Source organism: Mobula hypostoma, chromosome 7 (assembly GCF_963921235.1).
Source record: "Mobula hypostoma chromosome 7, sMobHyp1.1, whole genome shotgun sequence".
Taxonomy (NCBI): Eukaryota; Metazoa; Chordata; class Chondrichthyes; order Myliobatiformes; family Myliobatidae; genus Mobula; species Mobula hypostoma.
This window is the reverse complement of record NC_086103.1, coordinates 47,896,875-48,015,079: the sequence shown is the minus strand read 5'-3', so window position 1 is coordinate 48,015,079 and position 118,205 is coordinate 47,896,875. Positions and strand designations below refer to the sequence as shown.

The 118,205-nt window shown below is 40.3% G+C and overlaps 2 protein-coding genes across 2 annotated transcripts; one reads left to right on the top strand and one right to left on the bottom strand.

Moving 5' to 3' along the window:
* Nucleotides 1-50,722: 50,722 nt before the first annotated feature.
* On the top strand, nt 50,723-92,214 carry rufy1 (RUN and FYVE domain containing 1). Its single transcript, XM_063053402.1, has 18 exons — nt 50,723-51,043; nt 53,346-53,519; nt 53,622-53,739; nt 53,820-53,921; nt 55,642-55,765; nt 58,608-58,672; nt 64,477-64,542; nt 64,750-64,819; nt 64,916-65,017; nt 67,990-68,106; nt 68,409-68,576; nt 74,036-74,133; nt 79,491-79,610; nt 82,925-83,054; nt 85,578-85,672; nt 87,829-87,877; nt 88,147-88,224; nt 90,283-92,214. Exons 1-18 carry the CDS (start codon nt 50,791-50,793, stop codon nt 90,424-90,426), a joined length of 2,073 nt encoding a protein of 690 aa, XP_062909472.1. The 5' UTR covers nt 50,723-50,790; the 3' UTR covers nt 90,427-92,214.
* Nucleotides 92,215-92,366: 152 nt separating this feature from the next.
* hnrnph1l (heterogeneous nuclear ribonucleoprotein H1, like) lies at nt 92,367-111,969 on the bottom strand. The gene is made up of 12 exons (XM_063053404.1): nt 111,823-111,969; nt 105,292-105,418; nt 102,456-102,611; nt 101,218-101,361; nt 98,978-99,116; nt 95,653-95,831; nt 94,862-94,942; nt 94,671-94,783; nt 94,110-94,245; nt 93,945-94,025; nt 93,368-93,472; nt 92,367-93,275 (listed from the first exon to the last, which is right to left on the bottom strand). The coding sequence occupies exons 2-12, from the start codon at nt 105,380-105,382 to the stop codon at nt 93,154-93,156; spliced, it is 1,347 nt and encodes a 448-aa protein (XP_062909474.1). The 5' UTR covers nt 105,383-105,418; nt 111,823-111,969; the 3' UTR covers nt 92,367-93,153.
* Nucleotides 111,970-118,205: the final 6,236 nt, after the last annotated feature.

Below are 118,205 nucleotides of genomic sequence, written 5' to 3'. Positions count from 1 at the left end.
AACAGTTCTGTAGGCAAGCACGTCTCTTTAATGAGAAAAATCAGAGAAGAATGGCCAGACTGGTTCAAGCTAACAGAAAAGTGACAGTAACTCAAATTACAACATTACAACAGTGGTGTACAGAAGAACAACACATCGAATCTGGAAGTGGCTGGGCTATAGCAGCAGAAGATACCTAAAAAAGTGGCTACCAAGTGCACGAATGACATTATAGTCTTTGGTCTAGTATTAGCATGCTGGATGTTACCATTGACCAGAAATACAACTTGTCATTAATTGTGGTAGACAATATGGGGCAGCATGGTAGTGTGGTGGTTAGCATATGCGTCCAACGACCCGTGTTCAATTCCACTGCTGTCAGTACGGAGTTTGCAAGTTCTCCCCATGAGCACATTGGTTTTCTCTGGACGTTCAGGTTTATTCCACATTCCAAAGGCATATGGGTTAGCAGGTTACTTGGTCTCATGGGTGTAATTGGGCAGTCGGGACCCATTGGGCTGGATAGGCCTGTTACTGTGCTGTATCTCTAAATTAAAAAAATAAAAACAATTAAACAGTTAATGAGAGAAGGAAATTTAAGTACATCACCATCTTCAGGACACACTCGTGAGTGATGTAGCTGCAAGAGCAGGTCAGAAGCTCAGCATCCTGCTTTGATGGATTTACTTCCTGAAATCCTCAGGACCTACAAGGGTCAAATGAGGAATATGAGGGAATGTTTCCTCCATACCTGGAGGCATGCACCTGTAACAGCACTTAAAAAAAATCACACCATCCAGGACAAAGCAGTCAACTTGATCCACCACCCTAAATATTCATTTTCTCCACCACCTCTGTGCACTACCTACAAGACATACTGCACTTATGCTGCTAGCCAACTCTGACCTTTGAATCCTGTGACCTCTACCGAGATGGTCAGGACAACAAACACGTAGGAACACTATCAACTGCATGCTCCCCTCTAAGTTCCACATCTTACATTCTTGACTCAGAAGTATATCACTGTGCTTTCGTCATAACAAGCTGTTCAAAATTGCAGCTCATTTCCGCTTTTGTAAGGGCAGTAAGGATGGGGATTAGCCTTACAGTGACAATCATATCCTGTGCAGTGAATTTTTAAAAAGGGCCAAGTATTCAGGACATCACATGAGTAAACTTACAGGAATCCCTCAAATAAGAGCTAGCAACCTTATTGGTATAAGAAGCAGAAAAAAAATTATGAGTAAAGAAGCAATGAAGGACAGAAAGAGACGAAGAGATACAAAGAACAAGAGACATCCACAACAGTTATAAGTCTACATTGTTTTTTTTAATGACATGGTGATTGACATTTTATAGTTAAAATATGTAATTAATAATTATATAATATTCAATCACCCATGGCATTGAAGACATCATGTACTTTTCCTGTAATATTCTAGACAAATACCTAAAACCAAAGCTGCCCATTTGCAATCTGATCTTGTTCTAGGGTTTGGTATGCTTTATAATGCATACTTAGATTCAGTAACATTTTGAATCATATAATATGACGCAGCTTTCCTTACAGTGCTGTCTCAAGGAAATTGCACTTCAAATGAGGTAATCAGGATGAGGCTTTTCATTCCAGGACGAAGGAGATGTCCTTTTTTAAAGAAAGGGGCTTCCCTTCCTCTGCTCTCAAACACATCTCTCCCATTTCACGCACATCTGCTCTCACCCCATCCTCCCACTAGGAATAGGGTTCCCCTTGTCCTCACCTACCACCCCACCAGCCTCCGGGTCCAACATATTATTCTCCATAACTTCCACCACCTCCAACGGGATCCTACCACTAAGCACATCTTTCCCTCCCCCCCCTCTGCTTTCCGCAGGGATCACTTCCTACGCGACTCCCTTGTCCATTCGTTCCCCCCTCCATCCCTTCCCACCAATCTCCCTCCTGGCACTTAACCTTGTAAGCGGAACAAGTGCTACACATGCCCTTACACTTCCTCCCTCCTCACCATTCAGGGCCCCAGACAGTCCTTCCAGGTGAAGTGTCACTTCACCTGTGAGTTGGCTGGGGTGATATACTGCATCCGGTGCTCCCCATGCGGCCTTCTATATATTGGTGAGACCCGACGCAGGCTGGGAGACCATTTCGCTGGACACCTACTCTCTGTCCACCAGAGAAAGCAGAATCTCCCAGTGGCCACACATTTTAATTCCCTGTCCCATTCCCATTCTGATATGTCTATCCACGGCCTCCTCTACTGTAAAGATGAAGCCACACTCAGGTTGGAGGAACAACACCTTATATTCTGTCTGGGTAGCCTCCAACCTGATGGCATGAACATTGACTTCTCTAACTTCCGTTAATGCCCCACCTCCCCTTCATACCCCATCTGTTATTTATTTATCCTTTATTATTATATATATTTTTTTCTCTCTCTCCTTTTTCTCCCTCTGTCCCGCTCACTATACTCCTTGCCCATCCTCTGGGCTTCCCCCCCCCCTTCCTTTCTCCCTAGGCCTCCTGTCCGTCCCATGAACCTCTCATATCCCTTTTGCCAATCAACTGTCCAGCTGTTGGCTCCATCCCTCCCCCTCCTGTCTTTTCCTACCATTTCGGATCTCCCCCTCCCCCTCTCACTTTCAAATCTCTTACTAGCTGTTCCTTCAGTTAGTCCTGACAAAGAGTCTCGGCCCGAAACGTCGACTGTACCTCTTCCTATAGATACTGCCTGGCCTGCTGCAGTCACCAGCAATTTTTATGTGTGTTGCTAGTCACTACTCTATTTGGAGTTACTCCGTGTCACCCAGGAAATTCAGCTGAGCAGTTCTCAGTTTGAATCATGTTCACTTATCTGAAGTGATGTCAACATCAAATGCAGGTCAAGTAAAGCCATTTCTCATACAATGTGGTTTTATGAGCATAGCCAGTGCAATTAGTCCACAGTAACCGTGCTTACTTATTCGCTGGGGAAATCAGACTGGGATTCCATTAAATTGAACTTATATTCAGTCCCAGCTCACCACCTTCCTCACTATGGTGATAAATCCCTGACCACTAATCTCAAGCCTAAATCCCAGACTGCCCCAGACCTTAACTCCTGAACATCCAGCCACCTTTAGTATGACTTCCAAACCTTCAATTGCCCCAAGTCAAGCTGCTTCCTGATAGCCTGATTTCCTAATGACTTCAGTCCGTGGAGATCCCAGTCACCTCAGTTACCCGACCCAATTGCTGCAGTTGCCTGAATCTTCACCCCAATGCCCCGATGCTTACATTACTCCAACCCTACCATCCCCAGTGGCCCCAGTATCCCTGATTGCCAGCCTTTCAGCAAGTGACGGTGGTCATGATAGTCTGCCACTGTGATATACATCTCAGAGGCTCTGAATTGCAAACATTATTGATCAGACCTGGGCCTCTGATTGCTGACCATCAGCTCCGGGTCCCAACCATCAGCCCAGATGGAACCTCCCCAACAAAGGACACCGATGCTCTGATACCCAAACCCTACTCTCTCCAATTGACTGATTCTAAGCTCTCTCTGCTTCTTACATCCAGATTTGACTTCTGATGCAGTTTTCCTGCATGAAGCGAAGCACATAAATGACAAAGTCAAATGCTGGCTCAGGAATGCAGGAGACTGGTACTTGAGGTCTGACTAAGTTTTGCAACAGTGTGTGCAGGAACAAAACAGCCCTGAGTGTACTGGACAAAGATGATTAAAATGTGCCATAATTTCTGGACCCACACCTTCAATCCATGTAGAGTGTCACAAGAAGTAGATGGGCAGTTGTGGGAAGTTCTAATTTTCCACAGTTCAAATAGCAACATAAATATGGTACAACATGTTAAAGGCATTTTTGCTAATCACTTTTCAGTTCCACTGGAACAAAATTACCTTTCTCCCTTTTGGATGGGAGATAGGTACAACAGAACAGAAAAAGAAACAGAGCTGAAGTTTTAGGTCAAAGACCTTTCTTCCGTACTGTTTTGGTGAAGAGTCTGAAATGTTAACTCTGTTTCTCTTTCCACAGGTGCTTACTGACCTGCTGACTATACCATCATTTTCTATTTTAATTTCAGGTTTTCGGTCTGTGTCTTTTAATTTAACGTCTTGAGTATCCTTGAGCAGAAAATCCACTTTGGCACTTCAGAGTAATACTGAGACCTGGTTGCGCATCTAAGGTGTCATTTTTGGATTGAAAGATTAAACCTGGGCTTTCAGGCAGATATAAGAAAACCCCTTGTCAATATTTCACAAGTTTTTCCTGGTGTCCTGGACTCCATTCATTGCTCAACCAGTATCGATGATAACAACAATCTGGCCATTGCCTCTCTCTGTTCTGTGGGAGCATGCTGTGTGCAAATTAACTGGCGTTTCCCTCGGAGGGGTCACTTATTCGAGTCGCTGCCCTTGGAGGAGATGCTGATTTAAGTTGCTGCCCTCAGAGGTGCCACTGGTTCAAGTTGCCGCCGTCGAAGGGGCAGCTGGTTCGAATCACTGTCGTCAGAGGAGCTGCTGGTTCGAGTCACTGTCGTCAGAGGGGTTGCTGGTTCACATCACTGCCATCGGAGGGGATGCTGGTTCGAGTCAGTGTCGTCAGAGGTGCTGCTGGTTCAAGTCACTGTCGTCAGAGGGGTTGCTAGTTCAAGTCACTGCCATTGGAGGGGCTGCTGGTTTGAGTCACTGTCATCAGAGGGGTTGCTGGTTCAAGTCACTACCATCAGAGGGGTTGCTGGATTCCAATGTTCTCAGAGATGTTATTGAAATTCTGGGATTTATGGATTGGACTGTAGTTCAAATTAACTGTAGTTCATATTGGCCTCTTTCAGCTCTTGCCCATTCTTTCTTGTTGCTGATTGGTGGGCCAGGTGTTTGGGGTTTGATGTTTTTATTGCTGTTTTTCCATGTGGGTGATCTGCCAGTTTTGTGCGAGGAAGGGGTTGGGGGGGGTGGTTTGGGGCTTGCGAGTTTTTGCTTCCACTTTTTTGTGGGTGGAGGGAGCTGATGTCTTTCTTTCAACTTCTATGGTTTTCTGTATTTTATGGCTATCTGGAGAAGGTAAATCTTGAGATCTATTCTGCATACATACCTTGATAATAAAACGAACCTTTGAACTTTATCTGGATTAAACAGTGGCAACACTACAGAAGTACTAAATCAGCTGATAAACACGATGGAAAATCCTGAGGTCATGGAAAACACTGCATTATTGAAAGTCTTTGTTTAACTGCAAAAGTAAGCCTTATTCCATACACTTTAATGGTAATAGAAGTGTGAACTTGTTTCCAATTCCTTGTGTAAAGTATGAGCACAGGTTCGGCACTGAGACCTGAAAAATTTAGCTTTGGTGGAAGGAGGCAGAGGGTGGAAGTTCAGAGTTATATCACAGATTGTAGGTTCTTGACCAGTGATGTGTCGCTTGGACTTGGTGTTGGGGCCTTTGTTGCTTCTCATATATGTATATTTATGATTTGGATGAGAACATAGGTGACATGAGGAATAAATTGGTGGTGTGGTGGAATGAAGAAGGTTGTCTAAAGATGAAGTGGATCAATTGGGAAAGTCGATCATGGAATGACAGGTGGAGTTTAACTCACACAACTTCAAAGTGATGCCTTTTGGGAAGTTAAACCAGGCAAGACATACGCAGTGAATGAAGGGACCACGAAGAATGTTGCTGTACAGAGAGGACTAGAGGTATGACATCTGTGAAAGTGGAAACACAGGAAAACAAGGTGCTGAAAAAGGCATGGGGTATGTTTGCCTTCATCAGATGAGGCATCGAGCACAAGATGAGAAGAAAAGTCTTTAAAGAGGACTTGAGAGGCAAATGTTTCACACTGAAGGTGGTGGGTATATGAATGAGCTGACAGAGGAAGTGGTATAAGCAGGCACAATTATGTTTAAAGGACACTTAGATACATCTTTCTTCCTCAGCATCTGTGTGGCCTTCTGAGCAAAATAAAACTACTGCTCAAAATAAAATGTTTAGAAGTAAGCTCACACCCATGACTCTGTATACAAGGATAGGGAAGTATGATAGACTAATACGGACCAAATGCAGGAAGGCCAAATGCTACTATCACAGGAAGACACCTTGGTCAGCACGGATGAGTGGGTCCAAGAAGCCTGTTTCCATGTTCTATCACTCTGACTCTGATTACCTGTGGATGTAGTCCTATGCGTTTGAAGTTAGAGAAAAATATTGTGGGATTTTCTTTGGTCGACTAATTGAGTTTTAAATTCTTATATTTATCATTCAAAGGACAAATGTAATTAATGCTTAACATACTTACACAAGACTTAGGACATCCAGAAATAGCAGTGCCTTCCTAACATTATCAACTGAGAATATGATGTCACTCCACATTCAATTGACAAGAGGTCAGCAACGTGTTTTAACATAGAATCAAAGGTAGACATCAAAGATTTTATTGTTTTATGTTTGCCTTTAATTAGGAAAATAAGGTTATGATTGTAAAAGACAACTTGTTGTAAACTAGCTGGACATTTCAGAGAGTGATTGAGTTGGAAGTTGGTAAATAAATAGTGTACCCGAATCACAAGATATCCAGGAACACATGTTTGCCGTTATTAGTTGAGTTAAGTTAATGATTTATATGGTTGTCTTTACCATGCCCTGTTTGTGGAGGCCAGCTGTGATAGTGCTTTGTGATACTAATTACTTAGTTTGATTGGTGCATCCAGTCAAGAATCCCAGATAAAATTAATGTTATTGGTTTATGTGGGAACCATTTTGATCATTCAGTTTTATAATTATATAAAATGGAGTGACTGCTGAACAATGACCTTATTGGCCATACAATTGGCAAAGGAAGAGGAAGGATTATGTATTGGTATGCACAACAGCTGTGTCCATGCTATCTTGATCTTTGGAGAATGAAAATGTTTGCTAGCAAACAGCATAAAAGGCAGCAGAAGTAATTAGAATACTAAGCTTAAAGTGTTGATTATTAAAAGGATATAAAATTACTAGAATCACAATTTGAAGACTTAAGTGAAATCCTATTTATTCTCAGCCTTGCTCGAGTCTGAAATATCTTTGTTTACAAGAAATTGAAGTGACTGTTTTGAATAAAGTTGCTATAGATATACACTAATAAGGTAATAGATATCCTTCAGGTAATGATGAAATGGGTAAAATTACAATAAATGTCAGTAATTTAGGAAGTTATTCCATGTGTAATCTGTTAAAAAGAAATTTCTCAACAATCAAATTCAAATATGTAGATTTAGATATGAAAATTTATGGCCTAAAATTCTATCATTCAGGAAATAGTTATGTGCACTACAAAACTGAATTTGATTAACTTCCTACTGTTAGTGCATTACCAAGGAACTAAGAATCAGTTTTATCTTTATGTTTCCTGTGAATACCAAGTTATTACATGGATTTAGGTAGATATTACATGGGTGGGAGACCAAACGGGTGGGAATTTAAAGGCTTGCAGTCTTGGAAAACCAATGATATAACCAGAAATTTGAATTCAATAAGAAAATATGTCATATTTTATTAAACTGGTTTTAAAATGCAGAATTCACAAGCTACACTGTTCTGCTTACAGATCCTCTGTGCATATGAGGGCAAATGAATAAAGAGACGAGGCATGTGCTATGCACCCAATTTCATGCAAATTACAAATGCAATTGACCTCCTGGGCTTAAACTTAGCTTTCATATTGCAGAATTTCTAAAGCACATTTTTCAAAAATACAGTGCTTTTTTATTTAGAATGGTCTCAATAATCAATCTTCAGTTGACACAGATCAAATCTTTCTCAATAACGCTTCAACCCAAATACTCCAAAGGTCAGAAAGGTTTTGCTGCATGGCCAGAGGTAAATGACATTACAGAAGTGGAATAGGAAGTCTTTCTGAAAGGTAAGATAGAAGATCAGAAGTTCATCTTGGGGTCATGAAAAAATTCAGTACAGCCCCAAGACTGTGACTATAAAGGAACTGCAATGTTGTTGACTGTACAGTATAATTGCTTGGCTATTGTCAAATTAGAGAAAGATTAAACCACTACTTATCAAAAATCAGAATTTGTCCATCAGTATTCCGGCAGCAACAGGGATGTGTGGTGGAGGGGGTGTTGTCAAGAGGAGACGCAAGAGCTAGATTTCCACAGTCAAAGTACAGAGACTGACCTCATTTACAGTTTGTTAAAAAGTGATATTGCTTAATGAGCTTTCTAAACAGTGATGCATACAACCATTTATAAAAAAAACATCAGTTTTACGCCTAATTTATGAAGAAAACCAATACGTTCAAGGTTCCATTAAACAAAATTATTGACAATCAAGGTGGGATATTTGTTTCTGTGCAATAATGCCCTTGTTCTTGATTTGGATTTAGTTACATTACATGAATCGATGTCTGGAGTTCAGGCATGTCTTCACAGGAAGGAGGAGAACAATTGTTTGAAAGAATTAATGCTGGGCTTCTTTCTTTCAACTTATAATTATCCAAGATCAAATTTCAAAGTATGTATTTGTCACCATATAGTACCCTGAAGTTCATCTTCTTGCAGGCATTCACAGTGGATCAAAGCAATACAACAGAATCAATGAAGAACAACAAGCAACCAATATGCAAAAGAAAACAAAATGTGCAAATACAAAAATAAATAAGTAAGTAATACTAAGGACATGAGTTGTAGGGTCCTTGAAATTGAGCCAATAGGTTGCGTTCAGTGGCCAGTTCAGTGTTGAGGTGAGTGAAGTTATCCAGTGAGTGAATTATAAACTCAAGGGTGACAAAGGCTTTGCAGGCACATTTGGTATGAACATTGGAAGAGCAGGAGGAATAGAACAATCAACTGCAGAACATAAATTTCATATGTATGCAAAAAAGTTGATAATTTTTACTTAAATAATTTTTATAAACATACACTACATTTTATAGTGAATATTTACTGTATTTTTTTATCTCTTCAGATGCTTTACATGGATTGAGTCCTAAAGATAGCACTTCTGTACAGCAAACAACCACACCCAGAAAGGGTGGTTTTACGTGCTGCTTGTCTTGTTGACTCATCTAGGTTTTACTCGTGGCTCCAAGTGCTGCAGTTTGCCACAACTTTGCCTCAGCCAATGTACTAATCTTAAGAGAAGCCAAGGATTAATAATTGACTAGCTAAATTTCAGACCTCCGAGGCCAAATAATGATGACGAATTATTCACACCAGGTTGGTCATCAGCCATATATGCATGAACCAATGCTGCAGCAGAAAAATGTTTAATTGGTGTAGTTCTAAATCTATTTATTAAATTTCTTATTCAGCGGGTATGTGGATAACACTGGCAAGGCTTGTATTTAATGCCCTTCACTAATCGCATCGTGAAGTTGGTGGTGGGCCATTTTCTTGAACTACTGCAATCCTTGTGGTGAAAGTACTCCTACTTTCGCCACAAGCTGTTATTATTGGAGTAATTTAGCAGACTCTATTGATTAAAGTTTTCACGTCTATATTTGTAACAGCATCAAGAACAGAAGTATTTCATATTCTAGGAATTTTAGTACGATGTAATTTTTTTAAACCATCATTTCCTGTTATGCACCACAAATACATAATTTGCAAGATTTATAGCAGAAAAAAATCAAATAAAACTTTTGAGCCAGGTTGAAGCTTTTCCCTAACAGTTTTATTTATCTCCATATAAAAATCTTAACAGAAGATACTGGACTTGTGACCCATGACAAAAGGGAGAATCAGTCTGGTGTTCTGGGACTGGCAGATAAGGCAGCATTTGTGTCCGACCATAAAATGGACTGTCAAATTATTTCAGAGAGCAGTTAATATCAACTATATTTTACTGGCTAATTACAGCAATTCTTGGAAATTGCATTTATTAACCAGTGGTAATACCAGTAATACTTAGATACAACATTATTTGTGACGGTAAGTAGAATTATTGAGCAGAAGTGTCAAAAACAAAAAGATGTAGAATGAAAATAATTGGCAAAGAACCAAAGAGGCAAGAAAAAATGTACTTCATGGGACCTATAATGTATTGCTAGGGGCAAATGGAGGCGATTCATCTGTGTTATTCAAAAGAGTTTGATAAGTATTTGGAAGGAAAGAATTTATAGGGCTATGTAAAGATGGTGGGGAGGGGAGTAGGAGAATTGTGCAAATACAGGGCAGATCAAATGGCCTCTTTCTTTGCTTTAACCATTCCATGTTTCTCTGATTTTGAATTTGAAGCTTCTGTTATCATTGTGCATGATTGTAATCTGTAATATGGGTGGTGTTGGATGCAGGCAGTGGTGGCTCGCCTGAGATAGAAAGTATTCAGCAATGCTGCAATCATGCTAAAGGTTGTTCTTCCAATACTTAAAAACATAAGAACAGAAACAGAAACTGGAGTAGATGAGTCGACCCCTTACACCTCCAACAGCAACCGAGTTTGTCGCTGATCATTTACCTCAGTGGTACTCTCCTGTACTAATCTGTTGATTTCCTGATTATCCAAAAGACAGTAAGTCTCCTTCTCGAACATGTTCAACAAAATGAGTTTCCAAGTTCTTCTTGTAAGGGGCGATGAGAATTACAAAGGTCAAGTAACTTTTCTGTTAAGACTTCTCATCTTAGTTGTGAATGGCTGGTATCTTGTTTTGAGATCGTGACTCATGGTTCTGGACACCTACAGAGGAAACATCAAATTGCCTTATCGTGTTCTGTAAGAATTTTCAATGCTTCAGTGAGATCACTTCTCATTCTTCTAAACGCTGAATGTTACTGGTTCTCATTTCTTTTCACATCAGATGAAATCATGATGAAATTCATGATTTTATTTGTAGGAAATCCTACCAATAACCTAAAACAAATTTGAGTAACAGATACAATGTTTAGCACCCTCTTGTGGCTGTTTTAGATGGACGCTCACTAGCATCCATCTTAATACTGTGCCACAAAAATGAAAACAATGTCACTGAAGGAGTCACTCTTATCATACGGGTTCCCAACTTTTTAATGGCATGGACCCCTACTATTAACCAAGGGGTCTGTTGTCCCCATGTTGGGAACCCCCGCAGAATCAAAATCAGATTTATTATCACTGCAATATATTGTGAAAATTGTTGTTTTGTGGCAGTACAAGATATTTTAAAAAGCTGTAAGTTACAATAGATAAAAAAGCAAGTAGATAGCTAGAAGATAGAAAATGGAAGGTAGATAGAAAATGGAAGATAGGTAGAAGATAGATAAATAGTGCAAAAGAGGAAGAATGAGGTAGTGTTCAAAGACCATTCATAAATCTGATGACAGAGGGAAAGGACCTGATCCTAAAATGTTGAGTGCAGGTTCTCTACCTCCTCCTTGATGGTAGTAAAGTGAAGAGGGCATGTCTTGGATGGTGAGAGTCTTTAATGATGCCACCTCCTTGAGGCACTGCCTTTTGAGGATGTGTTTCATGGTGGGGAGCATTTTGCCCATGGTGGTTGAGTCTACACCCCTCTGCAGCTTTTCTCGATCCTATGTATTGGAGCATCCACACCAGGAGGTGATGCAAACAGTCAGAATGCTCGATATTATGCATCTGCAGAAATTCACTGGAGCCCTTGGTGGCGTACCCACCTCTCCTCAAACGTCTAATTAAGTACTGCCGCTGGTGTGTCTTCTTCGTGTCTGCCCAGGATAGATCCTCTGCAATGTTCATGCCCAGGAACTTGAAACTGCTCACCCTTTCCACTACTGACTCCTCACAGAGGACTGGTGTGTGTTCTGCCAACTCAGAAGAGGCAGACCTATGGCTCAGCTAGGATATCAGGAGAGATATGGAGTAAACAAAAGTGTTGAATTTTGAAACCAAACTTTTCATCTGAGTATAACCTGTTTGTTATTGTTCAAAAAATATAATTAATTAATTTGTGATCATAGATGCATGGAGTTATACAGCATAGAAACAGTCTATTCAGCCCAACTTATCCATGATCAAGTTGTTAATAATTAATTCCATTTGCCTGCATTTGGCCTACATCCCACTAAACCTTTCCTAATCATGCACCTGTTGAAACCTGAAATTGTACCTGCCTCTACCACTTCCTCTAGCAGCTTAGTCCACATGTCCACCAACTCTGTGTGGAAAACTTGCACCTCAGATGCCCTTTACATCTTTTCTGTTTCACTGTAAACCTATAATCCTCTAGTTTTAAACTCTCCTATTCTGGGGGAAAGAAGTCTATATTATGTGTGATCTTATAAATCCCTATAATGTTGACACTCATAGAAAACAGTCCCATTCCATCCAATTCCTCCTCCAATCCAGGCCAACATTCCTGTGAAGCTTTCCTATCCTCTCTAGCTTAATCACATCCTCTGGTGTGTTGACCAGAACTACATACAATACTCTAAGTACAGTCTGACCAATGATTTGTATAACTGTAACATGATGTCTAAATTGCAGTACACAGTGCCTTGGCTGATAAAGGCAAGCATACCATTTGCTTTCTTCACCCTGGCCACTAGTGTCATTACTTTTGGGGAACTCGTACTTGTACCCCAAGGCCTCACTGTCCAATAAGACTCCCCAGAGCCCTGATATTCACTATGTATGTTCTGGCCTGGTTTAACTTCCTGCTATGCATCACTTTACACTTGTTCAAGTTAAATTTCATGAGCAATTCCTCTGCTCACACTCCCAGTTAACCTCAATTCTGTTGTAACCTTTGACAACTTTCTTCACTGTCCACTATATACATTTGTAACATGCTGTAAGGTTTCACTGCTAAGGCTAATGTAATGGCTTCTATGTAATGTTCCACTATTAAGGTAATGTAGCAGCAATGCTTGGGTTATGACTAGAGATAACGGGACTTTGGAATGCAGGGGCTATCCATGGGAGAAATGTTCTTTCTTGTGTGTCTGGGAGCCGGGGTTTTCACAGTCTTTCGTCAGGGAGCGATGGAGAGAGAGGACCTGTATAGAGAGAGTCAGAAGACCACCAGATAGAGTGGACTGAGGAGCGAGGGTCTGTGGGCCGGCTACAATTGGAGGTCGACGGGAACAAATGAACGAACAGTGAGCTCCAACGATGCGCAATGGACTTCTTCCTTAAAATGGGCCTGTTGACTTTTTATTTTCTTTACTAACCCTCTATCCAGATTAAGATTTCTAAAGTTCAATCATTTCATTGCATATGGTGTACTGTCTGATATTTTTCATTGCAGATTTGTAACTAGGCAACACATCACACAGCATCCACACAAACGAGATTTCTCAGTTTGGCGGGGACAGAAGTTGTTTTGGCCTAGACGAACACGTGCTGGCCGAGCCTGAGAGTTACACATGTAGACAATGTCCACCCTGCTTTTGAAGATTCTTGTGGTCACCTCCTCAAAAAACACAATCAAATTACTGTAGCATTACAAGTGCACAAATAATCAAATATTAGAAGAGAAGTAAGAAGACTAAAAAAATAAGTTCACTTAAAAATAAGATGTACAAGATCTCCAAGTCAAAGACTTAGTTTCTGTTCTCTCTTGTTTAGAGGCCCCTTGTGAACTGTTGTTTGTGGTATATTGTTAGAGTTATTGGTTACTGCTAAATTGTCTCTGCGGCTCTGTTTTTGGGTCAAGCATCACCTACATTTCCTGACAGGATGAGTGAACCATGAATTGACCCAGTGGAGTATGCTCACCTAAAGGAAGTCATCTACTGTCACAAGCACACGATCCAGAAGCAGCAGGAAACTGTGGACCATTTGCCCGCCATTCTTATCTAACTCTCTGCTCAGGTGCAGCAACTCCACACCAGACAACCTCCTCCCACGCCCAAACACTTTGATGGATCTCCAACCTAATGCCGCAACTTCCTGTCCCAGTGTGCTTCAAGCTCCAGCCATCTCTTTATTCTACAGACGGGGCCAAGATCACCTTCCTCATCTCTCTCTCTCTTGACTAGATGACCTCTGACCTGGGCCACTGCTAACTGGGACAATAAAGCCACCATTTCCAACAAATGCTGTATGAGGATTTCACTGCTGAGATGTGCTGGGTTTTCAACCATCTTGGAAGTGGAAGGGAGGTAGTGGATTTGAAACTTCACCTACTCCAAGGCTTATGCACTATGCAAGCATTGGTGGAGAAACGACTTGTGTGAGCACTGTGGAGCAGCCAACTACCAAAGCATCAATTGCCCACTGTATCTGGGAAAAGGCGTCTCCAGGTAGAGATGAGGGGCCTTCTATCTGACAAGCTCTCTCCCTTGTTTCAGCACCACAGTCCATCTCACTCTGTCCTCCTCCACACTCTGTCAGTTCTACACACACAGGAGGCTCTGGTGGATTCCAGTGTAGCAGACAGGTTTCTGGATCGGACTCTGTGTGTGCAGCTTGGTCTCCTGATGCAACCTATCTCTCACCAGGTGGTCTACACCCCAGTGTTCTAAAAGAGGTGGATCAAGATTGTGGAGGCATTAGTAATGATCTTTCAAGAATCAATTGATTCTGGTATGGTTCCGGAGGAATGGAAAATTACAAATGTCGCTCCATTCTTCAAGAAACAAGAGAGGCAAAAGAAAGGAACTTTTAGGCCAGTTAGTCTGACCTCAGTAGATGGGAAGCCATTGGAGTCAATTAAGGATGTGGTTTCAGGGTACTTGGAGGCACAAGATAAAATAGTCCCTAATCGGAATGCCCTCCTCAAGGGAAAATCGTGCCTGACAAATCTGATGGAATTCTTTGAAGAAATAACAAGCAGGAGAGACAAAGCGGAAATGGGTGATGTTGTGGGCACATCCCCAAGACATGTCCTGCAAGAATCAATTTGCAAGGTGCTGCAGTGCTGGGGTTACCAAGAGGAAGGTGCACACGGTTGCTAAGGAAATGGAGGAAGTTTTGTAGATTCTCTACAGACTGTTGGTGCTGGTAAAACAGAATGGATTGTTCCAGTGACTGTGAATGAGACAGTAATTCCATTAAAGCTCGACACCAGAGCCCAGGTGAAATTGTTATCTATGAATGATTACAAGAACCTCAAAGTAAAGAGCAAGATTTACCCAGTGAAGTTAAAAGTGACAGGCTATACTAGAGAAAACGTTCCAGTAAAAGGGGGCTGTATAGTGACCTTCAAGCACAAAGGGCAGCACCTAAAGACACTACTACTGATTGTTGAAAAGAGAGAGTACAACCAGTATTAGGTCCGACTGCATGCGAAAGGCTCAGCCTGGTGGAATGAGTTTTTGTGGCTTCACCGACCCAAGGTGACCAGGTAACACTCAATGAGTATGCAGGTGTCTTTGAAGGGTTTGGATGCTTACCTGATGTAACTTGTGAAACTCGTAACAACATCCATGAGAGTTGCATAGAGGTTAGGCAAGAGAAGCAGAAGAACTCCACCTTCCACAGACTTCTGTACCAGCTAAACCAGCATGACAGTCAGGATGCCAGTGATGAACATTGATCATAATGAAGAAGTCTCCAGTCTTGCTTCCACATCATGCAGCTTTGGCTCAAAATCAGTCTCTCATCAACTTCCAGATGAGATCGAACATATCTCCATAATCCTTTCTAAAGCTGAAGAGGAAAAATAGAAAGAAAGATGGGAGACCACACGGACTCCAAGGTCAGAAAAACAGTGGCAGTTTAACACAAACCAACAGGACAGGTTGTTATATATGATATGTAGCCAGCAGGAGGAGCTCTGTGAATTGAGGTAGAATCAGTTGGAACTTGTGCAAGTTCTCACCGATCACATAAATGTTGTCCAGGGTTCCATTACGAAGCACATGCTGTAAATTATGGTCACACAGCAAGAACAAGAACAGAGACAATAAGATCTTGGGGGAAGGATGTGAAATAAATACACGTGTTGATCAGAGTTCTCAAAAAGATATTAATATTAACACAGCAAATGAAAGCAATACATCTGTGGAAACAAACAGCCAACCAAAAGGGATCATAAAACCACCACAGAGACCGATTGAGAATTGATGAATGAATAGGGGACTATATTTGCTCATTACAGTTGAAGTTAATGTAAATAACTTTGTTGGAAAGCATTATCGTTCCTTGCAGATTTATTAGGACATAGTCTTGCATTTGTTTTTTCTTTAAAGGGTGAAGATGTGTTATTATGTGTATACATAATAAAGAAATTCTTTTCCCAATGTGCAGTGTGGGCTGTTCACCCTGGAACCAGAAGTGACATTGGTGAACTAGACGCACGCACTCAGGTTGACCTCAAGTCATGAGCTGGTCGCATGCCATCATGTGGAGCTAGAGCCATTCAGTACATAAATAGGAGATTTACAAGGATGTTGCCTGTATTGGTGAGCATGTCTTATGAGAATAGATTGAGTGAACTTGACCTTTTCTCCTTGGAGCGACAGAGGATGATAGAGGCATATAAGATGATGAGAGGCATTGATTGTGTGGACAGTCAGAGACTTTCCCAGGGCTGAAATGGCTAACACGAGAGGGCATAGTTTTAAAGTGTTTGGAAGTAGGTACAGAGGTGATGTCAGGGGTAGGTATTTTACGCAGAGAGTGGCAAGTGCGTGGAATGGGCTGCCGGCCACTGTGGTGGAGGTGGATACAATAGGGTCTTTTAAGAGGCTCCTGGATAGGTACATGGAGCTTAGAAAAATAGAGGGCTATGGTAAACCTAGGTAATTTCTAAAGTAAGTATACGTTCGGCACAGCATTGTGGGCTGAAGGGTTTGTATTGTGCTGTAGGTTTTTCTGTGTTCTAAATATGTGTTAGTATTACCCACACCAAGTTTGTCTTTTATCAAGAACAAACATAACAAGTGGAAGGGCAGGTAGTTTTGTGGAAGTAGCGAGACTTAGATTAGGAGAATGGGCAAAGAAGTGGCAGATAGAATACAGTGTTGGGAAGTGTATGGCCATGCACTTTGGCAGGAGAAACAAAAAGTCCGGTTTCAGCCCAAAACGTCGACCATACTTTTTTCCGCATATCCTACCTGACCTGCTGAGTTCCTCCAGCATTTTGTGTGTGTCGCTCAGATTTCCAGCATCTGCAAATTTTCTCTTATTTGTGAAATAAAAAGGTAGATTATTCTCAAAGTGAAGAGAAAATTCAAAATCTGAGCTGCAAAGAGACTTGGGAGTCCTCGTGCAGGATTCCTTAAAGGTTAATTTGCAGGTTGAGTTGGTGGTGAGGAAGACAAATGCAATGTCAGCATTCATTTCAAGAGGACTAGAATATAAAGAGCAAGGATGTAATGTTGAGGTTTTATAAAGCACTGGTGAGGCCTCACTTGGAGTATTGTGAGCAGTTTTGGGCCCATTATCTAGGAAAGGATGTGCTGACATTGGAGAGGGTTCAAAGGAAGTTCACAAAAATGATTTTGACATTGAAAGTCCTGTCATATGAAGAGCTATGGCCTCTATTCACTGAAATTGAGAAGAAATGAGAGGTGACCTCATTGAAGCCTATTGGGTGGTGAAAGGCCTCAATAGAGTTGATATGGAGAGGATGCTTCCTATGGTGGGTGAGTCTATAACCAGAGGACACAGCCTCAGAATAGAGGGGTGTCCTTTTACAACAGAGATGAGGAGGGACTTCATTAGCCATGCGTGGTGAATCTGCGGAATTTGCTGCCACAGGTGACTCCAAAGGTCAAATCATTGAGTATATTTAAGGCAGATGTTGATAGATTCTTGATTAGTCGGGGCATGAAAGGAAATGGAAAGAAGGCAGGAGATTGGGGCTGAGAGAGAAATGGATCAGCCATGATGAAATAGTGGAGCAGACCCTATGAGCCAAATGGTCTAATTCTATTCTTACATCTTATGGACATTGTGTCAGGCTGGGGCCTACAATTTGTCTGCCATTCAGGGGACGTTCAAGCTCCGTCCTCCTCACCTCAGTGAGTTTGTCCTCTGGCTATGATCTGCAGACTAATGGTCAGTCAGAAGGAGTCAATCGTCAAGTGGAGAAGATTCTGCGATGCTTCATCCCTCTAACCCTTCCACATGGAAGAATACCTGCACTGGGCCGAGCTGTCCCACAGTCTACAAACCTTCCCTGTCACAGGCATGTCACCTCTTGAAGTGCTTCATGCCTACCAACCCCTGTTGTTCCCTGCAGAAGAGCTGATGAAGAGAGCATGGAGGGCCATCCTAGCTGAAAAACATTCCTACTGCCACCAGGCCAACCTCCAGCAGTGCCCAGGTGAGCTACTCCATGTGCAGTTCCTTGTTGACTGGGAATGGTTTGCCCGAAGGAGAGGTCTTGGATTACGACTTGGATCCATCACTCATCAGGGAGTTCAACTGGACCCATCTGGATTGTCTGGGTTATTGGGGTCTGGCCGTGGAGTGTATGTGGTCCTGTCAAGCCTGCTCCCACTGAGTCCTCCCAGTCTCCACCCAATTAATAGGATTCACCTGCCGGTTGTTCCCGACTCATCACCTGCAGCCTGTTTAACCCCAGTTCGCATCCACAGTCCTTGTTCACTCAATGAACCAGCCAGCCTTAAAGCTTTGCTCCTCGCTTTCACTCTCCCTGCTGTTGTGTTTAGTTCCTCTTTTCTCTTGTTTTGTGGCACCTTGTGGCTTGTTATCGTGGGGTCCATTATTAAAGTTATCGTTAAAGCATCTCTGCTGCTCTGCTTTTGGGTCATGCCTCCTCTACATTTCCTGACAAAGCTGCCTTTCCAATACAAATAGAAACCCTTGCAGTAACTTTCTCACCACTATATAATGCTCATCATCCTGCCTTTTCCTGACTTGATCTTGCAGCCCTTCTTAAATAAAGGCACATTACCTCTCCTCCATATTCACCATAGCGAATGAATGTACAAGCATCTCTGCCAAGGCTCTGCCAGTCTCCCCTTGCTTCCCACAGTGTCCTGCCCTGGTGATTTATCTGCCTTTACATGCTTCAAGGCCCCAACACTCCCTCTTTCATAAAGTCAATATCTTTCAGTATATAATTAGAATTAGCATTTATTTAAATCTTACATCCATCCCCACAACATGAGAGAGTAAAAATCTTTGCGTTATAACTCCATTGCAATCTACAGACATGTGAATTTAAAAGTCTAATGGCTCGTAGAAAGAAGCTGTCCCGTCACCTATTGGTCCTGGCTTTAATGCTGCAGTACCGTTTGCCAGACAGAAGCTGTTGAAACAGTTTATGATTGGAGTGACTGGTGTTGCAGATGATCTGCCAGGCCTTCTTTCTGCACCTGCTGCTTTCAATGTCCTCAGTGGGGGGAAGTTCACGTCCACGGATGCGCTTGGCTGTTCGTACCACTCTCTGCACTGCCCAGCGATCAAGGTTGGTGCAGTTCCCGTACCAGGCGGTGATACAGTCAGTCGTTATTTTCTCAGTGGTGCCCCGTAGAAAGTCTCGAGGAATGGGTACTCATGCTGAACTTCTTCAATTGCCTGAAGTGGAAGAGACGCTGTTGTGATTTTTTTGCCACACAGCTGGTGTGTACAGTCCGGGTGAGATCATTGGTGATGTGTATACCGAGGAATTTGAAACTACTCACCTTCTCAACTACTGGCCCATTGATGCTGATCAGGCCAAGCCTGTCTCCATTCCTCCTGTAATCCACAATCAGCTCTTGTTCTTTGGACATTGAGGGAAGGGTTGTTATCCTGGCACCACACTGTCAAGGTGTCAACCTCTCCTCTGTAGACTGTCTCAATACTGCTAGAAATAAGGCCGATCAAAGTTGTGTCATCTGCGAATTTGATCAGCAGAGTGGAGCTGTGTGTGGCGGTACAGTCGTGGGTGTAAAGGGAGTAGGGGAGGGGAATCAGAGCACAACCCTGGGGGGCACCTGTGTTGAGGGTCAGAGGGGCAGAGGTGAGGGAGCCCATCCTTACCACCTGTTGGCCATCTGATAGGAAGTATAGGATCCAGATGCACGAGGTGGGGTGCAGGCAGAGGTCTCTGAACTTCCCAAGTCTGGAGGGAATTATGGTGATCAATGCTGAACTGTAGTCCAGGAACAGCATTCTAACGTATGCATCGCTCTTCGCCAGGTGAATGAGGACAGTGGTGTAGTGCTGTGGCTATGGTGTCATCGGTAGACTGGGTTCTGTCGGTAGGTGAATTGTAGGGGGTCCAGTGTGGGTGGTAGCATGCTGCAGATGTAGTCTTTAACCAGCCTCTCAAAGCATCTGCTTATAACTGAGGTAGTGTGGCAGGGCGCCAGTCATTCAGGCATGTTACCTTTGTTTTCTTAGGTACAGGGACAAATATGGACAATTTGAAACGGGAGGCCACTACACACTGGGAGAGGGAGAGCTTAAAAATGTCCATAAACACACCAGCCAGCTGTTCCACACACACTTTATGGATGCACCCTGGGGTGCTGTCCGGTCCCGCTGCCTTGTGGCTGTTGACACGTTGGAATTTTCTATGTACCTCAGCCTTGGAGACGACCAAGGTGCAGGTCTCGGCGGCAGCTCTCCTCGGAGGTTCAGTCCTATCAACCACAAATTGAGCGTAAAAAATATTTAGCTCGTCTGGGAGCGAGGCAGCAATGTTGACTGTACCGCTGCATTTTTTCTTGAAGTCTGCGATGGTGTGCAGTCCTTGCCATATGCTGCGTGTCTCATGGTCACAGAGTTGTGACTGGATTTTGTCCTTGTGTTGCCGTTTTGCCACCTTGACGGTTCTGTGTAAATCGTAGTGGCATCACTTGAGCTCCTGTTGGTCTCCAGAGACAAGGGCTTTATCACTTGCACTAAGAGCAACACACACTGAACCATTTATCCAAGGCTTCTGGTTTGGGTAGATTCAGACTGATTTTTGGGGGACAACGTCTAGACCATAAGACCGTAAGATATAAGAGCAGAATTAGGCCATTTAGCCTATCGAGTCTGCTCCACCATTTCATCACGACTGTTCCAATTTTCCTCTCAGCCCCAATCAAGAATCTATCGACCTCTGCCTTAAATATACATAAAGACTTGGCCTCCACAGCTGCCTGTGGCAAAAAATTCCACAAATTCACCACCCTCTGACTAAAGAAATTCCTCTTCATCTCCATTCCAAAAGGATGCCCCTCTATTCTGAGGCTCTGTCCTCTGTCCTCTAGAAACATTCTCTCCACATCCACTGTATCAAGGCTTTTCACCATTCGATAGGTTTCAATGAGGTCACCCCTCATTCTTCTGAATTCTAGTGAATGCAGGTCTAGAGCCATCAGATGCTCTTCATATGATAAGCCATTCAGTCCTGAAATTATTTTCATGAATCTCCTTTGAACCCTCTCCAGTTTCAGCACATCCTTTCTAAGATAAGGCACCCCAAACCTGCTCACAATACTCCAAGTGAGGGCTCACCAGTGCTTTATGAAGTTCCAACATTACATTCTTGCTTTTATATTCTAGTCCTCTTGAAATGAATGCTAACATTGCATTTGCTTTCCTTACCACAGATACAACCTGCAAATTAACCTTTAGGGAATCCTGCACAATGACTCCCAAGTCTCTTTACCTCTCAGTTTTTTGTATTTTCTCTCCATTTAAAAAATAGTTAACCCTTTCATTTCTTCTACCAAAGTGCATGATCATACACTACCCAAGACTGCATGCTATTTGCCATTACTTTGCCCATTCTCCTAATCTGTCTAAAATATTTTGTAGCCTCTCTACTTCCTCAAAACAAGCTGCCCCTCCACCTATTTTCATATTGTTTGCAAACTTTGTAACAAAGCTATCAATTCCATCATCCAAACCATTGACATAACAACGTAAAAAGAATCTGTCCCAGTACAGACCCCTGTGGAACACCACTAGTCACAAGTAGCCAGTCTGAAAAGGCTTCCTTTACTCCCACTCTTTGTCTCCAGCCAATCAGCCACTGCTTTATGACTGTTTTCTTTCCTGAACCCATTAGCTTCCATGTCTTTGCCCCTGTTAACCTTGCATATCTTCTGTAGCTTCACTACCTCCTGTACCTAATAAAGTGACCTCTGAGACAATTTTACCCACAGAACATTGATGAGGGAAGAGCAGTAGATGTAATGTATATGGATTTCAGCAAGGCATTTGATAAGGTATCCCATGCAAGGCTTATTGACAAAATAAGGAAGCATGGGATCCAAGGGGACCTTACTTTGTAATCCAGAATTGGCTTGCCACAGAAGGCAAAGAGTGGTTATAGACAGGTCATACTCTGCATGGAGGTTGGTGACCAGTGGTGTGCCTCAGGGATCTGTTCTGAACTAGTTCTCTTTGTGATTTTTATCACGCAGAGAGTGAGTGCTTGGAATGGGCTGCCAGCGACTGTGGTGGAGGTGGATACAATAGGGTCTTTTAAGAAGCTCCTGGATAGGTACATGGGGCTTAGAAAAATAGAATGCTATGGGTGACCCTAAGTAATTTCTAAAGTAAGTACATGTTCGGCACAGCATTGCAGGCCGAAGGGCCTGTATTGTGCTGTAGGTTTTCTATGTTTCTAACTGACGCTCACTGGATGTTTTGATTTTTGCACCATTCTCTGTAAATTCTAGAGACTGTTGTGCATAAAAATCCCAGGAGATCAGCAGTTTCAGAGATTCTCAAATCACCATGTCTAGCAGCAACAATCATTCCACAGTAAAGTCACCTAGTTCACATACCTTCCCCATTCTGATAGCTGGTCTGAACAACAACTTCTTCCTGTAAAATGTAATGGTGGTTGGCAGACCAACATACGGTGCATTACCGTTACCTACCGAGCTGGTGTGTGCAGCAAAGAGACAGGAAGTATATACACAAAATTCCACTCCCCAACAAAAGACTCAAATAACATCATAAAGTCTAATGTTTTTCAGAAAGTCAAATACATGTTTATATACATTACGATGGCAGTGACGTTCTAATAAATGTTCCTTGTTAAACTATGTCTCTTCCAAGAACTCAAATCAGCAATTAGATGTTTCCTTTGCACCTCATAGAAACTGCATTCAAACCATATATACTGCATTGTCTCTTGACAAGTGCACTCCTGCAAATGCCAGTAGCATGCATATTAATTCTGAACAAGGAATTGTTCAACCTAGTGTGCACAATATGTAAATACATAAATAAAACATCTTCCTTCCTTTTATACCTATCTCCCAATTGAGTTCCCACCATCCTCTGAGTTTTATTTTAGTAGCTTCTTTTCTTTTCTTTTTGCTACTTTGTTGCCAAAGTGATTGAATAGACTTTTTAATTATGGCTTTCACTTCCCCTTTAGGTAAAGGAACCACTATGTTTATATCCTTAATTTTAAATGATTGCTTGAACCATTATAAAGCATCAACACCGTTATGTAATTAAACACATTATATTCAATAAAAGTTAACTTTTGTTTCTCCAAATCCTACTTGATACAAATAGTCTGAAATTACCGTATATTTGTATGCAGCTTCAAGTTGTCTATCACAAACAAAAAAAAAATTCTGAGGAAGCAACACTTCCAAAAAAAATTTGCTGCCCCGTGTAATCAGTGACAGCTCTGATTAAAACAACATATATTTATTTAAGTGACCTCCTACATACATCCCAATCACACCCAGCTAAGCTCCTGAGTACATTAAGGCACATTCACACATCTTTAGAATTTTATTCACATACACCTTCTGTGTTAGACTTGTGTTCATCTACATACCTAGAAACTTTACTACTGATTCTTGTTTAAGAGATTTACCATATAACTTGAGATCAGTTGTGAGTGTAATGTTTCTTTTAGAAAAACAATGAACTTGATTGAAAAAGGATCTAGTGCTTTAATTAACGTAAGTCTTTGCGGCAGAAAATTTAAACCCCCACCAACTTCCTCGTTCCTCCACTTCATTGATAGCAGCCTATATTGTCCTATCATTTATTCCTGCCTCTCTTCCATGCTGAACCATCATCAGCATTTAATGATTCGGACACGTGTGAGCCAACAAAGAAAATATCATTAATCATTATATTAAAAAGGAGTCGGCTGCATACACTCCCCATTCCCCATTTCATACTTCTTAGATAATGTTGTTCCCACCCTAACTTGTGTCTTCCTAGCACATAAAACATTTTGAATCCAATTGAACATTCTATCACCTGTTCCCATCTTTTCCAGTTTAAGCAGCAATCTTTGTGTCCATAACATATCATGAGCTTTCTCTACGAATGGAACCTTTTGACTGTGTCTGCATGCTTTAATTCATTGAGTTTCTGCCACATGATTCATCGTTTAGATACTTGCTTTAACAAGCAGGGTACACAATAAAGTGGTCACTGAATGTAGATTACCACATCGTTCCATAAGGGGACATACTCTGTCTATAGTTACCCTTTCAAAAGCTCCTACTTGCCAGATGTCCCTTTACCTGTTAACAGGCTCTTCCAATCAACTTTGCAAGTTCCCTTCTATTGTCATTAAAATTAGTCTTGCCCCAATTTCAGACCAATCCTGTCCTTTAACATAATTTTGAAACTCATAAAGTTATGGTCCCGAAGAACTCCCCATTGATGAGCCAAGTACACAGCATCATTTCCCAAGAGAATGTCAGGCGTAGCCACTTCACTGGTAGAACCATCTACATATTGCTTCAGAATTCTGCCTCTCTTAACCTTTAGCACGATGATAGTCCCAGTCAATATTATGGAAGTTAAAATCACCAACTGCTACAACCATATTAATCTTATACCTCTCTGCCATTTCCCTGCATATTTAATCCTTTAATTCTCATTGACTGTTGGGAAGTTAGTATGATCCCATTAAAGTAATGCCACCATTTTTATTTCTAGATTCTGCGCATGTGGTTTTGCTGGACATCCCCACCCCCCACCCCAGCCACAGGTTATCCTCTGTAAGTACTGCTATGATGTTCTCCCTAACCGATAGAGAAACTCTCCCTCCTCTCTTACTTACATCACACCAGAAGCATCTGTACCCTGGAACATTAAGCTGCCAGTGCTACCCATCCCTTAACCATAATGCCTATAATATGACAATCCCATGTGCCATTGTGTGCCATGAGCTTATTTGCCTTACCCATTCACCATCATCATCATCAGGTTCCGTGCCCAGTTTGAGCTTTGACTGCCATGGCCCACACACTCCTGTTTCCAGTCAAGTGGATCAGTTCATTGGTATTCATTTTTCCAGTTCTCTGGCTGCTGTCTCCATCATCATTTGTCTTTGTCTTCCTCTTGCTTTCTTCCCTTCAATCTTTCCCATAATTACCGTGCATTCTAATTCCTCTTTCCTAGTCACATGTCCAATGAAGTTACGTTGCCTTTTCATGATCTCATACAGTATTTCTCTTTTTGTGTTTGCTCTGTTCATGACATCCTCGTTAGATATTCATTTCGTCCATGATATTCTTTGCATCCTCCTCAAAAAACACATTTCTGCTGCTTCAATTCATCTCCTCATGTTACTAGATATTGTCCAACATTCTGAGCCATATAACATAACTGAATAAATGTAACACATCCTTACCCATTAGGTTTCTCAAATTAAAATAAATTCAGTTTAACCTATAAGACATTCCTCGCTCCCTGTCCTGTTCCTGCCTAGCCTGCCAACGGGACTTGCTCATTTTAATCTTTATATTGCTTTATTTTTCTTATCCGATACACTGCTACTTTGGATCCCCTTCCCTGCTACACTAGTTTGAATCCTCCCACATAGTTCCAGCAAATCTCCCCTACAGGATATTGGCCCATCTCCAGTTCAGGTGCAGCTCATTCCTCTTGTACAGTTCACCTCTGCCCCAGTAGAGATCACAATGATCCAAGAAATGGAACCCCTCCCATTTGCACTAGCTCTTTGGTTGCACATTAATTTGCCTCATCCTCCTATTTCTACCCTTTTTAGTGCCGATCACAAAAAGTAATCCTGAGGGTCCAATACTTTCCAATCTGCAACCTCTAACCTAGATAGCATCATATCATAATTTGTGATTTCTCCTGCAAAATCACTCATTTTCCTGACTTGGAAGTATATTCCTAATCTTTCATTGTTGCTGTACGAAAAACCGGAACTTTGTTCCTGTAATACCTTGACCATATAGATTGCATAATCCAAAAAGATGGGTTGCAACCACCTGTTTTAAAATATTGGGCGATAAATGCTGGCCTGTACACTATGATAGACCCAAGTAGGTAAACTTTCTGTTTTCCAAACTATCTAACCTCCAAGCAGATATTAACTATAATGTATGTAAACATGATATATTTCTATGATTTATATACACACTAGCAGAGTAATTGCAGAGAGTGGAATAAACAAGATGCACATCACAACTCTCCACGTCTTTTCTTTTCTTTTTAAATCTTTTTATTGAATTAGTACACAAAAGGTAAACCATGTAGACACTAATACACTGTTGCAATATAAATTTACAAGGGATATTAATACACAAAAAAAAGTTAGTACAAACAGTGCAGTTTAGATATAAAATAACAAGGTAATATAATAGTATACTAATTTTCCATACATATCTATAAAGAGAAGAAAAAACCAAAAAAAAACCCACGGTGCAACTAATCTAAAAAGCAAAGCAAAGCAATGGGCTAACTAGGTATCAAGTAGACTTAAACAACTTAAAACAATCACATCCTCAAACCCGACCTCCATTAAAAACAGTTAAAAAGCAAGAAGGGAATGTAAATATGGGCAAAGAGAAAAAAAATTACATTAAATGAAAATGTTGAATAAAAGATCTCCAGGTCTGTTCAAATTTGACAGAAGTATCATAAAGATTACTTCTGATTTTCTCCAAATTTAAACATAGCATCGTCTGAGAAAACCAAAAGAACGTAGTTGGGGCATTAATCTCCTTCCAATGTTGTAAAATACATCTTTTCGCTATTAAAGTAAGAAATGCAATCATTCTACGGGCTGAAGGGGAAAGATTACTGGAAATTTTAGGTAATCCAAAGATAGCAGTAATAGGATGGGGAGAAATATCTATATTCAATACCTTTGAAATAATATTAAAAACGTCTTTCCAAAAAGTTTCCAAAGTAGGACAAGACCAAAACATATGAGTTAAGGAAGCTATCTCCCCATGACATCTGTCACAAAGAGGGTTAATATAACAATAAAAATGAGCTAATTTATCTTCAGACATATGTGCTCTATGAACAACTTTAAATTGAATTAGGGAATGTTTGGAACAGATAGAGGAAGTATTGACTAGTTGTAAAATATGCACCCAGTTATCCGCCGAGATAATAAAGTCCAATTCGTTTTCCCAATCTGACCTAATCTTATCGAGTGGAGCTTTCCTAAGTTTCATGATAGGATTATAAATAATAACCGTTACACCTTTCTGACATGGGTTAAGGTTAATTATAGTATCTAAAATATATGTAGGAGGTAACGTCGGAAAGGAAGAGAGTATAGTACTTAGGAAATTTCTAACTTGGAGATATCTAAAAAATGTATTCTTGGTAAGTTATATTTGTTAGATAATTGTTCAAAAGACGTAAGGGAGCCATCTAAAAATAAATCCAAAAACCGTGATATACCATTAATCTTCCAAATTTGAAAGGCACGGTCCGTGGAAGGGGGGGAGGGGGAAATATGTTGCCTAAAATAGGAATCGCAAGCCCAAATTGATTAAGATTGAAAAATTTTCGGAATTGAAACCAAATACGTAAGGTATATTTAACTATCGGGTTACAAACCTGTTTGTGGCGTTTCAAATCAAAAGGAAGAGAAGAACCTAAAATGGAGCCAAGTGCATAACCTTGAGCAGATTGTAATTCCAATGCTACCCATTTAGGAATGTTTAGTGTATCTTGGTCAAGTAGCCAAAATTTCATGTGTCGAATATTAATTGCCCAATAATAGAATCTAAAGTTAGGTAATGCCAAACCTTCATCTCTCTTAGCTTTCTGAAGATATATTCTACCCAATCTCGGGTTTTTATTTTGCCAGATAAATGAAGAAATTTTAGAGTCAACTTTGTCAAAAAAGGATTTTGGAACAAAAATCAGTAGTGCCTGAAATACATATAAAAATTTTGGCAGAATAAACATCTTAACAGCATTAATACGACCAATCAAAGTTAAATAAAGTGGAGACCATTTAAATGAAAGTTGAGTAATGTGATCAATTAAGGGCAGGAAATTAGTCTTAAATAAATCCTTATGTTTACAGGTAATTTTAATCCCAAGATATGAGAAATGGTTATTAGCCAATTTAAACGGGAGGTTCTGATATAAGGGAACTTGCATGTCTTAATAATGAGACATTAATTAATTAACAGGTCGCACATTAGCATAGTGGTTAGCATAACACTATTACAGCAACAGTGAACTGGGTACAATTCTGCAGCTGTTTGTAAGGAGTTTGTATGTTCTCCCTGTGACCACATGGGGCTTCCTCTGGGTGTTTCAGTTTCCTCCCATGTTCCAAATATGTATGGGTTAGTAGGATAATTGGTCACATGGGCATTATTGGATAGTGAGGGCCTGCTACCGTGCTCTAAATAAATAAAAAAATCAATTAAAATAATAATTTATATTTGGGCATTATATACAATTAGGATCAGAACTCACACAACTATTGTAAGTTGTTAATGGGGGTATAAAGAGTGGTCCTCTGACAAAGATAAAGAAACAGATTTCATGTCAAGCAAGAATTATTTGCAAGCTAAGAACATTGCTAAGCACAATGGCAGTTTGAGGCAATGATTGGTTGCTAAGCACAGTGGTAGATAACACTAAGTGAATACAGGCAAATGGAGGGGGGGGCATGGAACAGAATACTGCTCAGAACTCTCTATTAGAAGAAGGAAGAATGTTTGATATACCCCTGGGAATGTCCTTTGAAGAAGAACTGGTGTGAATCAAGTGGAGCATAATTAAACCACACTGATATGGTGGGGCCAGTGGAGAAATCTGAGGTGTATTTTCTAGAGCGCCAGATAAAAATGAACACTCACTTGGTCCAACAGTGCAGAAATTTCAATAAGAAAAGTGCAGTTATTTGTTTATGAGCTAGATAATGTGGCTAATAAAGTAAATCTGCAGGAGACTTAACACGTTATGTGATTTGGTGGAAATGGCATTGGAAGAAGAGAACAAAATGGGAGTTCATAGTCAAGATGTTACATTGAAGCTTTGGGGAGTACAAATGGGCATTCTATGTGACTGTTTCAACAGATACATAAAATATATGGAAATGATCATACATGTGTCCAAGAAAGCTTTTCTAAATGTAATGAGTTTTTCTTTTTGTGGCTCCTTGCAGTGAAAATGGCTCCTTTCTGAAGTAATCACACCATCACAATAGATGTTATCATAATAAATTTTATTCTAATAAATTTTGGAACTCAAATTGCTGAAATGAGTTTGAAACCACAATCTAACGACTTGCAGGCAACGGTGCTACCAATTAAGTCGCAGCTAAAACTATATATTAATCTGTTGCTTAAGACTGGAATGTCTCTTTAACTCATATGTTTTGGTCTTGCCCTACTTTGGAAACTTTTTGGAGAGATATTTTCAATATTATTTCTAAGGTATTAAATATAGATATCTCTCCTCACCCTATTACTGCTATCTTTGGACTACCTAAAATTTCTAGTAATCTTTCCCCTTCAGCCCGTAGAATGATTGCATTTCTTACTTTAATGGCGAAAAGATGTATTTTACAACATTGGAAAGAGCTTAATGCTCCAACTACCTTTTTTTGGTTTTCTCAGACGATTTTATGTTTGAATCTGGAGAAAATTAGAAGTAACCTTTATGATTCTTCATTTAAATTTGAACAGATTTGGGGACCTTTTATTCGATATTTTCATTTAATGTAATATTTACCCTTCTTGTTTTTTTTTCACTGTTTTAATGAAGGTCGGGATTGAGGACGTGATTTTAAGTTTAACTCTGTTTGGTTTCAAGTTAGCCCATTGCTTTGCTTTGTTTTTAGTTAGTTGCACGGTGGGTTTTTTTTGGGGGGTTTTTTTTTCTTTTTTTTCCATTGATATATATAAAATCTAGTATACTATTATGTTATCTTGGTTTCTTATGTTTAAATTACATTGTTTGTAGTATTTTCTTTTTGGTATTGTTATCTTTTGGAATTTTATTATACTTTAACATTGTATTAATGTTTATATGGCTTACCTTTTTTGTATACTTACTCAATAAAAAGATTTAAAAAGAAAGAAAGAAAGACTGGAATGATGTACTCGGCAAGTTCTCAGATTTTCCTTGACCATTCGGACCATGAACATGAGAAACACATAACATACCTGTGTGGTCCAATGAGGGCACAGTGGGTAGCCAATAGTCAGATACGTCAGAATGGGGGCTAATGATGAAAAGTAATTTATTTTTGTTTCCCTATACCCTAGGGCCTCAGAGATGAGTTCCCTTGCATTTTGAGCGTGAATACGAGACAAATATGAAACTCATAGAAGAAAAACTATATTTGTTATTTCCTAAGGGAATAGCTCTCTTCCTGAGATGTGAAGAGAAGACGGAAGAGGATACAGGATACAATGCATAGAGGAACTAAGAACAAGACGTCACAAGAGATGTTTGTTTCCAACATATTGGTGCCAGTGTAGCCAATTCAGCGACAATTTTCATGTAAATATAAGACCAGCCACATGGAGGCCATGGAATCTATTAGGAATATACATTAAGTGCATTCTGAATATGAGAAATTTGTTAATATGTATAGACCATGAAATATACAGTTGAAGTCAGAAGTTTACATACACCTTAGCCAAATACATTTAAACTCAGTTTTTCACAATTCCTGACATCTAATTCTAGAAAACATTCCCTGTCTTAGGTCAGTTAGGATCACTACTTTATTTTAAGAATGTGAAATGTCAGAATAATAGTAGAGAGAATGATTTATTTCAGCTTTTATTTCTTTCATCACTTTCCCAGTGGGTCAGAAGTTTACATACACTTTGTGGTATTTGGTAGCATTGCCTTTAAATTGTTTAACTTGGGTCGAACATTTTGGGTATCCTTCCACAAGCTTCTCAGAGTAAGTTGCTGGAATTTTGTTCCATTCCTCCAGATAGAACTGGTGTAACTGAGTCAGGTTTGTAGGCCTCCTTGCTCGCACACACTTTTTCAGTTCTGCCCACAAATGTTCTATCGGATTGAGGTCAGAAAATGATGTCAAGTCTGGTTGATCCTTGGAAGCGATTTCCAAATGCCTGAAGGTACCATGTTTATCCATACAAACAATAGTATGCAAGTATAAACACCACGGGACCACGCAGCCGTCATACCACTCAGGAAGGAGACACATTCTGTCTCCTAGAGATGAATGTACTTTGGTGCAAAAAGTGCAAATCAATCCCAGAACAACAGCAAAGGACCTTGTGAAGATGCTGGAGGAAACAGGCAGACAAGTATCTATATCCACAGTAAAACAAATCCTATATCGACATAACCTGAAAGGCTGCTCAGCAAGGAAGAAGCCACTGCTCCAAAACCACCATAAAAAAGCCAGACTACAGTTTGCAAGTGCACATGGGGACAAAGATCTTACTTTTCAGAGAAATGTCCTCTGGTCTGATGAAACAAAAATTGAACTGTTTGGCCATAATGACCATCATTATGTTTGGAGGAAAAAGGGTGAGGCTTGCAAGCCGAAGAACACCATCCCAACCGTGAAGCATGGGGGTGGCAGTATCATGTTGTGGGGGTGCTTTGCTGCAGGAGGGGCTGGTGCACTTCACAAAATAGATGGCATCATGAGGAAGGAAAATTATGTGGATATATTGAAGCAACATCTCAAGACATCAGCCAGGAAGTTAAAGCTCGGTCGCAAATGGGTCTTCCAAATGGTCGATGACCCCAAGTATACCTCCAAAGTTGTGGCAAAATTGCTTAAGGACAACAAAGTCAAGGTATTGGAGTGGCCATCACAAAGCCCTGACCTCAATCCGATAGAAAATTTGTGGGCAGAACTGAAAAAGTGTGTGCGAGCAAGGAGGTCTGCAAACCTGACTCAGTTACACCAGTTCTGTCTGGTGGAAGGCTACCCAAAACGTTTGATCCAAGTTAAACAATTTAAAGGCAATGCTACCAAATACGAACAAAGTGTGTGTAAACTTCTGACCCACTGGGAAAGTGATGAAAGAAATAAAAGCTGAAATAAATCATTCTCTCTACTATTATTCTGACATTTCACATTCTTAAAATAAAGTAGTGATCCTAACTGACCTAAGACAGGGAATGTTTTCTAATATTAAATGTCAGGAATTGTGAAAAACTGAGTTTAAATGTATTTGGCTAAGGTGTATGTAAACTTCTGACTTTAACTGTATGTCTCTCAGGAATTCAAGTTTGAAGTGCCAGATGTGTTTGCATTTGTAGAAGTTGTGGTGTGTAACGCATGGGAATATATGTACTTACAACGTGGATGATTTTGGAATGGCGTTAACCCATAAAATGCTAACAATTGTTGGATGTATGTGGAGTGTATCTCCCGAAGGATTTGGCAAACTTAACCCTTGAGAGCACAGCTATAGCCATTGCCGTGGCAGCCATCACTGGATCAGACTTCAGGCCAGATTAAAGGATTGAGGCCCGAGTGAGGAAATGGTCAGACCCACTTCTCCGTGCCAATTAAAGCAGAAGTCAAACTGGTGTTCACTTCTCTTTCCTGGGTCAGCCAAGTCTCCTGAGTCCATTCTGTCTCGCTCTCTTCTTGCTACTACCATAGGGTGGGAGCTGTAGAAGTCTTGAGTCCCACACCCCCAGGATCGGGAGTATTTGTTGCCCTGCAGCCCATTGGGCTCCTGGACCAGCTTCACTCGCCCCAGCGCTGAACTGACTCCGCAGCCTGTGGACTCACTTTCAGTTCACATCCTATGTATTATTTGTTTACTTACTTTCATTATTTGCAGGAGTTGCTCTTTTCTCACACATTGGATGTTCGTCGGTCTTTGTTGTGTGTGGTTCTTCGTGAATTCTATTGTGTTCCTTTGTTTTGCGGGTGTCCGCAAGAAGATAAATCTCAAAGTTGCATATAGTTTACATACTTTGATAGCAAATTTAATTTGTACTTTTGAACTTTGAGTAGACAGATTGCAAAGTCAACCAGCATATATCGTTGGTTTAGTTCCAGTGTTGAAAAATAAGAATGCATGTGTTAATCTTACACAGTGGAACACGAATTAGGCATCAACAAACATTGCTATTTAAAAGAATTATGAACCACTTGCAATTCCTGGCTTTTTTTCAACCGATTTTTTTCCTTAATTCAAATAGAATTTGATGTTTCCAGAGTGTTTCAAAATTGCTAAGCTTAGAGAAATTGCTGATCCAGGACCAAAGGAGTTCCTTGTTACTTCAAAACAATAATTAGTTGCTTCCAAAATCACTTAGTAGTCACACTGCATTTCATTCATCCTTGCCAGAGAACATTTGGCAGAATGTGCACATGACCACAAGCTATCCTGGTGCAGGGGAAGTGTGCAATAGATTAAAATTATATTACATGATAGATTGCATGTCAAAAAGGATAACGCAGATGTAGCGAAAGCAGTACTGCTACACAAAGGCTAATAGAGAAGATCTATTGACACATTCAAACAATAATTCAGAGATTATTTCATTTCACCATAGATGCTGCCTGAAGAAGAGAACCTTGATTGTGGAAATTAGGCCAGAATCTTTTGTGATGCTGGCAAATCTACTCATTCTCTATAGGATTCTATTTAACAAGATGGTAGAGAGGCTAAAAAAAAACTACCTTGATGCAGTGCCACCAAAGATCATGAAGAGGATTAATTTTGAGACCTACAATCAGAGGTTGGTGGAAGTGATAGCAATTACGTATTTGTTCTGAAAATCCTATTGCATTTTAACTTTGAGTAGGCCACTGTACTTATGTTTAAACATGCAAATCTAAAATTTAGATACACAGTACATGTAAGATAACAACAGCTATGGAAATGCAAAGGGGTTTTGGCCAAAGCTAGCACACTACTGTAAACCTGTACGCAGAGCCATAGTGGGGGGCACCAACAGTGAGTGTTGTGAACCCAAATGACAGGAGAAATCAGTGTGGAAATCTTGCCACCATTGCCATAGAAACCACCTAATGCAAGATTGGAGAATTTAGAGTGGAAGAATGTTGCAACCAAGGTAACTTTGACCTTGATTGCAAAGTAAAGGAGAAAACAACTAACCGGGATACTGAAGTCAAATAATGTCCCAATAGAAGGGAAATAATTACTGTGGCAAACAACAGGAGGGAACTTTACATAACACCTAGAGGGGTGTGCAATCTGAGAATGCAGTCTGAATGTTATTGACACCACCAATGATGATTAAGAAAAAGAGATTTAATATGTTAGGAATTAATAACTGAGGTAATGATACGAACATTTAGATAGTCACATTCTGTTCTATTTGATATGTTCAAAGATTTAAAAATGAGCATGAAGAAGGAGAATCACGAAGTGTGAAACCAAATTCTTTAAAAAATTTTAAGGCAGAGGTAGATTTTTGATTCATAATAAGGTTACTAGTAGGTAGACTGGAGTGCAGAGTGGAGGTTATATTCAGATTAGTCATGAATTTGTAAATGACAGTGCAGGCTTGAGGATCTAATTGGCCTACTCCTGCTCCTAATTCATAATTTTGAATGATACCAGGCTGACTTATTATAAATCTCGACCTATGTCCATGGGAGTAGCATGCGGTAGGATGGAAATGGTAGTGAGTGAATGAATCCTCTCATTGGGATTCTCCAGGGTACTCTGAGTCAACCCTTAATATCGGCCATATCACTGCCTAGATCTGAAGTTGAGTATGCTGACCTGGCATGAGCAAGTTTTTACAAAGTTATCCCTCTTTGATGGAGATTGTAGGTGCCGGAATCTTGAACAAGTTTTTACAAAGTTATCCCTCTTTGATGGAGATTGTAGGTGCTGGAATCTTGAACAAGTTTTTACCAAGTTATCCCTCTTTCATGGAGATTGTAGGTGCTGGAATCTTGAACTAAAAACAAAATACTGCTGGAACAGTGAGTCAGTCAGCATCTGTGGAAGGAAATGGATAAACAATGTTCAGGTGCAAACGTTTCGAATGGATGATTTCCCTTCACAGATACTGGCTAACCCATTGTATTCCTCTTTATGCTGATAACCAGTTTAATGTCGATGAAGAAAATCAGGCTCTTCTTAATGATTAATACTCACAGTCTGTATACCAAATTACTCATATGTGAGTAAAGGCAGCTCCAAAAATATTAGAAAATGTGCCAAAGGCAATACAGCAATGTTTGTGTAATCAGGATAATGTTCTAATTAAACAGTAATACAGGAGAGGAACTGTCAAGTACTTAAGAAAGTGTCCAGAAGACTGCATAGGCAGTATATAAAGCTTACACAAAGCAGATGTTCCTTCATGCAGACAAAGATGATTCCTTTAGATCTACAAGTAGATGAAGATGGACTGCAGCCAACAAAAGTGAATACTGAGGATGTCATCAAACCCAGGAAAACCAAAAGTCTGACTGTGCTCAGGAAATAGTTTTTTTTAACTTTTTGTGTCTCATGCATTTGTGTGCACACTCTACGGATGGATTTCATTTGATGTTAGCAATCCACTTGATGGAATTTAAGTTGAAGGAAGTTGTGACCAGACTGCGAAGGTAGATCACAACTTGTCTCAGTGATTGTGACACTGATGAACAGACTAAATGGCAGTTCCTTAGGCACTGTAATTCTATATAGTATTGCACTGGGTTTGTGCCAATGACTCACTGGGCTACACTCTGTAGGGCTAAAACCACCAGAACTTTGAATGATTTTATTTAGACATCCTCTGAGGGCATATGATTAAACTGCTACTTTAAAAAAATAATGTTAGTTTTGATTATGCCAGCAGAGATGAAAAAAGTGAGGAGACAACTTGAGTAATTGGTTTTGCTTTGAACATCTTGCAGCAGTGGCTAAAGAGTATCTGAATAATACTTTGTGCAATGTTATTTCTTATACATTTATACTTTCAAAACTACGAAGGCCAGCTCAAAGATTTCCAAACTCAAGTTATGCACAGCATTATTATGTTCATTCTGTAGCTTTCTATCACTCAGGTAGAAAGCATACGGTTAATTTCAGAACAGGTCTGCAGCAGTCTGAGGAATTTGGAGGAAGAGTCATTAGCCATTACAGCATGTGCATACCATGAATTGACTGACATTCCTGTTGCACTTATGATTGTAAGTTTGAAGACTCAAGTTCAGTGGCTAGGTAATTGCATTTGCACTTAATATGGAAAATTCCAAGGAAGTTGCCGTTTAAGACTTCATGAATTGAGATGATTTTCTTCTCCAAGGTTATCAACAAGGACGTGAATTCTAAAAAGTGCATATTGTTATGTTTTGTAACTCTAAAACATAAAAACTAATTGAAAGGAAACCATGAGAACTGAGAATGGAAGTCCAACTTTGTCTTTACTTTTAAGTGAGATGTGTATGAATGATGTGGTAGTGTCATGTTGTATGCAATACAGTACACATATTTTTACATATAATCCATAATGAATTATTTAAATGAACAAGAATGCTTAATCAAATAGTATATTTACAATATTACTGAAATATTAAATACACAACACTCCTCGCTGTTTAGCTATAAACTCCAACTCAATATAGAATGCATCTCAACGTACATACATAGTATATTATACATTACAACTACTATATAGACATCCAGAGTATTGTTGCAGTCGGGCCCAAAGATTTAATTGCTGTGGAGGTTTTGTAACTCCTGTGGGATAAGGTCTTTCTTGACAAGGGGGATCACTCTGCTTAGCAGATGAGACTTGTGGCTGTGAAACAATCTCAGGTTCTGGGGTTTTGCCAGTGGTAGTTATGGGAGTTGACTCTGGGACTGCAGCAAGTGGTTCTGACAGCTGTGGCCCTCGTTCTTTTCTAATAATTGACTCTGCTCTCCTCAGCTGATTGAAGTGTCATCTCCAGATGATATCAGACGCAATCTTTACTGTGTTATCCAATTCTGTTCTTAATCTTTCTGTGTACCCACCGTTGATCACCTCTGTAGTCTCTCGCCAGGACTGCTCGTCTCAGAGTGAAACACTGAACCTCTTTTTTGAAGACCCATCAATTTGTCTCAGCTGTTTGTCCTGTATTCTCCTTCTGAGACTGGGTTTGAAGATCCAAGCGTGAATGCAAGTGATGACCCAGGAACAGCATAGCTGGTGAGTTTTTGGCTGTGGGATAGGCTGTAATGTGATATGCAAGGAGGAAACTGGCAAGCTTCTTACTCAGCATCAGTATAGTGTGTTCTGCTGACATGTTTGCAGTGCATACTCTGGACTTTGGACAAACCTTTCCACCAAGCCATTTGTAGCTGGATGGTATGTTGCAGATGTAATATGTCCTATTCCATTCATTTTTAGGAATGACTGAAATTGTTCCACAACAAACTGTGGTTCATTGTCACTGACTAAGTGTTTTGGAACACCAGCCCTTAAAAAGAGGCTTCCCAACACATCAACAATGTGCAAGCCTGTAGGGAAGTTATAAGGAACATTTCTCACCACTAACAACAGGAATTCTGCAGATGCTGGAAATTCAAGCAACACACATCAAAGTTGTTGGTGAACGCAGCAGGCCAGGCAGCAGCTCTAGGAAGAGGTGCAGTCGACGTTTCAGGCCGAGGCCTGACGAGACCTGACGAAGGGTCTCGGCCTGAAACGTCGACTGTACCTCTTCCCAGAGATTTCTCACCACTTTGTAGCTGCATCCATTGCTATCAAGAAATTTGTGCCCATAAATGGTCCAGCAAAATCCACATGATTTCTCTGCAGACCATTCTCAGAGAAGGAGAGGCACTGCTCCTGGCATCTTCTGGATGTGTTGGCATCCTGAGCAGTGCATCAAGGGAAGTTCATCCTGGTGCTGTTGAAAATGGGAGAACTGGAGCTTCTGCTGCACGGGCCAGCCATTTTGGATGGCCATGTAGACCTGACAGAACGCTGGTGCATGACAGAGAACAACCTTGCCAAGCTGTCGTCATTCCACACCATAAGCCTCTGTATTCTCCGGCCAACAAAGATCTCCTACCGCGTCCTAATCCTTCAGTGTCACTAAGAGGACATGTCCACAATCATCATGAGAAAACGTTGGGGATGAATTGGGCATATGATGAGAAAAGAGGCCAACTCCATCATCAAGACAGCATTTCATTGGACCCTTGAAGGGTGGAGGAAACGTGGGAGACCAAAGACAACTTGGTGCCGTACCGTAGAGGCAGAAATGAAGACACTGACCAAACCTAGGGCACAACAGAGTGATGGCCAAGGACAGACAGAGATAGAGGACCTTCATTTCTGCCTTAAACAACAGTGTCATAACAGGTAAAAGTGATGTAGACCTGAGACAGTGTGAGGTATTTTCTGGTTTCCCTTTGGATCATCTCTGTTGTAATAGGGAGACTTTTGATTACGTTAAGGAGAATACGTCAAGAAGGAGTGTCCTTTCTTGTAAATTTTTCTGATATTTCCTTTTCCAAGTGTAAACAAGACAATCCATCAGTATTTCCACAATTAGTCATCCTCTTGAATTCAATCTTGTAATTATGTCCTCCGAGAAGCAGCCCGCCTCTGCATTTGTGATGTTGCTGTGAGTGGAACACCTTACTGTGGTTTGAAAATGGACACTAGTTGTTTTTAATCAGTAACAAAGATAAACTCTCTCCCATACACCCCAAACCAGAATAAACCTATAAGGGGCTTCCCTTCCTCCACTATCAACTCTGCTCTTAAACGCATCTCCCCCATTTCACGTACATCTGCTCTCACTCCATCCTCCCGCCACCCCACTAGGAATAGGGTTCCCCTGGTCCTCACCTACCACCCCACCAGCCTCTGGGTCCAACATATTATTCTCCGTAACTTCCACCACCTCCAACGGGATCCCACCACTGAGCACATCTTTCGCTCCCCCCACCTCTGCATTCCGCAGGGATCGCTCCCTACGCAACTCCCTTGTCCATTCGTCCCCCCCATCCCTCCCCACTGATCTCCCTCCTGGCACTTATCCGTGTAAGCGGAACAAGTGCTACACATGCCCTTACACTTCCTCCCTTACCACCATTCAGGGCCCCAAGCAGTCCTTCCAGGTGAGGCAACACTTCACCTGTGAGTCGGCTAGGGTGATATACTGCGTCCGGTGCTCCCGATGTGGCCTTTTATATATTGGCGAGACCCAACGCAGACTGGGAGACCACTTTGCTGAACACATACGCTCTGTCCGCCAGAGAAAGCAGGATCTCCCAGTGGCCACACATTTTAATTCCACATCCCAATCCCATTCTGACATGTCTATCCACGGCCTCCTCTACTGTAAAGATGAAGCCACACTCAGGTTGGAGGAACAACACCTTATATTCCGTCTGGGTAGCCTCCAACCTGATGGCATGAACTTCTCTAACTTCCGCTAATGCCCCACCTCCCCCTCGTACCCCATCTGTTACTTATTTTTATACACACATTCTTTCTCTCACTCTCCTTTTTCTCCCTCTGTCCCTCTGAATATACCCCTTGCCCATCCTCTGGGTTCCCCCCCGCTTGTCTTTCTTCCCGGACCTCCTGTCCCATGATCCTCTCGTATCCCTTTTGCCTATCACCTGTCCAGCTCTTGGCTCTATCCCTCCCCCTCCTGTCTTCTCCTATCATTTTGGATCTCCCCCTCCCCCTCCAACTTTCAAATCCCTTACTCACTCTTCCTTCAGTTAGTCCTGACGAAGGGTCTCGGCCTGAAACGTCGACTGCATCTCTTCCTACAGATGCTGCCTGGCCTGCTGCGTTCACCAGCAACTTTTATGTGTGTTGCTTGAATTTCCAGCATCTGCAGAATTCCTGTTATAAACCTATACCTGTGTGAATCCCTGCAGCATCTGGTAAACGTGTGATCTATCTCAGAACAAGAGAAAATCTGCAGATGCTGGAAATCCAAACAACACACACAAAATGCTGGAGGAACCCAGCTGGCCAGGCAACATCTATGGAAAAAGTCAACTTCAGAACAATCTTTCAAGATGGTGAAACCTTACAAAGCATCAGACCCTGATGGTGCACCTGGTAAAACTCTGAAGTCCTGTGCCAACCAACTGGCAGGTGTGTGCAGGACATCTTCAATATCTACTGCTGCAGTCAGAGGTTCCCACCTGCTTCAAAAGGGCAACAGTCATAGCAGTGCCCAAGAAGAGCAGGCTGAGTTGACTCAATGACTATCGACAAGCGTCACTCAGATCTACTGTGATGAAGTGCTTTGAGAAGTCGGTTATGACTATAATCAAGGACCTGGGCCTGCTGTAATTTGCCTATCGGCACCATAGGTCTACAGTGGATGCAATCCCTCTGCTCTCCACTTGACCTTGGATCTCTTGGACAATAATAATACATACGTCAGGCCACTGTTTATTCATCATTGTTCAGCACAATCATACCCTGAGTTCCAATCAGCAAGCTCCAAAGCCTGGGCCTCTGTACTTCCATCTGCAACTGGATCCTTGATTTATTCATCGGGATACCACAGTCTGTACAGATCGGGAAAAAACATCTCCTCTTTACTGACAATCAGCTCTGGCGTACCTCAAGATGTGTTCTTATCCCACTACTCTACTCTCCCTACACTTATGATTATGTGGCTACGCATAGCTCAAACGCCATCTATATATTTGCCAACACAACTACATTTCAAGTGGTGACAAGAAGGCATACAGAAGTGAGATAGATAAGCTGGCAGAGTGCTGTTACAGCAACAACCTTGCACTCAACGTCAGTAAAACCAAGAAATTGATGGTAGACATCAGTAAGGGGAAGTCGAGGGAACACACACCAGTCCTCGTTGAATCATTAGCAGTGGAAAGAGTGAGCAGTTTCAAGTTCCTACATGCCAACGTCTCTCAACATCTATCCAGAGCCCAACATATTGATGCAATTACAAAGAAGGCACAACAGTGGCTATATTTCATTGGGAGTTTGAGTAGACTTGGTATGTCACCTAAGACACTTGCAAATTTCTACAGAGGTACCATGGAGAGCATTCTAACTGGTTGCATCATCATCTGGTATGAAGGGGCCACTGCACAGGATTGGAAGAAGCTGCAGAAAGTTGTAAACTTAGTTAGCTTTATCGTGGGCACAAGCCTACTCAGCATTGAGGACACTTTCAAAAGGAGAATGCCTCAGAAAGGTGGCATCCATCATTAAGGACCCTCATCACCCAGTACATTTCCCTTCTCACTGCTGCCATCAAGGAGGTGGGACAGGAGCCTGAAGACACACACTCAACATTTCAGGAACAGCTTCTTCCCCTCAGGAAATGAGCCCATAAACACTACCTCACCATATTTTTCCTTCTCCTTTTGCACTATTTATTTATTGTAATTTATAGTTTTTTATTCCATATTGCAATGTACTGCTGCCACAAAACGAATAAATTCACTACACTTGCCCATGATTCTGGCATCATCCTCCAATGGCTCACACACCCATCAGCAGACAATGTTGTATAGGTAGAAAGTTGTTCTTAACTAGTGAGTTGTTTACCAATCTCTAAACTCAAAACCTTTTTTTCTTCTCTATCAGGTGATCTTGACAAGAATCTCTCATTTAACTTCCCTTTATGATCCCTGGGCAGTTAACTAGGAAGTAAATATGTTAACATTCGTTGATTTGTGGATTACGGAGCCAAAATGCATTTTGAGAAAAAATAGCAGTCAAGGTTGCGTCTGATGTTGTAGTTTTTCGCAAATAAAACAACTCATTTATTGTAGCCCAAAAACTGAACACGAAGTGTAGTAACAGAACTTCACATACTGATGTCATCATATCATCACATCAGACCAGCCTCTTAAAGTGAACCCCAACTCAATGTCAGCGTTGTGAATTATGTATGTTTCCACCAATTATACTACCAACACAGCTCCCCCCCCCGCCAAGAACTTCACTAAAACCAACATTGTGAGCGTGTCCGGAGTCTAGAGAAACACCAGGTGCCTCTGGCTCGTCCAGAGGTGTGTTGACACATTCATGGTCACATCAGGACGGCAGGAGCATGGTAGCGGAATCCTCCGAACCTTGGTGGGGCGGTTTAAGGCCTTGCTACACAAACTTTAGTGCAACCCGTTTCTGTGAGGCCTTTCAGCCTGGATGCAACAGGCCGTGTACGAAGTTAAAAACAGACTGCTTCCAGCCTGTGGGCACTGTGGGGCGAGGGAGACCGGCTGAGATATCGCACAGGTGAGAAAGCCTAGCTTTGTTGAACTTAATGTCTTCCAACCACAAGCCCGTGACTGCTGTTCGGAAAACCTGGACATCTGGGTCAGTAGCTTGGTCAGCTGCATTGCCAGCATAGTCAACCTCTATGTGTATGGCCTCAATGGCTGGCTATATTTCCTTTTGATATGTTGTATATCAATTGTGAACTCTGATATGTAGGCCAGGCCATGTTGTTGCCGTGTAGACCGAGGGTCTGATATTTTGGCCATCACATGCAAGAGGGATTTGTGGTCAACAAATACTGTGAAATGGCGACCCCCTAGAAGAAAATGAAACTGGCGGACAGCCAGATAGAGACCGAAATGCTCATGGTCAAACATGCTGTACTTCCTTTCAGGGGAATGCAGCTGCCGGCTGAAGAAGGTGAGCGGCTGCCACACGACTCCGACCAACTGTTCATGCACAGCACTCACAGCATAATCTGAAGTGTCAGTAGTAATGGCTACGGGTGCGTTGGGGAGTGGGTGTGCCAGTAGGGTCGCATTGGAAACAGCTTGTTGGGTATCATCGGATGCTCTGGTCATGTCTACTGATGAGTCAAGCACGTGATTGGACGTATTGCCTTTAAGTGCACTATACAGGGGGAGCATAAGTTCAACAGCTCGCAGACTGAAGTGGTGAGAGAAATTCACCATACCTAAAAACTCCTGTAGTTTTTTTTATGAGTGTAGGCCAGTGGGAAATCCATAATAGAGGCTAGTTTTGATGGGAGAAGCTTTGCACCTTCTGTAGGGATGCAATGGCTGAGAAAGACAATGGTTGACAACCCAAACTGGCATTTAACAGGGTTAACAATCAACCCGTGTTGGCTTAAGTGCTTGAAAAGTGTGTGAAGATGAGATACGTGATAGGATTTGGATGCACTGACGACAAGTATGTCATCCAGATAAACAAAAAGAAAGTCTAAGTCTTTTAATACAGAGTTCATCAGCCGTTGGAAAGTCCCTGCTGCATTTTTCAGCCCAAAAGGCACGTGCCTTAATGTAGTCCAAAAACTCAAAGAGGCCAAACGGGGTTATCACAGCCATCTTGGGAATGACGTCTGAGCAGACAAGCACCTGATAATAGTCCCTGACTAGATCATTAACTTTCCAACTAAATACGCCAGAATGTCTTGGATGCGTGGGACTAGGTAACAATCAGGTGTGGTGGCCTTGATAAGGCATCAGTAATCACCACATGGGCCACAACCACCATCGCACGTAGGGACCATATGGAGGGGCAAAACCAAGGGGTTATTCGACTGGCATACAATGCCAAGTCTTTCCATTTTGGCAAACTCAGCCTTTGCAGTTGCCAGCTTTTCTGAATCTAGTCTACGTGCGTGAGCATGGACTGACAGGCCAGCTGTGGAAGTATGGTGCTGAACCCTTTGTTTTGTGACTGTAGTGGAGAATGTGGGCTTGTGAGGTTTGGGAATTCACCCAGCAGTTGAGTAAATTCACATGCGGTGGTGCATGCACTTGACGATTGTTGTGGGGAACTTAATGGGGGAGGTGGGTAACGACCTAAGTCCTTGACATCCACAAACAGGCAGTTCTTAAGATTGACTATCAGTCCTTGGGCACACAGGAGATCTGCGCTGAGCATCGGTCTAGCCACTTTAGTCAGGACAAAGTCCCATATGTAACGTCATCCACTGAAGCAGAGTGTCACCTGTCGTGTCTCTTAAGTCTGGATCTTGCTGCCGTTGAGACAAACCCCTAGTGAGGAATCGTTGCTCTTTGCCTTCCTATCAATAGGTGATGCTGGCAGCACACTCACTTGAGCACCTGTGTCCCACAGGAAGTGTTGCCCTGAAAGGGTGTCCATAATGCACAGTAGATGTCCCTGGCAGCTGGAACCCTCGGTGTTCACAGACCTCTGATGTCCAGATGCATTTGGACTGTTGAAGCTGCAAGGTGGTTGGCACTTCCTAGCATTCATACCAAAGTGGGTGTGGTAAAAACACAGACCCGGCATAGTCTGTTTCACAGCAGTGGGCGTCCTTATATTGGGGGCCTTGCTGACCAGGCTTATTGAGATAGGGAAAGGAGGAGGAATGATGCATGGCTGCCTGGCTGAGGGTAGACTACAAGCCATTTTGGCAAGCTCCCTATAGTCTTTCTTGGGCGCTTTAATGAGGGATGTGCAAACTTGATCAGACATTTGCTGCATGAAGAGGCCTTTGAAAATAAAATAAGGATGGTGATTTCCCAGGAGAGACAGCTTGTGGTCCATTAGCTCTGAAGGCTTAGCATTGCCAAGGCCTGGCATGGAGAGCAAGTGTCTGGCACGCTCAGACTCTGATAGTCCAAAAGTCTGTAAAAGGTGAGCTTTCAGTGATCTCTATTTATCATGTTCAATGGGGGGAGGGGGAAGTGTTCTAGTAGACTCACTACTCTTGCAGCCGTGGAGTCACTAAGCGACGGTACCACGTAAAAAAAATTTGGTGTTGTCAACAGTGATTTCTGGCAGCACAAATTGGCTCTTGGCTTGTACAAATCAACCAACAGCATTTTGCTCCCAGAACTTCAGCAGTTTCAAAGAACTGTGCTGGCCGACATGTTCAATAACTCTGGAATCGTCCTAGAGCATCAAGGTCACCAATGTAGGTTTTCACAAATAAAATGAAGTGAGGCGTTTTATTCTTAAGAAAAACCATAACAGCTCATTTATTGTACCACAAAAATGGAACATGAAGCACAGTAACAGAACTTCATGTAATTACATCACCTTGTCAGACCAGTCTCTTAAAGTGAACCCTGTGGTGATATGATGTGTCAGAACGTGATTGGAGAGAGAGCATGCTTAGAAATGATAGAAAGATCTGGAAGCATCACACTGTAAGACACGTGTGGTTGTTGCTGTAAATAAAAGTTCTATATCTTCTAGAATATGTTTCTTTATTTGTAACCCACGGTACGTATAAATATAAAGAACACAACATGGTGTCAGAAGTCAGTCTGGAAGACAACATGGTGTCAGAAGAATAATACATTTCCTGACACGGGAGAATCGAAGATTTAAAAAAAGAGTTTGAACTGTTTTGGTGTTTGCTAACAGTTTTACAAATGGAAGGTTTGCAACCTCCACCAACACTTCAATTGTCTGGGAACGTAACTGAGAACTGGAGAAAATTTAAGCAATGTTTTGAACTTTATTTATTGGTGATCGGAGCGGATAGAAAACTGGAAAAAACGAAAGCTGCGCTTCTACTCCACATATTTGGTGATGATGCAATTGAGTTATATAATCGGCTTATTTTTGAAAATGGAGATAATTTAAAGTTGGAATCGATAATGGACAAATTTGAACCATTTTGTATACCAAAGCGTAATGTGAGGTATGAAAGGCACAGACTTTTTACATGTGCGCAGAGAGCTGGTGAAACAATTGATCAATATGTTATGGAGTTGAGACACCAGAGTATAACATGTGAGTTTGGAGAACTGACAGACTCCCTCATTAAAGACAGAATTGTTTGTGGCATTCTGGATAATGGTCTGAGAGAAAGACTGCTGAGAGAACAAGATTTAAGACTTGGGAAAAGCTTTGATGCTCTGCAAAGCTTCGGAAACCGTGACGTCACAGGCTAAAGACCTTTTCATTGAGAGCTGCACCATAGATGCTGTAAAAAAGCACGAACATATTAGGAAAAATAATAAAACAACAACAAAAGAACAATATGTCAACTGAGAGAAAAAATGCTATGTGATCGCTGTGGGCAGCAGCATTGGCCAAAACAGTGTCCAGCGTATGGGAAAATGTGCAACGGCTGTGGTAAGAGTAATCATTTTTCACGCTGTTGCAGAAGTAGAAAGAAAATAAAACAAGTAAATGCAGTGCTTGAAAATGAACTTGAGGAGTTTTATATAGATGTGCTTTGTAAAAACAAACAAACTAAGAATGACTGGATTATTCCATTGCAAGTGAACCAGAACAATATTCTGTTCAAACTTGATACTGGAGCACAAGTAAATGTTCTTGCAAAATCTGAGTTTAATGCAGTAAAGCCAAGACCAAAGTTACATAAGACAAATATAAAAGTGACTGGGTGTTCAGGTGCAGACATTCCAGTTAAAGGAATATGTGTGGCAAAAGTATCACACAAAAATATGGTGCACACGCTTTCATTTGTGGTGGTGCCAAGGAATGTACAGTGAATACTGGGTTTATCTGCCAGTGAGAGACTGAATTTGGTGAAAAGAGTGTTAGTCCTGGACAGTGACACAGAGTCAGAATACAGTGACTTGATGAAAGAGTATGAGGACTTGTTCAAAGGGCTTGGTTGTGTTCTAGGAGAGCACACGATTAAAATTGACAACACAGTGCAACCCGTAGTACATCCATGTAGAAAAGTACCTTTTGCATTCTGTCATCAACTGAAAACAGAGCTTGACAGACTGGAACGGCTAGGAGTCATAAAAAAAATTGATGAACCAACGGAATGGGTCAATTCGCTTGTCATTGTTGATAAGAAAAATGGGAAACTGAGGATTTGCTTAGATCCAAGAGACTTGAATCGAGCCATTAAAAGAGAGCATTTCAAATTGCCTACTCGTGAAGAAATTATGTCACAGTTTGCTAATGCAAAGTACTTAAGTAAATTAGATGCACCCTCTGGATTCTGGCAACTTAAACTAGATGAACCGAGCTCAAAGTTGTGTACCTTTAACACTCCTTTTGCCAGATACTGTTTTCTTAGGCTTCCGTTTGGAATTGCATCAGCTCCTGAAGTGTACCATAAAACCATTTGCATGTTATATGAGCACATTGAGGGCGTGGATACATCCATGGATGATATTATTGTTTGGGAATTGACTAAACAAGAGCATGACGCCAGGCTCAGACAAGTATTTGAGGCCACACGCAAGGCTAATCTGAAATGGAATAAAGACAAATGTCAGCTAGGAGTGACTGAACTTATCTTTGTGGGTGATATCATCAGCAATGAGGGTGTGCGCCCTGATCCATTGAAGGTTTCTGCTATTGAGAACATGCCAAGACCACAATGTGAAAAGGTTGTTCAAAGGTTTATGGGAATGGTCAACTACATGGGAAAATTCATACCCAATCTCTCGGAACAGCTTGCTCCATTGAGGCAGCTAACAAACAGAAAAGAGAAACGAATGGAACTGGAACCATGGACAGGAGAAGGCATGGCAAAATCTCAAGGAAGTGCTCACTAAAGAACCCGTGTTGAAATTCTATGATGCTGAAAGACCCATCAAGATCTTATGTGATGCATCTCAAGCAGGCTTAGGGGCAGTATTACTCCAGAAACATGATCAGGAGTGGCTACCACTGGCATATGCATCTCGTTCATTATCTGATCCAGAAACAAGGTATGTCCACATTGAAAAATAATTGGTCAGCATTACGTTTGCTTGTGAGGGATTTCATCAGTTTCTGTCAGGGCAATCTATTGATGTTGAAACTGATCATAAGCCTCTGATTGCATTGTTTCGCAAACCTTTAAGCGACTGTCCTTTGCGAATTCAGCGAATGATGATCAGATTGCAAAGATATGTATTGAATGTGTCATACGCACCTGGAAAATTCATGTACACGGCTGACACACTTTCCAGAGCTGTGGATCCAACAACAAAAGACAGTCACAGGAACGTTGTTGATGTTCAGGCATTTGTTGATATGATCATAGAGACTGTGCCTGTTGCTCCTGAAAAGTTGAAACTGCTGCGTCTTGAGACGGAGAAGGACAAAATTCTCAGTCAGGTAATACAAGTGGTGATGGATGGATGGCCAGATAATACCTCAGAAATACAAGAATATTGGAACCACAGATCAGAACTTTCTGTTGTGGATAGGATATTGTACAAAGATGTACAAATCATGATTCCTAAAAGTCTCCGAAAAGAAATGCTCGGGAAAATTCATGAAGGCCACCTAGTATTGAAAAATATAAGAGAAGGGCACGGGAAGTGATGTTTTGGCCCAGGATGAATCAAGAAATTGCAGAATTGGTGACTTCTTGTCAAATATGCCTTAAATACCAACCTAGCAACCCTAGGAGCCACTGCATCCACATCCTAGTCCTCAGAGACCTTATCAGAAGGTAGGCATTGATCTTTTTGTAACTGATAAGAAAGATTATCTATTAATAACAATTAATAACTTCATTGTATCCTGAAGTGTGTGGTCTGAGCAGAACAACTGCAGACAATGTAATTACATGCATGAAATCAGTTTTTTCCAGACATGGTGTACCTGATGAAGTTTTCACAGACAGTGGTCCACAATTCAATGGTGAATGCATGAGACATTTTGCTCATGAATGGGGTTTTGTTCATACAACATCTAGTCCATTTTTCCCTCAGTCCAATGGATTAGTTGAGAAATCGGTAGGAATTATCAAGAAACTGATGCACAAAGCAAAAGATAGTGGAGGTGATTTTTATAAAGCTTTGTTAGCCTATCGCAGTACTCCACTTGAATGTAGATTTTCACCTGCTCAGCTCTTGATGGGACGCCGTTTGAGATCCAATCAGCCAATAGATGAGAGCCTTCTGAGAACAGAGGGAGGTGAACAAGTGAAAAGATGGAAAGATGAACATAAATCAAAGCAGAAAATATACTTTGACAGATGTTCTGGTCCATTACCTGAACTGCACCAAGGAGATGAGGTAAGGATACAAGACAAAATGAACACATGGACACAGAACACTACAGTACTTGAAGAAGTACAACCCAGCTCATACATGGTCCAAACAGAAGGAGCAGTGTTAAGAAGAAATCGCAAAGACCTTATGTTACATGCTCAGGGAGATCTGTTTTTTTGTGTGAGAATGCTGTAATGGTCTTTTAGAGATCACATGATGTGATTTTCCCGCCGATGTGAGGTCACGTGATGACATGTTCCCCGTGACTATATAAGGGTCGACTCAGGTGACGCAGTAGGGTTTTTGAGTTTGTAGATTTCCAGGTAGAATGTGTTGTGCCTCTGTTTCTGTTGCATGTTTGTTTTTGTGACGCAGCTTCATTTTTAAAACGGAAGGTGCGTTCTCTTACAAGATTTGTATTATTGAACTGGGAATTTGTGGCTGGAAGTGCCAATTTACTCAATTCCAACAGTTTTGAAGGGAGAGTGAAGAATTCATCGAAGTGAAGGATCGAGAGAAGTCGGCATCCTTTGGCAGTTTAATAAAGGATCGACCTTATTGAGTCTTCGTTGAAGAGAAGCTGCATTGAGATAACTCTTGTAAAAGCACAATGAGTCCATGCAAAAAGGCTCTCTCTCTAAAAGGAATTTAAAGTCAGTCGATTTAAACTGTTTATTTTCGGCATCAGGAATCCTGTGGACAGAACTGGCAGTAAAGGTGCATCGGTGAAGAAATCGTTCTCCAGAGAAGTCTCTCCCAATTGAATGCATAAAACTGTTGGACTTTTGAAGTTATCGCTTTAAGAACTGTTTTCAGCATTTAACGCTTTAAGAACCAGAGCCGAGTGGCGAGCTGGTGAACAACTGCGTACCTGTTAACCTCCGGTTAAAGTTTTCCTTTGTTTTTTCTCCTTATCGTTTATACGTGTTTAATAAATGTTCAGCTGTTTTTATAAAACCTGTCTCGATTAATATTCATTGTTGCCGGTTACATAACACTTAAGAAAGAGCCAACTTCAGAGTTTCAGTTAACTGATGCAGACCAGACAAAACATGGAAATAACAATGAAACACAAGAACTGTGTGAACCACTTGGAAGGTCTACTCGTGTTTGTAAACCCCCAGAGAGACTGATAGAGACATGTTCAAGTATGCATTTGTCTTGGTCAATGTTGCTAATTGTTTTTCTTTTTAAGGAAAGGAAGATGTAGTGATATGACGTGTCAGAACGTGATTGGAGAGAGTTCTGAGCATGCGCAGAAATGATAAAAAAGATCTGGAAGCATGGCACTGTAAGACACATATGGTTGTTGCTGTAAATAAAAGTTCTATGCCTTCCAGAATATGATTCTTTATTAGTAACGCATGGTACATATAAAGAACACAACAAACCCCAACGCAATGTTTGTGGTAGTGAATTATGTACATTTCTACCAAAAACATTACTCTACAACGTATTTTGGAAAAAAAGTTTCTCAACTTAGAAATGTTAAATATCAAAACAACTTGTAATTTTGGGTAATTTACTGTAAACGTTTTTAGATTGAAAGATAAATTATGGAATCACGGACCTTCAGAGTGAAATTTTAACATGGAGTTGAAACAAACTGAAAACAATAAATTTTGTAATTACTTTAAACTGAAGTACAATAATACATATGGAAGAGGAATTAACTCTCTTCCTCTTTGCACAAATGCCGCCTACCCGGCGGGTGGTTCTCAGCAGTTTGGTGTCATTTAGGTTTTCCATTTCCCACTTAGGATAAAATGCTGTCTCCAAATCATAAAACACTTAGGAGGGCGTTTTCAGAGAAATGTATGAATTAAACCAGCAGAAATAGTGAGGCTAACTGAGGCAGTACGAGACACGACAGACCGTGGAACGAGCCCTCATTAGCGGCCGCCGGGCCTTGCGCTTGCGCACTTGGCCGTTCTTCCGGAGAGTCCCGACTCCACTTCTCGGAGACCGATTGCGTGGATTGATGTCACGAGTGAAGATGGCGCAGGAGCCCGAGGAGCTGAGTGAGGATGGAGGGGCGACGGATCCAGAGACGCGGGTACCGTCGGTGTCTGCGAGTGGCAGGGGCGCGGAGGATGGCGGCTGGTCCACGCCAATCCTGTCCCTGGCTAGGAAAGCATCGGAAACGCTGACGGCGAACTACGGAAGTGCTTTGAAGTCTGCGGCCGTGGGTCTCGCTGCCAAAGCCAGCGGGGACAGCAGCGCCAGCAGCAAAAGTAGGGCGGGTCGGGGGTCGGGGGTCCGGGGTCCAAGGTCTGAGCCTGAAAATGGGGAGGGTGGTGTTCCGAGATCCGATCTTTGAACAGGAGCTGGGTGGGGGGTGTGACCGTGATCGGGGTCGGAGGGGAGCGGTGGGAGAGCGAGTGTCCGTGGTCTCATGAACGACGGCAGGATTTGGGTTAGTAGGCAGTCCCTGGTTCTGGACAGTTCGGCTGGAGAGACCACAGGTACTTCAGACTGATAGCACCTTCTGCCTTGAGACAGCTGTCACTGAAAGTGAGCTTCATTTGTGGCTTTGGTAATTTAAACTTAGTTGTTTTCTGGAAACTGAACTGTTTAATTTTTATTTTACTTGACATTGCTAAAATTGTACAAGCAACTTGAATTTAAGTTACGGAGGGGTTAAGTTTATTTCAAGGATCAACTATTTGTTTTATACTTTTATATATATTAGAAATTTGCTGTGGTGTGTTGTCAAGGTGCGACATGCAATGAGAATTGTAAACAATTAAATAAAAATAAAGTTAAGAGGTGAAAATATGGATATAGAATGCTAGCACGTGTTTAAAATGTAAACAGCATTATACGAAGTGGTTTTAAGTGTGAGATAGTAGTGAAGGTTATAGATAGAGGGGGTGGGGGCTAATTAGAATGGTTTATCCGATTAACTACCTGGTGGAAGAAACCTTTCAGATAGTGTAAGGTTTTTTTTAAATAGCTCTTTAGGACTTTACAGAAGGGGAGCTTTTGGAAAAGGCACTTTACTGGGTGGGTAGTGTCCACAATGATTTTTCTTGTCTGCTTCCTTGTTGTGAACACAAGTCCTGCAGTGGTGGACTTGTTTGTATTAGAGTTGCATTCATATAGCTCTTTTTAATTACCGTCATGATCTGGTAGTCATTAAAGTACTTTTGAAGAACAGTAATTCTAAAGTAGGAGATGTGATTGTTAATTGCGCACAGCTGAGTAGGTGTAACTACAATGTGACACTATCACTATCAGAATCAGGTTTACTATCACTGGCATGTGTTACGAATTTGTCAACATTCATTTTAAGAATATGCTTTGGGAAATAAGTATTGACTAGATAGCACATTATCTCACTTGCTCAGAAAGTGCAATGCATTCACTCTGTACTCTACTAGAATGTCACTTTAGATTTTTTTTGCACTCCATTTTTTGGTGTACCTCTGTTCCTTAGAAAATTAAAAAGACATTTAAAATCTACAAATCCGTGTTATCTTAAAGCCCATAGATGATTGACACTAGCTGTGAAGTAAAGGGTGGAATTGCTGAATTTTATGTTGGTTAAAACTTTTATTTTAAATCAACTGAGTGGATTTGTAAACTGTTGACAATTTAATTGGTGCACCAGTGGTATTAAGTATACTATGTGTTATGATTTTTGAGACCAAATCTTTCTATTTACTACTGATGAAAAATGTTAAGAGTTGAGAATACTGTATCTAAATATTGGTCAGGTGCCAGAGAAAGTGACTAGTCTAGCAACCAGGGAAAGAGATGAGCTGTCTCAGCAAGAAATGAGAGTGCAAGCTAGAGGGGATTCATTCATACAAAGCAAATAAATGTGATGCTGTAAGTCTGAAATATAAAAGGAAAATGTTGTACTTAGCAGGCCGGGTTGATGTTTCAGATTAACGTGGTCATTGATCTGAAGCTAATTCTATTTGGAAGTTTGGTTGATCGCCGAGCTTGGCAAAATGTTTGCAGGCATTTTGGCTCCATTCGAGAATCCATCATCAGTGTGCAGTTGAGGGTGATGTCTCTTCAAAATGCCGGCTTATGTACCATTCAGACCATTCATTATGTATCCATTCAGACCCCGGAGGAGTGTATAAGCTGTCATTCTGAGGGGATAACTCCCTCAACTGCGCACTGATTATTACATCTTGATTGGAGCTGAATCGTCTACAAACATTTTGCCAAGCTTGGTGATCAACCAAACTTCCAAATAGCCAACCCGAGCTACCAATATTCCGCAATATTTCAAACTAATTCTGTTTATCTTTCCACAGGCGGGGACTGATCCAGTAACTGCTTAATGCATTTATTTTTCTTGTAAACACAATAATCCTTAAAGTATGTGAATTGTCACATTACAAAACTATAGAGAACTTGTCATGGATTAAGGTGTGTTTTAGGAGGGTGCCATCAATAGTGTGAAATACATGTAAAATATATTAATTTTGTCACAATATTAAGAAGGTTGTTCTTGTATTATAGCAAATCTTGCTAATGAAATGTCTTTCTAATCAGTTAACATATTCATTTATTTAGGTCTGAGTGAACATATGAAAAATGAACGAATCAACCTCATGAATATGATGAAGCTTAGCATTAAAGTGCTAATCCAGTCTGCACTAAGCCTGGGAAGAACTTTGGATGCTGATTACCCACCTCTTCAGCAGTTCTTTGTGGTAATGGAGCAGTGTCTCAAACATGGACTGAAAGGTATAATATTCCTTTTTCATCAACAATAAAAAAAAGTAATTTACTTTAATTGGCAAAAGTACATAAGACTGAAAAGCATTGTAATTTTTTAATCTCTTGCAGTAAAGAAGACTTTTCTTGGACCGAACAAATCATTTTGGGGTCCTCTAGAAATAGTGGAGAAGCTTTGTCCTGAGGCTGCTGAAATATCAGCAAGTGTCAAAGACCTACCGGGGCTTAAGTGAGTTAGTAAATATTTTTCTGTAATGAAGTACCTTTTTTTAAAAATTGAATCATTAGTATATTTTTTTTACTTTGCAGAACTCCAATTGGAAGAGGAAGGGCGTGGCTTAATCTTGCTCTAATGCAAAAGAAAATAGCTGATTATTTGAAGGCCTTGATTGATCGGAAAGATCTACTGAGGTGATTTTGCCTTTATTGTATGAAATCTGCTTTTACTCGGATGGAATTGGCAGCTTTTACTGCAATGGAGAATTTATAGCAGCTGGTCTGACTTCTGACAATTTGATTAGTTATATTACTGCATGGCCATCTCATAAATTTTGCGCTAGTGTTTTTCTTTATAATCCTGTGCTTTGAACAAAACCTTCATTCTTTTAAATAACTAATTGTTTTTGAAATATTTATGGAATTTGTTTGAACATATTGTTGGTTTATAGATTTGAACCAGTATTTCTGAGTAGTTTTCCAGTTCACTTGCAAGAAATGAAGTGAGCATAGGAATGTCATTCTGTCTGCGTGAATTATTAAAGATTCTTCAGCCTCTTTGCCTAACCCTCAACATAATGTCATTTAGCAAGTTCAAGAATCTTATTTTTTAACTGTACAGTATTATCCGATCAATGAAGGAAAATTTACTGACAGGGTTTAACTTCTTTCCTTTCCTACCTTTTACATTTTAGTTGTCTATTTCCCTTTCTGTGGTAGTTACTGTGCACCCCAGAAATCTCCAGTTACTATCTGTTATTAGTTTTTGATGTTGTAAAAGCCCCCAAAACATTAAGTACTTTGGTTCTAACACTGAGTATCAGCTTTTTCCTTCTGTGCTATCCAACCTGAACAGGATACACTCTACTCATGATTTGTGCTGACATTTACTCTTAGTTTTTTGTGCTGTAGTTTATTAGCCATTTTCTCCATTATTGAAGTTTTTAAAAAATTATTATTCTTTGGGGGGCTGTGAGATCTGAAGCTGTTAACTTAATCCATTGCATCCTCGATAGTCCCTGGATGCCCCATTAATCAATATTTCTCTCCATCATAGAAAACTAATAGCCCTTGATCTTTATTTATTGGTGTACTGTTAGCCAGATGGTCCAATTAGATGTTAGGAATAGAATGATAAGTGGGATGGTTCCTTTGAATTGGTTTATTAGTAAGATCTTTGTCATGTATTTGAATTTTGTCTTTTGAAATTATTTATAGTAGTAGAATGATTCATCTTTCAATAATCTCATCTTAATAAATTTTTAGTTTTAAAACTTAAGGTAATTACCGTCTGTCATCACTCCCACCATTAATCCTATGCTCCTGTTCTTCTGCGATCTCTATTTTGGAAGAGCAATAGCTGGAAGCTACACATAGGCTGTTTCATCGGGATCACTTTGATGGATGTACAGTATGTTACATTAGAATCCTTATTTGGATATATAGAGTCTGATTCTACCATTCTCCAATACACGGTGAAACTTATAGTGGACAGTTAATCTACCAACCCTAATCTTTTGGAAGTTAGAAGAAAACTGAGCACGGACATGGTCCACACAGCACTGGAGATCAGGATTGAACTCTGGAGATGTGATGCTGTAACTCTTACTTTTCATGTTATGGGACCACCCTTAAGAGTGTTTCAAGAATCCTTAAAATAGCCAGTTTCTTTATTTGGTATTGGAACATTTAGGCTCTTAAACTAATTTTTATCTTAAATTGGAATTCATGAATACAATTTTGCTTGTTTTTACTAGTATTACATTTCCTTACTGAAGCAGAAGCTTACAATATAGTCTTTTAAGGAATAAATGGTGCCTCTTTGGCTTATTAATGCTGTCTAGCAATAAATAGTTAAATTAAGTTTAAGTTTTGATATGCTACATGAATTAATACAAGTATTCTTCCAATATAGTGAATTCTACGATACAAATGCACTGATGATGCAGGATGAGGGAGCAGTTATTGTTGGTCTCCTGGTGGGCCTTACAGTTATCGATGCAAATCTTTGTTTAAAAGGAGAAGATTTAGATTCTCAGGTAATATTTGTATACAGTTTTCAAGAGAAATCATAAATGTTGCAGAAGTATTATGGAACATGCATGCTGTTTCTTTCATGAATAATTGCTTTCACAACTTTCATCTATGTGACTATTTTGAAAGATTCTGTGGCACAAAGTCTTGCTTATTAATCCAGAGCAGTAAGAAAAAGGACGTTATGGGGCAAGCATTCAGGCAGAAGATTCAAAAGCCTTAGATCCCACACCACCAGGTTCAGGAACAGTTATTAACCCTTCAACCATCTGACTCCTGAACCAATGTGATAACTTTATTCAGTACTGCTCTGAACTGATTCTGTGGCCTGCAGACTCATTTTCAAGGACTCCTTACAACTCATGTTCTCAGTATTATTTTTTTTATTAGCAGTTTCCCTTGCATTGCTCATTGCTTGTTTGTCAGTTATGTATAGTTTGATGAAGGGGCTAAATCCAAAGTGTCAACTCTTTATTCCTTTCCATGGACTGCCTGCTGAGTTCCTCCAGCATTTTGTGTGTGTTACTCTGGTTTCCCAGCATCTGCAGAATCTCTTGTGTTTACTATAACATTGCTGTTTTCTTATTCACTTAAGGAAAGAACTTAATGTTTGTTTGTCCCTTTTAATAATATTGGAGATGTAAAAAATATATAGGAGGTTGAGAAGAGAGTGGATTTCATAGTCAAGTTTGTCATATTCTTGAATGTCTTGAGATTCGCTCACTAATATAAATAAGGTTACTGATCAGATGTGATAACTAAATCCCAAATTTCAGAATTATTTAATTTAATGTTTTAATTTACAATTAAAATATTAACTTCAGGAGAATGGTGGCATCCGTTAGTCTCGCGAGACCATGGATCTGCACCTGGAAAGTCTTGCTTCAGTCTCTCTAGGGCGCAAGCCTGGGCAAGGTTGTATGGAAGACCGGCAGTTGCCCAAGCAGCAAGTCTCCCCTCTCCATGACACCAATGTTGTCCAAGGGAAGGGCAAGAGCCGATACAGCTTGGCACCAGTGTCGTCGTAGGAGTTGCCAGAACGAGGTTGAAGGCAACGTCGGACTGCCTTAGGGACTCCAGCTCCGGATTTGTCCTCAGGGTTTACTCTTGAAGTCTTTCCCACAAGTGGGTATGGCCGCAAGGCAGTGGAGTTTGAAATCAGAGTTTTCCCTCTCTTAGATGGACTGCCTTCCCAGGCTGACGAGATCCATCTACCCATCTTCAGGAGAGTACACTGGTATAAAAAAAAATAGCTCAATAGCCCATAGCCATGATGAACTTATTACTATCGCATGTATTAAGCAAAGTGTGTGTGTGGGTGTGGGTGTACATGTATTGCTTTACTATCTGTCAGTATTTAATTGATAAGGAATGAAGATATTGTCTTTCCTCTCATCTTACCTTTGAGCTAATTGACTTTTTTACATCTATTCACCATGAATACAGGTATTAACAAAAACTTGAAAATAAAAAATACTCAACTCAGCATCTCATGAGAAAAATGCAATTGATTCATCAAGTTTAAATAATTTCACCTATTCCTGTCAGATTATGCATATCTGTGCTCAATGTATTATATTCTCATAAATATAAGTCCTGAAATTTAAAATCAAATGATCAGAAATACGTACAACATTACTATCAGCGCTGCAAAGAGAAAATTTTGAGAAGTTAGAAGTGGGTGCATTTGCAACACTGAAAAGGTTCATGGGTAAGCAAGGTTTAGTATTTGTAGGCCAAAAGCAGTCAAGATGGGAGTAGCTTCAGGAAGCTAACTCTTCTGGTAAGATGGTGGCGCGTTGGACACAGTGACCAACCATGGGTGTTATTGTCTTTTGTAAACATCTTTATATATGATTGCAAGACAACGCTGGGCATTAAGAACCTCAAGTACTGCAGGTCTACCCCATGAGCAAGCTGCTCGTTAATAGACGAGTTGGACTTAGTACAAAAGGCATTGGAGTCAGTGCACAAAGGCAGCGTGCAGGCTAACAAAGAGTGATTGTCTTGAACATTTCTCTTGCGATGGCAGGACCCTGTTGTACATCGGTAATGTAAAATGTTGTAAGTCCGTTTTCCTTGGTTATTGGAGAGACAGATGGCGGAGGAGCTGCGTGGCCTCGCTTGTGGCGAGGACTAAGCCTCAAGGCACGAGCTTGCCTTTTGCAGCAGTTGAAGAGAGGAGACGCCGGAGGTGGTGTAGCGAAGCTGCGATAGTGGCTGGCCCCTCCCATCAATGCTGCTCTCCAGTGTTTACACGGTGGAATGATGAGCTGGATTGTCTGCGTGCGTACATTAATCTACCAACTGCTGAGGACTGTTTGTTCTTGCCAAAAACATCAATGCACATCTCACCCATTAGATTTACCACAGTACATAATTATCTATTTAAGTGTTTATTTTCCTTTTATATCATCTCAATGTGTACTTAAGAATGTATAAATAATTGTAGTTTTATACATATAAAAAAATGGAAAAGGTTATATGTGTGAAAAAAGTACATGATATTTGTGAATTCCTTATCCAAATAAAAATAAAATTTAAAAAAAAATGATCTGCAGGGATGAGTGTTTAAATAAGATGAGCCTGGTTACGTTATTTGAAATAAGAGAATTTTCAGAATTTCTGTGAATGCCAGTTCTCACAAGGTTTTGAACTTTGTTGTGGTAATTCTCAGTTTGCATGAAGACAGATTTCTCTTTGTGACTTTAAGTTGGAGTATTGCCTTGTACTGTAGAAATCCAGTACTAATGGCACTCTGTAGGTTTTCATAAAGGCATCAGACAATAAACCCTGTTTTTGTCATCAAGAAAATTGGTTTAAGTTTAAATTTTCTGGTTCTTCCAGCTTGGTGTGATTGACTTCTCATTGTACCTGAAAGATGGAGCTCAGGACCATGCTGATGGCAAACAGTGAGTATTCATATCAAATTAACTATATCAACTTTTAAACTCTTTTATCAGTGTTGTGACAAATCCTTTCCATTTGCACATAACTTTGTAAAAGAGCTAAAATTAAAAATCAGATAAAACAGCAGAAGCTGAAGAAATGAAAAATGAAAGCAGGCAATATTTTGGAGAGAGAGAGTTAAAGTTTCAGGTCAGTGTCTGTTGTGCAAAGTTGTTACACTTCAGCATTGTATGAGAGACCACATGGTAGAACTAAATGAAATACACTGGACTGGAAGGCATGCAAGTGATTCTACATCTTTGGCACTGCCATTTAGTTTGTAATGGTGATAATGGTATGTTTCTTTAATTTTCTATCCCAATATAGACTAATGTAAGCTTGAGGAATAAGGATTTATTTTCTTATTCTGTTTGCCAGAACTTACTAGTTTGGTTAAAGGTCATGTACTGTAACTTGTCTTTAGTTTCAGATTGCCACTAACACCTGTGTTCTGCATCTTGCAGCTCTTTTCTTAATTATTCTTTCCTTTACCTTCATTCCTGTACTAAATAGATGACACTGAAAGCCCTTATGTCCAGTTGGTCTCCAGCTTATAGACATTCTCTCCCACTTGTCTCTCTGCAATGAAAAACATCTTTATATTCCCAGTTTTCCAGTTCAAATGAAGGATCGTTGCTCTGAAATATTAATTCTGTTTCTCTCCCTACAAGCCACCGTCTAACCTGTTACTTATTTCCAGCACTCTGTTTTTAGATATACTGCAGGAACTAGTTTACTCAGATCATATTCAAATTGTTTTTCAAGTGATCGATAGGATGTTGTATTTGAATTCTTTCCAGAAGTACTATTTTCATTGTGGTTGTTGAATGCTGCTTACTAGTCCAGAATATGCTCCAGGCAACCTGCCACCCTAAATGGGCCTCCAACTCCACACTGCACAACTAATGTATAAATTCCAATAACTACAGTAACCTTTTCAAGTTCAAGTTTTAATTGTCATTCAACCATACACATGAATGCAGCCAAACAAAACAGTGTTCCTCCGGGGCCAAGGTGTAAACACAGTACCAGTAGCCACACACTGCAAATTTAGAACATGTAGTTACAATAGCAGAAAAAAACATACCATCATAAAAACATAACAGATGAATGCAATCCAGTTTATCTTCCAGCAAGTGAACACTGGAGGGCAGGACTGACGGGAGGGGCTAGTCCCCAACCCAGCATGGACTCAGGCATGCCCCCATACCTCTGCTATCTCCCACACTGCCTCTAGCGTTTCCTCCCCGGGCGGCTACAACAGACAATGCCGCAGCACAACAACCAAGGCCACACATCTCCCCTGTCATCTGTCTTTCCAATGAACCGGTGAACTGGACCTGTAGTATTCTGCATCACCAATGTCCAACAGGATCTTGCCATGACAAGAAAAGCGTATAATCTTGGGGTAGTGTAGTGGTGAGCATGATACTATTCCAGCTTGGGGCATTCTCTCAAAGCAGGTTAGATGTTTCCTTTATGTGCACGCATGCGTTTCCACCCACAGTCCAAAGATGTACAGGTTTCTCCCACCATCCGAAGGTAGAGCGTTCCTATGAAAACGGTTCATAAGCCAGAATGTCGTAAAGCGAAGAAGCAATTACCATTTATTTATATGGGGAAAATTTTGTGAGTGTTTGCAGACCCAAAAATAACCTACCAAATCATGCCAAATAACACATAAAACCTAAAATAACAGTAACATACAGTAAAAGCAGGAATGATATGATAAATACACAGCCTATATAAAGTTGAAATACTTTTCCACAATCATTTCCTGCACTGTTGTCCGTAGCGAAAATGTCACGCAAGCGCCGTCAGCAGAAACACGGCACAAGCCCTCTCAGCAGAAAATTTCACGCAAGCGCTGTTGGTAAAAACACTCTCTCCAGTAACCTTTAAGCTATGAAGCTGCCAAATCATAACCAAATAACACGTAAAAATACACAGCCTATATAAAGTAGAAATAATGTATGTTCAGTGTAGTATCACTTATGGGAATTGGGAGGACAGCTTGCCGAACACACTAATGATGGTGTGTTAGACTGAGTCGTCGGAGTTTGGGTGGTGCAGTGGCCCCACCCTCCGGGCAGCGACCCGATACCGATCCGCGAAGCATGCAGCGGTCCAGTGGTAGCCGGGACGCACACAGCACATCTTTAAGAAAAAAGCCGAAATAAACATGCTAATTAATAAAGTGCTGCCCGGCACGTAAATGTCGGCCCAGATCAGAGGCAGTTGCCGATTGCATCGCCTCTGATCTGGACTGACAATTACATGTCAGGCGGCACCTAATTAATTAGCATGTTTATTTTGGCTTTTTTTCTTAAAGATGTGCTGTGTGCCTCCCGGCTACTGCTGCATTCTCCGCGAATCGGTATCTGTCGGCAGCCTGGGGGTTGGGGTGGTGGGACACTGGGGTGTTATCTCGTCATCGTCTGTTTCCATTAGGGCAGGCAGCTCATCTTCTCCTATGACTGCCCGCCTTGATGTCGAAGGTCGAGGTTCGTCGTCTGCTGTGGCTGATGTGGAAGGCTTGTTTGACTGCTGAGCCTCGCCCATTTTTCTATCGTACAGTTCTTTGTAAGCTCTCAAACCATCCTGCAAATATCCCCTAAACCTACGTTACCCTTTCAAAATTAAAGTCGTACTTTATCATTGCAGTGAAAATCTCGCGCAGTTGCTTCACGTTCAGTTCGTTATTGCATTCGGTTTCGATTGTTACCCTTTCCTCTTCCAATTGCATCAGCTCTTCATCTATCAGTTCTCGGTCATGTGATGCCAAAACCTCTTCAACATCATCTTCGTCATCTTTTACAAGCCAAGCTCACGTTGTCCTTACTTCATTCACCATGATCAAAAGGCTTAATTAAGTCTAGTTTTATGCTAAGTGTAACTCCCTTACGAGCTCTTTCAGGCTTTTCCGACACCTTAGAACTCATCTTGCTAACGGCTGCTCACAGGCACGTGTTTAAGCAATGCCAGCAAGAATGCCGTTCCGAGTCCGGGGGAGGGCGGCTGCTCAGGTGCACGCTGCTTTTTTATCGCGCACTTTTTTTTTGTAACAGTGAAAACACCTTCTGTTAGTGAAAACAGGGAACTAATGTAGGCCTTTCATAACAGTGAGGTTTCGTAAAGCGAACGTTCGAAAAGCGGGGGACACCTGTACGATTAGTAGGTTAGCTGGCCATTGTAAATTGTCCCGTAGTCAGGCTCGGGTTAACTTGTTGGGTTGCTGGGCTGCACGGCTTGAAGGGCTGAAAGATCCTGTTCTGCGCAGTACCTCAAAATAAAATAAAGTAAAGCCCTATTCTACAAATAGCACAACCCATTACAGGTGACTAGCCTTCTGGATGTATCGAGGCTTGGCCCTATGATTGTTCTGATAAAGGGGCTTTGAACTGATGCATTAACTTTTGGCGTGTGCGTGCGTGTGAGTCTGTGTGCGTACGTGTGTCCATGATGTCTTTTTCATGGCTTTTACAAGGCACGGAGCGAGAGAGAGACTGTGTGGGGCACCACTCCTCACACAGACATTTCGCAGTATTTTTCCCTTTTATTTTACGAGGTCGAGTCGCGATCTCGACACTCAACCTGGCACAGATGGAAAGCGTACTCGGGAGCGGACCTGACTGGTTTCGAACCCAGGAACCTCCGCTCCGGGGTCCGGCGCCGATTTCATTGCGCCACCAGCCAGCCCGCATTAACTTTTTTTCTTTCCACAGATGCTGACGACCTGATGATTCTTTCCAGTATTGTTATTTTTCATATTTTTAGCAGCAGTTTTCATTTTCAATTTCTTGCACCACTGGCCTTTTGTTTATTTATCTGTGAATTCACATTTTTGATCTAGAAAATAAATAATACCTAAGCCTACCTTTTAAAATTAAGTTTGGCAACCCCATCAAGTGATATATTTGCAAATTGTTGCTTATGTATTGTGGAGGTGCTGAATAAAATGTGTATCTTGCCCATTGAGTTCAACTTTAAACAGAGGGGAGGTTGGTTATGTTTTGGCACCTAACCTGCAACAGATTCTGTACTACTTCATTTGTTTACAGCAGCACTGAAGTCTGGAATGCACTCACGTACACCTGAAGCAAATTAACAGTTCTTTGCAGACACATTTGCAACCTGTCAGTGTGATCTGTCCTATTTTAGATTGACTAACTCAGATTAGCTTTGTTTATGTTCCAGAATTGGTTTAATACAAAGTATCTTTGTGTTGCTGAGAATGGCTAGGGTATTTTAATTCACTACACTTAGTTCCCTTTCCCAGTAGAGTCCCAATCAAGTTGTGTACTTAGAGTGGCTGATTTCACTATTCATAGTCTCAGAATAAATTGATCAAGTTCCAACAGACTTATAAAGAGCCACTTCCAGACTTGCGTACATAGATTTCCTCTTCAATTTCTTGATTGCAGAACTGGTTATACTTGGAAAAGGAGCCTACTGGGAGAAAATAGTGTAGACCAGGATGAAAATAAATTAGAGAAAACAGTCTGAATGCATTTCTTTCTTTGGAAACTGGATCTGAGATTGTATTTCTGATCTCAAAATGGAACTTGTTTCCAGTCTTGTCTTTCATGGTAAAGATGAAAGGAGAGTATTCAGACGTAGACATAGACAGAAGACATAGGAGCAGAATTAGCCCATTCAGCCCATCAAATCTGCTCCACCATCCAATATTGGATGATTTATTATCCCTCTCAACCCTGTTCTGTCTTCTGCTCATAACCTTACAAATCAGGAACCTCTCAACCTCTGCTTTAAATATGACTTGACCTCCACAGCTGCCTCTGGCAGTGAATTCCACAGATTAACCACCCTGTCACCTAAGAAATTGTTTCTCATATCTGTTTTAAAGGGCTGTTCTTGTTTTCCGAGGCTGTGCTCCAATCCCAGACTCCTCCACTACAGGAAACAATCTCTCCACGTCAACTCTATCTAAACCTTTTCTATCTGTGTACCTGTTCTAAGTATTTTCAACGTTGTAATTCTACCCTCTTCTACCACTTCCTGCAGCAGTTCATTCCACACAGCTACCACCAAGTGTATGGAAAAGCTTGTCTCTCGTGTCCCCTTTATATCTTTCCCCTCATTGTAAATCTATGTCCTCCAGTTTTAGAATCCCTTAACCTGGGAAAAAGACATATTGAATAGGTTTCAGTGAGAACCCCCTTCATTCTTCTAAACTCCAGCGAGTGCAGTCTTAGAATCATCAAATGGTACTTGCACGTTAACCCTTTCATTCCAGGAATCTTTCCCATGAACCACCTCTGGAGCTGTCCAATGCCAGCACATCATTTGTTAGATATGGGGTCCAAAACCACCCACAGTACTCCAAATACAATCTGATCAATGCCCTTTACATGCTTGCTTTTATATTGTCCTCTGGAAATATATGCTAACATTGCATTTGCCTTCCTTACCACTGACTCAACCTGCAAGTTAAGATTTAGGAAATCCTGCATGAGGACTCCGAAGTATCATTGCTCCTTGGACTTTTGAATTTGTTCCCCATTTAGAAAATGAATCCTCTGGATTAATATGCCTGTCTTAGATGAAAGGAAAGCTTGAGTTGATGAATTTATTTTTCACTGTTGGTTTAATTGGGGGAAAAATGTAAATGCTGTCAGAAATGCATCAGTGAAAATCTTGAACCTGAAAACCAGACTGTTCGTGTGAGCCATTGAGGTTGAGTATGAAATCTGAAATTGCCTTGGATATGTTCCAAAATCCATAATTTCATCTCCTTGGCTTTCAGGAGTACTGAAATCACCAAAATTCTTGACCAGAAACATTACGTGGAAGAGCTCAACAGACATTTGAGGTAAAGCACCAAATGGCTTTGTCACTATCTTCATTATCTTGTGTATGTGTTTAAAATTAGATCTCAAATATTTGTTGTAAGTGCAGCATTTAAAAGCCATTCAGAAAAATGTAATGTCTCATCTGATAAAACATTAATTTTGTTAGTAACCAATGTAAGCATTTTACTTTGATGTGATGTGTAATAATTAAATGTGTTTGTTTAAAGTGGCACAGTTTCTGACCTACAGGCAAAACTGGATTTGTTGGAAAAGATTAATGCAAAACTCATGGAAGAGGTGAGTAATACTGACAATCTTTCCTCATGTCTTCTTGAAATTTCATTTGAAAATAGGTTAGTATTGAATATGATCTGGCTGTGATGTATTTTGCAGCTTACAGCAGCAAATGACCGAATTCAGTCACTTCAGGAAGAACAGGATCAATTAAAGCAAGAAAATTCATCAATCCTTGAAAGCAGCGAACGGCGAGTAGAGGTTGAATCATCAATTTTAATTTAATATTCTAAACTGGTTTCTTCCACCTCTGTCAACTATAGAAAGGTTATATGAGTTTTAATTTAAAAAGTTATTTATATTTACCACAGATTAAGCTCCTTTTAGAAAGGCCTAGATTTTTCAAAAGAAAATGAATACAGGTGACGCCTGCATTACAGCTGTTTAGGTAGCAGAGTTTCACTCTTAGAGAATGCACAAACCTCTACCCAAAATTTTGAGATGTGTGATTGCACTTGGCCTCAGCAGCACCAGTAAGGTCATGTTGCCATCCTGTGATTGTACTAAATGGGTGGAAGTTTTGGTGGTGTATGAGGGCAGAGTTGGCTGAGTAATGAAATTGGTTAAGGCAGGTTCTATGCATGAATAAGGGGAATGGTTAGCCTTTTTCCCAGGTTAAGGGATTTTAAAACTGGAGAGCATAGACTTACAGTGAGGAGAAAAATATAAAGGGGACATAAGGGACAAGTTTTTCCACACACCTGGTGGTAGCTGTGTGGAATGAGCTGCTGCAGGAAGTGGTAGAAGAGGGTAGAATTACAATGTTTAAAATACTTAGAATAGGTACACAGATAGAAAAGGTTTAAAATGTAGGTAAATAGGATTAGCTCAGATAAGCAAACACATGAATGTGTTGGACTGAAAATTTCCCCCAAACTCTTACGTATGCCAACCATTGAATAGCTACGCGGAATCAGTTGAACCATGTTCACCATTGTTTGAGGAGGAAAAGTAGCATTAATGCATTGCAAGATAACATACTGAAGTGATAGCACAATGAAGAAAGACATATCAGTTTGTTTTCATTGAGGTTATTTGAAGTCAGTGCTGAGTTTATGTCTTATGGACAAGTCATGTCAAAGGCACATTTCATCATATAAGCAGCATTCAAAAGAAAAACATAAATTCTATGTAAATTTTACAAGAATAAACACAATTAGAACAAAAGAAACAGTCCGTGTTGGTGCTTAGTGATTGAAGTGGTCATTGTATTGACATACTGGAGCAGCGACTAGAGTTGTTCAAGAACAGAGTGGTTGTAGCTGCTTTTGAACCTGGTTGTGTGGGACTTGACGATTCTGTACTTCCTGCCCAATGGTATCTGTGAGAAGGTGGCATGGTCTGAATGATGGGGATCTTTGAGGTGTGTTAACTTTTTGAGGCTGAGCCAACAGCGGATATTACCAGTGGTGAGGAGGGATGTGCCCGTGATGTATTGGACAGAGTCCACTACTCTGTTCGACTTCTTGTCTTCCTTTGCATCTGAATTGCGATACCAGAGCACGATAAAACTTGATGTAGCTAGAGTACTTTCAACAATACGTATATAGAAGTTTATTGGTGTGTTTGGTGACAAACAGAACTTCCTTAATCTTCTAAGGAAGTAAAGATGTAATATAATGTATATATAATGAGAAGTATATTTTTGAAATAAAAATTATTTTGTGAGGTTGGGAGTAACTACTTTTGTGAGCAGGTCTTCACCATCAATTTTAGCACTTAATATCAGGTGGGTGGTTTCTCAAAGAAATGTGGATGGTAGGGAGCGATTGCTATATTTTAGAAAACACAGCATAAGTTAAGATCCTGAGGGGAAGCCTTTTCACTCAGATGATGGTGGAAGTATGGAACAAGCTGCTAGCAGAAGTAGTAGATCGTACCTATTCACCCAATATCGCTGTGATCAATTAAGTATTTCACCCAGTATTATCCTGTCTTAGTAGGACTATCAAACTAGTTCTTTATCCCATTAGCACCCTGACAATGTAGGTATTTGACGTGGTACAGCTCTGACCCAGTAGTGCCCTAAAGTAATAGATGTTTTAAACACATTAGCACCCTGACATTGTAGTTACTTGGTCAGATGTCCCCTGACCCAATAGAGCACTGAACTGATAGTAACCTGACTAAATACTTAGTTAACCCAGTATCGCACTGACAACGTACTTATTGGACTCAGTAGAACCCTAACGCTTTGGTACCCTGCCCATGGACCCTATAAACCCCTTCTCAGAATAATGTATTTAAATATATAAAGTAAAATAGATAAGATTACAAAATAAACCAATTATAAAATCTAGTTATCAGAATATAAAGAAGCTAATTTGTGATATAGTGATATATGTTCCTTTATTAATGCATTAAATAACAAGACTATGTATTTAAAATAAAGATCACAAATGTGAGAACATGCAAACTTCACCATTTGCTGGCTGAAAGACTACTAGGCACAGGGCTGCCTGATAGTTGGCCACTATGTTGCATGAGTGTCTGCAGATGCGAAGACTCTGATCAGATTCGATCTAGGGGCAGGTCTAATAACTACCATAATTTTGAAGTAGTGATGAGTGTGCCCTAAATGATATTTAAATTATTTGTAATGGCTGTAATATGATACGAAAATATTTGTGATTTCTATTGGTGACAAAGTATAGGTACTGCTAATACTGCTGTGGTTTTTTCCCCTCTGTATTACTATTTGAAAGAAATGCTAAATTTCGGTTAGAAGTTAGTGAAAATAAAGATGTAGATTTTCCTATCGCAAGTGCACGGACCCCCTGAAACCTATCCACGGACGCTCTGGAGGGAATTGAGGGCTGTGGGGAAAAGGCAGGAAGAGTGGAGCAGATTCCACGGCCAGAACAGTTATGATCTTATTGCATGGCAGAGCAGGCTTGATGGGCCAGGTGGCCTACTCCTACTCTTGTTTCTTATGTGGGTTCACTTACAATATTTAAGAGAACTTTGGATGAGAGAGGTACAGTGGGCTATGGTCTAGGTACAGAGAAGTGGGACTAGGAGGAGAAACCAGGTTTGCATGGACTAGATGAGCTGAAGGGCCTTTTTCTATGCTGTGGTACTCTGAATCTAAAGTAAATGCAAAGTAAGCTCCTGTTATTTGATACTTGCATTCTTATAAATTTCACTTATAAATTCGTTCTGACATTTACCAGGTGAGTAGACAAGATTCTGAAGTAGAGCTGGAAACGTACAGACAGACTCGGCAAGGTCTAGATGAAATGTACAATGAAGTCTGGAAGCAGCTGAAGGAAGAGAAACGACTCAGAACGGTAAAGAACCTTAATATTTCTCTTGAACTGGCAAATAACTTGTGTAAAACTTGATATTAAGCTTGTTTTATTTTAAAATTCAAATATATTATTTTTACTTCAGAACTGGTATAAAGTACTTCGAAAATGAATTGGATTTAGTGCTTGAAAATATTTTGATGCTTGTATAAGCATTCTTTGGTCTGATTATTTTGGCCAGATACTCCTATCAATGCGAGGAAGGTAATAATGTAAAAATGCAGCTTTAAAATCTGTTTGCATCTTTTAATTTGTGGTGATTTTGTAGAGGTTTGTTATTTCAGGAGCTAGAGAAAGAACTGGAATTACAAGTAAGCTTGAAGCAAGAAATGGAGACGGCCATGAAGTTACTGGAGAAGGACACTCATGAGAAGCAAGATTCGCTGGTTGCTCTGCGACAACAGTTAGAAGAGGTGAAGGCTATCAATTTGCAGATGTTTCACAAAGCCAAGGTATGGTTTGTTGCCTCCCAGATGCCAGGGTCAAGGATGTCTCTGATCGATTGCATGACATTCTGAAGTGGGAGGGTGATCAGCCAGATGTCGTGGTGCACATCGGTACCAATGACATAGCAAGGAAGAGTGAGGAGATCCTGGAGAGTGAGTATAGAGAGCTTGGTAGGAAGTTGAAAAGCAGGACCTCGAGGGTGGTAATCTCAGGATTGCTACCTGTGCTACGTGCCAGTGAGGGTAGGAATAGGATGCTCTGGAGGATGAACAAGTGGCTGAGGAACTGGTGTAGGGAGCAGGGTTTCAGATTTCAGGATAATTGGGACCTCTTCTGGGGCAGGTGGGACCTGTACAAGAGAGACGGGTTACACTTGAACTACAGGGGGACCAATATCCTTTCAGGGAGGTTTGTTAATGCTATTGGGGGGGCTTTAAACTAGATTTGCAGGGGGATGGGAACCACAGTACCAGAGCTGACAGTGTGGCTGGGGTGAAAATAAATGATGTTAAAAGTTCAAGCAAATCCACTAATAGAAAGGTTATGAGTGGTGGTAAAAATCTTCTGAGGTGTATATATTTCAATGCTAGGAGTATTGCGGGGAAGGCGGATGAGTTGAGGGCGTGGATTGGCACGTGGAATTATGACATTGTAGCAATTAGTGAAACTTGGCTACAGGAGGGGCAGGACTGGCAGCTTAATATTCCAGGGTTCCGATGTTTCAGATGTGATCGAGGCAGAGGAATGAAAGGTGAGGGAGTGGCATTGCTTGTTAGGGAAAATATTACAGCAGTGCTCAGGCAGGACAGATTAGAGGGCTTGTCTACTGAGTCCTTGTGGGTGGAGCTGAGAAACAGGAAAGGTATGGCCACATTAGTGGGATTGTATTACAGACCACCCAATAGTCAAAGAGAATTGGAAGTGCAAATCTGCAGAGAGATAGCAGGCAACTGCAGGAAACATAAAGTTGTGGTGGTAGGGGATTTTAATTTTCCATATATTGATTGGGTCTCCCATACTGTTAGGGGTCTAGATGGTTTAGAGTTTGTAAAATGTGTTCAGGAAAGTTTTCTAAATCAATATATAGAGGGACCTACTAGAGGGGATGCAATATTGGATTTCCTGTTAGGAAACGAGTTAGGACAAGTGACAGAAGTCTGTGTAGGGGAGCACTTTGGTTCCAGTGATCATAACACCATAAGTTTCAACTTGATCATGGACAAGGATAGATCTGGTCCTAGGGTTGAGGTTCTTAACTGGAAGAAGGCCAAATTTGAAGAAATGAGAAAGGATCTAAAAAGCGTGGATTGGGACAGGTTGTTCTCTGGCATGGATGTGATCGGTAGGTGGGAAGCCTTCAAAGCAGAAATTTTGAGAGTGCAGAATTTGTATGTTCCTGTCAGGATTAAAGTCAAGGTGAATAGGAATAAGGAACCTTGGTTCGCAAAGGATATTGCAACTTTGATAAAGAAGAAGAGGGAGTTGTATGACGTGTATAGGAAGCAGGGAGTAAATAAGGTGCTTGAGGAGTATAAGAAGTGCAAGAAAATACTTAAGAAAGAAATCAGGAGGGCTAAAAGAAGACATGAGGTTGCCTTGGCCGTCAAAGTGAAGGATAATCCAAAGAGCTTTTACAGGTATATTAAGAGCAAAAGGATTATAAGGGATAAAATTGGTTGTCTTGAAGATCAGAGTGGTCGGCTATGTGCGGAACCAAAGGAAATGGGGGAGATCTTAAATAGGTTTTTTGCGTCTGTATTTACTAAGGAAACTGGCATGAAGTCTATGGAATTAAGAGAAACAAGTAGTGAGATCATGGAAACTGTACGTCGAAAAGGAGGAGGTCATTGCTGTCTTGAGGAAAATTAAAGTTGATAAATCCCTGGGACCTGACAGGGTGTTCCCTCAGACCTTGAAGGAGACTAGTGTTGAAATTGCAGGGGCCCTGGCTGAAATATTTAAAATGTCGCTGTCTACAGGTGAGGTGCCGGAGGATTGGAGAGTGGCTCATGTTGTTCCGTTGTGTAAAAAAGGATCGAAAAGTAATCCGGGAAATTATAGGCCAGTAAGTTTAATGTCGGTAGTAGGTAAGTTATTGGAGGGAGTACTAAGAGACAGAATCTACAAGCATTTGGATAGACAGGGACTTATTAGGGAGAGTCAACATGGCTTTGTGCGTGGTAGGTCATGTTTGACCAATCTATTGGAGTTTTTCGACGAGGTTACCAGGAAAGTGGATGAAGGGAAGGCAGTGGATATTGTCTACATGGACTTCAGTAAGGCCTTTGAGAAGGTCCCGCATGGGAGGTTAGTTCAGAAAATTCAGTCGCTAGGTATACATGGAGAGGTGGTAAATTGGATTAGACATTAGCTCGATGGAAGAAGCCAGAGAGTGGTGGTAGAGAATTGCTTCTCTGAGTGGAGGCCTGTGACTAGCGGTGTGCCACAGGGATCAGTGCTGGGTCCATTGTTATTTGTCATCTATATCAATGATTTGGATGATAATGTGGTAAATTGGATCAGCAAGTTTGCTGATGATACAAAGATTGGAGGTGTAGTAGACAGCGAGGAAGGTTTTCAGAGCCTGCAGAGGGACTTGGACCAGCTGGAAAAATGGGCTAAAAAATGGCAGATGGAGTTTAATACTGACAAGTGTGAGGTATTGCACGTTGGAAGGACAAACCAACGTAGAACATACAGGGTTAAAGGTAAGGCACTGAGGAGTGCAGTGGAACAGAGGGATCTGGGAAAACAGATACAAAATTCCCTAAAAGTGTCGTCACAGGTAGATAGGGTCGTAAAGAGAGCTTTTGGTACATTGGCCTTTATTAATCAAAGTATTGAGTATAAGAGCTGGAATGTTATGATGAGGTTGTATAAGGTATTGGTGAGGCTGAATCTGGAGTATTGTGTTCAGTTTTGGTCACCAAATTACAGGAAGGATATAAATAAGGTTGAAAGAGTGCAGAGAAGGTTTACAAGGATGTTGCCGGGACTTGAGAAACTCGGTTACAGAGAAAGGTTGAATAGGTTAGGACTTTATTCCCTGGAGCGTAGAAGAATGAGGGGAGATTTGATAGAGGTATATAAAATTATGATGGGTATAGATAGAGTGAATGCAAGCAGGCTTTTTCCACTGAGGCAAAACCAGGAGAAAAAACCAGAGGACATGGGTTAAGGGTGAGGGGGGAAAAGTTTAAAGGGAACATTAGCGGGGGCTTCTTCACACAGAGAGTGGTGGGAGTATGGAATGAGCTGCCAGACGAGGTGGTAAATGCGGGTTCTTTTTTAACATTTAAGAATAAATTGGACAGATACATGGATGGGAGGTGTATGGAGGGATATGGACCGTGTGCAGGTCAGTGGGACTAAGCAGAAAATGGTTCGGCACAGCCAAGAAGGGCCAAAAGGCCTGTTTCTGTGCTGTAGTTGCTATGGTTCTATGGTAAGAAATGAAGCCAGATTTGACTCACTGACAATCCTTAATTAGCAAGTAACGTTGGAGCATGTGCAGTGTACGATGCAATGACCTTTCCAAGATTAATTTACATTAAGAACATGACTGGATAAAACAATAGGAACTATTATAGTTCCTGCATATGCCTAGAGCTGTGTACTATTCCTTAAAAGCTATTTTGAATTAATGATCCTTTGTCATTGATGTGATTGAAAAGAAAACTAAATCCATATTAGAACGGTCCAAGTATAATTTCCTCCCTTGATATTGGGAAAACATTGCTGAATTAGGATACCCCTTGCCGGAGAACTCAGATTAACATTTGATCAGCAGAAATGAGTGGAAGTTTGGCTGGAGAGTATTGAGTATCAGGAATAATAGGTAGATTGGAAATGGAGAAAATGGATTACCTGAGCAAGCAAAAAAAAAATGGAATGTTTAGTGGGAAATAAATGTTGGAATGGGTTTGATCGGTATTGCTGTGAGTTAAATTGTTTCCTATACTTCTACATATGAAAAAGAGAATGAGGGGTTTGCTAGACATGGAATGGGTTGATCATCTTAGAAGGAGAGGTTAGACAGGCTGGACTTGTATCTACTTGACCGAATTGTGTAAGATCCTGAAGGGCCTTGCAAGGGTGCATGTAGAGAGGATATTTTCTCTGTGGTAGAATCTAGAATTGGGGTCACTTCATTTTAAAATAAAAGGTCACCCATTTAAAAATGAGATTAGCTGCAATTTTGAGTGTCTTGAGTCTTTGGAATTGTGTTCCTGAAAGAGCATCGGAAGCTGAGTCTGAGTATTTTAAGATAATTTGTTTATTGATAGTCAAGGACGAGTGAAAGGCTATAAGACTATACAGTTGAGATTATGATCAGATCAGCTACCACTCATACTCTTCATGTCTATGTTTGTCTGTGGTGTGAGAAGTTAAAATGGAACTAAATGCAGTTGGTTTTGATTTGGTTTAGATATTGAAAATATTTTTAAAGGTTTTGGCATATTTTAGAATCCTTCTGTTAACTCTATCATAGACTGGGAGAAATAAATGTAGGAATAGGTGTGCAGCCCTTGAGTCTGATCTACCACATAATCAAATCATGGCTGGTTGGATCTTGACCTTGGCTTTACTCTTGTGCCTTTTCCCCTTTATCCTCACAACTTTCCTATAAAAGTCGAAACCTGTCATCCTCAGTTTTCGATATAGTTCTTGATTCACCTAATGCAACTCTGTAATTTCCAGATTCATGTCTTTGTGTTCAACACCTTCAGGTATGTCTTAATTTAACAACTATGCTTTCAGCTGTTTATTCACTTCATTGGGGAAGTACATATCAAGCACCTCCCACTTTACATTTTTAAAGTATTGCACCTCAATGAGAATGGCTCTCATTCTTCTAAATTTCAAAAGACGGAGGCCCAGTCTACCCAAACCTTTGAAGGCAGTTCAAAGGTTAATCCTCTGTCCCTGGAATTAACCTTTGGCCTGCCTTCAATACAAGGCTAACTTTAAAATTAGGGTTATTAATAATAAATACTTTATTGATCCAGAGTGGGAAATTCTTTAAGGATCTGTTTAAAGCCATAGCCATAAAGCCAAATTATTTGGAAGAAAAAACATATTGAGCATGATTTCTGTTTCCTGATTAAGGGACAGGCAATGCATCTCCTGAGCTCTGTTCAGGATTGAGAAATTGCATCAACAAATTTAGTGATCTAAGATAGGAAATCAAAGAAGCATCAATTCCAGCAAAAAAAACATACTGAGCTGCATTATTTTGCCTTCAGAACTGACAACAGTTTAACACAATCTGAATCATTTTGCAAGAATGGTGAAAGGAAACATTAAAAGTAGATCAGAAATAGATTTTGGTGCAATATTCAGTACTTTGTCATCTCCCTATTTTTCAAAGTAGTTAAGGATTTAAATACTGGCAAACCTCTTAAGGTTAATTTGAAAGTATCATAGAATGTGTGATAATTTGTTCCTTTGGTAAATCATGTAGAACTCTGATGGGACAGTGCAACAGAAGACAGAAATGATAAACACTTTGGAGCAAAAGACGAACCAGATGATCAGCGCCACAAAACAAATGGAAGAAAGGTACAGCTAAATATGCAATATTTTGTATCAAACTAGTAATATATTTGCATGTAATATGGGTATATTTACACTTTGAACAACTTATTGGTGATTTCTTCATCATGACGAGGAATTGATCAAAACATTTCATAGTATATTTGGTAACATACATCAAAGTTGCTGGTGAACGCAGCAGGCCAAGCAGCATCTATAGGAAGAGGTGCAGTCGACGTTTCAGGCCGAGACCCTTCGTCAGGACTAACTGAAGGAAGAGTGAGTAAGGGATTTGAAAGCTGGAGGGGGAGGGATAGAGCCGAGAGCTGGACAGGTGATAGGCAAAAGGGGATACGAGAGGATCATGGGACAGGAGGCCTAGGGAGAAAGACGGGGGGGGGGGGGTGACCCAGAGGATGGGCAAGAGGTATATTCAGAGGGACAGAGGGAGAAAAGGGAGAGTGAGAGAAAGAATGTGTGCATAAAAATGAGTAACAGCTGGGGTACGAGGGGGAGGTGGGGCCTAGCGGAAGTTAGAGAAGTCAATGTTCATGCCATCAGGTTGGAGGCTACCCAGACGGAATATAAGGTGTTGTTCCTCCAACCTGAGTGTGGCTTCATCTTTACAGTAGAGGAGGCCGTGGATAGACATGTCAGAATGGGAATGGGATGTGGAATTAAAATGTGTGGCCACTGGGAGATCCTGCTTTCTCTGGCGGACAGAGCGTAGATGTTCAGCAAAGCGGTCTCCCAGTCTGCGTCGGGTCTCACCAATATATAAAAGGCCACATCGGGAGCACCGGACGCAGTATATCACCCCAGTCGACTCACAGGTGAAGTGATGCCTCACCTGGAAGGACTGTTTGGGGCATGAACTTTCAATTGCGGCGCCTGCCATTGATCTCGGCGGCTCCAACACCTGAGGACATATTCAAAACCCGGACTCCAGCAACGACCATGGACACATTCGAAATGATTACGCAACCACCAACTGCGACTCCAGCCTTGAACTCCAGGCCGGGTCTTTATGTGCTGCTGTTGTGACTCCCGTCTCCCCTTCCCCCACCACCACTCTGCAACCCCGTCTTCCTCAGATCCCACCGTCAACTCCTGGGCCCTCAGAGGCTCCATCTTCCTCTCACCCCAACCCTCCCCTCTCCATTGACACCCCCAGCCTCCCCCCTCCCCCCTCTGATCCCAGCTCTCATCCGTGCCGGGTCTTTACCATCCCCTCCGACCTTCAACTGTCGGAGGCAGAACGCTCTGTTCTCAGTAAGGGCCTCACGTTTGTCCCCCTTCGCCCACACCTCAGCGAGTTCCGTGTTCGCCACGATGCGGAACTTTTCTTCCGCCGTCTCCGTCTCCGAGCCTACTTCTTCGGCAAGGACTCTTCCACCCCCACCGATGACCCCTTCTCCCGTCTTCAACCCTCCTCTTCTTCATGGACACCCCGCTCTGGTCTCCTGCCTGCTCTGGATCTCTTTATTGCCAACTGCCGACGGGACATCAACCGTCTCGACTTCACCGCACCTTGTCCCCATTCCAACCTCACTCCTTCGGAACGCTCTGCTCTCCACTCCCTCCGCACTAATCCTAACCTTATTATTAAACCCGCTGATAAAGGGGGTGCTGTTGTAGTCTGGCGTACTGACCTCTACCTTGCCGAGGCACAGCGACAACTCGCGGATACCTCCTATTTACCCCTCGATCGTGACCCCACCAAGGAGCACCAGGCCATTGTCTCCCACACTATCAACGACTTTATCCGCTCAGGGGATCTCCCATCCACTGCTACCAACCTTATAGTTCCCACACCCCGCACTTCGCGTTTCTACCTCCTACCCAAGATCCACAAACCTGCCTGTCCTGGCCGACCTATTGTCTCAGCTTGCTCCTGCCCCACCGAACTCGTTTCTGCATACCTCGACACTGTTTTATCACCCCTTGTTCAATCCCTTCCGACCTATGTTCGTGACACTTCTCACGCTCTTAAACTTTTCGATGATTTTAAGTTCCCTGGCCCCCACCGCTTTATTTTCACCATGGATGTCCAGTCCTTATATACTTCCATCCCCCATCAGGAAGGTCTCAAAGCTCTACGCTTCTTTTTGGATTCCAGACGTAATCAGTTCCCCTCTACCACCACTCTGCTCCGTCTAGCGGAATTAGTCCTTACTCTTAATAATTTCTCCTTTTGCTCCTCCCATTTCCTCCAAACTAAAGGTGTAGCTATGGGCACCCGTATGGGTCCTAGCTATGCCTGCCTTTTTGTTGGGTTTGTGGAACAATCTATGTTCCGTGCCTATTCTGGTATCTGTCCCCCACTTTTCCTTCGCTATATCGACGACTGCATTGGCGCTGCTTCCTGCACGCATGCAGAACTCGTTGACTTTATTAACTTTGCCTCCAACTTTCACCCTGCCCTCAAGTTTACCTGGTCTATTTCCGACACCTCCCTCCCCTTTCTAGATCTTTCTGTCTCTGTCTCTGGAGACAGCTTATCCACTGATATCTACTATAAGCCTACTGACTCTCACAGCTAACTGGACTATTCCTCTTCTCACCCTGTCTCTTGCAAAAACGCCATCCCCTTCTCGCAATTCCTCTGTCTCCGCCGCATCTGCTCTCAGGATGAGGTTTTTCATTCTAGGATGAGGGAGATGTCTTCATTTTTTAAAGAAAGGGGCTTCCCTTCCTCCACTATCAACTCTGCTCTTAAACGCATCTCCTCCATTTCACGTACATCTGCTCTCACTCCATCCTCCCACCACCCCACTAGGAATAGGGTTCCCCTGGTCCTCACCTACCACCCCACCAGCCTCCAGGTCCAACATATTATTCTCCGTAACTTCCGCCACCTCCAACGGGATCCCACCACTAAGCACATCTTTCCCTCCCCCCCCCTCTGCATTCTGCAGGGATCGCTCCCTACACAACTCCCTTGTCCATTCGTCCCCCCCATCCCTCCCCACTGATCTCCCTCCTGGCACTTATCCGTGTAAGCGGAACAAGTGCTACACATGCCCTTACACTTCCTCCCTTACCACCATTCAGGGCCCCAAACAGTCCTTCCAGGTGAGGCATCACTTCACCTGTGAGTCGACTGGGGTGATGTACTGCGTCCGGTGCTCCCGATGTGGCCTTTTATATATTGGTGAGACCCGACGCAGACTGGGAGACCGCTTTGCTGAACATCTACGCTCTGTCCGCCAGAGAAAGCAGGATCTCCCAGTGGCCACACATTTTAATTCCACATCCCATTCCCATTCTGACATGTCTATCCACGGCCTCCTCTACTGTAAAGATGAAGCCACACTCAGGTTGGAGGAACAACACCTTATATTCCGTCTGGGTAGCCTCCAACCTGATGGCATGAACATTGACTTCTCTAACTTCCGCTAGGCCCCACCTCCCCCTCGTACCCCAGCTGTTACTCATTTTTATGCACACATTCTTTCTCTCACTCTCCTTTTTCTCCCTCTGTCCCTCTGAATATACCTCTTGCCCATCCTCTGGGTCACCCCCCCCCGTCTTTCTCCCTAGGCCTCCTGTCCCATGATCCTCTCGTATCCCCTTTTGCCTATCACCTGTCCAGCTCTCGGCTCTATCCCTCCCCCTCCTGTCTTCTCCTATCATTTTGCATCTCTCCCTCCCCCTCCAGCTTTCAAATCCCTTACTCACTCTTCCTTCAGTTAGTCCTGACGAAGGGTCTCGGCCTGAAACGTCGACTGCACCTCTTCCTATAGATGCTGCTTGGCCTGCTGCGTTCACCAGCAACTTTGATGTATGTTGCTTGAATTTCCAGCATCTGCAGAATTCCTGTTGTTTATAGTATATTTGGTACTGTTTCTTGACTTGGTGAATATTTGGAATGATATTCTGTAAAATAGAATATTCCAATATTCGTTTTTAGCACATTTGCTTAAAAGTTGCTAAATTATGTTTGTTGAGAATTGCAATTCCCTTGTTAATCACTGGAATAACAATTTGGGCTCCTGGTGTTTGATGTACCATGATGATCTATTTCAGTTTTCTCAATCCATTGGAGATAAACATTGATCATCTGTCTCTAAACTTGATGCAAGATATTGTTTTGAAATCTACTTTTGTCTTGCAGTTTGATTGTTTATTTATAACCTTCCCTTTACATCTTCACTAACATCTACCCTTCCATCCATTGATTGCTTGTCTGAAGCTGTCCTGTTGATGAGTTTGAGTAGCCCAAACCTTTGAAGGCAGTTCAAAGGTTAATCCTCTGTCCCTGGAATTAACCTTTGGCCTGCCTTCAATACAAGGCTAACTTTAAAATTAAGATTATTAATAATAAATACTTTATTAATCCAGAGTGGGAAATTCTTTAAGGATCTGTTTAAAGCCGTAGCCATAAAGCCAAATTATTTGGAAGAAAAAACATATTGAGCATGATTTCTGTTTCCTGATTAAGGGACAGGCAATGCATCTCCTGAGCTCTGTTCAGGATTGAGAAATTGCATCAACAAATTTAGTGATCTAAGATAGGAAATCAAAGAAGCATCAATTCCAGCAAAAAAAACATACTGAGCTGCATTATTTTGCCTTCAGAACTGACAACAGTTTAACACAATCTGAATCATTTTGCAAGAATGGTGAAAGGAAACATTAAAAGTAGATCAGAAATAGATTTTGGTGCAATATTCAGTACTTTGTCATCTCCCTATTTTTCAAAAAAAGTTGCATTAGCTTTAGCTAATAATAAAAAAAGTATTAGCATTAGCTGATACTTTGAAGGAAGAAGGGAACTTAAATCACTTTTCCCAACTAGTCTTGTGAATTTCATGAGCTGAGTTAACACGGTATTGGTGAGTGACACTGTACAAGAAACTGAAGTTATGTTCAGAAACAGCTATTATCCTTCAACAATCAGGCTCCTGAAACAGTGTGGAAAATTTCACTTCCTCAACTCTGAACCATTCCATAATCTGTGGATTCACTTTCAAGGTCTCTACAACTAATTATCAGTATTATTTTTTTTGCACAGTGCATCTTCTTTTTCACGTTGGTTGTTTGTCTGTCTTTGTGTGTAGTTTTATCATTGATTCTGTTGTATTTCTCTGTTCTACTGTTCCTGCTTGCAAGAAAAGAATCTCAAGGTATTATATGGTAATGTATATATACTTTGATCTTTCAATTCATGCACAACAAAGGAATGCTGAAGGAGCCCATATCAAAAGCAAACAGTTGGTGGAAAGTCAAAACAGCATTATTGCTTTGAACAGGAGCTAATTCTTGTGTTGCTAGTTAATAATTACTAAATTATTTTTCAATTAGTTCAGTGCAAGAAGAACTTAATGTTTATTATACCTCCTAATCTATGTACTTGTTAGAATTGCTTTGTTAAATCTTAGATTGCAACAGTCTGAAAGAGCCAGAAAGTCAGCAGAAGAAAAAAATGGAAGGATTAAACAGGAATTTGTTAGCAAGATTGAGAGTCTCCAGCAGCAACTTGGTGAACTGGACAAACAACGGTAAGGAATCAGAACAGTAGATTTAATAAATAAATGAAGTTTGCACTAATAACTAAAGCATAATTTCAATACTGAAAACAAATGGAATGTCTGAGAAAGAAGCATAAAATTTATAGGTGCAACAATTTAGTTTATAATTTAATACATGAAAGAAGCAATAAATAGATGAGTGAAGCAGATTGATGTTAAAAAATGAAGAATCGGTGAGCACAGACTTTTATTAAAAAGAGCTTGAATTATTAACTTGAACAAATAGGTTACTTTCTTACTGTGAAACCAGGAAGTTAAGATCATTATGCCACTGGAAAGTGTTGTGAGCTATGACTAAGTTTGGTCAGACAATTTTGGCTTACAAATGGCCTTTTAGCATTCCATAAGACATAGGAACAGAATTAGGCCATCTGGCCCATTGAGTCTGCTTGCCATTCAATCATGGCTGATCCTTTTTTTTTCTCTCCTCCTTAACTCCAGTTCCTGGCCTTCTCTCAGTAACCTTTGATGCCATGTCCAATCAAGAAGCTATCAGTCTCTGCCTTAAATACACACCCAAAGACTTGGACTCCTCAGCTGCATGTGGCAACAAATTCCACAAATTCACCAGCCTTTGACTAAAGACATTTCTCCGCATCTCTGTTTTGAAAGGGTGCCCCTCTATCCTGAATCTGTGCCCTCTTGTCCTCGACTCTCCCACCATGGGAAACATCCTGTCCACATCTACTCTATCTAGGCCTTTCAACATTTGAAAGGGTTCAGTGAGATCTCCCCTCATCCTTCTGAATTCCAGCGAGTACAGACCCAGAGCCATCAAACATTTCTTGTATGATAACCCTTTCATTCCTGGAATCATCCTTGTGAACCTCCTCTAAACCCTCTCCAATGGCAGCACATCTTTTCTAAGATATATATCTCCCAGCACACACACCCTCAAAAAACACACAGTTTTCTTTGGGTTTAAAGTGAAAATAGTATACTGAATAGAGGCAGTTGGAAATATTAACAATCATATCATGATTGACTTCCTAGTGAGAAGTCATCAATGTAACAGCATCGAAGAAATCTGTGTTTTTGAAATTTCCACAAAAGGTTATCTTTAAAGGCTGACCTCTTGAAATATTTCAATGATCTCGTAAAGGCTTTGAAGTGTAAGGTGCTGTATCAGTGATGCTACTTATTCAGTGTTTTAATATGCATTTGTAACTTGGCAGAACATTGCAGCGTGATATCAAGCAAAACATTTCAACACTAAGCTAAAGAGAGGGGTGAAAGATTACTAAAGGCAAATTGAAGTTTCTGCAGCTCACAGGATGAATTGATAGAGCTTTCATGCATTTCTGTAACTAAGTGTGCACTTTGCTGTTCATTGGAACAGAATTAATGCTATTTGGTCCATTGAGTCTGCTCTGCCACTTGATTACCATTGATTTATTTTCTCTCTCAACCCCATTTTCCTGCCGCCTTCTCGTAACCTTTGACGCCCTTAATAAATAAGAACTTATTAACCTCTGGTTTAATTTAAATATTCCCAATAATGCTTTATGTCTCTGCCTTTAATTCCATACTTCCCTTCCATTTCAGTGTCTTATCATCCTGAGGTTTATTGCTTTCTTTGAGATATTTTGGCTTGGGATCAATTTCATATAACTTATGTTGTCTTGAATCTGTGAGAAGAAAACAGGCAAAAATTGGTTGTTCCCAACAATACTTTCAGGACAGTGAAACCCCTTTTAGAAATACTTTCAGAAACCCCTTTTACTGGGTATCTCTGGAAATGCGGCTCATCGACCCCTCACTAACAGGCACTGGACTTTGCAGTGAGAAACCTGCCTTTTTCAGGCTCCGTATGTCTGGGGTGTATCCCACCCTGTAAGGTTGAGATGTTTTGCCCACCCAAACCTCGGTTTGTGTGAATGTTGTGTGATTTTATTGCCCCCTGCAATCACCTATTGGCAAGAAATAACATATCCTACCCTGCATACAATTATAAAGTATATTTATGAACGTTAACTTAACCAAAGAGTTATTAAAGAAAAGAAAGAAAACAACAAAAGGGGCCTATTATAACTAAGCAGTCAAATGTGCACATAAGTTGGAGCTCATCTTTAAGCTGTCTGTAACTCACACGCTGGTCCCTTGGCCTGTGTGAAAGCGCACACCACCTTCCGAATGTCACTCGAAATCCATCTCGGAACAAACAAGTCTCCCATGGTCTTTCCTCCTTGAAGCCATTCATCTGCACAAAGCACCTTGTGCAACAGGGACGGCATCTTTAACTATCTTCCCCCTCGTCTTCTCCCAACTCTCGCCAAAAAAAGACCTTAACCCACACCAACACACATAAAAGTTGCTGGTGAACGCAGCAGGCCAGGCAGCATCTCTAGGAAGAGGTGCAGTCGACGTTTCAGGCCGAGACCCTTTGTCAGGACTAACTGAAGGAAGAGTGAGTAAGGGATTTGAAAGTTGGAGGGGGAGGGGGAGATCCAAAATGATAGGAGAAGACAGGAGGGGGAGGGCTGGAGCCAAAAGCTGGACAGTTGATAGGCAAAAGGGATACGAGAGGATCATGGGACAGGAGGTCCGGGAAGAAAGACAAGGTAGGGGGGGAACCCAGAGGATGGGCAAGGGGTATATTCAGAGGGACAAAGAGAGAAAAAGGAGAGTGAGAGAAAGAATGTGTGTATAAAAATAAATAACAGATGGGGTACGAGGGGGAGGTGGGGCATTAGCGGAAGTTAGAGAAGTCGATGTTCATGCCATCAGGTTGGAGGCTACCCAGACGGAATATAAGGTGTTCCTCCAACCTGAGTGTGGCTTCATCTTTACAGTAGAGGAGGCCGTGGATAGACATGTCAGAATGGGAATGGGATGTGGAATTAAAATGTGTGGCCACTGGGAGATCCTGCTTTCTCTGGCGGACAGAGCGTAGGTGTTCAGCAAAGCGGTCTCCCAGTCTGCGTCGGGTCTCGCCAATATATAAAAGGCAATACTTATAATATAGAAATTATAATGTATTCTAATACAATATAGAAATGAAATACTTCCAGCTTAGCAGTAAAAATCATAATCAGGGCATTACAGCAGTATGGAGCAGCTAAATTGATCCCAGGTACTGCTTTAGAGGAAGGGTCTCGGAATGAATATCAATTTTGCTATTGATAAAATGCTTTCTTAAATTCGGTGTCTGATTGGCTGCTTTCTGATTTAATGTAGAAGAATAAATTATGAAAGCAGGCTGCATTATCAATATCTTGTACTGAAAATTACAAGGGAACTAAATTCCAGTATGCTTAACTACAATGTTTTTTTTAAATCTGTAGATCTATTTTGGATTCTGAACTTAAAGCAGAGAAGGAACAGAGACAAAGTCTTCAGCTGCAACTGCAACAAGAGAGAGATGCAACATCCCAATTAAAAACCCAGTTGCAGCAAAGGTCAGGGTTGGAGAAGGTAAATGTGCAATTTCCTGTTTTAAGACAGCAGTAAGTGTTTTGGAAAACTAGCCTTTTGAGAGAGAAAATCAAAGAATTGCGAGATGCACTGAAGACTCAAAAAACTAGTACATGTTTACTGTCATGAGTCATGCAGTATGGGAATGGACCCCTCAAACCATCATTGCCCATTTGCACTAATCATTTGCATGCCCACCCAGTCCTCTTTCTGAGACTCACCTACAGCTACATTCCAGAAACAATTACAGTGGCCAATTACCTTACCGTTCCAAGCTTTTTGGAAGTGGGAGAAAGCCCACGCAGCCACAGAACATGTGAACTCTGCACAGAATTCCATTTTAGGACTGGAGGAAAATCTTGGGGTTCTTTCAAGATGTACTTATGATTTCACTAGCAAGCCCTGAGGGAATGTTTCCCATCTATCTAAAGAGTTGTTAGAATTTACAATGATCAGAGAGGAAAGTTGGTGGGAAACTAATTGGAGGAAAGAATAAGGTTATTTTTACTCTTGATGTTTGTTTGCATGGTTTCACCAGATAAGTTTTGTATCAGTAGTTCTACATCTGCTTTTCTGGACAAATGTAAATGAAGTGCATTTCTGCAAACACAAGTTGTACTTGCTATTTATTGCACAGTTAAGTTTCTTACAGTGGATTTTATCAATATCTTGACAAGAAAACTCAGAACATGATTTATCTGTGTATTTGTTCCATTTGGATAGCCAAAACTGTGCAGTAGTTGTTGAGACTTTGTACGTTTTTTTCCTACTGAATTAACTCTGGAATTTACATAGCATTAAAATGCCACAGTTTACTTTTTTCTGTCAATCTTGCTTTTCCTTTATGGATTCCTTGGATGATTTCAATAATTTTAATCCTAATCTTTAACTTCAGCCATACTGTGATTGATGTAAGGAAAACATTGAGAAGATCATAGATATCAATTGTGAATGAGGTTCAAAGGATCAATTTAATATCGAAGAAATGTATACAATATACATCCTGAAATGCTTTTTCTTTGCAAACATCCGCGAAATCAGAGAAGTGCCCCAAAGAATGAATGACAGTTAAACGTAAGAACCCCAAAGTACCCCCCAGCTCCTTAGTAGCAGTGAGCAACTATCCCCCCTCCCCCCACCGGCAAAAAAAAGCAAGCATCAACACCCCCACCGAGCACTCAAAGGTCAGCAAAGCAATAGCAAAGACACAGACTTGCAGTTACCCCAAAGACTTTGCATTTCATCTGGCATTTGACATACCACAGGCTCTCTCTCTCCCTAATAAGGGAGAAGGAGGGAGTCTCCATTTTTCACCAGCGAGCGGGGAGGCATAACAAGCAACTCTCTGGTTTACGATGTTAAAAGTCCGTTACATTGCTTTTTCTGAGCTCTGTTCCCAAAGATCTCAAAGATCCCGGGTCTTTGGACACATAACAGATACCCCGACTTCCCAGACAACGCACGGGTCTCCTGCCGTGACACCAACCCTCGATCCACTCTTCCCTCGGGCCCCGAGATCTTAGCCTTCAAATCCGAGTTGGGCTCTCAGGCCGAATCCTTGGCATGCCGAACAGTGGCCAGTCCTGAAACCCCGAGAACGGGTTCCATTTCCGCAAAGAACCGAAGTCAGCGTGTAACTCCAGTCCTAACTCTCTTCAAGAAAGTAATTATCCGCATTTGTTAACCTCTACTAATTACTATGTGGTGATAACATTAAATATCAAAATCAATTTTAGAGTCCTTCTGTTGAAGGGAATTGAAGAAAAATTGTATGTTAAACCATTCAACAAAATGTGAAGTCGCTTACTGGGTGCATCATGAAAACAAAGGCTGTCTTTTTATATAAATTGGATACCTTCATACTTTTTTATAGAATGGCCAATTGGTGCCAGATACCATGTGCGTTTCATAGGTCTAATTGGACCAAGCTGTTTCTTTCCATATGACACAACATTGTAGCCATATTTTCTATAAATAGTCATCAGCCTTCCAATTGCAGTGGTATTTTTATTTTATGTTCCCATTCCATTGTAATTTAGAAGAGAGGTTTACCTGTCATCTTGTTAACTTTGGAGTTTGAGAGTCAAAGAAGTGTCTACAAAATTGCTTTCGTGAGGCTCTGTTTCAGTATTATACAGTATAACCTTGTCTACCACAATTGGTGGCAGATGAGCAGATTAATTAGCTTTCTATAAAAATAATAACCACCAACATCTTGTAAGCCCATTAAAGTTTCAAGGGAACACAGGGAAACAGAACCAAGTGAGTTTAAAGAGAGTGTAAGAACTGGGGCCCCAGTCAGTGGAAATTGGTGAGCCAAATGCCAGGCAATCAACATTTACAGATGTTTGGGTAGCCAAACATCTTTACTGTGATGTTAAAGTGTCAGTTTTGATGTGGCCCTGATAGGACATTATAGTGCAAATGTGATGTCATAGGTGATTTGAAATGTATCCTGGTTTCTCCAGTTAGGTAGCTGACCCATATTCAATGAAAGTGAAATTGTTCACTCATTTATAACAGGAAATGCAAAGATTGCAGGATGAGAAAAAAGAACTGCAAAAGATCTGTGAAGAACAAGAACAGGCCTTGCAAGAAATGGGACTCCATCTTAGTCAGTATGTCACTGCTCTTATTCTCAATGCTTACTGGATTTTAAATAAAGGGAAAACAAATGCCCAAGTTAGAAAATTTAAAGTTTGGCTAAATGTTTTTAAGTGCAAGTTTAAGGAAAACTTGAGAACTTAAATATGATTTCTGGTTGACCATGTAGCCTTTGAGATTGCTCTGTTATTCATTAAAATAGTGGCTGATACTTCAATACCATTTTCTAGTACTGCCCCAAATCCCTTGATTTATCATAAACTCAACTTGAATTTTGAAATTTTGATAAGCTTGCACGTAGGAAGTTGGTTAACAAGTAATTGGGGGGAGGGGAGGTAACATCCTGACGTAATAGAGTATTGGTTCTTGGATAGAACACACAGAATGGGAATAAATGGATCTCTCTCTGGTTGGCAGACAGTGGTATTGGGAGGGGGCCAGGGGTGGGGCCAATGCACTGATTATGGTTCAATATTGAAAATGTGAATAAATGTTAAAAAAAGATAAAATCAAATGTTAAATAACTTAAAAATTGGTTGGAATTGGTGGAGACAGTGCCCTCCATTCTCCACACCAATCCCAACCTTGCCATCAAACTCTCAGACAAAGGGGGTACTGTTGTAGTGTGGCAGAGTGACCTCTGAGGCCAGATGGTAACTTTCAGACACCTCGTCTTACTTACCCCTTGAAAAGAACCCCACTTCGGGCCATCATAAAATTGTCCCCGAAACCATCACTAATCTCAGCTCTGGAGAACTTATGTCCACTGCCACCAATCTCACAGTTCCCTTACCCTGCACTGCTCATTTCTACCTCCTACCCAAGAACCACAAACCTGACTGTCCAGGTAGGCTCATTGTCTTTGCCTGCTCCTGCCCCTGGCCCACTGAACTCATGTCCACATAACTCAACTCCACTCTATTCCCCTTGGTTCAGTCTCTTGCTATTAATCCGCATCACTTCACATGCTCCCAATTTCAACAATTTACAATTCCCTGGTCCTAACCACCTCATTTTCATCCTGGATGTCCGGTCCCTATACCCTTCTATGCTGCATCAAGAAGGCGTTAAAGCTATCTGTTCCTTTCCCAACAAAATACCCAAGCAGTTCTCCACCACCCTTTTACCCTTTTTGGTCTGGCAGAACTGGTCCTTGCATTCAACAATTCCTCCTTTGGCTCCTTCCACTTTCTCCAAACTCAAGGGGTAGCCATGATCCTACCACAAAACACATCTTCATCTCCCACCCCCCCCACTCTCCACTTTCTGCAAAGATCACTCCATCCATGATTCCCGTTTCCATTCATCCCTCCCTACTAATCTCCCTCCTGAAACATCCCTACAAGTGACAAAAATGCTCCTCCCTTGCTGCCATTCAGGGCCCCAAACAATTGTTCCAGGTGAGGCAACGCTTCACCTGCAAATCTCTTGGGGTCATATCTGGTGTTCTGATGTGGTTTCCTTTTACATTGGTAGGATCCAAAGTAAACTGGGGGACTGCTTTGTCGCGCACTTCTCCATCCGTCAGAAGTGGAATTTCATGGTGGCCTACCGTTTTAATTCCTATCCTCATTCCCATTCTGAAATGTCGGTCCTTAGCTACTTTGAGGGTTGAGGAACAACACCTCGTATTCCATCTAGGTATCCGCCAACCTGATGGCGTGAACATGAATTTCTCCTTCCAGTAATTTTCCCCTCCCCTTTCCCTCTACTATTCCCCATTCTGGCCATTTACCTCTTCTCCTCACCTGCCTATCACCTCTCCCTTATGCCCCTCTTTCTTCCCTTTCTCCCATGGCCTAGTCTCCTGTCCTATCACATACCTCCTTCTCCAGCCTTTTAACTTTTCCACTCACCTGGCATCACCTATCACTTTCTAGCTAGTGCTCTTTCCCCTCTCCCAATCTTTTTATTCTGCCATCTACCCCCTCCCTTTCCAGTATTGATGAAGGATTTTGGCGTGAAACATCGACTGTTTATTCATTTCCATAGATGCTACCTGGCCTCTTGAGTTCCTCCAGCATTTTGTGCGTGTAACTTAAAAATAGGTTTAAATCTTTATTTCATGGTTCAGTTGCAGAATTTTTTTCAAAAGCTTTGACACAAGTATATTGATAAACTGATCCAACAGTCTTACATTGGTGATATTCAATTTCTGCCCCCCTCCCAGATCAAAACTGAAAATGGAGGACATTAAGGAAGTCAATAAGGCATTAAAGGTATATGATCTAATATTGTCTTCAATTTCAGGTCAGTTAAGGTTACATTTTTTTAATGTATTTAGCCTCTTTATGTTCAGAACTATTTAGCTTGGTTTTGAATGGGGGTAATTCAGGAATGTTTAGAATTATCTTGTTCCTCTCAGTAACTGGCATTTCATCAATTAAGTGGAAAAAATTTTTAAAAATACAATATAGCTAATATAAATGAGTTGATCATCACTTGGTTCTTTCTTTAATCTATAATGGAAAAACTGGTTTATTGACAGGGAAATGCCTGGCTTAAAGATGATGAAGCAACATCTTGCAAACAATGTGAGAAGGAATTCTCAATCTCCAGAAGAAAGGTATTGCTGACATGGATGCTCAACTAATTCCTTAAGATCAATCTGGATTTTAGATTCGCACATGTAATAATATGTTGCACATTCAGTTTCTTCTTTTCAATCTTGCATGTGCTCATATACTTCATTCTTGTACTGATATATAATTTTGACATTACTCGCATTTCCATCTTCCTAGCTTCATGTTCCTCACTTCTCTCTGACCTTTTTTGTTCCCATGGCTAGTTAACAAACCTGAGTGCCTTTTATACATTTCTGATGCAGTGAACTATATCAGTGCGTTTTTCCAGCAACTCTGTGGTATCTGATATGATTCCTGCAACAAAATTGAATTATGTGTAAATGTAAAGTAATGGGAAAATAGTAACTTCAATTTAATTTTCCCCGGCTACAGGCCACTATGTCTGATCTGCTTGTGCTGCTATATAGTTTGGTAAGAGACTATCAGTAATTGCTACTCACAATTTTCCAGTATTATCTGAGTTGGAGGGAGGAGTGTGGTGGGATGGGAGGTTACCACCAGTAAGGTTCATCTAGAGAATATCAAAACAATTAAGTTTTATTCTAATTTTGATAAATTTGTGGCACTTGCGCAAGGTACTGATACCTTGCCATGTGGAATATTATGTTTTTAAAAAGGATGGGAGACAATATCTTGCAGGGATGATGCCTGATAAAGATGTCAGAGTTTTTTTAGCAAAACATTAGTTCTAATTGATATATGTACCCGGCTGGAAGCCCAAAAATTTATTTATCATATATGATGGGAAAGCACTAGATCCTTTTTAAGAAGGAAGAAATGTTTTTTCATATAAAAAAAAATCTGCTAAAGTTGGAGTTTAAGAAATTTGTAATTTGGATTCTTTTTAAGAATGGTCATAAGAGCAAAATAAAACTTAAAAAGAAATCCCAGTCCCCTGCCACATCTATTTTTTATGCTGAAATCTATGAGAAAATGTCTGGCTCGATGATGATAAATCTTGTTAAGTTGAAGAATATTAAGTTTTCTGAAGTTCTTGATACAACTTGCTTTTCGTTTTCTCTTATTTCCCTTCTCAAGATAACTTCCATCATTGAACACAGGCTAACTACATTCTTTCCTAAAAAGCCATTTCATATGAACAAATTAATTATTCTCATGGCTGAACTTCACTTGGCTCTCCTGGAGTGCCAACGCTTGCCAGAAAGAGCGCAGAAATGATTGGGAATTGTAATCAAAGTTGCTGCCCATTCTTGCCAGTGACATTAATTATATAACCCATGATGTTATCATGGTCGGGATGAGGCAATTTGGTGCAACTCTACTCTTTGCACCTATTTTCTTTTCTTAGAAGTTGAACATTCTGAAGATTCACTGCCGGGTAAACATGATTTTCTTCCACTCTTGGAAGAATCAAAACCAGTAATTATGTGCTCTGCACCAGAAACCACATTGCCTGGTATCAGTTGAACCAAGTTCATAATCTTAAGTCATATGATCCAAAGTGAGTTTCAAAAATTTGATACATGCCGTCACCTAGTAAGATCATTTCTACATCGTAACATCACCACTGATGCTATACATCATCTTTTGTCAGCTTCAGATCTGTTGTCTGCAATAGAGTCCAGACAGTGATTGTAAATTACAGCAATTCTCATTCATCTATTAAACTGTGCTCATAGCTACATTGGAGTACTGTTTTACTTAAAATTAGTTTTAAATTGGCACTTTTTCATCCTTCCATAGCCTTGCACTCCCTATTTTTAGTTTGTCTGTACTTGGGCAAAAGTGTTACCATTGAAATAAGAATCACTTTGGATTGCACTGACTTAACTAAATAGATTTGGGCCATAATGTTTAAAGTTCATTTCTGGCTTTTGGATAAATCTCTACTTGTCATTTCCATTGACCAGTTTTCTTGATGGACATGTGTGAAATAAGCCAAAACCTTATATTTAGCTGAATAGATTTAGGTTGTAACTGTTTTTCCCTCACCTGTGTTTCTAATCATTCAGCACTAGTAAATATCTAAAATTGTTCAAATAAGGTTTCTAAACCTATTCTTCCTTGCCCTTTCCTAGCATCACTGCAGAAACTGTGGTGATATCTTCTGCAACAACTGCTCCAGTAACGAATTGGCACTTCCTTCTTACCCAAAGCCTGTGCGGGTCTGTGACAGTTGCCATACACTACTACTTCAGCGATGTTCTTCAAATGCTTCCTGAAGAGATGACAGCAGAATTGTACCAGCTGTTGGTGCTTGCTCATTTTAGCTCTACTGCATCAGTAAAGGCATTAAGTTCAATGCCAAATACTTCCTAAGGTCACAATTGAAACCTTCATTTGTCTAGGCAAAAGGGGTGGTGTTAAATGGATTGACTGTTCTAAAAGATAGAATATTACTAATAACATTTTGCTTTACAAGTCCATTGGATTTCTGTGTACCCTTTTCTTCACTCTGGTAATGAATGTCACGTGTAATGATTGTTAAAATGGTTTTATGGGTCTGCAGCATATTTGTATTTCAGAGCTATTTTTCAGGGCTGTATGTACCTTTGGTCAATAATAACATTCACTACTTTTAATGCTGTGTGAGACTTGTTTACAGGACGTGTAAGTGATCTGGTCCTGTTGAAAACGATATTCAAGCCAGAGCAAGTTTTTTTTTGGAAAGTTGTATCCTGGAAGATTTATATAAGTCCACTAACTTTCTTCCCCTAAATGTATTAAATATGGGCTAAGTATAATGTGAAGGCTTTGCTCAGTGGTCTCATTTTCACTAAGCTCTGCTTTATACTGTGCAGAACTATTAAATTACCAAGAATTTGGCAAACAACTGTTCTCCATTGAGCGCTAAATAGTGAACCAAATGTTAATGAGCTTTGATTTTTACTCTTGTATGTGTATTAACTACTGTACTACATTTAGGATTTAAATTGTGTCCATTAAATTCAAGTCCATTTACATTGTCATAGGACAACATCTAGAACTGAATTCAACAATCCAAGGTCCTTATTCTTCAGTTTGCGCTTTAATGATTGTATTTAGCCCCCTTAGGTTTAAGGTTCTGATGTAACCCTAGATAAATTGTGTATCCCTAAATGTTTGTTTTCATCGCTAGTTACAAAGTATGTGGACAATATATCTCTGGCTTTTAACTATTAGATAAGCAAAAATCACTTAGCATTAATCAGTTACATCCTCAGACTGTTATAGCATAAATCAGTGGTTCCCAACCACCGGGCCACGAAGATGAGTCAGCTGCACCTTTCCTCATTCTGTCACACACTGTTGAACATGAACATAGGGTTGCCAACTGTCCCATATTTGCTGAGCTATCCTGTACATTGGGCTAAATTGATCTGTCCCACAGGGGACTGCCCTTGTGTTCCTATGAAACTGTAAGTGGAAATGGTGTAAAGCAAAGCAATTACCATTAATTTATATGGGAAAAATTTGAGCATTCCCAGACCCAAAAAATAACCTACCAAATCATACCAAATAACGCAAAACCTAAAATAACACTAACATATAGTAAAAGTAGGAATGATACGATAAATACACAGCCTATACCAAGTAGAAATGTATGTACAGTGTAGTTTGTCAACAGTCGCAAAGATTAAACAAAAACCAATTTATAGGAAAAAATCAGTGTGCACACAGGTGCCCGCGCAAGGCTTCATGGTTATGGAAGTCTTTCTCAGGATAAACACAAGTGTCCCATATTTGATTTGATTGCTACTTTTGTCCCGTATTTGGGAGTGAAAAAGTTGGCAACCCTAACAGTAAAAGACATGTTGGGATGAGTTTAACTCTACTTGAATACCCCCCCCCCCCCCAAGGTCAGCCAGCAAGAATATTGTCAATATTAAACCAGTCCACGGTGCAAAACAAGTTGATGACCCTTGGTATAAATACACCAAAAAGCCATGCCCTCTATACCCTGACCTACCAAAATTAAAACTAGTGAAAAATTAATGTTACCATTGCCTTATTCAAGTTTACAGCATGATTTTGTTAAATGCTTTTCTTCCCCACCCCTTCACTATTTCACCCAATGCTGTAATTTAATTGTTCCAATGAAATTTGTTTCTGATGACAACTCTTTCCAACAGGTATTATACAACTCCAGGAAGATTACAAAAAAAATCAATTACTGCACCACTCTTTAAAAACAGCAAAGCTTTATTGAGTGAGTTTATTTCCACTTTGCACCTTACAAATTTGAACAAAAGTGACTTGTCAGATACCATGAAGCCTCAGATGTTTAAGACTTCAAGATTAAACCCTACTATAACAGTCTAAAGAAAAATTCTACATTAAAATTTTATTTTGCCATAGAGCATCCAAAATGCTTCTCATCATTTTGACTTTCTAAAAAAGTAAACGAGACTTTTCTTAGACAAATAAAAAATGAAGTCAAGCAACAAATAAGCACATAATTGTTCTCACTTTACACCCACCAGTGTTTATATTTTTAATGAATTTTGTATATTTAATGTACTACCACACATTACAATTTTTTTTATACAGTAAACCATACCACACAGCCAATTAAACTTAACATTGGGGTTCCAATCCCATAAGTATTGGAAATTTAAGTGGATTAGTCCTGAAAGATAACTGATTGGTACCAGCAACAAAATGCAATTTACTTTATGCACTTGACAATACAGTTGCATCATTCAAGTCCACAGAAGTAGTATACTGCATTTGTGCAACAGGTTGTGACATGCAAATTTGAATAACTAGTGCCAAAATACCAAAATGATACTCATGTCTCATACTAAAGTCAGGGGATAAACACACTGGTACCACCCTAAAGTCTGTCAACATAGGAAAAGGCTTATGCTGATTCTAGCCATAATGAAAGGAATGCATATACTGAATTCACATTTCATAAGCATAACCAAGTTTAAGCTGGTAATTCACATACGTGTTAAATAATGAAGTTACATTCCCCAACCACCACTCATGTTTGACATTCCACCCATGCCATTCATTCCCATAGATCCTCTGCTTCCAGTTCCAAAGTAACTTCCATTCATTCCAGCTTGGCTACCTGCAAAGTAATCTTCAAAAAAAAATCATCAAAATGTACTTTCATCTGTACTTTTAGAAAACTGTCAAGGTTGAAAGATTGTATAAACTTAATAGAATACTTACCATATGCACTCAAACTAGCTTGGCTTCCATAAACACCATATCCAGCGCTTATCTGTTGACTGTTGGGACTACCATAGCTTTGGCTTGCATAACTTGACTGGCTTCCTAAAAACAGCCACCACTCAAAACAGTCAGCATTCCTCAAAGGAATTGTCCCACATTAGAGCCATAAATAAGAGTTTGCATGCATATAATTAAATCACAAAACCAGTGTAAGATGTTGAAACCTGCATTAAATAATTTTCACCAATATTGAAAATTGCCACACCCATTCAAATTAACAGACCAAAAAATGTATCTCAACTTTTTTCCCCCCAGTACTTGCAAAAATCTCAAGTTGTAAGTTCAAATAGTTTCCCGACAGGCAGGAAATCGTTTTAACTACTAAACTGCACTGACATCAGCCCAAAAAAGGCTGCATTTATATTTCACAATGACTTTGTACTTTCTAGTGAATGTTGATTCGCAGACTTCAAGCAGTCAGTCTCTAAAAGATTCACAAAATACTGTGAATCAGTAACTTAGCAACTTCTGGGAAGATAAAAGATCCTTTAAAAATATTCACATATCCACTCACCCATTCCTGCAATCTGAGCTGCATAGCTACTGCCAGTGCCTCCAGAAGTAGAGTTCAGGAAGAGTTCTACATATCTATGCTCTTTAAAACAAAGGAGAAGAAAACATTAACTAATGTTATGCTTGCATTGCATCTCACTACAATTTTCTGTTTTTATCAACTTACGCATATGGGCTTTGTCTTTTGACATAGCAGCCACAGCATCCTCATGGGTAGCAAACTCAACATCAGCTTCTCCTGTCACTCTACCATCAGATCCAATTTCTATGTGGACACGAACTGGGTTCAGTGGCGAGAAAAACTGAAGTAGAAGAGAAAAATCAGTTCCAGGGAATTGGGGGGGGGGGGGGGCGGAGGAGAAAGGACACCAATTGCTGTTGTATTACAATAGACTGTTAAAAGTATTACTGAATTATAGATGTGGACAGTAATTTACATGTCATAAATTATGCACGTTAAGTTTAGGATATATTAAGAGCAAAACTAAATACTTAACCAAACTTTACAATTCAATCTAGATATACTAGTAATTTAAGCACTGAAACCCAAAGGTTTAACACCTTTAGTGTTAAGTTTAGTGTTCACAAATTCTTTAAAAAAATTACCTTAAGACATTTCTTCAACAACCACAAATATTCTACCTTGTTTAAAACTACAGAAATTAAGCAAAATACATGGAGGGAAAAATAAACTTGTTAGATGCACAAAATACAATGTTTCACTTACATTGCAGATATCATTCTCTGTAGCTCGAAAAGGCAGCCCTCTCATGTGCACACAATGACCCGTTGTACTTTGAAAGCTAGTATCAGTGGTTCCGTATGCTTGTGCGGTCAATCCTGCTGAGGCATCATCCAATTAGGTATTTATTGAAATACATACAGAAGTACAATATTATCCAGCCCAAAACAACTCACCCCTATCTCGTCCATATGCATGTTCGGTGCCATAGCCATAGCCATCACTGTATCCATTGTAATCATCATAGCTTCCATAACCTGGTCAGAGATTAAAGTTGAGGTGGCACATTACCTCAAATGATAACTCATAACAATTACAGATGATGCAACAGACTGAAATTCCATTAATTTAGCTTTAACTAAAGTTGCACTACAGGTATTAGAACAAGATGTCTGCACAAGCAAATTTATTCTTTGATATACAGTAATTATTGGTGTGGTCATTAAGCCCCAAACCAAAGTGGGATTTTTTTTTTTGCTTGAAATTCACCAAAACAGTGAATCAGCAGGGCCTGCTCAAGCCTGGACAGACCTCCCCATTCTCAGTGAAACTGACCAGCAAGCAGCAACGTTCACCCTGGGTCAACCATGCTGAACAGCATTCTAGCCCACGTGGTCCCTGCCACTATAAAGGTGACTGGACGACAAGAGCTGAGGCAACACCATAGCCTTAGAACACCCCTCAAAGAAAATGTGGAAATGTTAGCAAGCATAAGGAAATGTCAATGATTAAAATTCAATTCTTGCAATCTTGCCTGTTTGCCACTCAGCTGAAATTCCTTTAAGTATGGCTTTTAGTAGTGATGGATACAGTTACTAGTGGAACATTTAGATAGAATTATGATCAATGTCAAGATTAAACCAACTTAGTCAATTAAGTTGCCCTTTAGTATTATTCTGGTAGTTACATATATTAAAATAGCTTGCACCATTAAAGCCATGTTCAATCTTCCCCTTCAATTGCTTACCACCACCATACACTCCACGTCTCATCTTCTCATAAGATCCGGCTCGATTGGGAATACCATAAACTCTCCCAGCCATTGGTCTGTCATAAGGACCTGGTCTCTGACCACCCATTAATTTACGAGGAGGATCATAATGGGTGCGCACTTCAGCCCGACTGCTCTTGAATATTTCAATATACCTAAAAGATTATGCAGCATATTTAAATGTTTTAATCTTAGTTAATTCATATATGAAAAATACAATAGCAAATGCACTTGACCTAAACATGCATTTCACACAGCTACAATACTTTAGACCCATAGACCAAAGTTTATTTTAATATCATCATTAGAATTAAATGTAAAATACAGAAGTTAAATTGTTTGTTTCAATATTTTTCAAAACATCAAGTTGCAAGTTCAGATTTTGAAATGAAAAGATATTTTACCATTACTGAAACTTTGTGACAACTTGAGACAATAGTTTGGCAATAAACTAGTAATCATGAAGTATTTCAAAATAAAGTTTTGCTTTTTAAAGGTTTAGTTAAAACCTATTAAAACAGCATTTGTGTCCTAAGATGTGGATTGCAAATCATACAGAAAATATTCTTCATTCTTTGAATGACCTTCAACCTCCACATAAATAAAACGATAGGAAGAGAGGATAGGAAGAGTCACTTGTGACATGGTCCTTTAAGAATCACAGTCAACATTTGGAACATCTTCCCATTTTTTAAATATACATTGCTACATTCTGAATTACATCTTCTGCGCTTCAACTATCAAAAAGACATCTTATGCCACCAAATCAGAAAGGTGACAAAAGACAGCAGCTCTTTGTGGAAGTGTAATTTCTTTCAAAGAATAAGGATGACTATGCATAGATGGAGAGGTTAAGTGGATTTGTTCAAGCTCCATATACAAATAGGATATAGCATACTTAAAGGAAGTGGAGAACCAAGTTGGGAAAGTTTGTAATACATCAACATGATAATCATCTTCTGGTTGTAAAAAGCAATCCAGTTGTCTTGCCATAAAACAGCAAAAGATTTTTTCCCCCAAATTTCAATGCACTGAACATAATTACAACTGTGACTGGCAGCTGATGATAACCAAGGAAATAAGGCAGACCTTTTCCAAATTGGTGGGACTGTAGTTCCAAAATTGGGGTGCTTCCCAAATTGGCAAGTATTACATTCCTCACAAACCAGAGACATAGGATCACTTGTTATCAGCTGGTGATTTATCCTACAAATAGTTCCCCCTTATCATTTTAGTTCAACTTTTCTCAAGTCAGAATACTTGATAAATACTCAAAATTTAGAACTTCATACATCCAACATAACCACCAAACGTAATTTAAAGCTCTGCAGTTTCTCTGGATGAATGGAATATAAAAATTGAAATGTCTGCTCAGAATTAAATTCATTTGTTTAATGGAAAATCAAGTAGGCTTGAGCAGTTTTGTTACGGAAATTGAGCATGAAGGAGAATAAAGAAACTGCTGTGGTCCAATCTGCAAGAGAATTCTGAAGATGATTCAACTTTGATGACATTCCAGCTCTCCCCCACCCCACCTCCCAACACGTAATAGCGCAATTCATCAACTTATAACCTAATGTTCCTTACCCACAAATATACAAAAAAAAGCCTTGACAATGGTTAAGTACAGCCAAACAATCTAGTTAAAACTAGCTGATTTAAAAGGTTGAGGTTATAACTAACCAGACAAATGCAGAGGATCATTTCCTTTCCCCAAGACGTCAGAATCTTTTCTTTAACAGTCTCAAAAACCAAGATACAAAACTTTAAAGACTCCAAACTGCTAATTTTTGCTAATGCTTTAGGGGATGGAAGAAAGTGAGGGATGGTGGTGTGGAGGAAGGAGGACAAACAAAGAAAACCCTCTTAAAAGTGGAAAAATGGGAAGAGAAAGATCAGCAGAAGAAAGATCCTATTTGTATTTTGGAGGCTAAACAAATTAAGATCAATTTGAATACAATTAAGATGCTTGATAATGGGATGCTTTCCATTGAGGTGCATGTCAATTTCATATTCAGGTCTGATGTTAGGATTGTTACAAGTCAGGTGCAACATAATGCAAAGTTTACATTTTGGCAATCTGCCCAAAGTTCATCCACAGCACCTCCAACTCCACTTTGATGCACCTTTTCTCAATTTTTAAAATATCAGTTAACAAATGCAAACAGCAAGTACACCATCCTCAAACAGGTGGTTAATACCAAGCCAGTTTATGCAGTAAAATCAAAATTCCATTCACAGCCAAGGTGAGACCTTGTCCCAACTAATGGAAGAAAGGTCTCAGGCATGAAAGGAAATTGTTTCAAGTCACTGGAGGAGGAATACTTGTGTACTTAACTGTCAAATCACATACTTTTAAAAGGTTGAAAAACTATTTGCCATAAACTATTTAAAAAAGAACATCCTTTTATGGTGTATATTAATTTGCATCAGCATCATCTACAATTACAACATATCCAAAGAAATCATCTAGAGCAAGGACACCCAAACTATGACCCATGACAATTGAATTTACTGGGGGGAAAAAAGCTCTACTTTATACTTTCTATTGTACACAAGGCATAGGATATCCAAAGCATGGAGCCAATTGCCAGGAAATGGAAGTTTGAGAGAATGTTTTGACAGGTGACAAAAAATGGAATCTGAAACAATGAAAGATAAAATGAGCTATTGCTTTAAGTGAAGATTTTTCATATTTGACTTGAAAGCAATAACAATATGGGCAGGTACTTTACAAAGTGGACCACAACCCTTTGGTTAAGGTCCAACTTTGTGTTCTTGCAGACCTCAAGTGCTTGTCAAAATTTGGAAGTGAAATTAGGTGACCAATATCATTTGATAACTGTGTTTGCTTCAAGGGATAGTATGCACATAGCAGTATGTACATGAAGTTCTGTTAATCTCAGCTCATTATCTCCCACTCAGCCTTGAGCAACTGAGTTTAGGGGTTTGGGCATCCCTGATCTAGAAAGGAGACGTATAAACAATTAGTGATAAGTACATTCAGAATATTCATTAAAATGGCAAGTAGCTTTTCAGGTTACCACTAATTCCATTTTATTTTACAATGCTTGAAAAATAACAATTAAAGCAAAAATTGTGTTATGTGCTTAATTAAATATTTTAAATTATGCTTAATCACATTTTCTTATGGTATTAACAGCTGTAAGTTGTGACAAGCTTCATTTAAAATCCAAAACAAAAACACATCCAGATGAAACATTCGCCATAATACTACAGCAACTTGTACTAGATAACAATCATATACCATAAGAAAAGTGACTCATCCATCCATCCCCACCTGTGCCCTATTCTTTCCTTGTGTTTCTTTAGAGCCTTTTCAGCTATATCCTGTGTGGCAAACTGCACGAAGGCCTCCCCCGTGCTCCTCCCCTGGTAGTCCATCGGCAATGTTATCCCATTTGGCACGATTTCCAACCCTTCAACCCAAGGACAAATAACCCCAGTAGGGGACAACATTAAAGGGTGCACATGCCCAATGATTACTTATGACTTTGCAATTATAAAATGTAAATTACTACAAGCTAAAACTCAAGAATAAAAATGCACTAAAGTGTTTTGTGACAATTTGTGTATAAAAAAATACAAGTATCTAACAAACCACAGGGAATACCCTGGTTGAAGCCTATCTATACGTGTCACAGAACACCTTAGAACAGAACAAGATTCAATTTCATTTAAAACAGCAGTTATACTTCTCAGATTTTGAACAAATTCGAAATCAATTTAGAACATACACAATGCAACTAAAAAAGTGTTTTCTGGACATTAAAATGCTTTAGGTTAAAATAAAACCAAAAAAAAACACTCCCTGCCCCTTAATAACAGCAGCTATCCAGTTCCACAGGCATTCAATACTGAGATTTCATCCAAGTGGTTATTTTGCAACATGCAAATCTAAATTTGCAACTGGACTGTGGGGCCAGAGCCAAAGAACTACAGTTCCCTCTCCATATCCACACATGCAAGAGTGGAAACAATACAATTTTTGTTAACCCCTTTATACAGGTACCATGCCCTACTTAAAATGCCCCAGAATCTTTCCACAGGCAATGTTTTTCTGGTCTGCAAGCCTCAAGTTGTGTAAATTATGCAGTTACTCTGGGAACCATTTGGAACCAACACTTTAAACTGCAGATTTAAGTAGGAACACCACGCTGAATTATCAGTAGTGCCTTTCTAGCCCCCATGGCACATCTTACCAAATCAAACTAGATTAAAAAAGGCAAGCCAAATTTTCCCTTACTCACTCAACACCATCCACCTGCTCTAGCATAAGGACACCATGAAGTCCACTATTTGCAGACTCCAGAAGCCCAGTCACTTTTTTTGCAGTAAATGAGTTAAAATTGCATGGCCCAGTCTTTCATTGTAGCCCATAGAAGCTTAAAAGCTGCTCAAAACAGGGCATTAAAGGAAACCTTATACCCTTCCAGCACAAATGTGTGCCATGGTGCATTGTATTGCCAAGCCTGTGAATTATATCCCCCGAAATCAACACATTACCAATACACATTTAGAAGGAAAACAATACAAATTTTAAATACATTGGTAAATTAGAGGTTGCATGATAGAAAAGATTTTTTCCTAAGTATGACACATGGAGTGAAAACAAAGCGTATTTAGCTGGAAAAATTGTAGGATAACTAGTTTAGAGCATGAAATCATCTAAATTTCATCAAAATTCAGTTTGGAAATTTGCTGAGTTTCCCTACCATTTAGTGAACCCAAATAAAAAAAAATTAGCACCACCATGGTAGGTGTGTATGATTACACATTTCATTCTGAATGTGGAAAAGAAATTATTTTGGAAAAAGTAACTAGGAGAGCAGAAGTACTTTTTTTTTAAATTGTATTAGTGACTCAATAACATTCTTTCTAAAAAGATGGCAAAGTTCAACTGAAAAATCCAGACATGTACAGCACCAGCACTTGAATAATCATTAATCACTGACTTAATTTATTAATATTAGTGACATTACTCCTTAGCTCTACTGCTCCTATAAAGAAATTGAATCCTAAGGTTAGGGCTTATGGAGCCTCCCCAAATAAATTGTTTAAAATGGCAATGTAATTAAAAGGTTGGATAGGGTAAGTTTATTTTGGCCTTAATCATGGAACTCCATTTGGGATTAACTTGTAAAATTAAAGTTTTTAAATTTACAACCATTTTAACATTCATAGAAATTTTGCAATTCTGCTCTGAATCGGTACAAGCTGCTCTCAGCAGAGCAAATAAGGCCACCCCAAATTCAATACAAAAATAGATATTTGAAAAAAAATTCATCCATGTGCAGGGACTATCATGAAGTACATGGACATTTCTTCACTGTAGTTACTGTTAATTCAGGCACATTTAATCTAAATTTCAAATGGAATGAATGCAAAAATATTATCTTCCACCAGAAACGAATACTATTAGCTCAATCAGGTCAAGAGTACTGTTAATAAGGATCAGTAATATTAAACATACTTTAAAACTTACTGTTTGAGGAAAACCTGCTTTTTTTTTTTAAATACCTGTAAAAAATTGTACTATCTCTTCCTTGCTACAGCCAAATGGCAGTCCCCTAAGACGAACACAGCCATCATTTGACGAATCGGGGCTATTGGGGCCGGTGTGCTTCAAAACCCAGTCCATTTCAATGTTGTTAGATTTAAATACTGGATTTAAAAATTAAAAAGAAAGTTAAGAATTTATTTTCAAAACAACAAACGCTAAAAAAATTCAGTTATCCTGAATATAACTGCTTTTATGTTTAGAGTTTAGATCAATACAGTAAGGATAAAGGCTCTATCACAAGAAGCTAGTGCCAATTTCCTGCATTCCACTAACACCCCTCCCCCCAAATGTACTTAATTCACACCATTACACCAGGTCAACCATTTCCTCTGGCAGCTCATTCCATATATTCACGCCTGTGTGAAAAAGCTGACCTTGAGGTCCTATTAGTTTTCCCTCTCACACTACATCTGTAGTTTGAGATTCCCCCTATCCCGGGGGAAAAGACAGTTAACACTTCTCAGCTAAATATTTCTACAAGCTCATCCCTCATTTTTCTACATTCCAAAGAATAATGACCGAACCTGGCCAACCTCTCCCGAAAAATCAAGTCCTCTAGTCCTGTCAACATCTCTGCAAGTTTTCTCCGCACTTTTCAGTTTAACCCATCTTTCTATAACAGGATGACCAAAATTGTACACATTATCCCAGGTATGCCCTCACAAACAACAGAACAGCTACAGTGATGTGTCAACTCCTGCACTCAGCAACACGTGACTAAAGTCTGACGTGAAATACCGTTTTCACCACCTTCAATGAACTATGCACTTGTACTCCAAGTCCGTTTCATTGCACCCCCTAGAGCTTGACATTGGTAGCACAAGTCCAATATTGGTTCCAAAACACATTACATCACTTAACTGTATTCATATCCATTTGTCACTCTTTGGCCCACTTCTCCAGGTGTCCAAGATCCCCATAATCTACAATATTCTTCTTTGCTATCAATAACACCTCATTATCCACAAACTTACTGATCAAGCCTTCTTAAAAACATACATAAGGATCCCAATAATTACTTGTTCAGCACACCACTAGTCACTGGCCCTGACTCCAAGAAACCTTCAAACACCTCCCCAACCTCCCAAATCCAATTTTGTTAGGTTACAAAGCAGTTGATTAGCATGTGCCAATTCGCCATGATATAGATAATGTGCATAAGCGCTACTGCCAACACTTGAAATGCTGAACTTACCTTCTACATATCTATGCCCCATACTTTCTTTATCTTTCTTCAATGCAAGTTTGACATCATCTTCAGATTCCAACTGAATGAATGCTTCTCCACTTGGTCGGCCTTCTCTGGTATAAGTAAAATGAATTCCAGAAATCCCATTTAGGATTTTGCAATCTGAAACAAAAAAAGCCATAAATGTACATCTATTATGCACAAAACGGAAAAATCCTTCAATAATTTTAATTCTTATTCATGCAACATTTTAGAAACTAAAAATTTGATATTAAGTCAAACAGTCCAACTATGATTATTCAGTTACTCTAAGAAAACCAGGTCCAGAAAACCTGTTCAGTAATGAACTTTTCCCCAACTCCAAGGTCTATTGACAAATACAATTTCTTAGTTCAGTTTCCTTGAGCAAGCAGCTTTTCCTCCAAGAGTCACGGATATAGATTTTGACACTATATACACACGTGCTCAAAGTCTGTTACATAAAACTGGGCATCTGGAACAAAGATATGAAACCACTAAAGCTAGGTGTTACAGCGCAGTAGCACAGCTTGCGCAGATAGTACCTAGATCAATACTGACCACAGACTTAGCATATTATTTGTTGCTTCTGTTTCCTTCCATACATGAGATGCGCAGGCTGGTAAGTTAATTGACCATTGTGGATACCTTAGCATGCACAGGAGAGAAATTTGGAAGCAAGTTGATAAAAATTGGGGAAAATAAAAACTGTATCAAATACAAATGGAAGCTTGACAGGACAAAAAGCCAATTTCTAAGCTATATGGTTCTAAGCTACTAATGCAAACAAATTATGTAGTACTGGCAGAATAAGTCATGCCACAATTCCAAGTCTAATGTTGAAGAGTGCACTTCATTGTACACCATGTACCAATCTATGCCAAAGAAAGTCTGGTACTTTAATATAACCTTGGTATCATGCTTACCAAGGAAAAAGGTAAGCTCTTTCCCCCCCACACACCCCAAATATGTCTATTTTTCAAAAGCCGTCTGGCTATCTATATACCAATTCACTTAGCAATGAGATTAGCTAGAAACAAACGGCAATTTAGTTTTCATATTCATGCTATATACGTCATATAGAAACAACTTCAGAAAGTAGTTAAATCTGAAATCTAGAATACCCTGCTTCAGAAGGCCAAGGATACTGGGGAAAACAAATATTGAAGGGAAACCGATTACTTTACAAAAACTAAGAAATGGAAGACCAGATCGACCATGACCTAATTCAACAGCAGGACAGCTTCAAAAGGCCTGTTTTTCTTCCTCTGCCAAATTATTGGCAGAATGGTGAAAAATACACAATATATCACAAATCTATTTATTGCAATGAGATATAAAGGCACTTATAATAGCCCAAGTGAGATCAATACTAATTCTGTTTTAAAGGTAAAACTAAAGCTCAAAGTTCACTTTGTCTATAGAAAAAGGTACCTGAAGAATATTAGTCAATTAAAATCCAAGTAAAAATCAAACCTGCATTCGTCTTGCAGCAAACCACATAGGGAATACCTAATTGGTATCTATTAGATGCGGAAATTCTAATTAAGATTTTAATCAACTCAGAACAAAAATTACATAGAATTACTTAACAGCCTTGAAAGACAATGGAAATTTTTTTCAGATTGAAAGATAACCCTACTTGGAAATTCAAATTTTATAGTTTCAAATTATTTCTCCCTGATATTGAGCTTCGAACTCTTTTGGATAAGTTTTCAATTACGGTTAAACCACGGGATTGTAAAACCCTAGTGTTGCTGAGATAGCTGAGGAAGAACAGGCACAATTACGCAAGATCTTTTGCTGGATAACTTTTTAGAAGCAATTCCCCAAGTTATTTCAGACAGAGACATTAAAATTTAGGTATTCTTAATCTGAAAAAGAACAGGCTCATTCAGAAATATTGAAAATACTGATATAGCAACATCTGAATAGAGAGAGAAACAGCTAACGTTTCAGGATACAGGTCCTTCCCAGGTTATGGCAGGGTTCCATTTCTGTGAATTGTTCGTAATCCAACTAAACATGGACAGAAAGAATATACTCCAAGGTGAAATCTTTTGGCTAGAGCAATAAGCACAGAAGCAAAGAAGTTGAAGGGCTCAGAATTCACAATGGTGTGGATTTAGGAGGGTGAAGTGAAAATTAGAAGACTGATAGTCTACAATTGAGGTAATATTAAAAAGGGATATATTAAAACAAAGCAGATTTTGGGAGGGGAAGAACAAAGTCGAGTACAGTTTAGACCCTTTGGCCCACGATGTGGAAACCTTTTAACCTACTCTAAGATTTATTTAATGCTTCCGTCCCACAAAGCCCTCCATTGAAAGTTAGAAAGATAGCATAGAAAATTGAAAAAATAAATCCAGATTAGAATTCAAGAGCTGAGCTTCGTAATCTCTGATACACAGAGAAAAATATATTTTTACTGAAATGCCAAATGCTACAAAGGATGAAATGGAACTGCAGAATGATGTTGCAAAGAAGCCTGCTGGTACAATAGGACTCGAATGTGTGGCACTAAGTGCAGATGTCAGAATAGAATGCAAGTAGCATCTTCCAGCTTCCATCTGCTTGAAACACAACTAACAAGTCCCAACAATTAAAGTTGTACTTTATTGGATACTCAAAATAGACAAAGCCAAAACAAAACAGAGCATCTAAACAATTGAAAGTCATTGTCAAATATATAAATACCTATAACGATATGATTGGATACTCTCATCAAGTTCAAAGTAATTTATTATCAAAGCACATATGTCACATATACAACCCTGAGATTCATTTTCTTGTGGGCAAAAATTATGCTTAACATTTGACATACCAGAGAAAAAGCGCATCACTTCCTCAGCAGCGGAAGACCATGGAAGTCCACGGACACGGATAACAAATCCATCACTTTCTGTGGTAGACATGACTTCTTCCAGGTGTTTTTGTCCCTTTTAAAAGCTCTGAAGAAAACATTGGCACATCTTTTAAGCATTTAAACATATAGTGGCAGAAGAACACTCAAGCATCACCAATGACTGCTAGGTACTTCTTGACTCGATCCCCATCTGGTAAAACTGCTCATCTTCAAAACACACCATGGTGACCAGATCCATATGAATCTGTTGATTAATCTCTTTATGGCCCCAAATTGACTAATCTTAGTTTTCCAGTTTCCATCTCCATCATCCAACCTATTATCATTCTATTCAAAATATTAGCTTCACCCTGCTCCTTTTACAAACCAAATACAAATTTTCAGAGCCCCCCCCCCAGAAACTGAATGCAGTCTCTTTCTTTGCGAGAACTTTTCCACTGGATTCATAGCCCTGCTACTGTAAAAAGTCAGAAAAAACACAATACAAACATGACAAATCTGCAATCATCCCCTCCCACTCCTAGCTTTTGAGTCTGCATACAGATGTTGACAGCATTAATCACACCATCCTCCACTGCTTCATAACCCAGCTGAAGACTTCATTTGTTTGGTTCTAGCTGACTGCAAATCTTTTCCCTTCACATCTCATTATCTCTATATTCTTGGAACTATTCCTATTTAAAAGCTGGCCTTTGGCCAAGAGCTACCGGCTCCTACATGCTTAACTGGTGATAACGAACAATAGCACTTCCCACAGCCATGGTTCCATTTTTCAAAATGAGCTGAATATTCATTGTGAAGAAAACCATGACACATTGAGTCTGCTCTGGTAAAAAAAAGCGCCACCCATTTTTACCCCACATTCAACACCAGTTCTTTGGCCCTTTAGGTCACAACTCTTGAGATGCAGAATCAAGTGCTTTTGAATAATTCAAGATATTCTCTGCCTTAATTTATCAAGTACATTGCATCCTCTGGAGATTTTAATGAAATACCTTCAGCTTTTTGACACTTTTTGTAAACGAATTCCTGGCTATTTGGTCTTTGCTCTCACCACCCCTCCACCACCTTTCTTCAGCCAGCTCAAATGCTTAGCACATTACCCACAAACAGTTTATTCAAAAAATAGCACAGAATGCTGGAAGAACTCAGGTCAGTCACCATCTACGGTGAAAGAAAAAGTTACTTTAGGCTCATGATCTTTCATCAGAATAGTTCTGATGAAAGGTGGCTTTATTATGTAGTTGTGCTAATTTCTTAACCTATACAAAGTTTCCTCAAAGCCAAGATTTTCCTATATCCAAAACACCTAAAATCTTCTCTGTACCGTTCTAGTGCGATAACTCTTAACACAGGAGCCAGAACCACACACAGTAAAAGCAGCAGTTGATGTAGTTTATCACCTCCCCATTCATTCTTTACCTTAACTAAAACACATGCATCACCCTATGCACTTTTAAAAACTGCATTACCAACCCATCCCACTAACTAGTTCTAAAGTCCTAGTTGCTACCTAACTCAGTTTGCTCATTTATTGTATAGACTTACCTTGATATTTCCAGAATGCATTACCTCACTTCAAATTAAATTGCATTTGCCAGTTCTACACTAGACCATCCTTGTCACTTCTTTTGTAGCCTAAAGCTTTGATTCACGTCAATTCTGTTATGTGCAAACTTCTTAATGCAAGTAACCCATATGGCACCCCAATAGTAACAAACTTTTGGTCACAAACATTCAATATTTGCATCTTGCCACCGAACCAATTTACTGGATAAGAAAATTATTTCCAATATTTAGCTGGAACTGTCTTCAGTGCATCAAAAATCATTCCACAGCTACAAACCTCCCCTTCTTTGGCACTTGCCCAAATCCAAGCTAAACTGTTTAGCAACCTCAGCAATACTCAGTTTCAGAACTCTTTTGTACTATTTCAATGTCCATGTCGGTCAACTCTGTTCGTGCAACCCCCTTGACTCGTCATCTCTAATGAACTTGCTGCCTATGCCCCGACCTACACTAAGCCCCATTCAACAGATAACCCATGACTGACAACTGCCTATTTTCATTCTTCAAATCCTTCATCCTTTTCCAATCCTCAAACAGCTTCAGATACTAAGACTTAAAACTATTGTAGACACTTGATCAGATATTAAAAAGTTAGTGGCTTCAGTTACCAAGAATCTAAAATCTGCAACTATCCACCTAAAACTGTCACATTCTCATTTTACTCTTTTAATCATCCCTTGAAACTTAATAATTTAATCAAGCTTCTGGTCAGCTATATTAATACCAAGATTAAATTGTTTGGCAAACTTTGAAAAACATAAGATCTTGCGACATTAAATATAAGCTACACAAAAACTGATTTGTACTGAAGCTCAAAAGGTTTTTCCATAGCTGTCTTATGAACAGGCTTGCATTGATATAATTTCAAAATGATCAACTAGTCAAAACATTTTGCAGCCTATTTAAGTTTTTTTGGTATTGAAAATGCACAAAGAAAAATCAGTAAAAGACTAATGTTATATGACCAAAATAATTTTAACATTTGTTGTAAGTTTAATATTGGCAAAGACAACTGCATGAAAGGTCCCAATTTTATTCCTTCAATAGCAAAAAAAAACCTTACTATTTTGATGTTTTAAGTGATAGATAGCATTATTCAGCATTCTTAGGCAATGCATCAGAATGTCAACCTAGATTTTTCTGCTTGTAACTCTGGAATTGGGTTTCTTTCAAATAATATTGACCCAAATACTACAGAGTTACAGCTGACATTTTCTCCTTTACCACCATTCTCCACCTCCCACCACCAAGATTGTGTCAAAACAAAAACTGCCATTTCTGACGACATCACGGGGGGGGGGGGGGCCCAAGAGAGAGAAGAGGGAGATCATTGAAAGCTTAACCTGCTTTGATTTATTAAAACTTTCTTAATTGCTGCGTCACCTTTCCTGGGGTACCTTCTGGGATGAAGTACATTGAAGTCTGGTTACTGTTCTGATACAGGAAGCATAGCAATCAATTTGCACATAGCAAGTTCACAGCAACATTTACATGGCAACCATTTGGTAATCCTCCTTAATGCTGAGAGAGAAATATGAACAAAGATCTGGATTAATTACTCCCTGAAATAACACCATGGGGATTCTTAACATACTTGACAAAACTGGGGTTAGCTAAATTAATAATCCAATTTGTTTAATGTTTAAAAGCTTATAGTGCGCTTTAAGATGTTGAAAGGAGAGAATCAGAATCAGGTTTATTAGGGCTGCATTGTAGCATAGCAGCACAATTACTTTACAGCACCAGCGATCACCAATCAGCATTCAATTCCCACTGCTGTCTGTAAGGAGTTTATGTTCTCTCTGTGATAGTGTGGGGTTTCCTCCCTCATTCCAGAAGATGCACAGGTGTCATTAGTGAATATTAAGCATGCTACATTGGTGCCAGAAGTGTGGCAACACTCGTGGGCTGCTTCCAACAAAATCCTCACTGATTTTGAAATCCTCACTGTATATGAAACAGTGGATAGGCTGGTCCTGGACTTAACTCCTGGCATAATTTACATATTACTATTTAACTATTTATGATTTTATTACTATTTATTATTTATGGTGCAACTGTAACGAAAACCAATTTCCCCCGGGATCAATAAAGTATGACTATATCACTGTGAGATACAAAGCCGATTTTTCTTTTAAAATTTCTATTACTGGCATGTTATAAAATGTGTTGTTTATGGCAGCAGTACAATGCAAGACAAAGTTATAAGTTGTGCAAGAGAAAGACCGAGTAAGTCCTCTGATTCATGGATTGTTCAGAAATCAGATGGTGGAAGGGAAGATGTTCCTAAAACATGAAGCGTGGGTCTTCATGCTTTTGTACCTCCCTCCCAAAGATACCGAGAAGAATGCATGTTCCTGATGGTAGCGATCCTTAATTACGGATGCAGTCTTCTAAGCCACCCACATTTCAACATGCCCCCAATGGTGGTAAACAGTGAACATCAGCCTTCATATGATGCAACCAGTCAGAATGATCTCCACTGCACATCTGTAGCAATCTGTAACATACCAAATTTCCTCAATCTCATAATGAAGTATGACCACTGATTCACCTTTTTGTGATTGCATCAATATTGTATGCCCTTGTCAGATCTTCCGAGAAGTTAACACCCAGGAACTTGAAGTTACTTTCCCCTTCCACTGTTATCCCCTCAATGAGCACTGGTATCTGTTTTCTTTACTTCCCCTTCCTCAAGTCTACAATCAATTCCTTGGTCTTGCTTACAATCAGTTCAAGGCTGTTGCTGTGACAGCACCAAATCTTTCTCCCGTACACTTCCTTGTCAGCGGTCGATATTCTGAAAGTGGCGTTTTTAACAAATTCAGAGATTGTGTTTGAGCTGTACCTCGCCAATCATGAGTGTAGAGCATTCATTCTTGAGGTGTACCTGTGTTGAGTCAGTGAGGAGATGTCGCTGACTGTGGTCTCCCAGTAAGGCAGTCAAATATCCAGATGCAAAGGAAGCACAAGGGCTCAAGTCTGTTGTAATCAATAAACAGCAGCCTGATGTATGCATTGCTGTTGTCCAGGTGCTCCAAAGCCAACAGAGAGATCGAGTCTGTAGACCAACTGCAGTGGGAGGCAAATTGCAGCCAAACCAGGTCCTTCCTCAGGCAGGAATTTTAACCATGACCGGCATCTTCATCACAGATATGAGGGCTACAGGGCGATGGTTGTTGAGGCAGCTCACCCTGCTCTTCTTGGGAAGTTATGCTGCCTTGAACTCAAACCAAGATCATACATTTGGAGTTACAATTTATATAGTTTGACTGGCCTCAAGCGCCCAACCCAATGCTCCAAAATTCTCCAAACCTAGCATGTATTTGCAACACTGTCTAAGTTGAAATCTAAAGATGCCTTCTCCTTTGAACACGATTCAAAATAAACCTCCCATAAAGGAAACTTAAGTCACATTGACTTTGAAACACATAAATATAATGTTAAGTTTGCAAGACAGTGATATCCCTGAAAATAAATGGAACAGTACAACTTCAAATTAATTTTTTGCTGGGGAGAGGAGAAAAGGGCAATCCAACAGGGACAAAAGAACTACAGCTATTAAAAACTTTTGAATAAAAAGCTAACATAAAAGTTCTTACCCTGTACTGTTTGAACTTGATCTGATTGCTAATCAGGCTGAAAAAATTTGCTTTGGTAAACAACTAAATAGCAGAGTATCAAACTACAGCACAAATCACAACTGGTAAATTAGATCTACTTCCGAAAGTTCTCATCTCCAACATAAAACACAATTTTAAACCAAGTAATTAACGACTGCACAAATTTCTCAAAGGTTAGCTAGATTATCTGGTATAGTTACATTGTACAGGTTGGTAATCTTAAATTGCTTAAATGCACGTCATTATCTACAATACAGCTTTAAGAATTCTTTAAAACGCGTTTTATATCAAATATTTAAATTTAAAACTATACGTTAACGTTTTCTGAATATGTTCATAACGTATGTTTAGCGAGTCTAACTACATTATAAGAACCCTCAAGGATAATTTTGTGTCTTGGAAGGAGCTGTAATATTAAAACAACCAACCATAAATTATGAATAAAGGCTGTATACAGGTCATTCCCAGGATACGAAATTATGAACCACCGCAAATATAAACGAGCTTCCACCATATTATTAAATTCAAATGTCTGACGCACATACGTTCTCCTACGAACGGCAGAACTAGTTCCCCCATCTTCACTTTCCGTAATTACTCATTCTCATTTGTCTTATACGCTTATGACGCCATTTATGTACTGTAAAAGTACGGTAGCAGTGTTTCCCCGATGTATGTATAAAATCAACTTAACGCTGGTGGGAACGGACCCTTCATTTCCCGGGCCAGCCTGCACTCTCCCGGAATGTGCGTCCTCAGTGCGCCCGCCCGTCTATCCTACACACGGATCATTAATGGCGTTATTAGGTGGCTTTTAAAATATGGTAAAATTTTCTCGCTAAATACCGCTCGCATTTAACGCGGAACAATTGGTAGTTTCACATTCTCTGAATTTCCGGAAGCAATTGGACTTAAACAAGGAACGAAATGTCGACGAGATTTTGCAACGTTTTGTAATGTCGCTCAAAAAGGGGAAAAATGTGACACTTGAGGAAAATCAAATGGCGCCAATTAATTGGGCCTATTTTCGAAAATAAGACTTTTGAAAAGACAATATTCATCGAGGAAAAAAAGGCAAAGTAAAAGACGGGCAGTGATCACCAGGCCCAGTCTCGGGGAAATCATCGATTACATTACGAAAATAAAAGCGGCTGAGACGCCGAGGCCTAGGCCTAGGCCGCAGGGCCTGCGTAGGCCACGCGCACGCGCCAACCACCGCATACTCTGGTTTCTTCGGAACCGAGGTGGCGCGGCGATAGAAAAAAACATCCTAAATTAATCCTAAACGCATACTTACCGAGATTTGGCAACTCAAAGTACAAGAAACAGTATAATTTAAGGCCGACTTCGAACTAGCACACTAAAGACCACAGAGAGTCCGTTGGCACGACGTCTCCTTCCGTTTCTTTTCTTCTTTTCAAAGCGCGGAGACGACCTCGACCGACCGGAAATAGACGTCACGCGCAGCCCGCGACTGCGCAGAAGCGGCGGCTCAGGGCCCGGCTCTTTGTTCTGCTCTCTGACTGGCTGACATCTTCTTTCCTTTAACTGTTTTAAACCGGTTGTGTAATTTTAAAGTGCAAAAGCTGAGACATTGATCAAGCCAAATCGATTTGTACATATAAAAAGAAAGTTAGTTGCTTCCCTACGGTATTAATTTTTTTTTGGCCTCGTGGGGAGAAAGGAAATCTGATGCAGTACACGTAATGTCTTTACTACTCTGATTTAATGTGAAAATATCTTTTGTGAATTAGATTTTAATGAATGTGACGATCCCATTGAATCACTCTGTTTGAAAGTGCATTTTATACAATAGAAAACAGAGGAAAAGACTGACATGATGACGATCCAGTAGAGCTATTTAGATTGTAATATGTGGCACATACAGTAAGGTGCTTTAAAATAAATATTTCTATCCAGATAAAAAATATCTTATAAAGAGCACATTTCAAAAGAGCAATAGTGACCTGAAGGACAGATAATGGAATATGAGAAGTTTATTTTAAAATCTTTAGTTGCAGAAGCTCAGTAAGTCAAGTAATATTGGATTGTTAATGTTAAATTATTTAGAAGTATGCAAGTGACAAACAACACTTGATATTTTTAGAGTTTTTAGAAGTTTTTAGAGATTGTGTAAAAATAAAACCACTGATAGATTTTTAAAGTGCTTAAGTTTTTTTACGGGAGTCAGGTGGTTAAAAAGCATGTAAGCAATGCCAGAATACATGCTCGGCTCCTTGATAAGACAACATTATGAGAAAAAGCATCTGGAATAGATTTTCAGGAGACTTCAGTTGAGACAGTGTACATAAAGAAATAAATGCCATGTGTGCAACACACAAAATGCTGGAGGAACTCAGCAGGCCAGGCAACATTTATGGAAAAGAGTATAGTTGACGTTTTAGGCCAAGACCCTTCAACAGGACTGTACTCTTTTCCATAGATGCTGCCTGGCCTGCTGAGTTCCTCTAGTATTTTGTGGATTTCTAGCAATTGCAGATTTTCTCTTGTTTGTGAATGGCATATGTGGATGTGTTTAATTCAATTCCAGATTCACGGAAGTGGACCATACAAGGATAACCCAGCAGCTGAATGATAGTAGTAAACCCTGAAGGAAAAGCAGCATGATTTACCAAATAAGATGAAAAGGAAGGACAGGGAATGGTTTTAGAACTGCTGTGGTACTATTTGTCACTTTGGTCTCAGTGGAAGTTGAGAGTAGTATGAACAAGGAACTAATGTACAGCTAGTGTACAGCTGGGAAGTGACAATGGATTTGTAAGAGAAGGGTTACCAAGAGATGTGAGTGAGTGGGATGAGTCAGAAGACTCTTTTGAATATTGATACCAATTTTGACTGGAAGAAAAACAAAGCCTTTAGCCAAAAAAAAAGCATTATCAATGGTGGCTTACTTGAAGACTGATTTGATTAGTGAATGAGCAAGAATTGGATAAGGAACAGTATTCAAGGAAGTAAAAGAAATACTGAATGTTTTGGTAAAATCATACAAGTACAAGAGCAGTGACACGTAAGTGGAGAATTGCGGCTGGAATGGATCGAGTGATGAGCGAGTAGCTGTAGATCAGCTGTCTGGACGAGCTCCATTTTCAAATTAGAAAAGTGCCATTAACAACATACTGTACATGTGGCGTTAAAAGAAGTGGTAAGTTGTGAAGAAGAGACATCAGAGGCCCTTACCTGCTAAGGAAATTTTAGGTATGTTTGAGGTTTTTACCGCAGAGTAAAGTACAATGAAGCTTGATTACTTTTCGGAAGAGCAATTTATTCTTTTGTTTCTTGTGTTATGGAGGTGAGGTACATGATTCATAGTCACACAAAAATGTGGCGTCACACACTAAATGCTGGAGGAACTCGGTAAGTCAGGCAGCATCTATGGAGGGAAATAAACAGTCAATGTTGCAGGCCAAGACTCTTCATCAGGTCTGGAAAGGAAGGGGACAGAAGCCAGAATAAGAAGGCAGGTGAGGGAAGATTGAAATAAGATGCTGGCAGGTGATAGTGGACGGAGTAAAGGTCTGAAGAAGAAGGAGAGAAAACTGGACCATGGAGGAAAGGAAAAGTGGAGGGGCACCAGGGGAGGTGATGAGAAGGAAAAGGGTGACGGGCAGACAGAATAGGGAATAGATAAAGAGAGAAGGGGAGGGAGAGAAATTACCAGAAGTTAAAGAAATTGATCACAACATCAGGTGGAGGTTATTCAGGTGGAATATGAGATGCTGCTCCTCCAACCTAATTGTAGCCTCATCATGGCAGTAGAGGAAGTTGTGCACCGACATATTGGAATGGGAATAGGAAGTCAGATTGAAACGGGTGGCCACTGGGAAATCCCTCCTCTGGCAGCAGATGTGCTCAAAAAAGCAGTCCCCCAATCTACATCGGGTCTCACTGATGTAGATGAGGCTGCACTGGATATTTTAGACGATCTCTGGTACCCATCCTCCTTCCCTTTCTTCCATGGGTCCTGTTCTCTCCTATCAGGTTCCTTCTTCCTCAGCCCTTTACCCCTTGCACCTATCTTCTGGCAGCTTCTTACTTTGTTTCACTCCCCCACCCACCTTCTCACTCACTGGTTTTACCGATCACCTCCTTCCCCTCCCCCACTTCCTTATTCTGGCTTCTGCACTCCTTCCAGTCCAGATGAAGGGTCTCAGCCCGAAACATCATCTGTTTACTTTGCTCTAGAAATGCCACTTGACTTGCTGAATTCCTTCAGTATTTTGTACATGTTTCTCAAGATTTCCAGCATTTACCGAATCTCATGTGTTTAAAAAATGTTGCATGGTCTTCCTTTTATCAAAACCATAGATTTTTGGACTGGTAGAACATCCCTGCTTTGTCATTTAGGCTCATCTGTCAGTCTAGATATGAGGAGGTTTTGGGTCCTTTCTGCTTGGTCCAACTCAGTCAGAAGCTGTTCAGATTCCTTGATGCCCACATTCACCAGTTTAGGAATGTGGAAAGAATAAAATGGAACTGCTGTGAATGGGTACTTGGTGGTCAGCGTGGACTTGGTGAGTGGAAGGGTCTGTTTTTGTACTCTTTGTTTCCATGGCTCTAATGATCCCAGAATTGCAATCCAATCTCCAAGTTGATTTTGTTTTTGTGTACTGTGGGGTGAGGTGGCCAGGCTGAATGGGTTCTATCTAACGCTTCATATGTGCTTGGCTCAGTTCTGCTGATGTTCGACAATGCTATTGTGGCAAAGATGTATGAGCTGGTGATGTGTCTTTAAAAAGCAAACAACATTGATTTAGATGTTTTTTGGCACACCGTCGATTTTCATTGTTTGGACAGTGTTCCCGAGCAAGCAATTTGTTGCTAGAGTAACATACAGTATGCACAGATCTCCTAGTTTGGGTATCTGTGCACACTTAATATTACTCTATTATTCTAATATGAGTTAAGTATGTTGTTGGTTTCACCCTTTCATTCTGTGTGTTTGGGTGTTGGAAGGAGAGCATGCGGACTGTCATTCCCCCAGATGTAAACATGTGCATGGTAATAACATTTCATCTTTATTTACATTGAGCAGAGTTGAAGTGTATCTCAGTAGAATTTAATCAAAGTTAACTGAATCCCAAGTCAGTCATTCTGCTGAGCACAGTTATCATATTATGCATGCTCAGCCTGGTTAGACTCCTGCTTGTGCTTCAGAATCAGAATTAGGTTTAATATCACTGGCATATGTCATGAAATTTGCTGTTTTATGGCGGTAGTACATTGCAATACATAATAGTAAAAAAACTTTGCAAGAGCCTTTGGTGACACAACAAGTTTCCTCAAACTCCTAATGAAGTATACTGCTGTTGTGCCTTTTATGTTGGCCTAGGATTGATCTTGAGAGATGTTGACACCCAGAAACATGAAACTGCTCATCCTTTCTACTTCTGATCCCTCAGTGAGGACTGGTGTGTGTTACCTTGACTTCCCCTTCCTAAAATCCACAATCAGTTCATTGGTCTTACTGCCATTGAATGCAAGAACATAGAACATAGACATCCACAGCACATTACAGGCCTTTCAGCCCACAATGTTGTGCTGACCATGTAACCTACTGTAGAAACTGCCAAGAATTTCCCTACCGAAGCGCCCTCTATTATAGCAAGATTGTTGTAACACCACTCAACTAGCTGATCTATCTCACTCCTGTGCACCACCTTGTCGTCATCTGAAATTCTGCCAACAATTGTTGTGTCATTGGCAAATTAATAGATGGCTTTTGAGCTGTGCCTAGCCCCACAGACATGGGTGTAGAGAGAGTAGAGCAGTGGGCTAAGTACCTCAGTGAGGAGGAGATGTTATTTCCAATCGACATTGACTGTATTCTCTCTGAGGAACTCAAGGATTCGGTTGCAGAGGGAGTATAGAAGCCCAAATTTTGGAGCTTGTTGATTATAATTGAGGGTATGGTTGTGTTGAACGCTGAGTTGTAACCAATAAACAGCAGCCTGATATTAGTATTGTCCAGGTGATGCAAGGCTGAGTGGAGAGCCAGTGAGATTGCATCCACTCTAGACCTATTGTGTCAACAGGCAAATTGTAGTGGGTCCAGGTCCTTGTAAAGGCAGGATTTGGTTCTGGCCTTGACCAACCTCTTAAAGCATTTCATCACAGTAGGTGTGAGTGCAACTGGTTGATGAGGGAGCTCGCTTTGCTCTTCTTGGGCACCGGTATAATTGTTACCCTTTTGAAGCAGGTGAGAACCTCTGACAGGCAGCAGTGAGCTTATCTGAGTGTGAAGCATCACGGCCATTTATGATGTTAGGTTTCACTTTGTAGGTGGTAATGGCCTGCAAATACTACCAGAGGTGACATGTATCTGATTCCATCTTGTACCTTCTATCGGAATTATTTTTGTGCTTTGAAAATAGCCTTCTGTAGGCCGTACCTGGACTTCTTATATGGTTCTGGATCACTGGTCTTGAATGCCACCGATCTACCCTCAGCAGACTATGAATCTCATGGTTCATCCACAGCTTTTGGTTTTAGTGAGTCCAGTATGTTCACATTTGCAGGGTGTCAGCCTGGAAAAAGCTACATGTATTCAGGAGGCTTCTCTGCTCATTGGTTTAAAAAGCAGGAATGGGAACTGATTATGCAAGACTTCTCTTGCAGTTACAGCTGCTGCTTTTAATAATGAGGTATCTGTTGTGGTGTGCTTCAAATGAAAAGGAGGTCAGATGGAGCAGTTATGATTAATGTGCTGATAATGGCATCGTGTGGGGATGATGAAGTGGCTAAATTCATAAGGCAGCAGGATTGTCATTGTGTTTCAAATAAGTGGTGTAGAAATTTTTGTTAAAGTTCATGGGAAGTAAATTGGAGGGATCCTTGCATTGTCAAAGATCTCTCTCATCCATCCCACAATCTTTTTGACACCCTCCCATCAGGCAAGAGGTGCTGTAGCATTAGGACAAGGACTGCTAAGATGGGAAACAGGCTAAATGACTACTGAACTTCCTGCCACCACCCAGATCTCATCATGTATGAAGTGCCAGTAGCTTTAGATAATTTACTTTTAAACTTGGATTATAAATGCACCTTATGATAAATGTCAATATTCTATCATATATTTTTTATTTGTGGTAATATTACTATGTGTTGTGTATGGGTTATATGTACAGTACTGTGTTGTGCATCTTGGTCCAGAGAAAAGTTGTTTCATTTGACGGTATATATGTATATGGTTGAATGACATGAAGTTTTGTCCATGGCACATGTTGGGATTTGGAGTAGGGAGTCTCAAACAGCTGATTGGATATAGTCTTCATAGCAACTAAAACTCACCCATTGTACATAAGACATAAGAGAATGGGGCCAAGAAGCTGTATTTGTGTAAAGTCTGTGCTGAAGTGTCCAGGAGAACAAAATAATTGTTTCTCTGGATCTGATGTAACACAGAAAAACACAATAAGTAAAAGAACCCAATAATTTTAATAAACACAATAAATATAAATACATAACATAGCTTATTTATGTCATTGTATTAAAGATATCTCTGCATTTGTATGTTTTGTGTTTTTTTTGTTCTGCATCTGATCCAGAGCAGCAATTATTTTCTTATCCTTTACATTTGTGTACTGGAAATTACGTTAAACAATCTTGAGTCATAGATTATTTGTATGTCTATAAAAGGGACGCTAGGCAAAGGAGTGTCTG

What these genes read in the sequence shown, in the direction of transcription:
- hnrnph1l (XM_063053404.1), bottom strand. Translation starts at nt 105,382, where the DNA reads ATGTCTACCACAGAAAGTGATGGATTTGTTATCCGTGTCCGTGGACTT. An exon ending in GGGGCATAGATATGTAGAAG is followed by an intron (nt 101,362 to 102,455) that starts GTAAGTTCAGCA and finishes TTTTAAATCCAG; the next exon opens with TATTTAAATCTAACAACATT. An exon ending in AGCTAGTTTGAGTGCATATG is followed by an intron (nt 93,276 to 93,367) that starts GTAAGTATTCTA and finishes TTTTTTTTGAAG; the next exon opens with ATTACTTTGCAGGTAGCCAA.
- rufy1 (XM_063053402.1), top strand. Translation starts at nt 50,791, where the DNA reads ATGTCACGAGTGAAGATGGCGCAGGAGCCCGAGGAGCTGAGTGAGGAT. An exon ending in AAAGACCTACCGGGGCTTAA is followed by an intron (nt 53,740 to 53,819) that starts GTGAGTTAGTAA and finishes TTTACTTTGCAG; the next exon opens with AACTCCAATTGGAAGAGGAA. An exon ending in AAAGGTCAGGGTTGGAGAAG is followed by an intron (nt 83,055 to 85,577) that starts GTAAATGTGCAA and finishes CATTTATAACAG; the next exon opens with GAAATGCAAAGATTGCAGGA.